General features: G+C 32.4%; 1 protein-coding gene across 1 annotated transcript; it reads right to left on the bottom strand.

Annotated features, from left to right (window-relative positions):
- Positions 1-42,902: 42,902 nt before the first annotated feature.
- LOC127703303 (ankyrin repeat domain-containing protein 27-like) lies at positions 42,903-111,395 on the bottom strand. Its single transcript, XM_052207823.1, has 25 exons — positions 111,243-111,395; positions 110,100-110,219; positions 104,230-104,286; positions 103,849-103,942; positions 100,791-100,874; positions 99,934-100,025; positions 98,953-99,012; positions 95,213-95,269; positions 93,090-93,360; positions 90,941-91,022; positions 88,881-88,946; positions 87,666-87,750; positions 87,142-87,216; positions 86,491-86,680; positions 85,835-85,974; positions 82,419-82,511; positions 81,702-81,810; positions 79,620-79,780; positions 78,271-78,441; positions 77,824-77,943; positions 75,004-75,198; positions 72,497-72,616; positions 70,299-70,457; positions 46,853-46,949; positions 42,903-45,412 (listed from the first exon to the last, which is right to left on the bottom strand). The coding sequence occupies exons 1-25, from the start codon at positions 111,345-111,347 to the stop codon at positions 44,844-44,846; spliced, it is 3,372 nt and encodes a 1,123-aa protein (XP_052063783.1). The 5' UTR covers positions 111,348-111,395; the 3' UTR covers positions 42,903-44,843.
- Between the last annotated feature and the right edge of the window lie 32,292 nt (positions 111,396-143,687).

Consider the following 143,687-nt stretch of genomic DNA (forward strand, 5'->3'; position numbering starts at 1 on the left):
CTGCTCCACATGTGGCACCCGTCGTGTTGCTTATGTTATTACAAATCCGGTAAATAGTCTTAATTCGGTAAGTCACATTTGTGAAAAGGGAAGGGTATTGTAGTTACGACATAAGGAACATATCCGATATCATCTGTGAAACGGTTATTCCATAACGGTCAACCAACTCGTGATGGCGTCCGTAAAATTTACGAAGGGATGATTTCAACTTCACTTTTTGGAACTCTTGGCTTAATAGCTTCCTTGTGAGCAGCAATCCTCTATCAAGGAAATCATGATAGGATACACAAGCCCTGGAATATCGTATCAATTGGGAGATATATACTCCGTATGCAGGCGCTGCTGGAATGTTGCTACATAGAAATGGAAAGTTCACAATTGGGAAGCTGAAATCATCTCTTTTGTCGTAAAGTTTTGTTTTCAACCGACCCTCATTGTCAATTTCTAGATGTAAGTCAAGATATGAGGCAGACTTGACTGTATCTGTATTATCCTTTATCTATAGTTCGATGGGGTAGATTCGTTCAACATAGTCACCAAATTTTGTATTATTTAGTGAGAGAACATCATCTATATAGCGGAACGTAGAGTTAAAGGATATTGCTAACTTCTTATCTTTCTTCCTAAGAAGTTCCTTTATAACGTCTCATAATAATAAAGAAACAGTAAAATATGTGTGAAATTACAATACGTTTATAGGAAGTTTCCATGAGAGATAATCAATTTTGCTTTCGAAAAGTCTTCTATATTCAAAAAAATAATGTTTAAGGTTATCTCCCATGGAAACTTATTAACAACGTATTGTAATTTCACATATATTTTACTGAATATAAGATGTTTTAATTCAAATGATGTCTGATTCTTATGATTATAGAAGACTTTTCGAAAGAAAAATTGTATGAAAGCTTAGTTTGGACATTTTTATAGCAATTCAAAATTACTACCTATAACCTTTAGCATGACAATAACAATAAAATTTCTATACGAACTGTTAGAATGATTTTTCATAATAACATTGAAGTGGAATTAAAGTCTTATAGGATTGTAAGTATGCTTTTTTTTATCACCTTGCACTTTCGCGACTTGACTGTGGTTTTCTACAGTAGTTTGTTCAAATTTCTGACCAGTTGAACAGTTTGGTTTTATAAAACAAATTGCAATTTGGTCAGAATTTTGAATAAGATTCTATAGGTGGAGAGCAACACTAACAGTCAAGTCACAGTAAACGTGTTTATATTATCTATACATGTCTACGTAAAATAAGTTTCACGACGTGTTGTTGGTGACTGCAATATTAATTTATTCTTAAATGGTAACGTGTCATTTGTTTTTTTCAAATAATTTTTTAATTGGTTGGTTGTTTAAAAACTATATTCTAGGCCCAGCTGCAATGTCTAATTTTACGACCAAGGAACAACCAAGTTTTCATACAACATCAACAGTTCTCTCAACTACTCCGACACTAAGTACATTTGACACGACAGAAATGACTACAACTTCTGTTCCTCGAGGATGTAATGCACGTTATTTCACACTTTAAAATACATTTTGTTAAATGATACTATGGTAAGTTTAATTCAGCTTTTCAACCCTAAACGAAATACACATGCACGTGTTATTACATTGAAATTGAGGTTTCTGTCTTCATGCTATGTTACCTTAAGACGGTTCTTAAGAGTCTGTTGGTTTTTATATTTTATAGTAAAATAAGAAGTTGTGATATGATTGTCAATGAGACAACTATCCACCAGAGAACAAAGGGCATGCTACAAATTACATGCTTAAATTAATTTAATATGATACCATGCAGATTTTACTTACGGGATTTTATGATGTGTTCAAGTTGGTCAAATATGACAGCTCGGTTGAGGTTTGTTAAACGTCCAGACAGTAACACACTGTTGTAAATTGGGCTGCAGTATCTTTAGAACTCTTTTTATGTAATTTTGTTTAAATCTATTTATAATAAAATGTTGTCATTACAGCTAAATATTATTCTTAATTATGCATTATTGATACTATCTATCTCCATATAGATTTAATGCTGATTTAGTATTTTTTCAGATCACAAAGGAACTGAATTGATCTTAATGTTTTTAAAAAAACTTCAATATGGGTATAAAGTCAGTAAAGCTTATCATAAAAACGGACCATACGGCAACGGTGAATATTTACTCACCTTACTTACCTAGGCGTCAATAAAACCGTATTTGTAAACCAAAGTGTAGTTCATGTAGATATACTGAATACTATTGATATCATTTCTACTGGACTAACATCAAGAGGAATTCATATTTTATCTGACAAACCAATATCAGTTGTGGGGTTTATTAATGATTATCCTGGTTGTTGTTTAGCTATATCATGTAATGCTTTGTCAGCTGATCAGCAAGGACAGTATTACAAAATTCAAACATTTTTCTATATGTCTGATGACAAACAAAGTTTTGGTATTGTCTCTGCGTATTCGGATACATCTGCTAAGGTTACATCAACGGTACAGCAACCTCTAACAATATAAGGAAATCATCTCAATTACCATGATACTGACACGATTAAGTTAAACCAATTGCAGTGTTACTATTATGAAACATCCGTTGGCTTTCATATATCAGGACTTGCAATTACCGGTAATAAACCTTTTGTTGTATTCTCTGGCAATTTACAAGTATATGCTTCTAACTCCGATGGTGTAGTAGAAAGTATTCCGCCTACAGACACATGGGGTAAACATTTCATTGTACCCTTAATTCAGGCTGCGACAATAAATTTAAAAATAGTTGTTAACGATACAAGAAATGTCTTAAATATCACTGGTAATAACTACTCTAGGTCTTTTACATCCAGCGATAAAATACAAGTAGAACTTCCGGCAGATTCATACTCAGTTACAGCAAAACATCCAATTCTTTTGTCTGTTATTACAAATATGTAAATACATCGGTTAGTCCCTTCGTGTCAATAATTTCTGCTATTACCCAATTCTCTAATGATTACATAGTAGCAGGACCTTCGATATTGAGTTCTAGAAACACACCTTATAGAATTTTTTTCTCAATTGTGATTGACTAAAAATATGCATCCGGATTAAAAATGATCGGAAATGTCTTACAAGCTCTACAAGAAACTAGTATCGCTTTGGAAAATGTGAAATACAAATGCATGATTGTCAAGTTGTCAGGATCAATCGCTCATAAAATTAGTCATGTTCAGCCAAATGTTGTCTTTGGAGCAATAGTCTATGGATATGGTTATGAAGACGCATATGCTTATCCTGCTGGTCTTCGACTCTAAACTCACTACAATAAAATTTTAAATATCATTGTTCTTAGTATATATATATAATTATACACAATGCTCATACTAATTACTTGTATCAACATATACTGTTCTTTTTTTTTCCCCTGATTGCTTGATTGTGAATACCGGTATTGTCCAAATGATGTTACCAAAACTGCTTGCACATGCATTTTGTTCGAATTGTGTTTCAGAAGAGCGAATGCAAATCGTCATACTGTAGACAATGTCGTAAAAATATCAGTATTTCTTTTAGTATATATGAGATTAAAAACTGAATAATTGCATCTGTTTTAATTATAATGGGTTTCGATTTAAGACTTCTTCAAGCAGTATACATAGCATTCTTTTTGAATCCTTTTCTTTTTCTTTTTTTTATTATTACGTTGTCATCTTTCTTACTATTTAGTTGTTGACGTTACGCACGATATTGCGTCTCAATTGGTAACGTCTGAATTTGAGTTTTTTTAAAAGCCGATAATCGAGGATATTTTTTTGCTGGCATTTTTTTTTTACTGCAAATCAATATTGATACTTCTAAATGTTTGGTTGTACTGAATATGCATGAAATAATTCCCACTGGAAGTTACGCAAGTAACAAACAACACAATGTGTGCATTAGGGTAAGATAATAGGGTCTATATATATATATATAAAAAGAAGATGTAGTATGAGTGTCAATGAGATAATTCTCTATCGAAGTCCAAATGACGTAGAACGTATTTCGCATGCAATGTTTATCCATTTAAATCCGAGAAGTGGAGGAAGATATCCATTTTCTTTAATAAAAAAGTGTGTGTGGGTATGGGGGATTACAAGTTAAACGGGTCTTTCTTATAAAGTACTCTATTATAGTTTGTATCAAAATGGTCATCATTTTTCTTTCGGAATTCGAGTTCCTGACATTTTGAATCATTTTTACCTTTTTAAAATTTCCTATAAATTGCGTTTTGTTGCAATCGTATATATCTCCATTAAATCAGATGTATCACAATTATAACACGATAAGTATCGGATAAGAAGATTTTTGATAAATTGTTTGGATATCATTTGATGCATTTTGCGAGTCTGTTTACAATTTATATTTCAACCACGGTTCTCCAACTTTCTCTACCATAGAAAACTGTCCGATATGATACAACCAAGTACGCTTAAAGTGGCGTTAAACACTAAAACACAAAACAAACAAATATTTCGATTTGATTTTAAAAGACATAAATAGCGTCCCGAATCGACAACGTTGAAAACAAAAGAAAATCAGTTCAGTGGACAAACTTACAAGACAATTGATTTCTATAAAAACGAAGTCGTCTTGACTACGCAATTATCAAAAAGTATGTAACTGTTTTTAGGGTTAAAGTACAATTACGGAAAAGCACTATTTTGTATGCAACCAATCGAAATTTTATTTAAATTACATCGCAACTGACAGTTTGTTCGTAAAAAATGGCATAATTCGACATTGGACATTCGTGCTAGACATTTGCAAGAAGCAGTTGCATTTTTATTTGTGGTGTGAGTGCTGTAAAAATTTGGGTTTAAAATGGTCTATCTATGTACTTTTGTGAGCATGATGTATGAAAGCAAAATTTCATACAATCTTATATTTTAAAAAGCTATGATTTTCTATAACTTACCATTTTCCGAAATCTGACCGTGAGGAAGAATATTTATTTTTGCAAAAAAATCAGCTTTTGCCGTTGCATCAATGAAAATTCAGTAAAGACGCAATACTTTATATATGACGCATATCATTCATGCGAATTTTCGTGGATTTTACACTGTTTCGAAGAGCATAAACACCCCTGTAAAAGTTATTATGCGTATAGTCTGTTACTTCTGACATGCATATTTTTGACGTTTTGCCAATATTTTTGTCCTTATTTTAGACTATTGTAAAATATTATAAAACAATTTGTTCATTTTTTGGGAACAGTAATACCTGCCTATTCTATGAATATAAATTGTATATAGCTTAACTGTTCCGATTTCATAGAAATAGTTGTTTATCAGTGTGGACAGGTTGATTTCACGGTATTGACGCAATAACGTGCGTAACGTCTGTTCTTCTATCTTTTTATGGACTTCCCCTTTTTTTGATTACCATTGGAGTTCGGTATTTTTGTTAAGGCTTTTAAAAAAAAAGATTTCCACTAATAAAATTGAGAATGGAAATGGGGAATGTGTCAAAGAGACAACAACCCGACCATAGAGCAGACAAAAGCCGAAGGCCACCAATGAGTCTTCAATGCAGCGAGAAACTCCCGCACCCGGAGGCGTCCTTCAGCAGGACCCAAAACAAATATGTATACTAGTTCAGTGATAATGGACGTCATACTAAACTCCAAATTATACACAAGAAACTAAAATTAAAAATGATGCAAGATTAACAAAGGCCAGAGGCTCCTGACTTGGGACAGGCGCAAAAATGCGACGGGGTTAAACATGTTTTTTGAGATCTCAACCCTCCCCCTATACCTCTAGCCAATGTAGAAAAAACAAACGCACAACAGTACGCACAGTAAAACTCAGTTTAAGAGAAGTCCGAGTCCGATGTCAGAATAGGAAATAAAAGAAAAAAAACCAAAATGACAATAATACATAAATAACAACAGACTACTAGCAGTTACTGACATGCCAGCTCCAGACCTCAATTAAACTGATTGAAAGATTATGTCTTCATCATATGAATATCAGGCACAATCCCTCCTGTTAGGGGTTTTGTATTATACCATCATAAAATATATGAGAAGAACATAACCCGTGTCATGCCAACAACTGGTTTTAGAATAAATATGTTTAATTCCGATGCAAAGACCCTATAAGTGAATCAATATTAAATCCAAAACATGCAATATTTAATGACCTGACAACAGTATCGTAACTATATCCCTTCTTAATAAGTCTGTTTAAAGGTTTTGTTAGCTTTTGAGGTTAATACTGACATTTTTGTGCTTTGTAAAGAATATTACAAGTTGAGATATATAAACACCATAAGATGGTGACAAGGTAAAATGAATAGGCGCTATTTCCAAACTTAAAAATCCATTAACTATCTATTGGATTCAGTTTGAAGACGTTGTGATAAGCAGTTTGAGTCTAAATATTGTTTATTTATACATAACTCTATTTGATGCATATTGTGCATGTCCCAACCCAGCAGTCGTCAAGTGATTAAACCGTAGATATGCCTCTTGTGTATGCCCGTAGCCAAAAGTCAGTAATCCAGTGGTTAAACCTTACTAGATGTTCTTGTGTATGTCCCACGCCAAAAGTCTATATTCCAGTGGTATGTCTTTTTATTAAATTTGGATTCTTTTGTATTTGATCAGGCAGTCTTTGGTCTTTTTAACAGGAATGTTTAATAATATAATCATTTACGTTTAAAATCGAATCTTGACCGACATACGGTGACCTTTAGGTGTTCTCTTTTGATCCTTTAAGCTTTTTGTTCCATATTAGTGTTTATTTGTCGGCCTTCGTCGTTTTTCTTTTTTTTTTTTTACCACGCGAGCTAAAAAGATGGCACTTTTTATAAGTCTATTTATCTATATTCGGTTAGTGTTTTTTTTCAGGGTTTGGTTTTTTTTTTTTTTTTTTTTTGGGGGGGGGGGGGGAGGGCGGTTCTATTTTATTTTGTTTTACTAAACTGATATTTTATCAAAATATTCCATATTTGTATATAATCGATTGTATTTGATAAGACAATCATGGTCAGACAAGGCTAGTAAAATTAATTGCTTTATCGAACTCCAAGACCAAAAGTACAAGTTTATATCTTTAAAGACGTGACAATCAGCCATGTTAATTGTCTACAACAGTGGCAAGTTAAACATGTATCTGTAAGACAAAACTTATCGACAAGTCGAATGATATATCCAATCAAGGAAAAGGTCACAAATATGACTTAATCTTTCATTTTCGGTCAAATGCAGAACTAATTTCTATGTGACCTCCATTGGATTGGTTGTCTTAAAAGTCTTTGATATGAAGAGCTTCGATGGGCAAAAATCATTTCTAAAAGTAAGTTCGGCAATATAAACTCATCAATCAAACTGTTCGTTTCAAACCTTGCTTTAGAAAAAGCAAATAAAACCGTTATATGAAGCCATGACCTCGCTTCTTCAATCGTAAATATCAATTGATTACGCACACTACATGTATATAGTTGATATATGTGTTTATTCAAAAACAAGCTCTTCCTATTTTAAGAATGATAGAGTTGATATAAAGCTCAAAAACGGTTAAAGATCGCATCTTTATAAAAATTCGGGTTTCCCTTCATATATAAACAAAACTGCACGGCCGATCGTGACGAAATTTTGCATGCAGTTTATTTGCTACCATGTGAATAATTTCGATGTTCGACATTTTCAAATTGGTCTATTAAAAATCATAGTTTTTACTAAAAATCTTCATTTTGACAATTTTGCTTTATGTTTTTTTGTTTTTACAATATTTCCAATTTTACAATTTTTTGAAAAAAAAGTGCAAGTTAAGAACAGGTACTCATTGTTCAACAAACCAAAATTCCACTTTGTTTTTGGTTTACAAAATTGAGTAAGGTATGATACTATAATGCAATACTTTAATTGAACCTCAATGTTTACCGTTTATGGTTAGACAGGTTACAGAAGAGAAAGCTTTATAGTAACAAAAGTTCAGATAAACGCAATCATTTCGTATTGGATAAAACATTTTGCCAAAAAAGGAAATTTCAGATATCTGCATTTTCCCAGAAAAAAGTATAACAACAAAAATACCGAACTCCAAGGAAAATTCAAAACGGAGAGTCCCTAATCAAATGTCAAAATCAAAAGCTCGAACACATCAAACGAATGGATAACAACTGTAATATTTCTGACTTGGTACACGTATTTTCTTATGTAGAAAATGAGACCAGGTGGAATACTGACTCCTTACGCTATTTCCACGCGTGCAATGTGATAACCACAATGCAATAAAAGGAAAATTACTTTGCCTCATGTTAACATCGGTGATCCTAAACTTTTTTCATTTAATATAGTATTTGATATTATACTTAATTAGCTCTTTTATTGTTACTATTTTTATCTATTGAATATCAGTCGGTCCATATATGGTATATTGGATCAGGACAGCGGTCCGATGAGTATTGTTGATCAATATGTTGTTCGTCATGACAAAATGAAGGTCAAGTTCGATATTGATGAGGTTAGATTTTGTCGTTCTGTGGGTTATGATCATTGATTGATTGGAAAACGGCACTTATGTTGATTCACTGAGATAACTTTGCAATCCTTTTCAAACTTTAATATGTTGTTCCCCAGGACAAAATGGAGGTCAATAGTGTTCTTGACCATTGAAATTAAGCCTTAGGGAGTTATGGTGCTTCATTGCGTTATCAAAGGCACTAATAGATGTAAGAAAAACCCGGTTTGCTTTAATTTTGACAGCCGTTTGTCCTAGATATGATGCGATCTGACTTGGATGCAACTGAAACTGGAAGGTATCTATAGTTTTCGCACAAATCAATGAAAAATAAAAAAGGAAGGAAGACATAACCAAACGCAATTTGGTTTTGATGCTCTGAAATGCTTTATTTTGTTTTTATCCGAACGCTTTTTGTCTCTAGCATACTTGATAAAGTTTATTTATCAAACACGTGTATCACATACTGATATTATATTGGTGATAGAGGAAGGAAGACATAACCAAACGCAATTTCAAAAGGTCACTACCTCATTATTTTACCATATTTTGTCAAAAGAGAATCAGTAATTTTTGCCAAAAATCGCGTTTGTCCCTAAGATTTTTTTGTCGTCTTTATAGGAAACCCACTATTGAATGAACGGAAGTATAAACCATGACAATTTTAGAACTAAGCACACATTCGATCATTCATGCCTTGGTTGCATTGATTAAAGTCTACTTAAAGGAACTTTTAATACAGTGTTAAATATGTCTATTGTATCACAGATCATGCATGATAAGTATGCCGTATTTTTGCGTATTTGTATGAAATTAGTTATACATTACTTTTAATATGTGAATATTTCGCCTGGTTGATAAAATCATAAGTAGAAAAATGGTGGCAATACCATGACAATAAGAAAAAAGAGGAATCGACCAAAATAGTCAAGCAAACAATACACAGAAAACTAAAGACAAAGCAAAATGAACAAACACCGATATTGTTCAGTAAATTGTTACTCGATTTATTTCTTACATTTTGACATTCCTATACTGACATAATTCCTTCGCTTCTGTTAAATTGGGTTTTGTCAATAAAATGGTCATTTAAGTAACCTTAAACTTCCGTTATCTTCTGATACCGTATTCCAGTTATACGCTCTATATGGTTTCACCTTTTCAAATTTCACTTGTCTCACAAAAACAAAGAATCAATGAAGGCAATGGTATATATTATGATTACTTAATCTAATTTCTATAATGAAGCCACTTCTTACCAGAAATATCGAGACAAAGTAGACGTGGAGAATAAAATAGAAAATTAAGGTTACGATTTACGGCTCATCAGTACAGTGTTTATTTCGAAATAAGAACCTTTAATCTTAACATTATGTCTAGGAAAGCTCTCCAAATAATCATCGCTTGACGTATTTGTCAAAGGTTATTGAACCAGTACAACATTTGAAAATTACTCTTCAAATAGAGTCACAAAATGGTAATACAAGCATCTTTTACTACAAAAGGTTCGTCGTTTATTGCTTTTTTAAGATTTTGTGTGACAAATTATACATAACATCCTCCAAATGACGTCCGAACGAAAAGCTACGGCCAATATTCTTGAACAGTTTACCATCGTCCTTGTGGAATGTGAATTCCTTAGACGTTTTTAAAAAACAACTCAAGACTCACTTTTTTCGAACTGCTTTTAGGGATTTCTGGTAGATTTTATTTTAATATAGTTTAACTGAATGCATACATTTTAGACTGTTTTTGTATAATTAAGGGTACATAGATATAAGAAGATGTGGTATGAGTGCCAATGATACAACTCTCCATCCAAGTCAAAATTTATAAAAGTAAACCATTATAGGTCACAGTACGGTCTTCAACACGGAGCCTTGGCTCACACCGAACAGTAAGCTATAAAGGGCCCCAAAAAATTACTAGTGTAAAACCATTCAAACGGGAAAACCAACGGTCTAATCTATATAAAAAACGAGAAACGAGAAACACTTATGAACCACATCAACAAACGACAACTACTGAACATGCATTTTTTATCTGCTTGTTTGATTCATATTAGAGGTACTTTGTATTTTATGTTTTATGTCTTTTTATTTTTGGTATTTTGCGAAGCACTTAGAGTAATTGTTGTTATTATATAATGTACTCTATAAATATTGAATTTATTATGTATTATAAAAGATAGAAACAATTTATAGGTTTGTGTAATACAGAAAATTGCTGCACCATCTGACTTTAATTAACCTGCGGCTCTTTTCACAAACAATCTTAAGAGTAAAAATACTTGTAAGTCGTACACATTTCAGTATAACTTACGATCAATTTTAATCGTAAGATTTTTTGTGAAAAGAGTCGCAATACTACAAAATTAATAGTATTCAACTTTTTTCCAGGAGAATGACGAATTCCATGCATAATTACTGAAATAGTACCTTTCAGCTTACTTGCATGTTAATTTCCCATAATGACATTGAACTTTATCTGGTTGAAAATTAGCTCTTATAATGAATGTTACAATGCCTTATAACGTATAATTAAAGGCATAAGATAGAAGTTTATTTAGTTTAAAACTATAAAGTGAACGAATAAATAAGAACTCGTTTATAAGGTGATTTTGATATTGCTTTCTGCTAAAGAAAAATTGAAGGACAAATAACCAGTTTGGGTAATTTTATCTTTATATTTGTTAAATTATTGCTTTAATACAGAATGATATCATCTTACTGAGTGTGTATATCACATTGCTTTAGCATGCATATGAAATATCTTTTCTGAAGAAAAAATATCTATTGAAAGGTTAATTCGTGATTAATTGTTGTTTTTTGGCTACATCGTAAGTTTAGTAAGTTTGAGGGACAATAAGAATATTCATGATACAGCCCTTGTGTTAAACAAATTTTGGGAAAATTACCCCAACTTCTTTATAAATTATTATTTTCAATTTGATTAAATCGTAACAGCTGTTTATTTCGGATATCAAATGTAGACTTTTGATTGATTGATTGATTGAATGATTGGTTGTTGGTGTTTAATGTAATTTTCAGAACTACTGGCTATTTCGTGGCGCTCAGTTTTTATTGATGGAGGACGCCAGAGTGCCCGGTGACAACAACCGATCTTCGGTAGGAAACCGACAATCATAGTCTTAATTAAAAATTCAATTAAAATTGGAGGAGAACGCACCTGACGCATGTGGGGTTAGAACTCGTAACCTCAATGTTTTCAGGCATGTGATACAGTAGACAAACTACTTGGACTACTTGTCAAGTGAGGTCTCTGCTAAAAGGTATCCCCATCACTCTTCTAATTTCAAAATCGAGAAATATAAAGCACATATAGAAACGGCATGATTTAAATACACACATTTAATTGGATAAAAGAAATAATTATATAAATTGATAATATACAGGTTTCCGAATCAACTAAATTAAAGAAGAAGGAAATCAAATTATGATGCTATTATTTACAGAACATCTTACTTATAAGAACAATATTAAAACATCTCTCCCCGTTTAAAAGAATGTCACAAAGCTATTAATTTGGTAAATTTAAATAATCTTTTTAAATGTCCCGCCGAAAAGGCAGCTGCCATATTTCTTGAACTTGTGACGTCACATCAATCATTCCGTAACATACACACAAGTTCGTTTACCAAATTATGATGGTCATCAATGTATTAAACAAACTTAAATGAATGAGAATCATATTCTTACTTCGATTTTATCATTCGACATGTCTCAGCAAAAACAAATTAGATTCTGCCGAGGTGTGCTGATTAACGATGTTACGGATACATAAAAATCGGAATGGTAGCTGTGAAATAGAACAGTACACTTTTTGAACTCTTCGAAATAAAAGAGTTCTACAAAATGTAGCAACCAACAAAATGATGGTAAATTCAAAATTGAAAAAATGGATTTCGTGTAAACAAACTGTACTATCAAATGATATTTACATAAAAAAAGAAACGCTTACACTATTTTAGTTTGTGTTTCTTCCTACTTTCATTAATAAATGCCAGGAAACCGACAAACCGATGAAAGTAGACGCAAACAGATATGCTGCCAACATACAAGGAGCGTAACAAAAAATACCCGAAAACAAATTAAAACTAATTAAAAGCTTTGCCAATGTGAATTGATAAAATACGGAGTCAAATTTCTGACATTCCTATTTGTGTGTGTAAAACCAAGCAATAATTTAGAACTGTACCTATATAGATGAACTTTACTCGAGACTGACTATCTTATCACAAAAGATAATATTCATGGTAAATTTTTTAATTTTTACAATACTGGAGATAATATAGAGAGGTAGGCGCCTTACACGAAAGGGCGACCGAATACCCAATCGCTTAAAATATGTTCAATAACCATTCAGAACTCCTTAAATATTTCATGTGGAAGTCAAAATTCAATTCATCTTTGTTAAATATTGTAAAAGCTAACTGCGTAATTAAGTTTTTGAAGGTAGCTAGGAGCCTTGCCATGTTGTACTTTATACACATCTTAAAGAAGTTTATATTGGTAGCGGTAATGAATGGGTAACCAGTGTAACGTGATAAGAATTGGCGTGATTGAGTCAAGTTTCCTTTTTCGGGTAATCAAACGTGCTGCTGTGTTTTGGACACGCTGTAGCTAACTAATAATGTTGATTTTAGTACCGTACCCCAATGTGTTGCCATAGTGTAGCCTTAATGTAACTAAGGAACACACTAGTGTCTCCACTGAGTTTAAGCATATTGGCACTCATAAAATTACTAATATCAGACGAAATTTTTCTAAACGTTTGGACTGATTTGGAGCAGTCTTCTTGTGGTCTTATGATTTAAAAACCTGAGTATCATCTGCGTACGAATGGTGTGACATTCCATGGCGCCTTCAAATTTCATCTTCTGGTTTTGCAAAAACAGTGAGTGTCGGCCCTAAAACCGAGCCCAACGGTACGCCAAAACCGAGTTTGATATCGTCAGGTTGTACTGATCCTATAGCAACACAGTGAGTCCTGTCCATGAGATACGATTATACCCATAGCACAGCAACGCCGAAGTAATATTCCAGACGATTAAAAAGCATTTGAGGGTCAATGGTATCAAAAGCTGTCGATAAATCGAGCATGAGCAAAACGGCACAACAGTTATAATCTAGTGCATATGCGATATCGTGATGAACACGTAAGAGAGCAGTTTCCGTGGAATGACATTCGCGGTAGGCTGACTGACCACTATCATGAAGAGAATTTAAAGTGATGTGATTTTCCATGCGACTGTCAATAACACTTTCCAGTGTCTTTGAAATGGATGGCAAGTTGGAGACTGGTCGGGAGTTTTTGAGCACCTCTTTATCTAGACTAGGTTTCTTAAGTAATGGTCTAACAACAGTTTGTTTGAACGACAGTGGTGCACATTGGTCCGATAACGATATGTTGATTATATCTGTGATTGATGGCAACACATATTTTAAACTAGGCTTAAGAAGTTTTGTTTGTTACGGATCAAGTTCCGAGATTTGTTGGAGCAGCCGAGATAATTTTACAAAGTTCGTCAAGTGAAACTTGTGATAACGATCTTAGTGGTTCACCTTCGAATTTTATATCAGCTTTCATTGTATCCCTGATAGATGGCACTTATTTTTCCGACAAAAAATTCACATAACTTGTCAGCCAGATCTTTTTCATCATGGTATAAAAGAAGTATGACTTATCGTCTATTGCCTATTAAGTCGTTTTTTCAAACGATGCAACTACTTCTGATTATCTTCTATTTCGGATATTTTGGTTGGAAAGTAGTCCTACTTGCATTTAAGGAGAAACTTGCTTGCTTTCTAACAAGTACCTCGAAACATTTGACGATGAACTGTCAAATTCGATTTCCGCATACGTCGTTCTGCTTTCCGATGGTCTGTTTTAGCTAAACGGAGTTCGTCTGTATACCACTCAGTGGTCGGACGCAGTATGATGTTCTTCGATTTTAATTGTGCATGCATATCGATGAGTTTAATATATTTTCAACCGACTCTTCGCGGTTTTGAACTATTTAGTAGTGTTCAAATCTTGTATGAAGTCAGTTGTTTTGATGTCGATGAACTTGCGATAAGACATAGTGTGGCGTTGTTTCGGTTGCTTTGAGATCTTCAATGATGTAAACAAAGCAAAGTGATCACCAGAAGGATTACCATTTTGATGAATAGACATTGGTCTTTGACGGATAGAGATGTTTGCACAATCATACTATTGTCTCTTTTTATTACGACATCAAGTGTGTGACCCTTATTGTGTGTTGGCCCTTGGTCACTAAGCGTTACATTAAAGTTCCTTGCATTCACACAATCAAGGTGAAAGTAAAGATCGTCCGTAATAATACACTCGTTTGTTATGACAACAAGCCGATCTAGAAACTCGGACCATTCCTCGAAGAATGTTTTTTTTAATTCATTTGTCCCCAAGCTTCTCCTTCAATTTATTTTATCCGAACAACAAGAAAAAACTTTTATAGTTAATGACGCTTAATTATTTTACCTAGATAAAATTACACTTCGTTTCATAGAAATTACGTATGTACAAGATTTGAAAAATTTAACATCTGAAAACACCAAATTGAGGATTGCTCAGCCACGAATAATGAAATAATGATTGTAGAGAAACGTACATAAACTGAACAAATAGAATTGAAAACTATGAAATATTGGATTCACATTTATTGTGTTAGAACCAGTTATCTGGAATTATAAAGATCAACAGCTTGGAAAACAATGCACAATGTATGAATGAGACAACTATCCACCAGTGACTAAAGGACGAGGATGTAATGTACGTATGAGACAACTATCCACCAGTGTCCAAAGGACGAGGATGTAATATACGAATCAGACAACTATCCACCAGTGATCAAAGGACGAGGATGTAATGTACGAATGAGACAACTTTCCACCAGTGATCAAAGGACGAGGATGTAATGTACGAATGAGACAACAATCCACCAGTGATCAAAGGACGAGGACGTAATGTACGAATGAGACAACTATCAACCAGTGATCAAAGGACGAGAATGTAATGTACGAATGAGACAACTAGCCACCAGTGATCAAAGGACGAGGATGTAATGTACGAATGAGACAACTAGCCACCAGTGATCAAAGGACGAGGATGTAATGTACGAATGAGACAACTAGCCACCAGTGACCAAAGGACGAGGATGTAATGTACGAATGAGACAACTAGCCACCAGTGATCAAAGGACGAGGATGTAATGTACGAATGAGACAACTAGCCACCAGTGATCAAAGGACGAGGATGTAATGTACGAATGAGACAACTAGCCACCAGTGACCAAAGGACGAGGATGTAATGTACGAATGAGACAACTAGCCACCAGTGACCAAAGGACGAGGATGTAATGTACGAATGAGACAACTAGCCACCAGTGACCAAAGGACGAGGATGTAATGTACGAATGAGACAACTAGCCACCAGTGACCAAAGGACGAGGATGTAATGTACGAATGAGACAACTAGCCACCAGTGATCAAAGGACGAGGATGTAATGTACGAATGAGACAACTAGCCACCAGTGACCAAAGGACGAGGATGTAATGTACGAATGAGACAACTAGCCACCAGTGACCAAAGGACGAGGATGTAATGTACGAATGAGACAACTAGCCACCAGTGACCAAAGGACGATGATGTAATGTACGAATGAGACAACTAGCCACCAGTGACCAAAGGACGAGGATGTAATGTACGAATGAGACAACTAGCCACCAGTGACCAAAACCAGTGACCAAAGGACGAGGATGTAATGTAGGAATGAGACAACTAGCCACCAGTGACCAAAGGACGAGGATGTAATGTACGAATGAGACAACTAGCCACCAGTGATCAAAGGACGAGGATGTAATGTACGAATGAGACAACTAGCCACCAGTGACCAAAGGACGAGGATGTAATGTACAAATGAGACAACTAGCCACCAGTGACCAAAGGACGAGGATGTAATGTACGAATGAGACAACTAGCCACCAGTGACCAAAGGACGAGGATGTAATGTACGAATGAGACAACTAGCCACCAGTGACCAAAGGACGAGGATGTAATGTACGAATGAGACAACTAGCCACCAGTGACCAAAGGACGAGGATGTAATGTAGGAATGAGACAACTAGCCACCAGTGACCAAAGGACGAGGATGTAATGTAGGAATGAGACAACTAGCCACCAGTGATCAAAGGACGAGGATGTAAACCACTGTATGTCATTGTATAATCTTCAAATGAAACTAACACTATTAATTGAACCATGAGAAAAACCCTTACCGTTTAAATTAGCATGTTTTGTCCTTTAGTTTCGAGTAGCAGCAGTAGTTTACCGATGTGTAATTTTCATAAATCCATCAAGACGATACAATATCAGTACCGTCAAATTGTGAAATTAGAAAAACATAAAAGAGGCCGAAAATCAAAATTGAATTAGGTTGACAATACGGAAAAATTAAAAGGAAGGTAGTGGCTGTATTCTAAAAACATCCATTACACATTAACTAAGGGTCGATAGGTCTATGAATATTGTAGCTTTATAGTTTCCTTCCCATTAATATATACGTCCACTTTTACTGTAACAACGTTGTCATCATATTCTTGCTTCTTGAATAAAGCGCCGAGGTGACGGAAACAGCAATCTGAATAAAATACAGATCAACGAAATTTCAACCTTCAAATGTTTGAAGGTGTGTATTATTCCGACAAAAATAACAGCGGATCCCGAAAGGTCCTTTAAACAGAAAGTAGAACAGAGCGTTTTCAGATCAAAGCTTTGATACAGGATCTGCATTTTAATCAAATTGCGGAAACAGCGTTTTTTTGTCGTGTTTTATCATTTATGTTTTAAAAGTTAAACGAAATCGTCGAAAATAAATCGTAAAACGCTCTATCCTGTTTAAAAACAAAATGTTTTATATCAACCACTGCAGTGAATAAATCGAAAGCCGAATCGTTATGAAATATAAAGTTTTTTAAAAGTCAATGATGGTAAACAAATTTAATTTGTTATAGTTTTATTCTAATGATTTACCGTGAAATCTGATTTTGCAACTGACATTTTTTGGCACAATAATTCCAAAACAAAGATTTCGTCTGTATAGCTACTTAGGATATACAATGTCGAAAGGGAAATTTCGATATTAGATATTTAATTTTAAACATTAATACATATTAAAAAACGTATCTCGTTTCGTTTCTTGTGATTTTATTCAACATTTTGTCTTTCTCGTTTCCTAAACCTTGATTAGGGATTCATAATTTTCTTCCTCCAACTTTTGACATACAGAGTTTGATTAAAAAACGTGTGGTCCATATTATAACAAAAAAATCCTTGTCAGAGATACCAGGTTATAATTTTGCACGCGCGTTTCGTATACAAAAGGCTCAACAGGTACGCTCCAATAAAGAAATTTAAAGTGAGCTTTATGTATAGATGTTACGTAACAGATATAGACGGAAAATATTTGTGAAATAATACTGCATCTGTGTGTCAGACCAAAAACAAAGATCTTATTTAAGGATGTAATCCGCAAATTTTTAAAAAGGTTTCACAAAATGCTTCTAAAGGCATTTATTTGGGAAATATTGGCCATAGGAACATGTAATCTCTTTAAATACGACTTAAAAAAGGCCAAACGTCATGTTCTGGCGATCATTTCAAGTTATATACCTTAGTATGTTAATACTTCTGTTCAGAAACTGTCAGAGATTGAGAAATAACTAAACGATGGAACATATAACCATCATAGCTGTAACCCTTGAAATATCCAATCGAATGTCATGAATTTCCATTATCAAGTATTATTCAAATGAAAAGGGTCTAAATTAGAGGCAATAGCAGTTTACCCGATGGTCAAATTTGATAATCAATTAAGAAGGTACAAATTACGGTAAAACAAAACTGAGAATATCGAATAAACTACACCTTCTTGGTTGATATGAACTTAAAAGACTGACAGGGAAATGACAGTAGCACCGCCCCAGTGTTTGAAATAAAACTATACGATTTTAAGCACAAAACGACACCTGTTTTGGGAAAAATCTTAATCAAGAACATATACTCTTAGAGATAAAAACATTGGGATGCAAAATATACCAAACGTGGCGCTTTACATTTAAAACAGTAAAGTTAAAAAAACACAATCCAAAAGCGTCTATGGTCAATTTTGCATGAGGCGGTTGCAACTATAGATTTTACATCATTGCATTATTTATGTCCTGATAATGTATAATTCAATTTATTATCTAAGTGTTTTTGTAAATAAACATAACTCGTATTAAGTTTTTAACTTATTGTGTTTTTGTCGTTTTGTTGCTGTCTCATTGACTTATATAACGAACCTATTTTTATCATACCGGAAACAATTAAATGTAACGTTCTCATTCTCCTCCATAACAAAATATACAATTATAGGTCAACTTTACACAAACCTTCTCACCTAAATCTCTTAGTTCTAAAATGTGCAGTCAGAATGCTTCATTTAAATCATATAAAATTCGAAGAACCACCTACTGGGTCGATGGAATCGGAAGCAACTGAGAACCAAAAGCGTGTAGGGTCAATTGTGCATGAGGAAGTTGCAATCATAGATTTTGTTTCATTGTATTATTTGCCACCTGAAGATTAACGTCAGAATGTTATCACTTAATTTTGTTTCAAATACCAAAACAGTTTTACAAATAAACAGGTATTTTGAAAAATCTCATTACAAATTAATTTGCTGTAACTCGTTTTAAGCCTTTTTCTGTAACAAAAAAGGAAAGTATGCTAGATACACTTACTGAAAATGTGAAGATATGATTGAAGCTTTAAATTTTCTCCTGGACAACATATATGTACGTTTCTGCGACAAAGTGTATCGACAAGTAGTCGGTATTCCTATGGGCACTAACTGCGCCCCTTTAATAGCAGATTTATTCCTGTATCGCTATGAATCTCAGTTTATGACCAAACTCAGTAAAGACACGTCATTGTTACATTTGGTTGATACATTCAACAATACCTTCCGTTATCTAGATGATATTTTTTCGTTAAATAATCCAGAGTTCTCTAAATATACTACCGAAACTTACCCAAAAGAACTTACTTTAACTAAATCTAACATAAACAGCAGTAGTTGTCCTTTTCTAGAGTTCGACATTTCAATCTCTAAAGGAAAACTCCATACTAAAATTTATGACAAAAGAGACAACTTTTCATTCCCTATTGTTAATTTTCCTTTTTTAGACGGCGATGTTCCTTTGGCTCCATAATACGGTGTTTATATATCCCAACACGTTCGTTATGCCCGTGTGTGTAGTGGTGTCATAGATTTTAACGAACGTAATCAATGCATCACTGGTAAATTATTAAGTCAGGGATTTCGTTACCATACATTACGTAAAACTTTTACTAAATTCTTTCATAGATACAAAGATTTGATTAGTAAATTTGGCTGTACCTGTAGAAAACTGATTAAAAACGGTATTTCACATCCTAAATTTTACGGTAATATTGTACTTAAAGCGCGGAAATCACTATGTGATCCGTGTAAACTCATCGAACCTTTAAACAAACTTATTAGTAAAGGTTATCTTACCAATGTTGTAATTAGATCTTTGAATATAGTTTACACTGGCATTAATATCGATTTTGTTATCAGCAAATTAAAACATAACTAAATTTGTATTCTTTTCAAACGGGATGTATAAAGACACACCCACGTTCATTTTGATCTATAAAGAGGTTAACTCCTAACTATCCTACTGCCTGTCGATACATTTATTTTTGGCATTGCACAAGTCATGTCTTCTTTGAATGTCCATGACGTTAAAATATTAGATCCCTGGGATGTGTTTTAGTTGATTTTAGTCTCTGATGCATGATTTTTTATTATTAATTGTTTTTGGCTTTTAACTAGATGTCAGTAACTGCGAGTACTCTCAAATCGTACTTTCTTGTTTATTTGACCTGTTGATACTAACTGTAATGCTTTTTTGTTATTTAATGTTATTCAGGGTTATATATGGTATCTATACCAGCTTTGATAAGTGTTTGGTATTACTATAAATTTTCATTTCTTCGTACTATGAACATCAAAATTATTTATTTTGTAAAAATATTTCCTTTCTCTATTTGAACGGTACACGTATACCTAACAACAAAATCATTTTCATTTACCTGTGTTTAAAGTAATTGCAAATGGCTGACATTTTTGTTCAAGCATATTGTTTTTCTTAAATTCATTAACATTTCACAGCGGTATAACATGTTACTTTTATTATTCTTCCCTTAGTTTATTTATTTTGTATTTACATTGTATCATAGATCAAATTTATTTGTTCAGTGCATGTTCACTGGTGTTAATGTATTTTGATTGAGTTAAGCCATTTCAATTGATATTTTATAGTGTGTCTTTCTATGTTCTGATGTTACACTATTGTTTCAGATAAGGGTGAAGGTTTGGTACCATTCAAACGTTTAAACCCGCTGCAATTGTTTGCACCTGTCCAAAGTCAGGAATCTGATGTTCAGTAGTTGTCGTTTGTTGATGTGGTTCATAAGTGTTTCTCGTTTCTCGTTTTTTATATAGATTAGACCGTTGGTTTTCCCGTTTGAATGGTTTTACACTAGTAATTTTTGGGGCCCTTTATAGCTTGCTGTACGGTGTGAGCCAAGGCTCCGTGTTGAAGAACCTTGAGTTATGCCTCTAGTGTCAGAAACCTTGTTTAAGCTTAAACTAAGGAAACTTGCAGATAAAGGAACACAAATCATAAATAAAAATGTTGTTGGCTCGTGTTGACAATTCGTTACATTTTGACTGAATTAATTCAAAATCTCTGAGATAATTAATTCCGCACGCAATGTGGAAATATTCACTCAATCATTAATAACAGTTCTAAGTTTATTGCAATAATTGCGCATTTTGACAATTATTGTTTCTTCGGTGATGCTCGATTAAAGCCATAGTGATTTATATAATAAAAATAACAGTTTTATAGATACTGAGAAAGTTAACAGTTGAGAAATTAACGAAGACATTAATTTACAAATTAACTGACGAGAAGGATTATTTGTTTACAAATTGTCACAGCCATTATACTTTATAACGGTATTCTTCCCTTAGTTTATTTATTTTGTATTTACATTGTATCATAGATCAAATTTATTTGTTCAGTGTATGTTCACTGGTGTCAATGTATTTTGATTGAGTTAAGCCATTTCAATTGATATTTTATAGTGTGTCTTTCTATGTTCTGATGTAACACTATTGTTTCAGATAAGGGTGAAGGTTTGGTACCATTCAAACGTTTAAACCCGCTGCAATTGTTTGCACCTGTCCAAAGTCAGGAATCTGATGTTCAGTAGTTGTCGTTTGTTGATGTGGTTCATAAGTGTTTCTCGTTTCTCGTTTTTTATATAGATTAGACCGTTGGTTTTCCCGTTTGAATGGTTTTACACTAGTAATTTTTGGGGCCCTTTATAGCTTGCTGTACGGTGTGAGCCAAGGCTCCGTGTTGAAGACCGTACTATGACCTTTAATGGTTTACTTTTATAAATTTTGACCTGGATGGAGAGTTGTCTCACTGGCACTCATACCACATCTTCTTATATCTATATATCGAACGTAACCTCTTGATTTGTTTTTCGTGTCTATTTATTGCTTAATCATTGACCTATATAAAATGAACCTCTTATCTCTTTTTATTTATATCGGAAACAATAAGAACCTTTCGAATGATAGTAACATAAAATTGCTTGTTTTATGTACATACATAACACTTAAGGCTTGGTAAATAAAGTTGCAGAAACCTTTCAAACACTTTAGTAAATGTGATTATAAGGCTCGAAATATAACTATTATTCTTTGGAATCATCCTATAAAGAAAACATGCAATTTACATGTATATGGAAATCATATACTAGTATCGGACAGACATAAACTAATAGGAACCTTGAGTTATGCCTCTAGTGTCAGAAACCTTGTTTAAGCTTAAACTAAAGAAACTTGCAGATAAAGGAAAACAAATCATAAATAAAAATGTTGTTGGCTCGTGTTGACAATTCGTTACATTTTGACTGAATTAATTCAAAATCTCTGAGATAATTAATTCCGCACGCAATGTGGAAATATTCACTCAATCATTAATAACAGTACTAAGTTTATTGCAATAATTGCGCATTTTGACAATTATTGTTTCTTCGGTGATGCTCGATTAAAGCCATAGTGATTTATATAATAAAAATAACAGTTTTATAGATACTGAGAAAGTTAACAGTTGAGAAATTAACGAAGACATTAATTTACAAATTAACTGACGAGAAGGATTATTTGTTTACAAATTGTCACAGCCATTATACTTTATAACGGTATGACAACTTTATCGTGCATCGGTTTTGTATATTTTTGAACTGTATAAATGGAATCAGATTTCATTTGTTAAGCAAGTTGGTGATATCATTTTCTAATTAATTTTTCAGTGTTACAAAAAATGGAGGTTGATAAACTGTGCATTGTCATGGTTCATCCGATAATGAGACACGCGAAAGATACCAAAGGAACATTCAAACTTATAAGTCGAAAATAAACTGACAACGCCATGGCAACAAAATGAAAAAGACCAAATGACCAACAACAGAATACAAAACACATCATAGAAAACTAACCACTTGACAACACAGACCCCATCAAAAACCGGGGGTGATCTCAGATGCTCCTGAATTGTAAGCAGATCCTGCTCCACATGTGGAACCCGTCGTGTTGCTTATGCAAAATACAAACCCGGTGATAAGTCTAATTAGGAAAGTAACATTCGGGGAAAAGGGGACAGGATTGTGGTAACGACAATAAAGGAATATTTTTGTCTGTTTTTATGGACTCCCCCTTTTTGAATTCACCTTGAAGTTCAGTCTTTTTTTATTGCATTTTATAATAGAGCTAAAATTCAACAATTTATATAACAAAATAAGAGATGTAATTAAAAATGTACATTCTTTCCTGCAAATGTGGCTATGAAACTCACGTCAAAGATAAAAGATATCATGAGGTAAAAGATGATTGTTTAATGTTCCACAAAAAACCTTATGCATGACGCAAGACAAAACAAAAATCCGTTTTTACACTTACAATTTCTAATTCAAACTAACACATTAAGTGAAAGACTTTCCATTTAGAGAAAAAATAATGCGCTGTTTGCGTTGTATACACGTCTTTATAGTTTTCTCGCACAACAAATGAATTTGCATGTTCGGTTAATTAAACATGTACACATAATAACAGGAAACTAATAATCATATAATGTTTTTATGATTATGCATCTCACTTGTAAGAAAAGACATTTAAAAAAAACGATGTCAATCATAGTTACATTATAATGATATAATGTATTTTTGTTCGAGTTCGACGAACTAGCAGCGATAGTGCTGAGATGGACAAACAGGAAAAGAGAATTAGCGCCGAATGTATACGAGACAAATATCTCATGAAATAGCAGGAAATTTCCCATATTATTTAAGGAACAGCCGTTTTTGTTGTGCTTGTTCGTGACAGTTTCATGTTATTTGCCGCTTACTTAACATTCTCTAACATCAAAGAAAAACTGTCCCTGTGAATGACTAAAGAAGTATGGATTTATATTTTAAGGCAATCGCTACAAATATCTTGGATGAAACGTTTAGAGAAACCAATGATTTTGCTAAAATATATTATTGATGAAGTTTTGCCAACAAACTTCGATTACTGAATAATGCAATATAATATAGGAAATTGTTTTAGTAATTTTAGTCCAATCCACTGTTCAGTTTCTTCTTCATACGCAATTTGTATAAGGGAACCTTAACCCATTTAATTCTGTCCAGTTGGCCAACTGATGTCGTGAGAATAATATGTTTTAATCAACGATGCCAAATATCTCCTCTAGTGACGCGAAAAAGGAAAGTATATCATTTCCTGCAACACTGCGGATGAAAAGGAAATAAAGTATTGTTGTAATTATTAATACAGAGTTATAAGCGGAAATTTGAAAGTCGAGCCAAAAGGTGAAATTGAAGGTTTATTATTATCATAGTAAAAAGTATTTTGTTATATAACACCATTTAAATCAAATTTGTTTTCTGTTTCAGTTGACAATTATTGCACTGAAGTCATAATAACAAATATTATCCAGAATTGCTATCTTAAAAGTGTGCTTTGCCATTTTGCAATTATATAGATTTTCCAGGCAAATGTTCGTAATTCATCTGCCAAGTAACCTCGAAAATATAAAAAAAAGAAGATGTGGTATGATTGCCAATGAGACAACTATCTACCAAAGACCAAAATGACAAAGAAGTTAACAAATATAGGTCACCATACGGCCTTCAACAATGAGCAAAACACATACCGTATAGTCAGCAATAAATAGCCCCAAAATGACAAATGTAAAACAATTTAAACGAGATAACAGACGGCCTGATTTATGTACAAAAAATGATCGAAAAAACAAATATGATATACAGCATTAGTCGACAACCACTGAATTACAGGCTCTTGACTTGGGACAGGCACATACAGAATGTGGCGGGGTTAAACTAGTTTGTTGACGACAAACTCTCCCCCTAACCAGGGACAGTGGTGTAACAGTACAACATAAGAATAAACTATAAAAATCAGCTGAAATGGGCTTAACTCATCAGATCGATACAAAGCAGAAAAACAACTAACAAAAAACACAGACCGGACGTGGCAGGGTATTTATACATTCCTACAACAAAAAAGACACTAAGTACAGATCTGAGAGTACTCGTAGTTACTGACAAAGCCAATAACAACTAATAAAAAAAATCATGCATCTAAGAAAAAAGGTCATTTTCAGTATCAAACCATGAGAGAGATGTTCTTAGGCCAAAATTTGTAAGCTGCAGCTAAAAGCAGAAACCGCCGTTTAAGTACTATAAGACATACTCCATTGGCAACATTTTATCATTTCCTCTGATGTTTTATAGTGTAATCTGTCTGATCAAGATGCTTAAAATTTGGCAAGTGTTCGTGTTATATATATAAGATTATTTACCATTATTCAATTGATGTTTTTGTGTTCCACTATAACCTTGTTGGGAGAGAGGTTCATACATAATTAATTGACTTTATGTAATATTTGGTATGCGAAACTATTTGACTTTGCGATAAACACTGGGTCATTTAATAAGATGCTTCCTTAAACTAAGGACCAAGTTTCCAGTATTCAAAATTGAAAATAAATATCAAACGGTATCAATTTTACTTGTCCAGAATCGCATTTTGACAAAGAAATATTTCCTCAGTGATGCTCTGGTCAAATGTTTGTAAATCCAAAATCCAAAGCTGATTTAACTGAAATGAGACCAAAATATAGACAAAACAGGAAAAGGTCTTAGCTATGAATGAGGGAAATGCATCCCTTGTTTTTTTTCTAATGAAAAGACATGAAATGTCGAAATGCGCATCCGGTGCAGTTAAACTAGTACCGTTAATTTTATTACTGCAAATTCATTGATAAAAATCTGTATTTTGATGCCGGTACCAAGTAATGAGCAGTACGGCTGGTGATACCCTTGGGGAATAAATTTACAATTTCAACATCGAAGTTTTATATATAAGGCTTCCGAAACGTTTAGTCTCGATTGGGCTAGATGGATTTTTATCAAAGAAACATCTGTCCTCAACACAGCACAAGTGATTAAACAGTTTTGTGGTAATGTTAAACGTGATAAAAGTAGGTGATTAACTGTTTTTGCAGTCAATTTCCTGTCGTCCAAATAACTTCAAATACTGTATAACTATAAATCTAGTCTGCAGGTCTACTGAATTGTCTCCTAGAAGAAAGATGTATAGTTTCAACTAAATGAAATAGATTTAAGAGCTCTAAATTAAATGAGTATCAATACAATGTATGACTCAGCAAAGTCTATGCTGAATCAACTAAATTATTGTCAAGATTAAAAGAAACGTTTTTAACACTTCTGAAGCATCTTCATAATGTAGTTATTTGTTCATAGCTTTCGTTTTCCTTTTAACATTCGAATTGAAGGGCATAAAAAAGAATGTTGCTTTATAATTAAAATTAAAAGTGTTATTGTTTTCAGAGTATATAGTTTATAGCAAAATGATAGTTTGTTATAAATCAAGGCGCTAGTAGTTTACCGATGTTCAAATCGCATGAATCGATTAAAAGGACAAATCAAGATAAAAAATCACATGAATTCCAAAAGGAGGGAGACTTTGAAAACAAGCTGACATAGAACTTATAATATTTCGTAGAAAGACACATAGTTTGTATTATTATACTTCACGTAAAAATGCAATATTTTGATTGGCTTATACGAGGGTGTTAATTTACTCTATTATATGGTAAAAACCCTATTACCCTTCACGGAGACGCTTGATCAAGTGTGCGCTTTATCAAATACGACTCAATTCTATGGCAAATACTCTATTATCCTTCACGGAGACGCTTGATCAAGTGTGCGCTTTATTAAATACGGATGGTTGTTATGTAAAAGACGTAATAGTTTATTACTTTGAATTTGAAATTTAATCGACAGTAATAACAGAACATTCAGTATAACAAATTAAATAACACATATCTGAGAGGGTGATAGAGCAGATTGTTACCCCTCGAAAAGACATTGTCAACCTTGGCTTCGCAGGAAATAAGAATAACTGGTATATACTTTTAGACTCCTCTTCTTCTAAAGATATATAAAGGGTATCGTGTTCTAAATAAAGGCAACAGTAGTATACCGCTGTTCGAAATTCATAAATCGATTGAGAAAAAAAACAAATCCGGGTTACAAACTAAAACTGAGGGAAACACATCAAATATAAGAGGAGAACTACGACACAACAGAAACACAACATTAAAATGTAACACACACAGAAACGAACTATAATATAACAATGGCCATTTTCCTGACTTGGTACAGGACATTTTAAGAAAAAAATGGTGGGCTGAACCTGGTTTTGTGGCTAGCCAAACCTCCCGCTTTTATGGCAATGTTAAATAAAAAAGGTACAATTATTTCCACCAATTTTATTTTTTTTACTCTTTCTTTCTTTTCTTCTTCTTTCGTATCAGATCATCATAGTGACAAAACTCGATTGCACTTTTCAAATTTATACTTTTTACATTTTTTACGATACAATGGTCTTAATCTGATCCTTCATATATATATATATATATATATATAAATAAGGAGATGTGGTATGATTGCCAATGAGACAACTATCCACCAAAGTTCAAATTAAGTGGATGTAAACAATTATAGACAACCGTAGGTTCCTTCAGTTGGACACATTCTTGGTTCTTTGAACTAATCAGCTTCAAGTGGACGCTCATGGTTGTCTTTATGTGGTTGCTCCAGCATATGTTCCTTGAAGTGGACACTCCGGGTCATCTTGATTGACAGCTAAGCGGCATTTAGTTAAATGCTCTGAAAATTGTATTGCAGTAACTTTTAAAACCAAGAACACCAATGAAAACACTGGGGTTTTTTTTTTGTTTGCATTCTTGCATTTCCAAGTATTTTATACGATTTTTGTCTTATGTGCATCCAGCCCATACTTGTTTAAATTTTCAAACCTGTAATAACTGCAATCTAAATAAAATACACGAATTGCATAGTGGTATGTTAACACAGAATGGGCTACTCTGTGTAAAACGTTAATACAAACATTGTTTGTAGAAAATCGGTAGAGATATCAGGCTTATAATTTGGTTCCAAAGACGCGCCAAAAAGGTAAGATATGTGTTCTTCTCTCAATTCATTTGTTGGTCATTTTGATTAGACTTGATCTATGACTTCGATGCACCATATTATATTAATTATTAGCTGCAATGATTTATAATTGGATATATTATTGGTTGGAATTTAAATAAATACTATAGATGTAGAAAAGATAAAATATATGCACTTGTTGAGAAATTATTTCTTTCAATACAAATGAACAATATGTTTTAAAATCTTCGAGGTTTTAAAAACAAATATACCACTTAAACTTATACGTTCTTTCTTTAAATGATTTACTTGCAAGGTTGTGGTATATATAATTTAAAGACGTTAAAATATAGCAAGTTAAACATAAGGGGTTCTTAACAGACATGAATGAATAGTCGATTTATCGTCTCAACTTTTAGTTCTCGAAATCTTTCACTCAATTCTTACTAGCTGATTAAAGCAAGACAAAACTACTATGGTTAATACGATTCAACTTGTCAAACTAGAGTAATATGCTCTAAGATGATCATTAAATGAACAATTTAATCTTATTTTTTTCTATGTGATCTAAATATAAACAGAGCTTCTTCTTCTTCCCGGTTACGAGTCGAACTCTGCAATTGAGTGTAATTGACTCGGGCGCATCTCAAACAGACAGGAGGCCACTCCTCTGGTTAAAAGTAAAAGTCCAGATAAACTGGATGGTATTAACAATAAAATAATAAGCGTAATTACAACTATATACACTAGTTATCCTGCTGTCTAGTTGAGATGTGACTGGGTCCAGGAGATGGTGTTCACTCTTGCCCTGAAGTCCTCTTATGATCCGGACCCCACTACAGATTCGGGAAGTTTATTCCACTCTTTAGATGTTTTTGGGAAGAATGAGTGATAGTAGACATCCCTCTTCACTCTAGATTGTCTTAATTTGTTATTGCCTCTGGTCCTATTGTCACCTGATGTGTAATACTTGGCTGGATCAATGGTAATCATCTGGTGTTGAGTCTTGTAACACAGCACAAGACTCTGTTTCTATCGTCTGTGCTGCAGTGATTCCCATTGAAGTTGGTCCAGTAGCTTTGTTACACATCCAGGAGCGTTGTCCTGGTAGCAACTATAAACAAAGCGAGGAGCTCGTCTCTGTACTTGCTCGATGTCGCGTATGATGGTGATTTGGTATGGATCCCATACAGGAGAAGCATATTCTAGAATTGGTCTTACTAGGGTGGAGTAAGCTGTGGCTTTTGTTGATAGAGTACACCTACCAAGATTTCTCTGTAAAAAGCCAAGTGTCTTGGAGGCTTTCCCTATGTTCTGGTTTATGTGGTTTGTTCAGATGAGGTCTTTCCTGATGGTGAGCCCAAGATATTTTCCCACTGATTCTAGTGTGTGTCCATGAAGTGAGTAGGACGTCTGGTGTTGTTGACGTCGTCCTGAAACACGGATGACTGTACATTTTCCCTGGTGGAAACACATTTGCCACTCCCTTTCCCATTCTTCCAACGAGGTAAGATCTTTCTGCAGCAAGTCTGCACCTTCTGTTTTCCTGATGCGTCGGAAGAGGAGACAGTCATCGGCAAACAGTCGAGCGCTTGGTTTTGTTGCTTCTGGGAGTCGTAAATGTAGGCCAGAAAGAGTAAGGGACCTATTACAGTGCCCTGGGGTATTCCGGATACCACATCAAGAGGGTTAGACTTTTGGTTTTCAAAGATCACAGACTGTGTTCTATTGGACAGGAACTGTCTTATCCATTCGAGTTGGATATCTCTTACCCCGCAGTAGTCCATTTTGTGGAGCAGTCTGGCATCTGGTACCTTATCAAAGGCCCTGGTACCTTATCAAAGGCCTTGGCGAAGTCTAACAGGATGATGTCTGTCTGGTCGCCGTCCTCCATGTTCTTGGCTATTTCATGTATTGTTATTAGCAGCTGGGACTCGCATGGTCGTTTGGTTCTGAACTCATGTTGTTCATCGCATAATATGGTGTTTCGGTCAAAGTGGTCCATGATAGTACTGTGTGCTCCAGTACTTATATGTGATTGATGTCAGGGATACTGGACGGTAGTTTACTGCCGAGTGCTTTTCACCTTTCATAAAGACTGGGACGATGTTGGCTGTCCTCCAATCGTCTGGCACTGATCCCTGACCCATTAACAGTTGGTATAGTCTAGTCGGGTAATGTGAGAGGTGATATGCTGTATTCTCTAGGATGAAGACTGGTACGTCATCTAGGCCAGTTGCCTTAAAAGGCTTGTTTACCTTTAAGTGCTTACAAAAGAAAAAATCAAAATAAATTCTAAATCAGATAGTGCGATCAATATGAAAAAAGACCTAAGAAATAACTAACATCTTAGTAAAACTAATTTATATTTTTTTTTTTATTTTGCAGTTGTAGATATTTTCAAATGGTTTGACAAGGACAAACAACATTCAGGGTGTAGGAAGTTGATTAAATCAAAACAAATACTAGACCACTCTGCAAACTATTAAAACAAAGGCTAGTTCATTTTCAAAAATGTTTGATCCTAAACCCGATGCTAGATTGGTTTTATTGATTCATATTGACATACTCCATCCACCTACTCTTATTTATTTTCAATTCAAAAAAGGAAGAAATATGTTAAAAAAATACTTTTCTTACTTAAGGTCCAAATATTTTTGATATATGTCTCCTCACTGTATTCATAAAAGAGGTAGTGGCCAGATTTATTACATGATAGTGCTGCAGAAATTTCAAAATTGAAAACTCTGCATTATACAATCAATTAAACATGCGTCTAGATTGTAATAAGCTAATAGAATATGTTAAGGAATTCAATGATTTAAGATTAGATAAAACTAAATCAGTGTAACATCAGACTCATCATTGGCTTCCATTTCGCGATATCTTAACAGTTAATTGACTGAAAAAGACCACTTTTATGAAATTTCCTGTCAGCACTAGACTGTTGACTACTGACCTAGTGATACCCTCAGCTCCAGTGGTATCGGCTCAGTGTTTGTAAAACTAAATTCTTTAAAGACATCAGGCTTAATGCAATGTTCGCCAGACTCGTCTCCTTATATTTAATGGCAATAAATAGTATTTGTGAGAGGTCAGTTACATTATAAAAAAAGAACAATTTTTATTAATTGTTAGTATGACATATCTGTTGCTCTTGCTGTTAATCCACGAGGGCATCATCAGCTCAGTAGTCGGTGCTTTGGTACGTACATAAATTATCACATGTTTTTTTTTTCTTAAATCATCCGTTGATGAATTTAAATTTTTCAAAAACTAAGATTCAAAAACCCTCAGGCAAAGTTGACCGTATATGATTTTAATAGGAAAACACAAAATCAGTACATGCACAGCAAAAAAGCACACAACAAGCAAAGGAACATCGCTTTTATTGCTGCTTTTCATCTCAAAGTCACAGTGAGGCCTTCAACACGTAGCAAAACAAATCCCACCTCACTGCAAGTTTAAGACGGCCCCTAGCATCGGCTTGAGCAAAAAATTATTTTGATAGACTCTGTAAGATGTAACACCACCAAATCGGGTCCGGTCAAAAAAGAACATACTGGAAAGTAGTACATATTTAAAACAAAATAGTTCCTACGCATAGGTGTAAATATTAAACTATGTAGAATATATTTTAGTAATTCAGGTATCAGATGAAAGGTAAAGGAATGGTGATCCTAGTAGAACACACATTGACCTGATATTTTGAATAATACAAAAACGTATGAATGAATTTTAAAATTGAGGTCATATATTGCCTGTTTTTGAGATACGAAGTACCTGGTTTGGTGTATCCAAAATTCCGGGAACTAGTACGGTCTGATGTATAAATAACGGGATATTTATCCCGCCCTATGACTTATTTGGAGTTGAAAAAAAAACTTTGATAGGAATGAGGGCAAATAATAAGTGGTGTGCGTCTGATTAAAATTTTAGTACACAAACTACCCTAAAATTGAGAGAATGGTGTGGCACATATAAGAGAAGTTATCTCAAGAATAAATACACCATAACTTTTAAAGTAAAGAAGAGCATACATATCAAGCATTTTGGCTATTTTTGGTATGTCCGTTTTGCATACAAAGCTCCTCTAAAACATTTTTAGCTTTCAAATTTAAGAATTTGTGTGTTCCTTGTGAAGGTAAATCCGGAAAAGCGATTCGGACGCACGCAATTATTTAAAGTGTTATTTTCAGTTGTTGTTGGGAGATTTTTGAACTGCTCATGTACAAATAGATAAATCATTTATAATGTTACAGTTATTTCTATACATTATAATAGAAGGTAGGTTGGGAACAACCGTCTAATATATATTTTACGACAGATATTATGCCCGTTTGTTTTGTTCACACATTGTTGTCAATATAAAGGAATTTTTGCGACTGTCATACAAGTGAGAGGTTTGGCAAGCTATAAAACCAGATTTAATCCACCATTTTCTACATAAGGAAATGCCTGTACTAAGTCAGGATTATTATAGTTGTTTTCCATTCGTTTGATGCGTTTGAGCTTTTGATTTTGCCATTTGATAAGGGACTTTCCATTTTGAATTTTCCTTGGAGTTTTTTGTTATTTTACTTTTTATATTTGTAGGACTCAAATCTATGGTGGGTTCCAGATCTATGGCAGATCCCTAATCTATGGCAAATATGACGTCATGCCATCCCAAATCTATGGCAGATTTGTTACAATCCTAATCTATGGCAAGTTTTGTAATTTCCTAATCTATGGCGGATTTTTGTTGTTTCCAAATCTATTGCAAATTTTGTGCATATGGAAAACAAGGCAGTACATATACGACCGATGCCTTTTCTTAAACAAGTGAAAATGTATGAAAACGGAAGCATGTTTAAAAACATTTTTGAAACAAACATTCCATACCATAATACAGTCTTCAGGATTAAAACGATGCGCCCCGGAAAAATAAGCATTTCTTATCTGTGCATGGTACCTGTATAGTCTATTTATTAAACCAACTAATAAAAATAGTATTCCCATGACAAACAAGAAAGCAGGTTTTTTTTATGAAAAGAATTAAACAGTTTAATTTTTCATATAATATTTATTTGAGCGTTAATCAATTTTTTTTAACTAATGACGATTTAAGTCAAAGTGGTATCCTGTAATTTCATCTCTCACTTTTTATACTTTGCCAGGCGTAGATGCTAAAATATTAATTACAACTCCTTTCCTAAAATATCCTCTACTCAAAAAAGCCGTGCCTTTATTCATCGCGGGATTCGGACAGTACAGCACATCTTCCTTTAAACCATCGGCAAATTGTTTTTAGAGGGAGAGTGTTTCCCTGTGTTTTTGTTTGTAAAAATTTGAAATCTGTGAGCCCCGTGTTAAATGTTTGTTTTTGGTTTACATCATACAATTAAAAGAAAACATTAAAAATGGTGTTCAAATCTATGCCGGTTCTGCCAACGTTAGCGCCGGCGACGACGACGTAATTATGGTGTTATTTAATTGTGACGCTATATGTTACTCTTTTCCCCTGAAAATTATGCAATTTCAAGATCTGCCATAGATTTGGAGAAAACAAAAAGCTGCCATAGATTTGATTTGTAACGTCATATTTGCCATAGATTAGGAATCTGCCATACATTTGGAACCCACCATAGATTTGAGTCCTACATATTTACAGATAATATAATGATAACAGAGGAAACAATTGAAAGTATACCATAGCCTGTAGTATTTGTTAACTTTTTTTGATAATGCAAGGTTGCTCTCAATTAAATCAATTTCATAAGAATATTTTAGCAATCCGTACAAGTTGCGAAATTAACACGCTATCACCATCTAAAAAAAGGAGGTTTGTGATAGCAAATTTGATATCATCTCTTTTGTCTTACATTTTGGTTTCAATTTTGTCATTTATATAAACATGTTGTCTATTAATGTTATCATAAGATGATTTTAACATTCAGTACTCGAGATAATCACCATAAATTCACCATCAAGGTAATTAATAGTGTTGTTCAAAACTGCTGTTTTGCTATTAGACCATCGCACCCAATTAACGACGGTCGAAATGTACAGCGAATGTAACGGATCCGTAGCAAATCAAGAAAAGTTCTATTTGGGGCCAACATTATTATATGGAATAAGAAATCGAATTAGTTTTAGTGCAGTTATGTTCTTAAGGCATTCATGATTTCTGCAAATATCAGAACTTTTTAGTAATGTTTGCTTGTATTGATTGGTGAAATCGAAAGCCACAAAAAGAATCAAAGCATCCTACTTTTGCTTGAAACAACTATAAATTGAGGATTGTTTATAGCTCTTTTTTAATACGTTCCATATTGTTCATTATATGGATGTTAAGTTGCTTCCTTTGTACATGGTTATTATGTTCACAAAATTAAATCATAAAATGCAAAATTGTAATTCGAGTATTCAAATAAAAGGTCAATTTGTTCAAACGGAGAGATAAAAAAAAAGTATTAATGAACGTGAAACACGTACGATATGATTTTCTCACACCCAACACGTGGTGTCACATTGCCGAAAGGAATTGCAACCTCAGTTTTATAACAATTACATAATTGTATGACAGGTTTTTACAATGTTACATAATAACATAGCAGGGAATTTTTAATACTTGTATATAACAGTAAATAAACAAATGCAATATTTTTATCAAATAGCGAAATTATATTTCAGATACTGTAATAAGGTCTTTCCACTTTTCCGTGGAAAGACCTTTTGCTTTTGTTCTGATTATTTAGGTCTTTCCACTTGTTCGTGGATAGACCTTTTGATTTTGTTCTGATTATTAGGTCTTTTCACTTTTCGTGGAAAGACCTTTTGCTTTTGTTCTGATTATATTTTTTTTCTTCTTCTGCCGTCTGAGATGCTTTTTTGTTTTAGGACATATCGAAAGGATATATGGCCAATGATGTTGTACAGTGATGGGGATTTCCCCATTCACCCTGTGTAACCGAACAGTTATTCTAATAGGAGTTATCTCCCTGCCTCCCCTTTTTTCTTGTTGTCTTAATTTCTCTGAAACCGTAAAAGATATCAACAAACTTTTTCACCAAGTTGTTCGTCTACTCTTAAGAATGTTTTGGTTAAAGTTTAACCGAAGTGATCGGATCACATCTTATGGGAGTTATTTCCCTTTGACAATTTAACATAAGTGATGTGTTGAATAAATTCATACATCATAAATTATAGAGGCCTAAAGTCTTTTGATATGAAGTCCTTGGTCCATTTGGAAGAAATTGAGGTCAAGGTCAAAGGTCAAGGTCATGTTCTTAATTTTGAATATTGCTTGTTATCTTTATTCAAAAGAAACCGTAACAGTTAAAAATATAATGTGTTTGCCATTGTTTACGATATGGCACAACTTCAACTCATTTAAGTGTTTTGGTCACCCTTTATAGGAGTTCTCTCCCCTTATGTATTTGAAATCAGTATTACTCCTAAACCATACAAGTGAATGACCTGGGATCTTTCAATTTGAGATCCCTGACCTATAACCTTGAAATTGAGGTCAAAGTCAAAAGTCAAAGGTCAATTTGACGTTCTAGATTTTGACCTTTGCTAAAAATTCATACTGGTTCATTTTAAAACCATAAGGTCTTTTGCATTTGGTTGGAAGACATTTGACCTTTTAAAAGGTTAATCGGAAGTGACATAATATTAACCGGAAGTAGCCTATTTCATACTAATTCAATGAAAAAGTAACCAGAAATCTTATATTCTTAAAATCAGTTTGAAGTAACAAGTTATATGAACCAGAAAAGATATTTTCTTTTTTTAAGTTTAATTCTTTATTATCAAAGTCTTATTTATTTTCTTTCGCTGTTTGGTTGTTTCGCAAGATGTCGCTTAGATATTTGGTATATGATACAGTTTATACGCTTTTGAAACTGATCCTGTTTAACCAAATACTTTTCCTTGTAAGAGTTATCTCCCCAAACACTGTTTTTCTTGTTATTTCTAATACTTCGCAACCGTAAAAGAAATCGACAAATTTATGTTTCCAAATTGCTCGTTACATCCTCAGGATGTTCCATCTAATATTGACCGAAGTGGTATAGAGATTCTATATGAGAGTTATTTCCCCTTTTGTATTTGATATAAGTGAAATGTAATTGTAACTTTCAAAACGTAAGTGATAGAGACCTAGGGTCTTTTGACCTAAGGTCATCAGTCCCGTTAAAAGAAAATGAGGTCAAGGTCAAAGGTCAAGGTAATGTTGTAAATTTTGATTTTGGCTTATTATTGCTTCTCTTCACTAACCGTATAAGATATCGACAAAATATTTTTACTAAATTGTTAGTTACGATATGTCGTATTAGGAAATTTTTATTTGAAGCGTCGCGATAGTATTTACTAGGAGTTTCCTCCCCTGAAATGTTAAAAATAAGATATATGGTTATATAACTTATTAACAATACATAGTACAGACCTTAGTCCTTTTGATATGAGGTCCTTGCTTGATGACCTAGAAATTGAGGTCAAGGTCATAGGTAAATTTGACATACCAGATTTTGACCTTTGCTTTGACTTCATTTTTATACATGAAAAAGCTATGGACCTTTTTGTATTAGGTTGCAAGCCATATGACCTTGAAAAAGCCAACCTGAAGTGACCTTGTGAAAACCGGAAGTAGCTATTTTTTGTACTAATTTAATGTAAAAGTTAAAAAGAACCATATATTTTTGGAATCAGTGTCATGTTAACTATTAAATCATACCTGAAGTGACATTTTCTAAACCGGAAGTAACATATTATCTCCCTTATATCAAACAAAGTGTATAAAACCATATATTTTTGGAATCAGCGTCCAGTAAGCTATCATCTGACACTGGAATTAACATCTTAAACCGGATCTTAATATTTTCATATCAAAATATACCGTTTCGTGTGGAAAGACCTTCAATTGTTCTCTGAACATTGGTTTTCAATTTTTTTTTTTTTTTTCTTGCGCCTTATTTTTTTCTTGCGCTGTATTTTTGTTTCAAAAGATGTCGCTTATATTTTTTGTAGTCTATACGCTTTTGAAACTTACCCTGTTTAACTGGAAACTTTTCTTTGTAAGAGTTATCTCCCCGAACACTGTTTTCCTTGTTATGACATCTCCTTTGCAACCATAAAAGAAAACAACAAATTTATTTTTCAAAATTGCTCATTATATCTTCAGAAAGTTACGTTTAATTTTGACCAAAGCGTTACGAACGCTCCATATGCGAGTTATTCCCCCTTATGGTTTTAAAATAAGTGATATGTATTTGTAACATGTAAACCATTAGTGATAGAGACATAGGGAGTTTTGATTTGAGGTCCTTGGTCCAATAAAAGAAAAATGAGGTCAAGGTCAAAGGTCAAGGTCATGTTCTGAATTTCGATTTGGCTTGTTATTACTTATTATCAAAAGCCGTATAAGATATCGACAAAATGTTTTTAATAAATTGTTATATGCGACATGTCGTAACACATAAATTTTGGTTGAACGTTTTCTCACCTCGCATATTTAAAACTAGCTGTATGGTGATATAACTCATTAACCATATATGATAGAGACATAGGGTCTTTTGTTTTGAGGTCCTTACTTTATGACCTTGAAATTTAGATCAAGGTCATAGGTAAATTTATCGTTCTAGATTTTGACCTTTGCTTTAACTTTAGATTTATAAATGATGGAGCCATGGGACTTCTTGCATTAGGTTTCAAGCCATATGACCATAAAAAGGTCAACCAGAAGTGACCTTGTGTGATCCGGAAGTAGCTATGTTTTGTACTTATTTAATATAAAAGTATATAGAACCATATATTTTTTGAAATCAGTGTCAGGTAGACTATCATTTTAAACCAGAAGTGACATTTTTCAAATCGGAAGTAACAAATTATCATCCTTATTTCAAACAGAAAAGTATCGAAACCATATATTTTTGGAATCAGCGCACAGTTAGCTATCATCTGACACTAGAAATGACATTTTAAACTCGATTATCATATTTTCATATCAAAATACATGGTTTTTTTTTTGTGGAAAGACCTTCAATTTTTCTCTGAACAACTAGTTTTTAATTTTAATTGAATGTCTTCTAAATTATGGGACCACCAGACATGACAAAATAGTTTTTTTTACTTTCTTTGTTTTATGTAATGATACACACCTTAAGCCTTATGTCCTGAACATGAGGAAAGATCACTTTTTTCTGTACTTTTATTATTGTTAACGATATGATTATTGTCATCTTAAACTATCAGTTAACTACTAATGATGTTGAATTAGTATCATCTATTCAGTATTTTGTTTATTTATAAAATACTATACAACATATATTTATAATCCTTTCTCCTCAGTTAAATCTTTTAAGGTGCTATTTCTCTCTCAAATCAGAAATGTTGGTTTGTAATGATGCAAGTGTCTCTGACTTTTAAACCTATGAATTATTTCTTTTCTATTTTTCATAAAAAAACTAAGAAATAAATCCTTTTTCCTAACTGAATGATGAGATTAAAGGATATATCGATGGAAGATATTGTATAGAATACAAGAAATATATATTACGGCAACAGGCTTTAGTATACATTAAACAGTGCTATGAGTTTTCGGTCTGTATCTCGTATTAAGATATATCTGCGATTATAGTCGCACAAAAAATCTTCAGAGAAAAGTTTGTATTAGTCAGGATTATTTCAGTATAACTTTCATTAAACTTTGATTGTAATATTTATTGTTAAAGAGCCACATAGCGTTTATTATAATCTAATTTTGATATTTAGTGATTAATTAGGCAACATGGCATTCAGGTTTATCTTAGTTCATCTCCAGTTGTGAACATGGTTCAGTTTTGTTAAAAGATATTGTGAATTGTTGTTTGTCTTCTTTTGACCATGATGATATTTGTTTTCTGCGACTTTAGATGGTTTTTGTTGTTCTGTTTATTCCATTTTTATGTTTTCATGCTTTCAAACGTTTATTATATTTTGGTTTTCAAAACTTTTGTTCTCGAGAGTACATTATTATCAACATACTGCTACTAAAACAAATGTCCCAATGACGATGTTATCAAAATTCTGGACTTTTAAGCTGTTTAATCCATGCCCGGTCAGGTTAAATTACTGAGTGTTATATTTGTTCCTTGTTTAAACGTTGATAAACAGATTTTTCATAGATTTATAAAGCTGAAATAGGAATTGAAGTGGATGTGGGATCAGCAGACTCTTTTAGATTTTATTGTTTTATTGACCAGAAAAAATCAACTTTTACATAAGCTTTTGGACAAAAAAAATATGATTTAGAATTTGTTTTGATAACGCATATCATACGTCTAAATCGTGAAATAATATTCAACAAAATACAAGAATTTCTGGTTGGAATAGAGAATTTTCCCGTGTTTGGACAGAATTCTACGCCCTTGGCATGTATACGAACCTGCAATATATCTCGGAAGAGTCTTTTTTTACCTTTCAAAGGGAAAATCCTAACCAAACATTTTGTACCAGTGCCAGTCCCGATTTTCCACCAGTTTTCCCTGTGAACACACTTGGCATCATTGTTTTATTGTATCACATGTATTAACTTTATAAATCTGCATAAAATATTTCCCGTATGATTTCAGTAATAATCGTTCAGTCTATCGCACAACCATAATTTAGATTAATAATGTATTTATGTATAGTTGAAATTCAAAATGTCTTATATGAAAAATTTGTAAAAATAACTCTGATATCGCTCATTTCAAGTGCAATCTTTCTTAACATTTATAATTAGTTCAGACATTTTGAGATATGAGATATTTTGGTGTTAATTACATTTTCTAAGGTCATCTTCTTCGAATCATATGGTCAAATGTAAGATATTGGCTAGGTTTAATGATAGAAATAGAATAACGTTTAAGATTAGAATGACACAACTGTCCCATGTGTCTATAATTCTATCATTAAGAGGATCATTATTTAACGGTGATGAACTTTTATCCATGAAAGGTGTTAAAATGTCTGATCCCTTCTATATTTCCACTAATTTATATAACATTTTTTTTCAAGAGATATGTGCTATAATTTCAAGACAATAAAACTCGTTTCTTGTATGAATAGCCTCACGTATAAATACTGTATTTATATCAATAGTGTTGAGTAAGTCAGAACTAACTATGCTTCACTTCGCATAACAAGTTAAATTACAACTTAGTCATATGTATTGCACGTATTGCTTCCAAACAAAACAGAAAGGACATTTTTGAAAATATGGGACAAATTACAAGCCTTTATACCCCGGGTCTTTTCCATGCATGATGTTGAATAATCCATAGATTATTCAAGTTTATAATTCATTGATCACAGAGAGTATTTAACTGCCAAAAAAAATTTCATTTATCATTAAATAAACAGCTGCGCCATGAGCGCATGATACGCCCGTCGCTTTTTTAAAGAATAAAGTTCAATAGCTTCTCAATGTCATATCAGAAATTCATGAAAAACTAAAGGGAGGTTATCTTAATAGATATAAACCAGTCATCAAAGTCTCATGATAACTGCTCAAAGCATTGTCCGAAAACTTGACCCCCCTTTTTTATGAATAAAATCACAGAAATCTGAAACGTAAAATCTAAAATTTATAATAATCGAAAGTAAGCTTACGTCAATAGATATAAACAATTCACCAAAGTTTCATGAAAACTGCTCAAAGCATTTTTGAGTTATTGTCCAAAAACTGGAAAATCCCCTTTTTTTTTAATGAATAAAACCCCAGAACTCATAAACGTCAAATTTAAAATTTATAAAAAAAACGAAAGGGAGCTCAGGTCAATAGATACAAACAATTCACCAAAGTTTCATGCAAATTGGTTAAAGCGTTTTTGAGTTAATGTCCGACATGTTGACGACGGACGGACGAACAACGGTATACCATAATACGTCCCGTAAACGGGCGTATAAAAAACGGGAAAATGAAAAACAAATATTTTCTTAATTTTGCTTTAGACATAATCTCATAATCATAAATAAAGCCTCTGCTAAAGTTTCATAAAATCCTATTGAAGTTCGACAAATCTATCGATGTCTCAAGCACTTGAACTTTGGATTGTATCGTAATGTCACCTACAAAAAGTCTTTTTATTGGTAAAATATAGACAAAAAAAACATATTTATGAAACTTTGTTTTGCATACTATCTTTTGATCATAAAAAAGTTTTCATCAAATTCATATTATAATCAAACATTTAAATGTATTACAATGTTACCCTGCTACGTAATGGACCAACAGTCCTTTTTTTGCATGTATATTGCAGAACATATATCATCCTCTTTGGGCACATTCTTTCCCGAGCTGAACAGTCTTTGCTCTTACTTCTAACTTATTTTATGTTTTACAGAAAAGCAGAAAATAACAATTTATAAGTCCTTGGATTGACTTTGGAGCAGATCAAAGCCATGTTATCCTGTACGGTGACCTGTACCCATGCCATCACACTACCAAGAGATCATCAAGGTAATTAATACATAATGTTGTTCCTAAAGAGTAGACTAAACTCATGATATCTATATCACTCCGAACCATAATTGGGTGACATATTACTTTTCCTCCGTTCTTTTTCATTATTATTATTATTATTCTTCCACCTTTTTTTGTCTGAAGCATTCCTGGAAGACTAATGGACCAATATTGATCAAACTTGGGCATAATGGTAATCACCATATGTAGATTCGTAATTCCACTTTGAAACTGACGTTATAATGGAATCAGCACAAATGCGAAAAAAAGAAAGAGTTCCAAACTTAAAGAAACTTCACAGAAATGTCACTGGTCATGAGGAAATGTGGCTTCTGAGTTTAAAATGTTTAAAATGGTCGCCGTTACCATGGAAACAGCCCGGAAAAGTTTTAATGCTACAAACTTAATGAAACTTTACAAAAATATTAACTAGCTGAGGAAGATGAGCTATTCGCCTTTGAAAATTTTCAAAATGGCTGCCGTTTCCATGGAAACAGAAAAAATATGAAAAATATTTAAAAGCTCCATATATTCTGAAAATTTACTGAAAGATGTATAGCCATGCATTTATGTGCAGTCGCTGTTTAAAACTCTAGAAAAAAATAAAATCACAAAAATACTGAACTCCGAGGAAAATTCAAAACGGAAAGTCCCTAATCAAATGGCAAAATCAAAATGATAAAACACATCAAACGAATGGACAACAACTGTCATATTCCTGACTTGGTACAGGCATTTTCATATGTAGAAAATGGTGGATTGAACCTGATTTAATAGTGCTAAACCTCTCATTTGTACGACAGTCGCATCAATTTCCATTATATTGACAATGAAATGGCTGCTGCTTAGTGGCAATTGGAGATGATGATATGCACTATTGATTGCAATAGCAATTTTAGTATTTTTGTTCTCTCCCAACCATTTGGTTTAATTGTCATCAAATAAATATTTTTTGTGTTTCTTTCTTGGTCATTCTTGATGATGGTTCTTGTAGAAAAATGCTTGATTGTAGATGTTTGCCATTGATATCTTGCATTATTTCATTCTTAAATTACTATGTATAAACTATTGTTTGTTTTAGCTATTCTGAGACAAGTCTACTTTATATATGTAAAATTCTGGAATTTTTAAAGGCCTTTAAAAATTGTTGATTTTCTGAAAAGTACTCATAAAATGAAATAAACAAATCATATTCCATTTCATTAATTTATTTATAAACTGCCAACAATAATTATGTAATAAATAACAATTATTTTCATAAAACAGCAACATAAATCATTGAATATAACACAAATCTGAATTTTTAAGTTGTCATGATAACTATGTTTATTGAGCAGTTAAAACAAAGCCAAATTTAATATCGCTATAAACAATTCTGTGTCATTTCACAAAATAGTAATTTAACACCCATTGCTTCCATTCTGATCATTAATAAAATCATATATCACTCATAATAATACATATAATACTATATATGTTAAATTGCCCAAGTATTACCAACACTTATCATATTCTCATGCATGCATTTGTAAAATATGGAACGTCTATTTCTCAATGGAAATTAGACATGATCATAATTTCCAAACATGTTCTAGCAATAAAACACTTCTCTAAAACAGTTTTACTCAATGTATTAAGTTTGATAAACATGGATACATATTCATCCAACATAAACTCTTTTACTACAAACTTAAGTAAAATTTAAAAAAAATGTTAAACTGTAAATAATATCATTCTGTATTTGACATATGTAACTGCTATATGCAAATGAATAGATATAAACATTTATGGAAATTTGATATTTTGCTGTTTTATCATAATTATAAATTAGCTGTTTATAAAATTTTCGAAATACCAAGGCTTTTCTACCTCAGGAATAGATTACCTTAGTTGTATTTGGCAAAACTTTTAAGAATTTTGGGTTCCCATTGCTCTTCAACTTCAATCTTTATTTGGCTTTTTTAACTTTTTTTTATTCGAGAATCACTGATGAGTCTTTTGAAGATGAAACGTGTGTCTGGTGTTCAAAATTTCAATCCTGGTATCTATGATGAGTTTATTTATATGTCTAAAGACAAATTACCTGATCATAAAGAAAATCACAAAGAAGATAGTAAATGACTTATAATATGAAACAACCATTTTCATATTTATATCATTTTAATTGTCTGGACATAAAATGACATAAAATGTCAAGACTTGTTAAGAGCCTACGTTTTTTTATAGCTATATATTCGTCTTGTAGAGAACTCGGTATTGTTTAAATATTGGCTTACTAGTGGTCAGTCTTATACTGTTGTGTTACTAGTCATACAATTCAGGATTTGTTATCTAACACATGTAAATAACAGCTTCTGAATATTCTGAAAATTTAGTGAGCATATCTTAATTGACTGCAAGAAAAGGGACTCAATGAACTACAAAAGACAAAACATTTACTATCAATTGCTTCAAAATGGTACAGCAAAACCAATCAAGGTGTTTAAAAATTATTTTTATTTCTTAACCTATTTACTCTGTTCCTTACTAATTGCTATTTTTTCATAATCAATGTGTAATTCCCCTGTTCGCAGTTGTTTATTGAAAGAAAAGCAATGATCACAAAGAAACTTAGGTATTTTTTTAAAATTTGCTCTTGATCATAAAAAAAAATTCCGGTCCAACTTTCATAAAATACCATGAGTTTGACAAAGTTATTGATGTTTGACTGTATCTTAATGGTAACTGCAAAATAAAATTCCATCCATTTATCAGAAAACAGGGAAAATGAAAAACAGTACTTTCATAACCTTGACCTGAAATTCGGAAAACAAAATACTGAAAAAATTTATACCTTTTATGATACTCTTTTTGAAAAAAAATAAATATAAACTTATGAATACAATGAGGCACATTTAAATGGACATTGATTTTATTGACAGATAATGAAACAAATAATTAGGAATAATGTTCATGATTGAATATCTATTATTTGTGAGTATATCTGCCATCACAAGAAAGCTTGGAGAAATACCCTTTTATCCTGCCATTGGTCCTCTTAAGTTTACTGGTTGTTTGGTCATCATCTGAATACATTCCTTACGAATAACTGTATCAGTTTCAAGACTGAGTTTTCAATCATGTTTCATAAAGCTCAGTCTTCAATACTTTCTGACATGATTGTTACCTTTTCAAATGAAGAACAGTTTTTATCACTTTCACTGACTTCTTTATTTTCAGAACAATATTTTAAAAAACTCTCAGCAGTTTCAATATTATCACAGTTTTCTTCCATGTTCTTTGCATGTTTGCTAACTGCATTATCAGTTTTACTGTCAGCATTTTCAATAACATTAATTTGTTCAATGAACTGGCCTTCTTCAAATTCAGAATTTTTTTCATCACTGATATTTTCATTAACAGAACTGTTAAGTGTTCCATCACATTTACTTTTCTCCTTTAGCACCAATTTATAAATATGTAAAGGTTCACTTTTGTCTATGGATTGAACATGCCTTAATGTTGATAAATCAAAAGCTCTTATAGACAGCTGACGTTGTAAATTTATAAGCTGAGCTGAACTTTTATCTACGGTAGAGGTACGACGGAGACTAGAATTTGGATCAAATGTTTCTATGGATTGACAAAGCTCATGTAAAGCATTCAAGTCCCTTTCTTCTGTAGCTTTCAAAATGTGATGTACTTTTGGTTGCTTCCAATGTTCTGTAAAAATAACATTATTCCAAGAATAATTTATGGTAAATATTTCCTTATCATGAAAAAACGTTTTCATCAAAATAAAAGTAAAATCTGTTTGTTTGATTTTTGTCACAGACAAAACCTTAATCTTTAACAAAATTTAATCAAGTTTAATTAATTATTGAATCCTCTTGAATCTTGAAACTTTAAATAAAAATCATAATTTCCCAGTCCCTTTGTGTTTTCTTATAAACTCCTATGACTCCTATAATCACCCTGGATAGACATTTCATGGCAGTATAGTTAAGTACTTCATAAAAGGAACAAACGTTTAAAATCAATAATAACTAGCTTTCACTAGCCTTGTGAAACATCTATTTTTAGCCTGTTTGTTGCAGCACAGGATCACAGTACCAATTTTTATTTTTTACAAGAGGTCACTTTAAGACTGGGAGATGTATGTTCACTATAACAATATCTAAATTCCTATTACAGTTATAAGAATTGTTCTTCATAGTTAACCATGTTTATATATCATATATTGTATGAATCTAAAATATATATTCATAAATCTCAGTAAAGTAAATTTACAAAGTTCCATCATAATACTCTGTTTTGGCCAATCCATGAACAAATATAATTATACAACATTAACTGCAACTGTAGTGTCCGGTTATTTTGGTTAAATTTGGTTTATAGCTGGTTTTATGATTAGCTCTTTGTAAAACTGTAATAAATCTCTGTTACGGTCAATTATTTGGTTTAATTTAAACATTTCTTATGTGCTATGTGAGTAAATATGGATTTTCAATATGTATATTTATACAACAAGTCTACAGATCTGACCACATAAAGAATCATATGTTACATTTAATTGAACTACAAATCCAGAAAGTAGAAACAATATGTCCAATTATTATCAATATCTTATAAGTATGTGTCTAGAAATGCTACTACAATACTCTTCACAGTAATTAACCGTATTGTCTTTTGTTTTTGGTTTGTTTTTTGCAATTGTATTTGAGATGCCTTATAAAAATCAATTCTGCTAATCCATAAAAAGAATTAACTTCTAAAATTGCTTTTAAGCATTTACACAGCATAATTTTCATTAATGTAGCATTTCTTTTCTTTCTTGTTTTTGTGAGTTTTTTTCCTTACATTTTCAAAGACATTTTAAGATTCAAACTCTGTGCTTTGATTTATAAAACCTTTACTACTATTGCAGATCATTCTCACTCTTATTGAATGACAGATATACGCCAGATTAGTCAGAATTAAGACAAATAGAAGTCCCATCATATCTGACCTCTATATTCTGACATTAATTAAAGCAGTGATGTATGACTATAGCTGTTTATTTCACTAATAGATATTTGATGGATTAAAAATGGGCCATTACTCTGCCATAGACCAATATAAGTATATCAAATTGATATTACAATGTTGTTTAAAATGTATTACCATTTGTTTCCTGTGCTAGTGCTGGAGTAATCTGTTCATTATCATGACGAATCACATTCTTTGTGTAGTTCTTCAGAAGTTCTACTATGTCTGAATTCTGAAAATTAGTATAAAATATAAAGAGCTCAGTTTACCAGAAGTCTTTATTATAGGCAGTAATTATTTGTTAAAGAAGTGGCTTTACAGGAAATAATATTCATAAAGGATTGATTAATGTTTGCCTAACATCCAGGGCAAATTTTTTAACCTTCTTTTACTTTAGGGACATTGAACTTTAGATAAAGGGTTCCACTTTAGTTAAAGGTTAGGTAAGAGTTGGTTTAAAATAAGGATAAGTATTAGGGCTCTGGCTAGTGTTAGAGTATGGCAAGGATTAGTTTTAGGATTAGGGTCAATCAATTATAGTCCTATATAAGTTAGGTCCTTTCAAGTAAAAGAAGGTTATCATCTCATGCACATTGAACACAACATATGCAGGATTTTCAATCAATAACATATCATATTCAAACACTTTTAAATGGGAAAGAATGAGAGAGGTTTAACGGCAATGTTTGATAATCACTTCAAATAAAGGACTGATAAAAGAAGCATAGTTTTTGGCCTACCCCAATGTCCTAGATATAAGTGTTATCTGAAGCAGTAGTGAGCAGTGGTTAGCTATTGTTAACAGTAGTTAGCAGTAGTTTTAGAGAAGTTATTTGAAATAAATGGGGAATGTGTCTATGGGACACAGATGATGACCCCACTTGCATATCATATAAAGTTATAAAGGGACATAACTGAAGAACGGTAAAAGTCACTCTCCCAAATTTGTACTTGATTTGAGTTTTGTGGTGATACGTATTGTATATAAGTTTCATAACATTTGGTTGAGGCAAACTTAAGTAAGAGAACGGAAACAGAAATTCAGCAATTTTTCCCTTTGTAAAGGGGCACAACTCTAGAAAGGTTAAATTGACGCCACCAAAATTCAAATTTGATCTGCGTTTTGTGGTAATAAGCATTGTGTATAAGTTTCATAACATTTGGTTGAGGCAAACTAAAGTTAGAGAATGGAAACGAAAAATTCATCAATTTTTCCATTTGTAAAGGGACATAACTCTAGAACAGTTAAAGTGAGGCCACCAAAATTCAATCTTGATCTGTGTTTTGTGGTAATAAGCATTGAGTATAAGTTTCATAACATTTGGTTGAGGCAAACTAAAGGAAGAGAATGGAAACTAAAAATTCAGCAATTTTTCCATTTGTAAAGGGGCATAAATCTAGAACAGTTAAAGTGATGCCACCAAAATTCAAACTTAATCTGTGTTTTTTTGGTAATAAACATTTTGTATAAGTTTCATAACATTTGGTTGAGGCAAACTAAAGTTAGAGAACAGAAACGAAAAAAATTCAGCAATTTTTCCATTTATAAAGGAGCATAACTCTAGAATGATTTAAGTGACGCCACCAAAATTCAAACTTAATCTGTGTTTTGTGGTAATAAGCATTGAGTAATAATTTCATAACATTTGGTTGAGGCAAACTAAAGTTAGAGAATGGAAGCGAAAAATTCATCAATTTTTCCATTTGAAAAGGGGTATAACTCTAGAACGGTTAAAGTGACGCCACCAAGATTCAAACTTGATCTGTGTTTTGTGGTTATAAGCATTGAGTATAAGTTTCATAACATTTGGTTGAGGCAAACTAAAGTTAGAGAATGGAAACGAAAAATTCATCAATTTTTCCATTTGAAAAGGGGCATAACTCTAGAATGGTTAAAGTGACGCCACCAAAATTCAAACTTGATCTGTGTTTTGTGGTTATAAGCATTGAGTATAAGTTTCATAACATTTGGTTGAGGCAAACTAAAGTTAGAGAATGGAAACGAAAAATTCAGCAATTTTTCCATTTGTAAAGGGGCATAAATCTAGAACGGTTAAAGTGACGCCACCAAAATTCAAACTTGATCTGTGTTTTGTGGTAATAAGCATTGAGTATAAGTTTCATAACATTTAGTTGAGGCAAACTAAAGTTAGAGAATGGAAACGAAAAATCCATCAATTTTTCCATTTGTAAAGGGGCATAACTCTAGAACAGTTAAAGTGAGGCCACCAAAATTCAATCTTGATCTGTGTTTTGTGGTAATAAGCATTGAGTATAAGTTTCATAACATTTGGTTGAGGCAAACTAAAGTTAGAGAATGGAAACTAAAAATTCAGCAATTTTTCCATTTGTAAAGGGGCATAAATCTAGAACGGTTAAAGTGATGCCACCAAAATTCAAATTTAATCTGTGTTTTTTTGGTAATAAGCATTTTGTATAAGTTTCATAACATTTGGTTGAGGCAAACTAAAGTTAGAGAACAGAAATGAAAAAAATTCAGCAATTTTTCCATTTATAAAGGAGCATAACTCTAGAGTGATTTAAGTGACGCCACCAAAATTCAAACTTGATCTGTGTTTTGTGGTTATAAGCATTGAGTATTAATTTCATAACATTTGGTTGAGGCAAACTAAAGTTAGAGAATGGAAACTAAAAATTCATCAATTTTTCCATTTGAAAAGGGGTATAACTCTAGAACGGTTAAAGTGACGCCACCAAAATTCAAACTTGATCTGTGTTTTGTAGTTATAAGCATTGAGTATAAGTTTCATAACATTTAATTGAGGCAAACTAAAGTTAGAGAATGGAAACGAAAAATTCAGCAATTTTTCCATTTGTAAAGGAGCATAAATCTAGAACGGTTAAAGTGAAGCCACCAAAATTCAAACTTAATCTGTGTTTTGTGGTAATAAGCATTGAGTATAAGTTTCATAACATTTGGTTGAGGCAAACTAAAGGAAGAGAATGGAAACGAAAAATTCAGCAATTTTTCCATTTGTAAAGGGGCATAACTCTAGAATGGTTAAAGTGACGCCACCAAAATTCAAACTTGATCTGTGTTTTGTGGTTATAAGCATTGAGTATAAGTTTCATAACATTTGGTTGAGGCAAACTAAAGTTAGAGAATGGAAGCGAAAAATTCATCAATTTTTCCATTTGAAAAGGGGCATAAAACTAGAACGGTTAAAGTGACGCCACCAAAATTCAAACTTGATCTGTGTTTTGTGGTTATAAGCATTGAGTATAAGTTTCATAACATTTGGTTGAGGCAAACTAAAGTTAGAGAATGGAAACGAAAAAATTCAGAAATTTTCCATTTGTAAAGGGGCATAACTCTAGAACTGTTAAAGTGATGCCACCAAAATTCAAACTTAATCTGTTTTTTTTTGTTTTTTTTTTACTTTTGATTTTTTTATTTCCAACAATTACAACATATACATGACATACATACAACATAATACATATAAGATATATACAGTGTCATTATTATAAATACATCTAAATTGGAAATATTTTACATTTTCTATTGAAAAGATGAAAAAAAAAAAAAAAAAAAAATAAGTTAATAAATAAATAAATAAATAAATAAATAATGATAATTAACAGATTGGAGTTAAGAGTAAAGAAGAAGGGGAAAAAAACAATTAAAAAAAACAAAACAAAAGGATTATCGAGTTACATCCCTATCTATATTTTAAATATCAAATATCAATATGTTGAAAAATATTTGCAAAATTAACTAGACATATTTCTTTCGTAACAGCCATCAACACAGATCAACTACATAACATGACAATAATATTTTCTTTAAAATAGATTATAATTAAATAGTCATAAGTTATTCATAATCTGTGTTTTTTTGGTAGTAAGCATTTTCTATAAGTTTCATAACATTTGGTTGAGGCAAACTAAAGTTAGAGAACGGAAACCAACTTTGGGACGTACGTACGTAAGGACGTACAGACGGACAAGGGTAAAACTTAATGCCCCCTCTGCTATGGCGGGGGCATAAAAATGCATAATGGAACACAACAAATTCCAATTGATGACAGCAGGTTAATATACTTTAGCCTTAAGGCTATTTGAGTTGAGTGAACTAAGCTGAAGAAAACCATTTAAGAAGAATTGCTACACTTTTTGTCATTAAACTGTTAAATCAAAAGCATGATGAAATTGAATTGATTACGTTTGTGCATAATATTTGTAGTAAGAAACATAATTGTATTTCTGGATCAGCAAAGACAATTTCATATTTGAAAACCTCACAAAATTATGTAATTGTCCCTTAAGCTAAGGTTACAAATTCACAAAGCAAAGGTGACCTTAGACAGTTTAGGTTAATGTCTTTTTATACCCTTTCTGTATTTGTGCTCTTCACATATATTTTTTTGCTTTCCAAACTTTTGGTCTGGAGCAAAATGCTAAAGAATATTTTTCATGTCAGGCCTTTTTATAGATAGATATAACAAGATGTGGTATGAGTGCCGATGAGACAACTCTCCATCCAAGTCACAATTTGTAAAAGTAAACCATTATAGGTCAAAGTACGGTCTTCAACACGGAGCCTTGGCTCACACCGAACAGCAAGCTATAAAGGGCCCTAAAAATGACTAGTATAAAACCATTCAAACAGGAAAACCAAAGGTCTAATCTATATAAAAAATGAGAAACGAGAAACACTTAATTAAGAACCACATCAACAAAAGACAACCACTGAACATCAGGTTCCTGACTTAGGACAGGTGAAAACAAATGCAGCGGGTTTAAATATTTTAATAGGCGCCAACCTTCACCCTACCTGAAACAACAGTGTAACATCGCAACATAGAAAGACACACTATAAAATATCAATTGAAATGGCTTAACTCAATCAAAAGACATGTTAACAAAAACAAGTGAACATACACTGAACGAATAAATTTGATCTATGACACAATGTATATACAAAATTAATAAAACAAGGGGGTTAGATGTAAAACAATATCAAAAAGACAACCATAACCTTGGACAAAATGCCACCAAATAAAATAACTTACACAGGTAAATAAAAATAATTTTGTTATAAAGTATACATGGAGTACGGAAATAATTTTTACAAAATAAATAATTTAGTTGTTCCTAGTACGAGAACAAAAGTGAAAATATATTGTCATACTAACACTAAAGGTGGTATATATAAAAAATAGTGAGACTAGATATAACACTGAATAAGTAAACATTAAATAACAAAAATACATTACAAATTGTATCAACAGGTCAAATTAACATGAAAGTACAATTTGAGAGTACTCGCAGTTACTGAAAGATGACTCTATGGTTAAGGTTTTGCTCAATGCCATTCGGCGGGGCCCTAATTAATTCCTAGCCTAGAACCACATTATCTCTCATTTATAACTTGATGATGTCGTATGAACAGGGTTGTTTATTTTTTTTTCTTTAAAAAAAAAAAATTTATGTTCATTATTATATATTTTAGATACCCTGTAATAGCAATGAGATGATAAATATAAAACATTCATCATTTTCTACATAAGGAAATACCTGTACCAAGTCAGGAATATGACAGTTGTTTTCCATTTGTTTGATGTGTTTGAGCTTTTAATTTTGCCATTTGAGAAGGGACTTTCCGTTTTGAATTTTCCTTGGAGTTTGGTATTTTTGTTATTTTACTTTTTATATTAAGGGAAAAAACAAAACTAATAGGAAATAATATGATTAACATCATTCCAAAATGCCTTTAGAAATTCATAGTCTACATTTAGTATGTCCCTTCAATAATGTCGTTATTAACCACAAAAAAAATCATCAGCCACGATAACTTACACAAAAGATATAATTAAGTGATCTGTATGATTATCCCATACAAACTGTTCTTTAGTCAATCCATTGTCATAGGTCTACTAACTAGAAAATATGCCACTGGGTAAGATACATCAATTTAATGTCTTTTTTCAAACCAGACATCTCCAACTAATGGCCAACAATGCCTTGAGATACAAATGTTAAAGGTAATAGAACCAGTGAAAGAAAGAAAATGGCAATAGTGTAATTAATAATTAAAATGAACAGGAATAGACCGCTGTTTTTATCAGTATAACATCCAATAGTTCTCATTATTTTCAGTAAAATATAATAGTTCAAGGCCTGGCCTCTTGACTTTTAACAATATATCATTCTAACATAAAGTGATTTTGTCTGAAACACCACTAGGATGGACCATTATCCTGTTTAGCCCTTGAGTGACACTATAAATGAACTGATTCACACAAATAAGAAATATCAGTCAGTGTCTGTTAAAGGGAATGTCCTGGTGACGTACATATCACCAACAGATTCTCTTTATGGTTTTTTCAGAGCTACGAGTTTTTGGCAACCATAAATTAATAGATGACTACTTATGATTTAGACATTAGTAGGATAATAAAATAATATGCAGACAAGGCTTAAACGAAATACAACATTATCAAATTATTTTTCTTCTATCATCTTTAACTATTTAAGTATTTTCAAATAAGCAGAAAAACGTCATAATTTCTAGTAATTCACAATTCACTTTAAATATATCTCAAGCTTTCCTGTATGAAATAATTTTCTGGTTCAGTAATAGTCGAGTTTTTGATAGAAACAACCTAAAAACCAGTACACAAAGTTTCTCATCACTAACGGATATAGTGATAACCTAAAAACCAGTACACAAAGTTTCTCATGACTAAAGGATATAGTGATAACCTAAAAACCAGTACACAAAGTTTCTCATGACTAAAGGATATAGTGATAACCTAAAAACCAGTACACAAAGTTTCTCATGACTAAAGGATATAGTGATAATTTCCCATGAAAATTAACCACTCTTTCAGTTTCCTTCATTTTTATTGTTTTTGTCAAAGCTAACATGACTAATGCAATGTGAAATTTCATTTAAATACAAATACTGGGACACAATATAATTACAGTTTTTATGGACTTCTCTTTTTTTAATTTACCTTGGAGTTATTTTTGTTATTCATTTTACTTCCTTATTTGTTGCTTTTTTTCCATTTGTTTTCCATATTAACAAATAAGAAAAATAATATCACTTCATTACATCTAGCTTTAGATATCTGTACAATAAATTTACTTAGTACCATGTCACACACACCCCTTCCCCCCTTTTGGGTTATATGTGTAACCCCTCCCCAAATGATCAAAAGCTGTGCATTTTTTTTTACAATTTTTAACCAAAACATTGATGTTTGACAATGTTACAACATGAGTGGTACATTTCTATGATCTGTCAACATCTATGATTATTTGATGACTGCTTCAAGTCCAAAGAGAGGGGTGACATGCTTTTGGGATGTGGGATAAAGTGGGATCTGGGAAAAAATGTGGGAAGTGCAAATAATTACCAAAAAGAGTTATTTAAATATTAACATTTATAAGTATTTACATAACTAATTGCAAATTTGTAGACCTTTGGTCCCAGATCACTCTAAAAGCTGAAGCACTTCTTGAAATCGACTCTAAAATAATCATCAGGGAATTCATGACAAATTAATGGAAAAAAAATTGCTCCCTTATAGCTTACTGGTAAATCCATAAAAGTTATGGTCTATAGAGTTTGGAAACAATAAGAACTATGAAGTATCTATTTAGCAGTGCTGGGTGTATAAAGAGTCATGTTTAGGCTGATTGATTCTGCTACATGTATAATATTATATATGTAATGGAGTATGCCATCTTGAAGGTATAACAGTCTTTACAACTAATTCTAGTATGTTCATTTGACTGTGCAGTAAGTTTTTTTAAACACCTGCCATTTTAGAAATTTATATTTTGGTAATAAGAGTCAATCTGTAGCAACAAATTTTCAGAACTTTATTTCTTTTTAGTCTGATTTTGTTGTGGGTATATATAGAAAAGTAATAAATTTATCAAACAGATCAACATACATTTAAAATAATATATCCATATGGCTTAACTTTAAATAATATGTCCATATGGCTTAATTCTAAAATAATATGTCCATATGGCTTAATTCTAAAATAATATGTCCATAAGACTTAATTCTAAAATAAATATGTCCATATGGCTTAATTCTAAAATAATATGTCCAAATGACCAAATTCTAAAAAAAAGTTTTAAATCAAACAATTGTCAGTAGCAGAAACAGACTTTCATTTGACTGACTTGATACACACTTTGTAAATAAGCTTGGGACTGAATGCCACGTTTTATGAGTATTAACTTTGCAAATAAGCTTGGGACTGAATGCCACGTTTTATGAGTATAAACTTTGTAAGTAAGCTTCAGGGACTGAATGTCAGGTTTTATGAGTATAAACCACTTGCTTTATGATGATTACTTCCAGTTTCGAGTAAGGATGCATCTTGGACCTTACTTTCCCAAATTATTTAGTTTGAAAGGAATTGCATTGTCCATTCACTGTGTGGTAAAATGACAATTTTAAGTCAAATATGTTTTTTTTAGAAGTTGATGACAATACAAATAATATTTCAATACTTAATCAATTGACCAGGCTTTAAAATCCTATTCATTTATCAATAAAACTTTATGTTTTTATAATAGAAGAATCTTGCTGTATTAGCAGTTTTAGTACTGTCAAATTACAGTTCTATTTAATCCTCCTACTTTAAATTTCTAATTTCAGGACTTAATACAATCAATGCTACTCATCAATTAACTTTCAAACAAATATCTAAGTAATTATGTTACAATTACACCTAATTACATAAAATCCTTGTTGAAATTATAATTCCACAGATCTTATAAATTTCAATGAAAGTTTCCATCACAGGCTAATCCCTGTCAGATTATTCTGATATTTTCTTTAAGTTTTCATGGAAATTAACTATTTTTCTGTGCAAACAAAGAGATCACTTGGGATCATCAGAGATAAACTATGATTAATTGGAATCGGTATAAACACTTGTCGTGGATCAAGCTATACAAATAGATATATATTTACAGCTTATTTTGATAATATACTCATAACTTAAAAATACTGCGAACTCCCAATTGTTATCAATCAATTTGTCAATTGTATTCCTTTTGTAAGATAATGATAAACATTTTAAAATTTGAAATAGTTTGATTGAGGATGGTTTGTTTTTCTAATGTTCTCCTAACACCTTCCTTTGATTTTCCTGAAAGAGCCTCCCCATAAAACTTGTGAAATAAAGATGTTCACCTTTTCAAGAAAAGTTCAACAGCAATAATCATAAATCATGGTTTGATGAAATATGAGAACGTGTCAGAATTGTTAACAAATCATTTTCTACAGACAACAAATATAAACTCTATCTCAACTATAACTTTAAGAAACTCAAAATATTCAAAAAAAAAATGAGTAACCAAATAGGATCAGACTGTCCAGATATCGATACACAAAAAATGAAATATCCGAGCAGAGTTCACGTCAGATTTGCTACAATTTTTTTTTACATTCTTATAATTAAAATGATCAGGGGAAAACAGAGGGATTTTAATTTTGCTGTTTCACACTTGAAATATTATGGATGAACAAAAGCCAAAATGATGAAGGCCATTTGTTGTGCCAAAATATTTGGTCTTTTTATTAGGTATAATTTCATCTTTTTGGTATATACAATATCTTTTATCAGTTATCATTGCACTTATCTTTAGACTTACATATCTATATGTACACCTTCACATCATTATTACACACTTATTGTCAAAAAAAGACAATGAAAATATCAATTGATGAACATTAGTAACCAATTTTCTTGTTAATAATAATTCAATTATTTTTTTTTTAAATTCACATTTTAAGCTGTGTGATTTTACAATTGTGAATATGTTGAAGGTATTTTTACAAGTTATTCAATGTAAAACATTGAAATGTCCAAGATTTCATCTGATGCCATACACTTTGCTACAAAGATAAAAATCTTGCAAAATAAAAGGTTAGGAAACTGTATTATTGAAAATATAGCTTGTTCCTATATGTAGCCTTTCATAAACAAGCTATGCATCTAAAATCTATATCACAGTAATAAATTTACAAATTGCCAAAAAATCCATTAATTCAAATTATTCGGTTATTTCCATTAATGAAAAGAGACATTCCTTCTTCATAACATATAAGCTTTAAAGTCAAACTGAAGAAAAAAAATGACAATAAATTTAGCGATTTTCCTATCAATTAACATGAAGTAATTCTTCCTACGTAACAGACCAACTATACAAGACATTTGATGCAGATTGAACATTGCAACATTTCACAATTATTGACATAACGGATATGCAGCAGAGTTTTAATTCCTTCTATTCTATTTGAGTAGAAATAATGTCATATGAACAAATAAAACAAAGAAAATCCATTCTTTAATCACACAAAATGTTAAATGTTTCTAAATACATTTTTGTTAAGCAGATGATATGTACTATAACAAGTGTTTGCAGATACCTATACATTAAAAGAAAATTAAAAATTCCGAGGAGTAAAAACAAATTTTAATGCAACATTGTTTGTAATGATCATTTTGATTGGATAACATCACCAATTTTCACGGCCTCAAATCACAATTGATGCTGTGAAAACATAAGTGCAAACGCAGATGACGTATCACAGATTTTAAATGTATGATTTGACCTTGTTTTTTCTCAGTTTCATTCGATTATGGAGATAACAATATTGTATTTTAAGCTCCGACGGCATTATTTGGTGATTTGATGGTCGCAAATACCCGTTTACTGGCTCTGCTAATGCGTCTCCAGTAAACTTAACTTGTGACCATCAAATCACCAATTGATGCCGTTGGAGCTTAAAATACAATATAGTTATCTACTAATTAAAAAGTCAAGAGATTGCTCACAGTTCTGATGGCCTTTTCCAAACTTGCTGGGGCTGTGGAATCCTTAAAGCCCATCAGACGTCAGAGTAATCCCAATCTCCAAGTTATCATAATCAGATAGCAATGCTTGAACCAACATGACAAAATCCAACTTTAAACTGAGCTTTCTGTATACAAATTTTTCACGAAGTTTTCAAAGAAGAAAATTGACTGAAATCAAATTTTTAAATGTATAAATTGAGTTCTAACTGCCATCATAAAAAGGGGATGTTTCCTAAGGGCTCAATTAGGACTAAAAATTGAGGTACTCTAAAATAATTCTAATCTTGCAAAAATAATTGATAAGATGTACATATTTTAAATTTTGTATCAAATCTACTTTTATACAAACATAGACAAGAAACTTTGTAACATAAATATATTTTTTAATTAAGTGCAAGGGAGAATTTCAGTAAAACTAGTTCCAGTGAGTTAAATCCAATTGTAAGGAACAATTTATCTCAAGATGGATATTATACCTTGAGGTTTCCCACAAATATCCTTTATATAACCCAGCATTTTAAAGTTAATCATACTCAATAACTTATGAATATATCTCTTATTACATTTCCTTAAAGATTATAATATAAATTGATAAACAGTTTGTTTAGTACATATTCCAAAACTTACAACAGAGTTTTGACAATTATGACAAGTTTGTGAATTGAGCTGAATCGTGATTACACCCTATGACAGACATATCTATTGAAGTAAACCTATTGACACCCGATTACAGTGACAGTCCATGCTACTTCTATCTATCGAACGTTGAAGCATTTTACAGATCATAGCTTGATTCAATATTGGTTATATGAAAAAAACATTATTCAAATGAATTACTTTCCTTGAAATAGCAGCTTGATGCCTGAAAATTTCCTTGGAAAAATACATAAACAAATGTGAACTGTGTAAAGATAGACAGATCCTGTATAACATCACTTTAAATCTAATTTCTCCACTGAGACTGCACTCTCTAACATTGTCAATGTAAACATGTTTGTTCTTGCTTGAGATATTTAGTGTCCTAAAGTACTACTTAAAGTTGACCAATCTTATCCCAAACTATAGCCACAATACAACATGGACATCTCTTGATCCCACTAGCCTCATGAGCTGCATATAAAACAACTAACACATTTCTGTAAGCTTTTGCAGAAAGTAGAGATACCTTCAGTTCTCACATATGGTTTCTAAGGGACAACATCTAATAGAAATTTGGTGAAATTAAGTCAGCATTCATCATACCATGAATCAGTGAATATTTTGATTTTTGGTCTTTCAGTAGTTTGGAATATTTCAGCTTCACCTGGTCTGATTTAAAACTGTACAGACAGTCTTAATTTCCATTTAAACTTCAGAAAGTGAACCTCAATCAGATTAAATATGAGGTCAAGACTCGAAAGAGTATTGATAGTGTTCAATTTAGCCCCATTTTATTTCATAAACTGTCCATGCTACTACAAGTCTGATATAGATTGGTACTTTCATAAGAAATTACTGCTAAACATCAATGTTCTCCGTTAAAATTAATATAAATAACTTTTCACTCTTTTTTTTTGTCTTTTAAACAAAACAAAAAACAATTTGATATTAACAAATTATTGTTTTATGCAAATAAATTTTTTAAAATTTTTAAAGAAATCAATATCTTTTAAGAATATTGATAATTTTTATATGTGGTTGGGGGAATCTATAGAAGACATTAAAATATTCATTTAAGGTTATCTAATCATGATGCAAACAGAACTAAATGATGCTAAGATAATATAAAAGATAACATGCACCAAAGGGATAAGAATACCTTCAGTGGGTTTATTAGCAATTATTTTACTTAGTCCTTAAGAATTAAAAAAAATAATTTTTTAAAGAAAACTAACGATTTTTGTTATGAAGTGAAGGTTTCCATTACAAATGATGAATTCAAATCATCCTGCAAGCCGTTAGTAAGAAAATACAAGGTTAAGGAATGATAATAAAACTGTTTCCAAGATAAGAAAAAAATTGCCCTAAAAACAAATTTATACTCCAAATTTTCTTCAGTTTACAGAATGAGATGAGTCTATGAATTTATATAAAATGTTGCCGTTTTTATTTGAAATATTTCCTTTTCACATCACTACCAGTTGATCAATCTATAGAGGCTATTCAAACTGCAACTGGGTGAAACTATTTAGCAATTAGTATTGTGAAAGGACAAAACTTTCTGATTATATAAATAAGATGATGTGGTATGAGTGCCAATGAGAAAACTCTCCATCCAAGTCACAATGTGTAAAAAGTAAACAATTATAGGTCAAAGTACAGCCTTCAACATGGAGCCTTGGCTCACACCAAACAGCAAGCTATAAAGGGCCCCGAAAAGACTAATGTAAATCAATTCAAACAGGAAAACCAACAGTCTAATCTATATAAAAAACAAGAAACGAGAAACACTTATGAACCACACCAACAAACGACAACCACTGAACAACAGGCTCCTGACTTAGAACAGGTGCATAAAACTGCAGCAGGTTTAATCGTTTTAACAGGCGCCAACCTTCACCCTAACCTGAAACAGTGGTATAACATAACAATATAAAAAGACTTATGTAAGACAGAAGTGCAAATGAATACACTATGTATAAATACTGTTATTTGTATGAAAGCAAGGAAAATATTGTTACAAAATCCTTAATGACGACACTGTAGAAAGTACTCTTATGAACACAGTAACACATGTTGATTATTTTCTTTTCAGCATATATATTCAATAATTATAACTCTGGCTAGCAAAGATGTGACTGATGTAGACATATAAAGATGTTTGGACAAACAAGTAATTCAAATGTCTGCTAGATAAACCTTAATAATAATAAACAACTTCTCTAGACATGACCAATGACCAGTTTCCCTTGTGCTTTGTTGTTTGTACTGGAACTACTTCAGTAATAATGACTGGTCTCATCTGACATGCTGAAAATGTATGACCATGTATTTGTAGCCTTATCTGTTTGTAATCTCATACGTGGCAATTTAAGGATGTTTACAAGCATCTTGCATTATTCAGCTAATAGACTGACACCCTGCAGTGAAATTCCATATAATCCTCATTTGTTAGAATTATATTATGATTAGCATGAAAAAAGGAGATTTGTGGTATACATAAGTGAGAAAAACTACCTATATACAAAACATGACAAAATAAAAGTAAAATATCAAAAATACAGAACCCCAAGGAAAATTCAAAACGGAAAGTCCCTTCTCAAATGGCAGAATCAAAAGCTCAAACACATCAAAAGAATGGAAAACAACTGTCGTATTCCTGACTTGGTACAGGCATTTTCTTATGTAGAAAATGGTGGATTAAACCTGGTTTTATAGCTAGCTAAACCTCTCACTTGTATGACAGTCATATAGCATTACATTATAATGACAATGATGTGTGAGCAAAACAAACAGACAAAATAGGTAAAAATGTCAAAAATAGGGGTTCAGCAGTCAACATTGTGTTATAATCATAATCACTATAAAAACAAATAACTATTTCAACAAAGAAAAACAAAAAAGGCATATAGACACTCTATAGACATAGAACATAAGCAAAAATGAAAGACAAGAATACAAAAATGACCATAGCACAATAACACAATGGTGGGATGTATAAATACCTAGCCACACCAAAAGTATATGCCAAAAATGGACTAAACAGTAAATGTTAAAATATACAAAGACAAATAAAAATAACAATATAACACATGATTTAGATGATAAACAAAGTCAGTACCTAGAGTCTATACTTCAAGACCATCATGTATTATTTGTGAAGTTTATACGGCATATTTATTAACAAGGTCTTGGTATCTTCCAATGAACTTTTTTAGAAAAAGGACGAGAAGTTCTTTGACATAACCCTGGTTCATCAACTTTCTGTTCAGACACTGGTGACTTTTCGTGACAAACAGACGTCTAGAGGTTAATATATAGTCTTCAAATAAAGACAAATACCTACTCCCTAAAACAAGCTCTAAATTGCTCAGATTTTTCAAGTTATAATATATATAGAAAGAAAGAACCATCTTGACTCTAAGCAAAAGTTCGAAGACGAGACCCTGGAACTAATAATATGAATATAAGGAATTGTAGGTATACATCAATAAGACAGCAACCCAACAACAGGGGTCAACACAATGTCTTCAACAACAAACAGGTGTCTAGATAATGACAAGCTCTAAATTACTTGTAGTTATAAAAAGTTGTAAAGAAATTTGAACAGAAACTATCAAAGATCTGTAATCAGCAAGAACTGCAAATTGTCCAAATACCAAAAAACAATTAGATACAACATAAGACAACCACTGATGAGGTATCTGTTCATTACAAAAATATTGTGATAAAAAAAAATTATTTCTGAAGTTCACTTTATCTATCTATATTCTCAGTCAAGATCACTTTAGTAGGAGATGATATGAATACTTCAACAAAGAACTGTGGAGATCAAATGAAACATTTATATATCTTCAGGAAATAATTTTCTTAACATAATTACTTTCTAATAGTCATGATGGTTATTTCATTTATTGGCAGTCATGCTTTGGTCATTTTGTTACTTTTATATGTATTCAGCATTAACTTTTGCATGAACTTTTGGGTTAATATCCGAAGTAAATATCTTTCCTTATTAATTACCAATAATCATGATAAACATTTGGTTGCAATTTGTTTTGTGGATTTTCCATGTGCAAAATTGGTTTGTGAAACATTAAACTGTGAAAGAGGAAATCAAATTTCATAGTAAACTAATATCTCTGTAAATAAAATATTAAAAAATGTACCATGTGTAACCCCAAAAATAGTAATTATAGTAGTAACCAGAAAATGACTATCCATGAAGTTATAGTAAGCAGCATTTTTATAAAAATTGAATATCACAAAAATCAATCCCTTAACAATCCAAATAACATATCTTTTGATCAGTTTTCCTACAAGCTGTCAATTTTTTTTGATTTTTTTATTAAGAGCTGTTTCAAAAAATACCAAAATCAATAATCTAATGAAATAATATTAGATAATGTTATGTGACCTAAGATGTTTCATCTGTACAATGTTGATTTTAATATACCTTACAATATTTCTAAAAACTATCATGTTTTATTCAAAATGCTAAATTTGTTTTGTACTTTTAATATCTTATTATTTCAAACTTAAATAAATGGAGAATGTATCTATGGGCCACAGATGCCCACACTTGTAAATATGCATGAGTCAGCTTCTACATACAGATGCAGAACTCACGTAGTTAAGACCGTTTTGTGATTATAAGCATTGTGTATAAGTTTCATAACATTTGGTTGAGGCAAACTTAAGTTAGAGAACGGAAACGAAAAATTCAGCAATTTTTATGTTTATAAAGGGGCATAACTCATGAATGGTAAAAGTGACACCACCCAATTTCGAACTTGATCTGTGTTTTTTTGGTAATAAGCATTTTGTATAAGTTTTATAACATTTGGTTGAGGCAAACTAAAGTCAGAGAGCGGAAACCAATTTTGGGGATATACACGACGGACGAACAAGGGTAACACTTAATGCCCCCTCCGCTTGGGCGGAGGCATAACTATAGTGTTTTATTCTTATAATTACATGTTTATTCTACAACAATAAAATTACTAGTTAAATCGAGCTTTTCTTCTGATTTCCTATCGGTGTTGTGATATTTTCATGGGAAGCACATGCATGTTGAATTTAATAGGAAATCAAATATAATTTTGGAATGCCTCAACATTGTTGCCTGCAATTCAAAATTGGGGATTCAGATGAACCATAAATGTAACACAATTATAAAATAATAAAATTTCATAAATTGACTCAAACTTTGAAATTTTCCTACATGTGTACTATGTCAAAACTTTTGACATATATATATATATCACACAAGAAAAATGTCAACTTGTGAGGAGGTAAAGGTGAAGCAATAATTTTATCCAATCGAATTGAGTTAGATTCAATAACAAGAGGCTCTCAAGAGCCTGAATCGCTCACCTGTATTTCAGAGGAGAAGATTTTTAAATGTTAGCAAACTTGATGAACAAATTGTGTAAAATTGTCTTTAAAGGGCAATAACTCCTTAAGGGGTCAATTGACAATTTTGGTCATATTAACTTTTTTGTAGATCTTACTTTGCTGATCATTATTGCTGCTTACAGTTTATATATCTATAATAATATTCAAAATAATAACAAAAAACTGCAAAATTTTGATAAAACTACCAATTCGGTGGCAGCAACCCAACAATGGGTTGTTCGATTCGTCTGATAATTTCAGGGCCAATAGATCTTGACCAATTGAACAATTTTACCCCATGTCACATTTGCTCTAAAAGATTTAGTTTTTGAGATATAAGCCAAAAACTGCATTTGACCCTTATGTTCTATTTTTAGCCATGGCGGCCATGTTTGTCGATGGATACAAAGTTCGGATACAATTTATAAACTAGATACCCTAAGGAACATTTAGCTAATTTTTGAAGGTATTTGGCCCAGTAGTTTCAGAGGAGAAGATTTTTAATGTTAGCAAACTTGATGAACAAATTGTGTAAAATTGTCTTTAAAGGGCAATAACTCCTTAAGGGGTCAATTGACAATTATGGTCATAATAACTTTTTTGTAGATCTTACTTTGCTGAACATTATTGCTGCTTACAGTTTATATATATCTATAATAATATTCAAAATAATAACAAAAAAACTGCAAAATTTTGTTAAAACTACCAATTCGGTGGCAGCAACCCAACAATGGGTTGTTCGATTTGTCTGAAAATTTCAGAGCTGTTAGATCTTGACCAATTGAACAATTTTACCCCATGTCAGATTTGCTCTAAAAGCTTTAGTTTTTGAGATATAAGCCAAAAACTGCATTTGACCCCTATGTTTTATTTTTAGCCATGGCAGCCATGTTTGTCGATGGATCAAAACTTCGGATACAATTTATAAACTAGATACCCTAAGGAACATTTAGTTTAAGTTTGAAGGTATTTGGCCCAGTAGTTTCAGAGGAGAAGATTTTTGAAATAGTTTACGACGACAGACGTCGACGACAAACGCCTTTGGGCCCCGGTGAGCTAAAAATGACCAGTCTATATCAAATTAGTGTTGGGGGTAAATTGGGTAGGGAGAAAATGACATATTTTTTAAGATGATTTCTTGTAATAACTACCTAATAATAATCAACCAAACTTTTTACTAGAATCACAAAAACCTATATGTCTGTATTCACAGAGTTTTCCTATCTCTCATTAGCATATTTACAGCAATAGAAAGTTTGGGTTTCAAAGTCAATAAAATTATTGACTTTATACAGCAAATTTGCCTCAATAAAGCAATAACTTATTTACAAATAGTACACTGCTACATTAGCAAAATCATTTCTTAAAATACTGCAAAATATTTCTTTCTGATTCATTCAGTGATATTGTCATTAAATGCCTTTAAGTGAACTGTGGTGTAGCAGACATTGAACTCCCTCATGAAATCTTATCACACACAATAGTCTTACTTTTTGGTTAATATTTAGTTTCTTGACCGAGTTATTCCTCAAGAACCAAACCCTCACTTTGCTTAGTGTTTTGTAAAATCTAATTACGTAGGAAAGTGAATTAAAATGAGATTTACATTTCAAATGAAGCCATAAACAAACCCTAACTTAATTACATTGTGACATTTCAGCATGGTAATAACACTATAAATTAAGTTGTAATTGGCCTACAGAAATATTTTGTCACCTATCACTCAACAGATTAACTTTATGTTTATGAGATTAGAATATGTTTTCTAACCAATTTTTTTAAAAGTGTGAGACAGCTGTCGATCCTAGTGGTTCTCACTCTGCAGAATCAAACAATCATCAGGAAGATTAACATTACTAGGTTACATAGTTTTGAAAATAATTTCATTGTGGTATTAGCATAGAATCAAATTGTAGTATATCCTAAGCCACCATTAAAAAAAAAATCTTAGCTTAATGTTGCCTACCTTGCCTTGTAGGGTTGGGTAGGAAGGTAGGGATTTTTTTTTTTTTTTGCCAACAATGTAAGATACATGTTTTAGACACGAAAACGACAAAAGAGCAAAAAAAATCATTAAAAAAAATTTGTGTCATAAAATTTTTCGGGTAGGCTGCCTTTTAGCATTTTAGGCGGGTAGGTAGTCAACATTAAACAATTTAACTTCTATTTTTGGCCCTAAATAAGTACTTACACTTTTGGCTGAATTGTCTCCGATTGACCCTAGATCTTGCTACGATTAAACTTCTGATATAAAAATAAGGAGATGTGGTATGATTGCCAATGAGACAACTATCAACCCAAGTTCAAATGCAGTGGATGTAAGCAATTAGAGACAACTGCATGGCCTTCAATGAGAAAAACCAATACTGTATAGTCAGCCATGAAAGGCCCCGACATGAAAAATATGAAACAATTCAATTGAGAAAACTAACGGCCTAATTCATAACAAAACAATTAACGAAAAATAAATAAGACAGACATGAACCAATGTCGTGCAACAATTACTTTTTAATTATGATGTCAACTTTATTTAACTGTGATACAAAAGTTTAGGGGAACTTATGTGATTTTAAGTAATGGCAGACTAAGTTGCATATATGTTAGAAATGCAGGAGGATAGATTACTTTGAAATTTAATTTTTTAATTCCATGCAAGAAACTTGAATTAAAAAACAAGCTGTGATTTTGTTCAATTTGAAAACGATTACTTTTCTAACTACAAGGATGTCATGATGCAATGACATCATGTCCCCAAGGTGAATCTTCCAACTATGTCTTTTAAAAAAATACAGAACAACTCAGCTTTCCCTGTCTTAATCCTATAAAACATTTTTTCTACAAATGAAATAAAAACATTTGTCAATAGAGCAGTATGATGATATCTATGCAAAGCATTGGTTATTCGTATAATGTCAGGAGACAATAACTGTTAACCATTGGGAACTTGTCCTCCACCGGAACAGAAATTTCATAAACAAAGGTAGATAATCTAATATAAATATTTCTTTTTTATTTCTTTAAATCAGTTATTTCAAAAAAACTTTTGGTTTTATCTTCATTTGGTTGTTAATTACATTAATAACATTATGTCAATTTTCAATTGAACATTTTTTTAACAATGATTAAAAGTAAGATAGAAAATTTGGTAAATGACTCAAAACATTTATAAATATGTTATGCATTCGAAACCACATTTGTAGGGATTTAGCTTGATTTATTGATTGTTTGGTGTTTAAGGCCACTTCAGCATTATTGCCTATATCATGGCAGCAGTTTTTATTGTTTGTGGAAGCCAGAGTGCCCAGAGAAAACCACCAGCCTTTGGCAGGAAAACTGACAATCCTAGTCAATAAAGATTCCAATACACAACCTCAGTGTTGACAGGCTAGTGATACAATAGTTGAAAAATTCTGACCACTCAGCTACCAAAGCTTACCATAAAGATTTAGACACACATTTACCTAACACATGATCAGGTCACATGTAAATTTTCTACAATGAATCCATTAATGTTCAAAGATTCTATCTGAGTGAGCAGTGGTATTAGACTGATTTTACAATTTACCTACATTTTATACCAATAAGGATATCCATGTATGCAGGATCACAAATTTCTATAAAGTTAAAGTGTGGTTGTAAATTCTTAACGTCTATTAGGAGAATCTAATTCTGTCACAAATAATTGTACTTTTGAGACAGTGGCGATTTCAATTAATAGATATAAGAAGATTAAGTCTACTTTGAAATGCTGCATTCAAAACTTGAAGATATCAACTGTCAAAACCTCATTAAAGAATGATAAAGATCCTCATTTCAAATCAAAGTTAATTTAATGGAATTAAAAGTTCATGAAGGAACCCATTACCTTAATCAAAACGTAAGCATTGATAATGTCAAATGTATCATCAGGGACTGATAATGTCAAATTCATCATCAGGGACTAGTAAGGAAGCATTATTTTAGAAATGACAATTACAAAGCAAGATAACTCAGTAGTTGTTATCATTCTGTGACATGTACTCTGTTGTATACTTGAAGTTTATACACAAAACCATTCACAAGTAAGCTAATTCTCATGCAAGAGATCAATTTAATTTTATCTTGAACTATTTGTCGCTTCAGTATGTAATAAAATTTGACAGAAACAAGATTTTCAAGTGAAAACTTTGAGTGTTTTGTATAGAATGGGAAGAAATCACATATCTCTATTGCCATATAGGAAATGTACATCATTTTAACATAAAGAAAGTCATCAATGACCTAACGAAATAGCCAATGGAAAAGTTGTAATATTGTTTTATGATATTGAATAATCCAATCAAATTAATGCAATTTTTTATCACTTTTTTTTTACCACATTCCCTACAGTGTGATATGAGAAATATCTATTCATGCAAGAAAAAGATAACAGACCGCAACCATAGGAGAATGTTTATTATTGTTTTGTTAATAGTTTGTTTTTTCTACGACCGCAAAAAATTTTGCGGTCGTATATTGGTATGACGTCGGCGTCTGCGTCCGAAGACACATTGGTTTTCGCACTCTAACTTTAGTTTAAGTGAATGGATCTCTATGAAATTTTACCATAAGGTTCAATACCACAAAAGGAAGGTTGGGATTGATTTTGGGGGTTATGGTACAAACAGTTAAGGAACTAGGGGCCAAAAATAAGCATTTTTGTAACTTCCAGACATAACTTGTGTGTTAGTGTATGGATCTCTCTGACATTGTACCACAAGTTTTCATATCACAAAGCATGCAAAGGGAATGCTTGGATTGATTTTGGGGGTAACTGCCTCCAAATTGTAGGAATTAGGGGCCAAAAAAGGGGCAAAAAACAAGCATTTTTCTAGTTTCATGACAATAACTTGTGTGTAAGTGTATGGATCTTTCTGAAATTGTACTACAAGATTCCATATCACAATAGAAAAGCTGGAATTGAGTTTGGGGGTAATTGCCCAAAACGTTTAGGAAAAAGGGGCCAAAAAGGGGCAAAAAATAAGCATTTTTCTAGTTTCCAGATAATAACTTGTGTTCAAGTGTATGGATCTCTCTGAAATTGTACTACAAGGTACCATACCATAAAGGGAAGGCTGGGATTGATTTTGGGGGTAATTGCCTCAAAATTTTAGGAATTAGGGGCCAAAAAGGGGCAAAAAACAAGCATTTTTCTAGTTTCAGGACAATAACTTGTGTGTAAGTGTATGGATCTTTCTGAAATTGTACTACAAGGTTCCATATCACAAAGGGAAAGCTGGGTTTGAGTTTGGGGGTAATTGCCCTAAACGTTTAGGAATTTGGGGCCAAAAAGGGGCCAAAAAAACAAGCATTTTTCTAGTTTCCAGACAATAACTTGTGTTCAATTGTATGGATCTCTCTGAAATTGTACTGCAAGGTACAATACCAGAAAGGGAAAGCTGGGATTGAGTTTGGGTGTGATGAATCATAAGGGGGTTCAAAAAATTTGGGGGGGGGGATTTTTTTTTCCTTTTTTTCCTTTTTTTTCCTTTAAAATTTTATATTTTGAATTGGTTATTTCTGATTTATATATAAAAGCAAATAATAATGATATGGTTTGAATAGGTAAATTAAAATTTTTTAAGTTCTTAGACCACATTCATTCTGTGTCAGAAACCTATGCTATGTCAAATATTTAATCACAATCCAAATTCAGTGCTGTATCAAGCTTGAATGTTGTGTCCATACTTGCCCCAACTGTTCAGGGTATCAAGCTGCGCCCAGTGGAGCATTTTATTGTTATATCATACCATCATTTAAGAGTGAAGTGGTTTTCTTGTACTGAATTTTTTGTCTATTCCACTGAGTAAGAACAAAAGGGAAAAGATCTCAGAAACTAATTAAATTTTATTGGCATTGATAATCAAACTCATCAGAGACATTGCTGATATAAACCTTTTATATAAATGTCACATAGATCGCTCATGCAAAGTAAGTGCCAGAGTGCTTAAAATGTAACTTCTTATTAAAAGTACATTTCCAAGGACAATAACTCCCATAAATTTGATTGGCACTGATAATCAAAGTCGTATGAGACATGCTGATATAAACCTTTGATATAAATTTCATAAAGATCCATCAAGAAATTGAAATAGAGGCATGGCTTACCAAACCAGACAAACAGACAGATGGAGGGATGCTTGGACACCTGGAATTTCTATGTACCTCCTTCTCCATTGTGGTGGGGGACAAAAATTGCATTGTGTTATTTAAAGAAGAATATAAAGGCAATATATGTGTATTTTCATTTCAGTTATTTCCCTTTGATCAAAGTTTTGAAGTAGAGCAGCCGAATAAATTTCGAATAAATATACCATGCATGCACTACTGAAACTTTTTAATAAAATGATTTTATTGACAAGTACGGTAATCAGTGTTTTCCTCAGGGCCTTTTTAGAACATAGTAATGTGATGCTTTATTGGTTGAATTTGTTTGAATATCTGAGTAACCATCATCAATAATTGCTTAACAGATGTTCCCCTCGTTTCACTATGTTGGTCGTATGATCCAGCTCTTATTGTGACCTACTTGTCTAACCCAATGACATCCCTAAATCCATAAATCACTGGATTATGTAAATTTTCTAACCCTACAACTTGACCCAATGTGACATTTTCAAATAAAAGGGTTATCCAGGATTTTGACAATTTGCTGTAACTGTTCTTACCTTGGTATAAAATAATGGAATTCCACCATCTTTATTTTTGATGTTTACAAGAGCTCCAGCCTTTAAGAGTTTCCTGACAGTGTCTAGGTTTTGTGTTTTAACAGCTATATGCAGTGGTAGATCACCTTGTTTATTGACTGGATTTATCATTACATGATTCTAAATTGAAGACAAACAAAACATTTTAATTCTTTCAATCTCGAAAAAATCTGAATTTAGTTGAAAAACCATTCTCAGGCAGAAGTCAGGCAAATTTTATGTTAGCCAATCTGACTTTAGCTGTTTCGTGTGAGCAGTGTTGATTTCAACAAATAACAATTTTTTTTAAATAGTTTTGATAAAATTTCAATTGAACTGACCTGTTCCACAAATTTATGAAAATTCAGGCATTTTTGCTATAAACCTTTCATTACATAAAAACTTACACCACAACTCATACAATTTTTGCAAGTGTCAGATAAATACTTATTCTATCTATAGCTATTTTAACATATTTTAAAGTATTGAAATCATGCTTTGGTGAAACAGCTTGCTAAAGGTGTATCAATATATATATTTCCTCAAATAGAATTTTATTATACTTTGCCAAAATGTAGCTTTGCCATGCTTTTTTCAAAAATATAATAAAAAGTATGGGTGACAGTGCTATTTTTCAAGCTACAAGTCATGCAAAAATCAATTTTGCATAGCTTTAAATGAAAAAACACTTTTTGGTGAATAAAAAGAAATCTATGAAAAAGAATTTTGAAATGAAATATGAGAAGATAGGTTTTACAATATGCTTTAAGAAAATAAAACAAAAATAGTGTCACCGAACTTGTTATTTTGCTAAAAGTAAAAAATGAAAATTTCATTAACATTCCAGTATAAAATTTTTACTATAAGAGTTATCTCCCCTTATATGGCTAAATTGAAAAATTTAATCAAACAAACACAAATAATTGGTATTTATTACAAGAGTTGAAAATAATACAAGAAATCACTAATGTTTCTTTATCTAAATAAACAGTCTTACACATTAATTGCCAATCTGTCCCAAAATTTGCAGATTTTAGCAAAGAACTAGACCGATTGCGTACTGCTATTTTACAATCCAAGATGGCCGTTTACAAATAATTTTGCCTTAAGGCGACTTGAACTTAAATTTACTCAAGGTATTTCTGATCAATTTGATATCCACACCTGACATCTTGATGAACATTTTTCAAATAAACATAGAACTGGTCACTTGCAAAAAATTGGTAAACATGGTTAAAATTGTACCGTAATCGGGCTTGTATAGTTCGCACTGGTACATAGTCTGCACCCCCTTCTCCCCACGAAATTTCAGGTAAAAAAAACTTTTTGTAACTGTTAGAAAAAGTCTAATGAAACTCTGGTAATTTCATATCGTGTGTGGTCGTTTGCAGACAAAAAATATTTAGAAACTTGTGTATTAAACCGGAAGTTTGAAAAGCACATGTAAAAGAAGAAAGAAGAACGACGAGAGTCGAAATCCGTACATAATAGATCATACTATAATAATCTTTGAAAATAAAACAGTTTCATCCTTATGTTAAACAGTGTTTAATATATCTATTACATTAATGTTTGAAGGGTCATTAGCTAATACAAAACATTTTTGTCAGTATGAAACACCAAAACAGAACCAATAATACCCGATTATGTTTTGTAATTTACATATCGTAAGCTGGTTTACTGTTGTATTTTTACTTTTTTTTGTACCGTTTCATTCAAGCAGATACCAGTTTATTTTTAGCAATGCATTAAAAGAAACGAGAAATTTGTACTTAATTTTTAAATTTATCAGTATTAATATGATATTGAATAAAAATAACTTATTAATATGGATTAGATAAAGTTATTAGTTTGAAAAATGATAAGAGCACCCTCTACAATATCAATAACAAACATGGTGGAACGTAAACAAACCACCTCTCGAAATTGAATTTGTTCGCTTATTTCTTGCTTATTGTACTCTATAGTCCGCACCCCTGTCTGGCAGGTTCAATTTTGGAGAATAAAACCGCGGACTATACAAGCCTTTTAAACGGTAACTCATAAAAACTGTAAAATTGTGACTCTTAATAACTTTATTAAATATTTAGCTTTTATATCTAAATAACATTCTTGACAATAAAGATAGAAGGTTGTGCTAATAAATGCTGTAGATTATTATTGCTGATAAGATTTTTTACCTGAATTAACATATCAACTATTTCATTAAAGCCCTTGTAACAACAAAGATGGAGTGGCGTGTCCAGCATGCTGTCTTTAACATTAACAAAAGCTCCATTTCCAACTAGATAGTTTGCTATCTGAAAGTTAAACAAAATATACTACAAAATTTTTGATAAAACACAATTATCTATACTACTCATTTTGTATGAAAGACTATCTTTAAAAAAAAAAATACAAAATTCAAAATAAGAAAAACAATTACTTATAATATAAAAATAAATAGATGTGGTATGATTTCAAATGAGACAACTCTTCACCAGAGATCAAATGATGAAGAAGGTTTGCAACTATAGGTCACTGTATGGCCTTCAACAATGAGTAAAACCCATATTGTATAGCAAGCTATAAAAGGCCATCACATGACAAATGTAAAACAATTCCATTTTATCATTAAAATGGTTTGTGAGAATGCAAAATCTGACCTAACTATATCACAAACAATTACGAATGACATCATAATGGTTAATTCAATCAATATTTTGGACCCAAAAAAATCATAAGTTTAAGACATTATAATTTTTTCAATATACAAATAAAGTGAAACTTCTCTTAACCTGTCCCTCTGAACATGGTCCTTGACTGAATCAAGAAATCCATGCCAGAATTGTATTTAAACAAATGTAAATTTTAGCCTATAGAACTAGCTATCCCTTTCATCAGTTTTTATGGACTTACCCTTATGGAATTTATCTTGGTTAATATTTTTTTTACATACTAGCAAGAATTTTTAAATTTGTATATCAGTGTTCTACCGAGGGCCATTTAGCATCATGGTAATGTGATGCTATATTGCTAGAATGTGAGAATATCTGAATTTATCTTTTTAAAGACTGAGTTATGGATATGTGGACATGAGATGGTATTTCAAATTCCCTGTTTAGTAGGTTGCTACATTAAATTTATGAGGAGAGCACTAAGTATATTTCAACTAAAAAAAAAATTTACCTCTAAGAACTGGCCCTGTCATCTGAAATCCCTTAAGGTAAATATATAATGGTTATACTAACATCAATTTAGGCCAGGTAGCAAGCTAATTGTAGTGATGTAATAGAGAATACCCATTTCAACCAGGGACACTATAATCATGAGAGCTCTACTCGACAGATTACATTGGTTGGTGTTTGACATGGTGTGTGTATTGAAAAACACATATCATAGATGCTTTATTAAACACTAATAAATTGCTTCGCCGAGCGCAGCTGGATATGACCGCCGAGGTCCAACCCTGAACAGTTGGGGCAAAAATGGACACAATATTCAAGCTTGATACAGGTCTGAATTTGGATTGTAATTAAATATTTGACACATAATAGGTTTCTGACACAGAATAACTGTAGTCAAAGAACTTAGAATTGGTTATATGATTTGAATTTATATTCAATTTTTTGCTTTTGCACAATACACTATGCTGTTGCGAATTGCCCCCCCCCCCCCCCCCCAAAAAATTTTTTTTTACCCCCCTTTTTCTCTTTTTTTTTTGCTTTTGTGCAATACACTATGATGTTGCGAATTGACCCCTCTCAAAATAAAATTCCCCCCCTCCCCTTTTTTTGCAAAAAAAAAAATATTTGAAGAAATTTTCTTTTTAATTATTTCTGAAATCTGAAATAAGAAAAAATTGTCTCCCCACAATTATTTTCACCTCCCCCCCCCCCCCCCCCCCCCCACCCCCTTTTTCAAAAAAAAAAAATGTTTCCCTCAAGATATGGTCATAATCTCAATTCAAATTTCCAATGGAGTTTGCAACCATAATTACCCATTTAAATACATCATAAAAGTCTAAAAATAGAAAATGACATACATAATCATGGCTAAAATTAATATTCCTTAATCAGCATTTTTAATAGTAACTTCTAAAAATAAATTGACAGCTAATCACCTCAAGACAATACAACATTTCTTTATACATAATTTAAAAGCAGTGTAAGGGAGGTAATCCAAACATAACATTGTACTTTTAAGTAATTGTCCATTAACCAGGAAACCCCTGTTTTCCCCCTTTTTGCCCCTTATTCCTAAACGGTTTGAGCCATAACCCCCCAAAGCCAATCCTAACCATCCCTTTGTGGTATGGAAACTTGTGGTCTAATTTCAGAGAGATCCATACACCTTTCCACAAGTTATTGTCTGGAAACTAGAAAAATGCTTATTTGGGCCCCTTTTTGGCCCCTAATTCCTAAACTGTTAGGACCATAACCCCCAAAATCAATCCCAACCTTCCTATTGTGGTTATAAACCTTGTGTTTAAATGTCATAGATTTCTATTTACATATACTAAAGTTATTTTCCGGAAACCAAATGTCTTCAGACGACAACGATGTGATACCAATATACGACCACAAAATTTTTTGGGATCGTATAAAAACATTAGTTTTTCTTTTGGGGTTTGATAAAAACCATGAAACCATGGCTGACATTGATATCATCACAGATGGCTGATACAAAAAGCTATAAATATACTTACATCAGTAAAGCCTAGGTAACAAGCTAAGTGTAGGGGTGTAATAGACTTGGCTGTAACATCGTTAATCTTGGCACCTTTGGTTACAAATAAATGGACTAGAGATAAACTGTTGGCAAGAACAGCTCTGTGAAGAGGTGTATATCCTTTTTTATCTTTGATCCTGACATGCAAACCATTCTTACCAATACCTGAGATCTACAAAGAAAATTAAAAAACATGGAGAACTTTTTAAGGAACTTTGTATCAATGAGTTACTGTAGATTCATTTATTTTCATGGATACCAATTTCGTGGATTGAAGAAAACTTGTGTGGATATTTGATTTCATGGTTTTTGCCAAAATCAGCACACAAACCTACAGTAAATTTGTACTTCGTAGAACTATATCCACAAAATCCACAAAAATTGGTATCCCTTGAAATAATAATGAACCAACAGTAAACGGGTGAAAACAAAACAGACATTTTCTAAATTTAGGCATTTTGTAAAATGCCTGAAAACTCTAGGCATTTTCTAAAATGCCTGTAAGATTCAGGCATTTTATATAACAACAATTTTTTCAGGACTGTTACAAAATGCCTAAAAAAATTAAAGGCATTTTACAAAATGGCTGAAATTGTTTGATAATTACTGAGTTTTAAGGCTTTAAGAGACTAAATAGCGGTAGTTAAAAATAAATTCAACTGAAATATTTAAATTCCCATAAGCACTGAACTCGACAATTATTTGTTGTTTCATAAAATGTTTGGATGACAGGTTCTCTTACACATTTGTCATGACCTTTTTGCAATTACATTATTAGCTTTAAATCTGGTGTTAGCACTACAACCCTGTTTGGTGAAACCCTGACCATGACACATTCAGCTCTGTCAATATTTTTTCTGTTATAACACTTAATGAACAAAAAACATGGGGTTTCGAAACAGCACATACATGAATATCTTCTTTTCCTTATGTTCCCAAAAGATTCAAAGTAACATAAGCATGATCAGGTTGACTTACATCGTTAGGTTTATATGAACATTTGACAGTCTGAATCGGATCTTCTCATGGCATGTGATTAATACAAAGCAGGAGACACTTATCCTGTTGACACACCTTGATTTGTCTCTTCTTGATCAATTTTTGAGACTTTAAAATCTGTAAACTTCTGTCCCCCTAATTCATCAAATTGTAAAGACCCAAGAATAGATTTTCTAAAAATTGTTTTGTAAATTTTGTTCTATTGTAAGAATATTTTAAATTTGTCTTTCTGTCATAACAAGAAGTTCACAAAATTACTATCTGAAATACAGAGTGAGTACAAACTTAAATTTGTTTTTTCTAAAAACAACCTTTTATAGACGAATGCTAGTCAATTCGTTCCAAGTCCGATTCGTTCCAAGCCAGTTCGTTCCAGATTTGGACAATTCGTACCAAGTCAATTGTCAATTCGTACCAAGTCAATGGTCAATTCGTTCCAACTAATTTAGTTCATTATTAATCAGACTTAACAATTTGTTCCAACTTTTTTTTTAATGTATATGTCCGTATATCACTGGGTTTGTGTAAATCAACCTACAGTGTACGGCAAAAATCGGCAATTACGATGCACGTAAGAAAAACATAGTAAGTGTGGTATGGCTTCAATTATTATTTACAAGCATTTATGACCCAAGCTTTGACCCAAGCTAAGTACGGCATTATTCTTTTGATGAATGCATAAACAACTATTATGTGCACATCATTGAAATACAATAATCAATTATAATGATAACAATTTCCTTGAAAATAACACTAGTTAGTACTTTATTCATATTTAAAATATTAAATTGTCATGAAATACTAACCTGATATCATTCCCAATATATCTTTCTTCCCAATTAATATACCATAGAAATTTTGTTAGATAACTATTTATATACATTTTATATAAATACAGCATTAAAAATTAAAATAATAAGGCTATTTAAATGGTTAATATTGTTTTATACTGTTCTTAAAAAAGTTGGAATGAACTGACCAAGCAACTTGGGACGAATTGGTTGGTACGAATCGGAGTTGGAACGAATCATCCAGATACCTTATAGACATATAAACTTTCCTAGCTGGTATGTGAAGATAAATATAATTTTACAGAAGCATTAGTTATCTTCTTTGCCAGATATTGTGTTTAGTCATATGAATCTCAATGACAAATTATCTAAAACTGAACAGGCAACTGGTATTTGAATTTTGTTTAAAAATTTCAGTCATTTTACAAAATGGCTAGGTATTTTTAGTCATTTTATATATTGTCTCTCAAGGTTAGGCATTGTATAATTTGCCTGAAAATTCAGTCATTTTACAAAATGCCTAAATTTAGAAAATGTCAGTAACATACATAGTTTATACATATTTCAATCATGTAACAACTAAGCAAAAGTCAATAGACCATGACTGAGGGAGCGGGGCCAAATAATCTCCATGGAAATGAAATGTGCCAATGCTAAAACAAATTCATACCAAATATGATGGACCTACCACAGGTGGTTCCCCATAAACTGACCTAATCACAAACTAAAACATTGTTGATGCTGCAGCTGGAAACAGCAAGCCTAAGTCTTGCTTTTTCAACTTTGTGGTAGCTAGACAAAAATGTTTATGACGATTGGTAATTTCCTCTTTTTACTATAGCTTTAAAAAACAGATAAAAACTGTGTATTTTCTTGCTTTAGTTCTACAGTTTTGACATTTCTCTCAACAATTATTGTGCTAATTGCATTACTTTTTCATAAGTACTTGTAATTTTTGTTTGTCTCATGTGATTGTTGTGATAATTTTTCAATATCCATTAACTGACCTTTTGAACTTGAGTACATTTTTTACATTGACACAAAGGATGGCACATTTCCAGGGAGTTTGGTGAGATAGGTTCCGTTTCTTCACTGTCCAAACTGGTCCATCCCAAGTGGTACTGTACCTAAAAAATAAGTCAGATCATTCTATCCTTAAAAAATATCTCATTTAGAAATTATTTTTACATTTATATTTATTGAATCAAATCAGTTAATCCTGTGACAGTTTTATCAAATCATCATTTCATATTGACAGCGTACACCAAAAAAATTAATGGTCAACAATGTCCAAAACAGTTAATATCCAATAATGACAGATTTTATTTTTATTTTAGTGTACAAACAATCCAACTACCCATAATTCATTATGATTTGAAACGGCTTAAACATTAGCTAGCACTTGATTACTTAAGTCTGAGGTAATCATTGTATGAATAACATTTTGTACTCACCAGGGTAATATCATTATCTTCAATGGCCTTGTATAACAAAGCTATCTGTCTCTCCTCCATCAGGTCTAGAGATTCCACCATAGGTGTATTCGGTAAAGATACTGATTCTGCACGGGGCTTGATTTCATGGTCATGTTTCACTACTTTTACATAACTGTAGTCTAAATCTGACTGTAGTAAAAGTGTAAAAAGTCAATTTAGGAATATTAGACAATTTCTCCAGTGCTCACAATTTTGTAAGAACTATTTTTTCTACCACATAAAATCAGTTTATTCTTGTGTGGTTATAAATTTACTTTTGTTGATATCATGTTAGTTGTGTTTTTATTATAACTCTTCAAGTAATTTTTGTCTGATGGAAGTCTTTCTGTGTGTATCATAGATGGCGTCTCACATTCTGTGACAAATACTACATGACGAAAGGCAAGACAAAAATGACAGACACTGCATGCTATTTATTGCTAAAGTGCTTATCGATACTTATCTTCATCGGATACACTTAAAGTATGTTTGGAAGGCAAAAGAAATATGAAATAATTGGTGAGGGGAGGAATCAAGATTTAAACCATTTAAGATCATCAGCTTTGCTTGTCAGGCAGGTTTGGGAGGTTGTTTACTTTTAAGTTAAACATTTTTTAAAACTATAACAAGAATGTGTCCATAGTACACAGATGCCCCACTCACGCTATCATTTTCAATGTTCAGTGGACGGTGAAATTGGGGTCAAAACTCTAATTTGGCATTAAAATTAGAAAGATCATATCATAGGGAACATGTGTACTAAGTTTCAAGTTGATTGGACTTCAACTTCATCAAAAACTACCTTGACCAAAGACTTTAACCTGAACGGACGGACGAATGAACGGACACACAGACCAGAAAACATAATGCCCTTACTACTATCGTAGGTGGGACATAAAAAAGCAATAACATGACTCTATAATAATAAAAAGTTAGGAGATGCAAAACACATACAATTTTAGATTATTTTGAATTAAACATAATTAATCAATATTATTATGTATTATGTATATGTACTTTATTGTACCCTTTATTTTATTTTTTTCTCAGATTACTAGAATAGGCCCCTTACATCATCACATGTTGTTGGATTCAATGTAAGGTTAACTCATTACATCATCACATGTTGTTGGATTCAATGTAAGGTTAACTCACAACTTAAAATCAAGATGTTAAACCTCATGTCTTTCATATTCATAAACAATACATTCTATGCTTATCAGTGTATTCATCTTTTTCAAATGCATCAAAGCATTTAATATACATTTCCAAGATGAGGAAAAAAATAGATGCCACAATAAAAAAGAATAAATTTAATGTAGACTTACTTGTGAATATGATCTAGACATGTCTATCTTTGGACGCATTTTAAAGTCAGTAAATATCTGTACAACGTTTTTGTTCTGTGCCAGACTTAATGCCGTCTGTTTCTTTCTGTTCTTGATAGTAACATCAGCACCATTCTCTAGTAATGTGTTCACAATCGTACCTGTATAGAAAATAGGAAATAAACTGGGAATCATATTTTGCTTGAAACCAAGAACATAAGGAAATATTTGTAAATATTTTTTCATTATATTAATTTGAACAAGCTTGCAAATGCAAGTAACTTATTAAATAAATATTTCCACTATTCTTGCTACATCCATTTACTGACAAACAATAACATAAGGACTCACTGAGCAGTTCTGTTGCATGGGTCGAGCTCATAGGAACTTATATGAAAGTTAATATAGAAAGTTAATATATCATTTGAAAGACAAGGAACAACTGCTTGAAAGTACATGGGACATAATCATATGAAGCACTAAGAAAGCATCATATATGAAAAAAGAGCCTTGGTGGCCGAGTGGTTTAAGCAGTCCAACTACTGTATCACTAGCCTTTCAACATTGATGTCCCACACATGGCAGGTGCATTTGATTCCAATCTTAATTGACTAGGACTGTCAGTTTTGTTCTATCCGGGGGCTCCGTCTTCCTCCATCAATAAAAATTGGCTGCCACGAAATAGCCAACAGTGCTGAAAGTGGCTCTAAACACCAATTAATTCATTAATCAATGATTTATAAAAAAAGGACACTTAAATTGCTGTTCATATTCAGAAAATTGTAGTAGGCCTCTACCACAGACATATAGACATGGTTTTCTTTGATTTTCAAATCTCTTTTTATTCATAAATGTGTTATTGAACAAAAATATGTGTGGTAAAAAAAATAAACTGCTGACACAGAGATATGTCTCTTCTGTTGGCATAAAATTTAAAAAAAGACAATCTGATGGACAGCAACATTGCTTATTAATCAGTCGCTGGACCATGATCTAGTGGACAGGGCCTCAAAATAGTCATCATACTGATAGTAATGTAACTTTATACAAAATATCATTGATCTATCACAAGTAGATCCTATCAAACTAACTTAAGCAGAAAACTTAATATTAAAAAATGCTTATTAATTGAAAGTGGCTGGACCATGTCCAAGGGGGTGGTGCCTCAAAATAGTCGTATGATATGTACTGATGGTAATGCAACTTCATACAAAATATCATTAAGTTATCACAAGTAGATCCTATCGAACAAACTTAAGCAGAAAACTTAACATTGAAAATTGCTAATTAATTTCATGTCACTGGACAATGACCTAGGGGGCAGGGCCTCAAAATAGTCGTCAAACTGATATGAACTGATAGTAATGCAACTTTATATTAACTATCCATGATCTATCACAAGTAGTTCCTATCAAACTAACTTAAGCAGAAAACTTAACAATTGTTGATGCCTTCGCAGCAGTGACAGCTGTGGCCGCAGCCATCGCCGGAAAAGCAATCCCTACGTCTGGCTTTCCATGACTTTTGTCTAGTATATTTTTCTGTTTGTAACATTGATTATATTAAGAAAATATCTCTTCTTTTTTAATTTTCCTGTCAAACCAAGTGTTAACTTAAATCACTTTCTGTAAAATTGAAAAATGTTCATGAAGGCTTTTTTTTTGGCTAATTTTGCAATAAAGAAAAAATAGCAAAAATATCCCTTCACATGATCTTAAAGGAAGATAAGAATCAACATGAAAATAAACTTTCCACACTGGTTTGGACTTTGCATTCAAGAAATTTGAACTCTGGGAAAATAAACTACTGCAGTAAATCAAAATGGAATTCTGCACTAAAAACCTAAGACAAGTACTTTGATATTTATGACTGAGATACAATTATACCTCATCTGCATTTAAAGTTCTAGTTCCAATCAATGGCAAATAACATTCAAATGAACTCTAATGAATATTAATACTGAATCATCTGTGAAATCTAGGTAAATTGGAACAATTGGTTAACTTATCATCGTCCTATTTAGCTGCAAGTGAAGAGGCATTTACTCTCTCGTTTTGTGAACTAAATCATTTTATGACTTACCATAGCCCCATTTTGCTGCTAAGTGAAGAGGTGTATCTCCTCTCTCGTTCTGTGCACTGATATCTAACTTTATTCTTGATATATCAGAAAAAACTAAACCTTTTACACACTGAAAGAAGAGACATAAAAAGCATTAAAATATTTTCACACTTAAAAGTAGTCATGTCAAAGTTGAACAATTTTTCTAACAAATGGTCAATTCTATATCATATGAAGAGTTGTTTCAAACTAAACCATAATACATGGAGAATGTGTCCATGGGACAAAGATGATGCCCCTGCTTACATATAAAGTTATAAAGGGGCATAACTCAAGAACAGTAAAAAGTGATGCCACCCAAATTCCAACTTGATCTGTGTTTTGTGGTAATAAGCACTGTGTATAAGTTTCATAACATTTGGTTGAGGCAAACTAAAGTTAGAGAACGGAAACCAATTTCTGGACGGATGTACGGACGGACAATGGTAACACTCTGGTGACAGCAGGGGCATAAAAAAATAAGGAAAAACAGTCCAACTTATGAATATAACTTAACCCCTAATCATGATGGGCATACCTCCAGTAAATCTATTCAGAAAATGGTCCTGTAATTTAATATGCCTATAGTAAATGGTTGAAGTAACCCAAATAAAAAGCAAATTGAAACAATTATTGACCTCCATTTCAGTCAAAATCAATTATACTGTAGTAGAAAACAAATTGAATTATAATACGTACATCTTCATGGCCATTATCAACACACAGATGAAGTGGTGTGTTCCCAACTCCGTCTGTCAACATTACATCAGCTTTAAAGTGGAGCAGTAACAACTGAAAAAGTAAAACAATACAAGTGTATGAATAAATGTATGAATATATGGAATTGTTTGTACTATTTTCTTTTGACAACATAAGATTCAGATATGGGATTCATAAAACTTTACTCAGTACTCAAATTTGTGCTCAAAACACCAAATGGTTGAATTATGAATCTGAGTATGATAACCATACTATAAATTTATATGACCCCAATCCTTATCATACAATTCTTATTCCTATTTACACAACTTTCATATGAACTCAAGAAAAAAGACAACAACTGACAGCAGTATTCCCTGATTAGAACTAGATTTCTATAAGAGTATTATATGCATAATCATCTTAAATACTAGTAAGCTTTCTCATATCTGGAACTGCATCTAACATTTGTTAATACAGTTTTTTATTCCCTCAAAATATTTTTGGTGCAAAAATTTCTAGTATGAATCAGATTTGTTACTGTTCTTCCCCGTATATGTATTGCTGATTTTGTTTTGGTGATTTTTTGCACCTGCAGTGAAGTATATGGAATTCAACTCCATGGAAAATAATTTTTCCAAATATCTCTTCCATTGAATGCCAATATTCACTCTACTTCAATATCAGACAGGAAGTTGCTGTAAATTCAGAAATTTTTGTGTGCAATTGTTGAATAATAGAGAATAAACAGCTGTGCCATGAGCCCATTATACGCCTGTTGCTTTTTCAAAGAATAGAGTTCAATAACTTCTCAATGTCATATCAGAAATTCATGAAAAACTAAAGGGAGGTTATCTTAATAGATATAAACCAGTCACCAAAGTCTCATGATAACTGCTCAAAGCATTGTCCGAAAACTGGAAAATCACCCCTTTTTTATGAATAAAATCACATAAATCTGAAACGTCAAATCTAAAATTTATAATAATCGAAAGTGAGCTTACGTCAATAGATATAAACAATTCACCAAAGTTTCATGAAAACTGCTCAAAGCATTTTTGAGTCATGTTCAAAACTGGAAAATCCCCCTTTTTTTAATGAATAAAACCCAATAACTCAGAAACGTAAAATCTAGAATTTATAAAAAATCAAAAGGGAGCTCATGTCCATATATATAGGCAATTCACAAAGTTTCTTGCAAATTGGTGAAAGCATTTTTGAGTTATTGTCCGAAAACTGGAAAATCCCCCTTTTTGTAATGAATAAAACCCAGAACTCAGAAACGTCAAATTCAAAATTTATAACAAGAGTGGACACACTGAAATGTCTCGCCTGTTTTAGTGTTCATAATTGAATTTATGTTGAAAATAAAAAAAATAAGTTTATATAAGCATTTTTTTTTTATTTCCTCTTGAGTACAGACAAACCTGTGCACAAGGAAAAGTTTTAAGGCATTGCAGAAACTGGATAAATATTTGTCAATTCCTTGAGATGAACCTGAAAGACCCCCCCACCCCAAAAAAAAAAAAAAAAAAACTAAAATTATCTTCAATCTTTGATCAAAATATTGTAAAAAGTCATATTTTCATATTATCTATTTATCTATTTATGTTGCTATGCTAAAATATTTTTTACTTATCTCAATACTTATCTTATTTCATATGTATCAAAAATCAGTAAATGTGATTCTGTTGTGCAAACAAAATTTCAAAAGTTCTTCAATCTGTACATATTCAGCCAATTAATCTTTATGAAGGGACTGGAGTGAACTGTATTCTATGTTAAACATTCATGCATGAGTGACCTTATTTTAACATTTTCACATCTTCCAATGTTTTTGTTAATCACGGTTTAGTAATGATCCCTTAAAAGTTTTTATTATTTATTATCATTATTAATGTTATTTAAAGATTTTTATAAAATAATCTATTTCAATGTAAGTAATCAGCAGTTAAATAATAAAATACATTCCATACACCAAATATAGTTGACCTATTACTTATAGCATCCGAGAAGAAGACCAAACAACAGAAACTTAACATTGACCAATGAACCATGAAAATAAGCTCAAGGTCAGATGAAACCTGCCAGACAGATGTGCACACCTTACAATCATTCCATACACCACATATAGTTGACCTATAACTTATAGTATCTGAGAAGAGGACCAAACAAGAGCAACTTAACATTGACCAATGAACCATGAAAATGAGGTCAAGGACAAATGACACCTGCCAGACAGATATGTACACCTTACAATCATTCCATACACCAAATATAGTTGACCTATTGCTTATAGTATTAGAAAAACAGACCAAAACACAAAAACTTAACATTGACCAATGAACCATGAAAATGAGGTCAAGGACAAATGACACCTGCCAGTCAGACATGTACACCTTACAATCATTCCATACACCAAATATAGTTGACCTATTGCTTATAGTATTAGAAAAACAGACCAAAACACAAAAACTTAACATTGACCAATGAACCGTGAAAATGAGGTCAAGGTCAGATGAAACCTGCCAGACTGACATGTATCCCTTATAATCATTCCATACACCACATATAGCTGACCTACTGCTTGTAGTATCTGAGAAACGGACCTAATCACGTAACTTTAACCTTGATCACTGATCCATGAAATGAGGCTGAGGTCAGGTGAACCCTGTCTGATGGACATGTAGACGTTGCAAGGAACCCATATACCAAATATAGTTGTCCTATTACTCATAATAAGTGAGAAATTTACATAACAAAAAAACTAAACTTTTTTTTCAAGCAGTCGCTGAACCATGAAAATAAGGTCAAGGACATTGGACATATGACAGACGGAAAGTTCGTAACATAAGGTATCTGCATACAAAGTATGAAGCATCCAGGTCTTCTACCTTCTGAAATATAAAGCTTTATACAAATAGTTTACGCCGCCATCGCCGCCGCCGGATAGTAATACCTATGTCTCACTTTCTGCGACTTTCGTCGCAGGCGAGACAAAAAACGAAAGGGAGCTCAGGTCAATAGAAAAAAACAATTCACCAAAGTTTCATGCAAATTGGTTAAAGCGTTTTTGAGTTAATGTCCGACATGTTGACGATGGACGGACGGACAGGCGCGCAGATGGACAACTGTATACCATAATACGTCCCTTAAACGGGCGTATAAAAAGCACAATTTATCATCCTGATTTCAGAAATGCTGCATACAAATAATGCCAGCAAAATTTAGAATGCAATTTCCTGCAATTCCCCTTCCATCATTATAACGCAGAAAAAAAAAGTTTGTAGCGGGTAAACAAATATTTTAACTACCTTCTAGACATTCTAAATTTTTAGTATGAATCTGATAAGCAACAGTTATATGAGATTAAACATTTTAAATACAGTGTTAAAGAGCAAGCTCATTATACTAACAATTATACTCTGAAAGCCTTTTTGACAAGCAAGGTGAAGGGGTGTTAGTCCAAGGTAATCACTAGCATTCACTATAGCACCATGTTGAATAAGAACATCTATTAAATGTGCCTGGCCATGTAAAGCTGCAATGTGTAGAGCTGGAAATAAATTACACAGTATTACTACATTGTATTTACATACAGACTACATTACATATAAACAATTTAAATCTGTGATTTATTATTATGCAAGAGAAACTAATTTCAGTAGATTGTGTTGGTAAAGGTGAACTAAGAGTGTCAGTGTACAACAATACATGTTTCCCATACAGAATTTGTCAAAATCAGGTTTTCATCAAAAAAAAAAAAATTTCTCAAACCATACAAAAATGTAGTATCAGCAAAAAATAAATATATAAAAAACGTTTATTCCAAGAGTTATGACTTGATTTATTTATTTATTTAAGTTTTTGTATTTAAATATATCAATTGGTAAAGTAAAATTAAATACTGATACATAAAATAATTTTCTTTTTCGATGAAAAGAGATGGCGGTGTATAGCAATATTTTCATCAAGGCATTGTAAGGTTTTTTTGCCTGATGTACAACATGATGACAATCAACTTTTGTGAACATACCTGTGTAACCTCTAACCTTAGAATCTGTGAACATACCTGTGTAACCTCTGTCATCTCTTGTGTATGCTGTTACAAGATTTTCATCTGTTTTAACTTGTGACGTGAGACGTGAACATTTATCACAGCCACAAAGAGGATGGCACATTAACGGACTTATATCATCCTGACCAGATTTAAATTTCCTCAGTAATGTAATCACAGCTGATTCATCACCACATTGGACATACTGAAAACATATTCAAATTCTTTGAAACTTTTTACTGACATTCAATATATGATTTTAAACAAATATATGTGTCAATAGGACTGCTAGTCCAACACACACAACCACATTTCTGTGTTAAATGAACAATAAATCAGGGTTCAAGTCCTAACATGGCTTATATTTTTTAAACTTAATACAATAATTATGTGTATTAAGTTTCCAGTTCATGAGACTTAACTACCTTAAATCAAAACATTACTCTAATCAGTGAACATTCTGTAGACCTATTCCTGTGTTATAATACACTGAAATTTATTGAAACCAAACTTTAATCATGTTGTTTTTTCACAGATATAATACATTGTTGTCTGTTTTTTAAAACCTTTAGTTTTTGGTTTAAGGTAATTTACTCTTGTTTATCATGTTGAACATGTCTGAATAATTCCTCCATGTAAGATATAAATTTCTTTTTAGACCTTTACCTGGAAAAATCTGTCTACAATATTACTGGACGTCTGTCTATTGATTTCTGTCTTGTTGTCATGTTTAGGAAAAACCTGTAATAAATAAACTTATTCATATCATGGTATTAAAAATATATCTTATTAAAACTGGTATGTAATTTACTAAGGCACTAAATCTTAGAGAGAAGGCTTAATATGACATGAGAAATATAATCGTAAAATATTGTGATATACTATGTTGGTGTCTCCAGCACATTACTGATGTGTATAACATAAATGGCTTTAAAATATTGTATAGCGACCTGTCAATCATTCATGGTGACTTCTAGTCTTAAGGTTAACTGTCATTGAGTTGATGTATCATTGATATATGCACACATCTCCTTCCATTTGTTTATATTGTAAAGATAGGCAGTATGTTCATATTTTGAGTGATCCTTTTACATCCATCGGGTCACTATACATGATGTATACCCCACATCTATATTCATTTTTATTATCATGGCATTACCACAAATTGTATACAAATTAATTATACCTACAACAATATTAGCTTTGCTTGATTCTTCTGTAAGTTTACCACTCTTTATATGTTCTAGTCCAGCTTCTACTGTAGTTAAATAATACCTAGTAATAACAAATAAAAAATCTTTAATTAAACTATCAAATGTGTAATATTCAGTCATTATTATTCATAAGATCATAATTCCTAACGAATATTTCTAACCTTCATCAATGTCACTAAAAGGCCATTCTTAATTAAATTTACAATGTAAAATATTACATTTCTGATTTATCTCGAAACAGTCAACTGAGAAAGTTTTTACTATAAATACAGTTAGAAAACATCAGCATTGTATATATTTACAACAGAGGTTGGTAAAAATGGCCAAATCATTTCAATTGATTTCATTTGTTAATAATAATTTTGTATATTCAATCAACTAGTAAACACCCAGCATCAAGAAGATAAAGTAAAGACTAGTCATCCCTGAGTAAGATTAATGTGTCACGGTAGGGTGACATGTTCTCCTGCAGACTTGTTATCTTGTGAAATAACACATACAAAAATACGGCTCTGCATGACAATCTAGTACAATTCATGATTCATATCCATATCACATTTACATGTTCTCATCCTGAATATTCATTTAACTTGCCACTGGAGCATTCATTATCATTAATCAATATTATTATATGACTATAAAAATTCTCTTTTCTCATTGGCTAAAAATGTAGGGAATCTTCTTTGATAAACCGTTATATTCACTGCGGGAAAAATCATGAGGGGCTAATATAAGATTTGGAACAGTTTTATTACCTATAAATATTTTTTTCCTAGGCAATGTCAATAACGTAGACTTATTATGTATGTCATGCACATTCTCATTTTTCTTCTTTTTTTTCGATGTTACTTTTTCTCTCATAAATCTTATTGAATATTTCAACTCATAAAAGTTTAACAACTGCCAAGCACATAATGTATTTAGTATAAAAGGAGCAGTTAAATATCTTGAGCAAATACTAAAAATTAGAAATGGATAAAAAAAGTAATATAATAAAACAATTGTTGACTTTTGATATCAGTTGATACAATGATTTATCAACCCCATAGATAAGACATTCCCCCTCCAAATTTACCTCTGTGAATATCATATCTCTTGGGTTGATAAATCATTGTATCAACCTCATCAAAAGTTAATAATTGTATAATGTCTATGTATAGACTACAATATACATCTGATCACATGACTTACAAGTACTCATCATCATCTGTTGTTCTAGCAAAATGGAAATGCTTCATATACATAAGATTTGCCGTCCTGCAAAATAAAGTAGTCTTCTTCAATAAACAAATTTTCTACAATTCTTTTTCTTCGAAACTATGCCTTGGAAAAAGTTCTTTAGCATGTGGAAATTTTGGCAAGTCATCAAAAGATATAAGAATTTATTTCCATGCAGAAGTGTTCTAATCTTGTTTTCTGTTTTTTCAAAAGCTATAATGCATATAAAACACCCAATACTTCACACATTGGTTTAATCATTCAATAATTGAAGTGTCAAATATCTGTTCTGATTGCAAATCCCTGGTATAACAGTAATACATATATGAAATCTGCGGACAAAAAATATTAGCAGTATTAGCTCAATTTTCAATGACTTTCCAGAAGATTAAAGATAATTAAAGGCCTCACTTATGTTGATTTAAAGGACTCATATAAACCCTACAGTGCAGTGCAGTGTATCTGTGCACCTAAAACTTTTGGTTTCACTTAGGTAAACTTGTAAAACCAATATGGGGATAATAAAATTAAGAAATAATTCATGGCAGCCGTAGATTTGTTTTCATTTAACCATGGGTTGGGCATTTATATTCAATTATTTTACCCTGAGCGTTAGCTGCCATGAATTATTTCGATTCTAATAGGACAAATTCGATAATTTTGTTAACCGTGAAAGCCCTATACATGTACATACGATATTGTTTTGGCTATTCCGTTTTACCCAATTTTGATAATATTAGTAATATCATATAATTCAATGATTATTTTTTTTAATCTCATTTTTCACTTATATATTTTCTTCCAATGTAATTTTATTCGTTCTGAGGCGTACAAGAAGCTTTAAAACGCCCGGTATTTACATTTGATTTTTTGTTTGTGAAAACATACTTGTGAAGTCACCTTGTTTCGTTGCCATGCCAAGACAATAACATCATTTCGCGGAATTTTCGGTTTATGAAATTTTACAATGAAAAATAAATTGAAATGGACTGATTTGTTTGTTTTACTGTAGAATAGAGATAAATATATTGTATCTGAATCTTGGCCTACGTAAACTTGGGGTTTTGATGTAGAAAATTGAGAATATCTGGTAGTATAAATAATTTGGTCATAACGCGGAACAGCTGTTTTTGTGTATTACTGCGCTAAAGGTAGATATATTGTGATTATACTGGTTGACGATAATAGGACGTTATATTAGAATTGTGAACAAATTCATGAAATCTTCTTAATGTATGATAACCCCAGTTTTGACAGGTCTTCAAATGTCCTGTGATTTCACGCATGCCTTCTCAAAATAGTTAATTTTGAATAAAGGAAGGATTTTAAACTATGAAATACAGTTCAGTGTGAACCAAACAGACTGCCATAGATGCACAGCAAAAGTTTTTTTTTCAATTTTATAAAATTTGCCATAAAATGAAACCAACTTTTTCTAATATAATGTCGTACTTTTTATGGAAAATAGTTTAAAAATATGGTTAATCATGGGATTGCAATCATAAATTTATGCTTGAACTTATCAATTTTAATCTTTATTGTCTCTTCGAAAGACTAAAACAATAACAATAACAATTCTATCTATGTAACATTGTAGATATGATGAAATCAGGTAATGCATGATATCATTTTCGGCCCTGAGGACACAGGGGATTCTACTGTAAATGTTATAAGGTCCTTTCCAAAATGCAAACTTGATCATTTGGTCATTTGGTGTCTGGTGGAGAGTTGTCTTGTAATCAATCATACCACATCTTCTTATTCTTCTATTGAGTTTTTATTCAGAAACCATAAATACCATCTGTAGCTGGTACAACATTATGATATTAAAGAATTGCATTTCCTGGAAAATGGTAATACTGCAAAGTTACATGTTTTTTTTCAAAATCCAACTGAAGTCATTATAGGGAAAACATTTGTTTCAGACAGACAGCCTGATGGACAAAGAAGCTTTGTATTCTCTCATGAAACGTTTTCAGTTTTTCTCACACTGTAAAGCAAGCTCTTAAACAGTTGATAGAGTCATTGCTTACCAATTAGGAATATCAGATTTTACAATCAGGAAGATTAACATAGGAAGGAAATCATCTGTGGTGATCACTATGGATTCCTCTACTGAAAAAATACAAAATACAACAAAGAAAGTAAAAGTTATTCCTTAAAGACATGTTTATTCTTTCTTTATTTATTATGGTAATTATAATTTTTATGAACTCATGAATAATGAAATAAAAACTTCAAATCAATTTCAACCACTGACATCAATTTACACATATGGCAGCAAGGTAATATACATGTAAGAGAAGAATTATTTTTCTGAAAATCAGTATGCGGCTGTATTTAAATTTGTTTACAACTTTATATCAAGTATACAATATCTTGTAAGGTTATGTTTTGACTTAATACAAGATGACATACACCCTTGAATGTTTAGATATATGTCATTGACAACCCTATATCACAACCATTCACGAAAATAAGTGAAAACGGGATATTTCAGCAGCAAATCTTTTACCATATGAAGTAAGTTGAGACAGCAACCCAATGACACAAAAAGACATCTAGAGATTAACATACAGTCTCAAACAATACACAAGTTTCTATACAACATGTCAAGCCAAGGCCGTAAATAGGCATATTATTTTAGTGAGGCAAAACTGACCGCCACGAAAAAAAATTTAGGTGGGGGGGTCTTGGATAAATGGTGTAAAATCCTGCATTCTGGGCATTTCCAGAGAGCTTGACATTGTTGCATAGATTGAAGATGTCATGGTTTGATTTCAAACCGTTTCAATGCAGACGGAGCTAAATATCACTTTTCAGTTTTAAGCCTCGAACCGGATATATTGGAATCTACTTTGCCATTTCACCTTCAGGAATATCGGATAATCATAACTTTGTCATCTGGATTCACTGAGGTATGGGGGTAACCCCTATGTCACTTTATATTATTTAAGGAATATTATTTTGGTTCTTCTTTTTGCCACATGCTACCTTTTAATGTTATGGATAAGGGAAATCGAATATAACAATACCATTTTACTCTAAGAAATTCAATATATATATATATTTTTTTATGGATACGGGGAAATTGGACTGAATTCGCCGTTTTTAGATTATTTCTGGAAATAGTCAGTGGTAAGATATTTTAGAACGACAATCGCATAACGATGGGGGGTCCGATCCCGAAATCCCGAATTGAAAGACACGAAATCCCGTAGTCCCAAATTATAAAACACGAAATCCCGTTTTAAAAGTCCTACCGTCCCTCAATAATTTCAAATTGGATTACGGGATGTTCTTTCAAATTTTAAGAACGAATAAAGTTTTGGAAAACGGGGAAATGAATACTCAGACAGGACTGCTCCCATGCGGTGCCCCAGTACTTGATTTGTCAGTCTATTTATAGTTTTTGGATTAGTGCCAATGAAAATATATTCAATACTGGAACCCTTAACACCTGTTGTGATCACTAATAACATCCATTAGTTTACTAGAATTATTCCATCCTCACCTTCGGTATTGCTTTTCCTTTTTCTGCAAGAGCCTGTTTTTAACAGAGATCCATGATGATTAGCGGTTACTAGGTTAATGTAATCGAGAAACATCAAGCGGTGACTGAGAGTTATATCCGGGAAGAATAATTTAAAAGGAAGGATGTCAAGTTGTAGAAATCAAGGTTGAGACAGAAAAAACAAATTATGAAAAACAAAACTAATGTTCAGTGGTTGTCGTTTCTTTATGTGGTTCATAAGTGTTTCTAGTTTCTCGTTTTTTATATAGATTAGACTGTTGGTTTTCCTGTTCGAATGGTTTTACACTAGTCATTTTTGGGGCCTTTTATAGCTTGCTGTTTGGTGTGAGCCAAGGCTCTGTGTTGAAGGCCGTACATTGACCTATAATGGTTTACTTTTACAAATTGTGACTTGGATTGAGAGTTGTCTCATTGGCACTCATACCACATCTTCTTATATTTACCAAATGACTATATTTGGTATTTAATTACCATAAACAAATACAAAAAAAAAAAATTTCACTGTCGAAATTTTAGTGAGGCAATTGCCTCACTTCCCTCAATGGTAGTTACGGCCTTGCAAGCCCTTAATTATCCTAATATAGAAAAATTGTGAATAAATTTAACAGAGACTTTCAAGATATGCAATCATCAGTTCACCAATCTACCTGAATTCTTTCTCTTTGGAGGTCTACATAAAATTGAGACTACTCTTTTCAAACATTTCATCCTCCCAAAAGGTGTGGAGTAGGAATTCAGCCTGACCAATTCCTTTCTGGCAGGAACTATATTAGAAATGAAATCTGACTTTACACCTAGATTATTGAGGTTAATGTCCTTTAAATTTCTCCTCATCTTATTGATATCTGTATCCTGACTAGAAAAGTTGGTTAGTATGACTTGGAATAATTCTTTATGAATGGCTTGCATCATGTAGGCCTGAAAATAAAATCCAAAAAAAAACAATACAGGACAAGTTTGTAAAACATGAATACCATGCTCTAAAAAAATATGTAAAAAGGTTACAACTTGGACTTAAATTACACCTTTAAAGCAAGTTTATCAAGTGTGAAATGTAGGTTGTATTGACTCAAATGTTCTAGCACTATGGTAATGATAAGATAATATGATAATAAAGAAATGAAATGTATTGATAAAATTTATTTAAAAAGTACTATGGACCTTTAATGATATCACACAAAACTATAACTTATAAGGGCCTAAGCATGAAATCTAGGACATTTTAACCATTATAATAATTGTAGCATTGAATAGAACAGATATTTCTACCAAAGTGATTTCCTGAAATATGTACTTTTTAGAATTTTAACAAAAGTCCTTCGTGCATAAAACATGTCCATTGTATCATCAAAGAGATTTGTAGAGGTGAAGTTCCCTTGTATCATTGCAACTAAGAATAATATCTCAAATCTGTTGACATTCTTCAAATAAGAAGTTTTATAAAGAAAAGAAAAACATGCATGAAAAAAACTATTGAAAACGATATTACTGGCCCCTTTTTTCATGAACAGGTGAGGAAGGAATTTCCAAAAAAAACCCAACCTATGATGTGTCAAGGAACACTATCAAATAATACGAAAGATGTGTCAACCAGGAAAAGGTCATTACTCAGAAATAATTGTGTCTACATATATTGACAGATATGCAATAACATTCAAAACTTTTCAGTCATTCAAAAACCCAATGGAAGATATTACAAAAAATGTACATGCTTCACCATTAGCCACAAGCCCAATGGCCCAGGTCAGTAAAAATGTTGTCGGGCCAGTAAAATTTTCCTGAAAAAGGCCATATACTGTGGATTCATTTTTATTCGTGGTATACCAATTTTCATGGGTTTCGTGGGTCACAGCGAACCACAAATTTAAGAATTCAACAAAGAATAATCCAGAGAAATGTGTATGGAGTCGGATGTTTATTTCCGGTTATGTTATGCAGTTCTAGTATAGTGTTGACTAGCGATAAACATTGTAACATAACACGTGTTTTTATTGAAAGAAGATACAAGTATTTTGATTAAATCAATAATAAATATATCGAATATCAGTGATAATTTACTTTTTAAAATTGAATAAAACTGTTCGTGGAAAATAACTGCAAGTTGTTAATTACTGTGTCATTGTGTGGTTTACTGGTGATTAAAAATCAATAGGATTAAGTACGGGGATATTGCCCGTAGGTAATATTGTTTATGACAAGAACATTTATTTTCACACCTTTTACTTATATGACTGTTTATTTTATCGTGATTTCAGTCATAGAGTTTTGAATGGCTTATAAAATTCCGACAAGAATTTATGAATTGTAAAACAAACAAGTAATTAGTTGTCTCTGTCCATTATTGTAATAGAAGTTTTCAATGAACACTTTAACCTAGAATGACCAAGCGAGGATTTTGACAAATCAAAACTTTTTCAATGAATTCCTTTTTTTTTTTTTTTTTTCATTATTGATCAAACCAAGGAGGTTATATGATCTCCTAAATTAAAAAGAAATCCACGAATTACGTATCTGAATTTTTTTTTTTCTTTTTGTAATCAGCGATCCACGAATTTACGTATACCACGAAACGTCTTTTTTTCTCTATCCACGAAAATTGATACCCACGAAAATAAATGAATCCACAGTAAATCTAATAGAAATTTTATGGCAGACTGATTGTCTGGCTTCCATGTACATGTATACATTTTTTGGTGAAGACTGGGCATATGCAAGTGCGTAGTTTTTCTTATTCATTACTCTACTTCATATTCAAGCTAAACTATTTTACCTCCACTGCAAACTTTAAATTATCCATGTTTCCTTGGCTTTCTTGTGCTTGTCGTCTCTGAAATATAAAACTTATTAATTGTATTCATGCCTCTTTTCAATTAGATATATACAATCTGCACCTTAGGCAGCATAAAAGATTTAAAGAAAGGTACATGACTAATTCATGGACTGTCACCATGGTTACCAGTACACAAGACCCTTTCAAGTGAATAAACAGAAAAGTGATAATTGAAAGCAAGTTCAGAATATTAATCTTTATAAAATTTATTTTATGAAATTACCAAAATCTATTCTTCATTATGCTTCGATGTTTTACCACCTCATTTTTTTAAATTTTTTTTTGGCAATAACTTTGTAAGTGTTTATAAGGCAATGCTATCTACGCAAATAGGTGGTTTTGTTATGGGAATGATCTTTATTAAAATCAATGTATTCTGTACCTGTTATAGAAGCTGAAAATTATATAAATTTCCAAGCAATCACTCTTTCCTCTAAATTCTTAAAAAAAATTGTCCAAAATTTTGTCTTTTCCCTAATCATAAACTAGTTCAGAATAAAATGCTCCACTGGGACACAGCTTGATACGACCGCAGAGGTCGAATCCTGAACAGTTGGGGCAAGTATGGACACTACGTTCAAGCTTGATACAGCTCTGAATTTGGCTTGTCATTAGATATTTGACACAGCATAGGTTTCTGACACATAATGAATGTGGTCGAAGAACTAAAAAATTTGAAATTGGACTTTTACCTATTATGGTCTAATATCCAAAATCTAAATACATGGTTAGATTCAGCATATAAAAGAACCCCAAGAATTCAATTTTTGATGGAATTGAACAAAGACTAATTTTGGTCCCTTTGGACCTAAATGTGGACAAATTTAATAACAGGGCCCAAAATCAAAACTCTAAATAGATTCAGCATATATAAGAACCCCATATATTCAATTTTTGTTCATACCAAACAAAGTTTATTTTGGACCCCAATTTGAACCAACTTGAAAACTGGACCCAAAATCAAAAATCGAAATACATTTTTAGATTCAAGCATATCAAAGAACCCCTTGAATTCAAATTTTGTTAAAATCAAACTAACTTAAATTTTGGAACCTTTGGACCAACTTGAAAACTGGACCCAAAATCAAAAATCTAAATACATGTTTAGATTCAAGAACATCAAAGAACCCCTTGAATTTATTTTTTTGTTAAAATCAAACTGGGTTAAAATTTAGACCCTTTGAAAACTGGACCCAAAAATCAAAAATCTAAATACATGTTTAGATTCAAGCAGGGATGGGGTAATTCTAATCTGTAATCGATTGTAATTGATTTCATTTTTCCAAGTAATCGACAGTAATCTGTAATCATCAACATTTTCGATTACATGTAATCGTAATTTAATCGATTACAGCAAAAATGATCATGTAATCATCGATTACTTTTCGATTACATTTCGATTACTTATTAATAATAGTTTGATAAAATAGAACCTAGTTTAGATGAAAATAGACAACGGCATGTTTTTTTCATTTTAAAGTACAGATTAAATAGAATGTATAAATATTACTTGAGATTTCTAAAAATATTAAAGATCTTCAATATATATATATATATGTGTATATATAAAATGAAAATAGAAAAATAGCTAAAATCAAGTTACGTTCTACATATACATTGAAGGAAACAGCTTGATTGTGTAAATTTATTTAAAAGCATAAATATTATTTAGTCATTTAGTTTTATCTTGGAATAATCAACCTTCGTTCCATGATACAATGTTATGATATAAGAAATAAGAAAGGTTTAAAAACATCTTGACAATGAACCGATGCATTTATATTCTAGTTCAGTAATAGAGACACATGTACTTGTATCCCATTTTGACAATAAAAATATATAGTTTTATGAATTTAAATAGTGAGCATAAACAATTCTCAATTGTCTTTTAGCTTTTCTGATCAGATGATCAAAGACATTTAATGAGTGACATGCAGACTTTGTTTTGATTTCAATTATATCTAATTAAGTATCAGATATACATTATATGGCCCTAGGATATAAATATTACTCCATTGGCAGCTTTGTAATCTGTAATTAAGAAGATTATCCAAACAAAAATATAAATCCATGCATTTAATTAAATTTAAGAATTCACCTATCAAATTATCTAGACAAATTATAACACTTTTATTTTAAAGTTTAGAAAAAATCAAACATTTTTATAGTAATAAACATTATAAATTATCATCTAAAAATTCAAATTTATAATCTATCATTAAATGTTAAACGGACAACAAAATTTAAGTCAGTGAGACAGTATGTGATAAAATATGTGCAAAATATGAAGCAAATGGCCCATAATAAAAAGATGTGACAGGTGCATTGGTGGAAGTCAATGCAGGAACTTTATCACCACTCTGTCATGTTGACCCATATTTCAAGAACTTGTAATTCATTTGGTTTATCGGTCTAGACAACAACTGTTTAAAACAAGACATTTAGAAGCAGTGCTTGTGTAAAGTTCTTAATTTCCACTATCAAACTTATCAACCAGTGTAATTGTGGTAAGCTTTCTTTAGTTATTTCTAAAATAAATTTTGGCATGTAATCGACAGTAATCGAAAAGTAATGTAATTACTTTTGATAAAGTAATCGATTGTATTCGATTACACACAAAAATCAGTGTTATCGATTATTAATCGACTATACAAAAATCCTGTATGTAATCGATTATTAATCGATTACAATTGACAGTAATCGTGCCCATCCCTGGATTCAAGCATATCAAAGAACCCCTTGAATTCAATTTATGTTAGAATCAAACTAAGTTTAATTTTGGATCCTTTAGACCAATTTGGAAACCGGGCCCAAAATCAAAAATCTAAATGCACAGTTAGATTCAGCATATCAAAGAACCTCAAGCATTCAATGTTTGTTAGAATCAAACAAAATTTAATTTTGGACTCTTTAGACCTCAATGTGGATCAATTCTAAAAACGTGGCCCATAATCCAAAATTTTAATACATGGTTAGATTCAGCATACTAAAAAAAACCAAGAGTTCAAGACTTTGAATTAAATCCTATTGAAATTGGTCAAGAAATCAGCAATTTATACAAAGTATTATTTTGGCCACTTTTTACCTAAACAGTTCAGGCCATAACTCCAAATATCAATCCCAACTTTCCTTTTATAGTATGAAACCTTGTGGTACAATTTCAAAGAGATCCAAAGAAATATACTCAAGTTATTGTCCCGTAACCAGAAAATCATAGTTTTATTACTGAACAGCTACGACAATAACCCCAAAACTCCATCCTGACCTTCCAATTGTGGTATGGAATCATGTGCTAAAAGTTCATAGAGATCTATATACTTATACTCAAGTTATTGTTTGCGAACCAGAAAAATGTTTGTTTTTGGCCCCTAATTACCAAACAGCTATGACAATAACCCCAATATCAATCCCAACCTTCTTATTGTGGTATGGAACCTTGTGCTAAAATTTCATAGAAATCCATACACTCATACTCAAGTTATTGTCTGCGAACCAAAATGTTTTTGGACAACAAATGTCTTTAGACGATGACACAGACATCGCCATAGTATATGAATGCAAAAATTTTGCGGTTGTATAAAAACATTTGGCATCCTTTTCTTTAAGAAATCAAAATTGTGTTTCACCTTGGAACTTTATTTTATAGGTACACAATGCCTTGCTAATAGGCATAATCTTACCACAATAGAATCTTTCATGGCTGTCTGCATAACTTTGGTGTACTGTGTAGAAGCAATGTCCTAAAATATAAACCCAATTTTATACATAACAATGTTTTAACTTGGTAATTGATAAATTAAATATTTTTTTCTTACATATTCCTCATCAACTGAAAATTAATTTTCAAAATGGTTGGCAGTTTTAAAAGTGCTCAATCGGGAGGGGAGAAATAATTTTATTAAAACAATATTTTCTCAAGTTACATTATTACTTTATTAACAACACCAATGTTGTCCTATCCAATAAATGTAAAACGCTTTTGGTATTTAGCTGGATTTTGTCTTCAAATGACTTAAGATCTGTCTCTGATTAACTCTCTTCACTTTTTAATTACCGGTATGATGTCTAATGTTTTAAATTACGTCAAATTTTACAGGACCTTGTGTGATTTCTAGTAATGGCGGATAAATTAACATACAAGTGTAAATACGTCTATCAGAAGTTTTTACTAAATAGAGTGACAACCTGATGGTAGTAAACTTTGATAAAAGAAAACAATCACATGTTGTATAATTAAAATGCCCACAGAGTATATGTATACAATGTTGGCTGAAACTAACAGTACTTTTAACTCTGAAACCTGTTGTAAAATTAAAAATAAATACATGACACAAAATTATCAGCAATATAAGAAACTTTTCTTCATCATAAGTCAGAAACAATCAAGATAAAGTTTCCTCATGGGTACCAATTTTCATGTTATTTCTGACTTCATAATATCCAATTATGAATTTTAAAACAGTGTGAAATTTGGAAATACTATTTCCATTGATATGTCAAGTGTGAAGTTGAAACTCTAAATTTAATTCTTCTGAACCAATTACTTTTCCACAAACCATTAACACCAGATAGATTTTCCAGCTTTTTCTGGCTTCTAATGGCAGCTGTAAATTGTAATGATATTTTAGAGTTAAGTAATCTCATATAACAGACCCACTTACAACTATATCAACAAACTTTTCTCCTGATATCTGGTAGGACTTTGCAAAGGAATCCAGTAGTTTGTCAACAGCATCCTGACTTCTTCTGGATCCTATAAAAATACACAGTTATATAATTTATTTTATAGGTACAGTTATAAGAACCCTTTCCATACATAATTTTCTAACTCCAATACATGTAATGGCCATATTTTAAATATATGTGATGAACGAAATCATTATAGCATTCAAAATCCTTGAAAATAATCTTAAGAAATGTTTTCAAAATTTATCTAATATATTAATCCCAATTTTCTTAAAGATTTATGCTAAGTAAATCAAGTGTGGGTCTGGAAATCCATGGTGGTGCTAAAATACTAAGGGTGGAGGAACAGAACAAGTCATTGTTTTTAAAAGTTCAATTTGACCTGTATATTGTGGGCAATATAACTTATCTAAAGATAGGATTTTGATCTAGTAAAATTTATACTATCATGATGCTATATGGAAACCATTTTTACAATGGATGGACGAATCATTTTCTAGTTTGTCTGTAATCTCATTGCTTTGTATTTGCCTCATTGTATTCTGGACTTTGATTATTTTATTCCCTACTTTTAAATATGCAATGAGCAAAATGACAACAGCCACTAGTGGAGTAAAATCTACCGACCCCTCTAGATAACACTGATTTCTGGTGGGCTTCATGTTACTTAATCTTTAGTTTTCTTTGTAGTGTGGACTGTTGTTTGTCTGTTCAATTTTTTTTAAATATTTTTTGCCATGGTGTTGTTCGATTTTCCTCAACTTCTGGTTTTTGATTGTCTGTTGGTAACTTCTTCCCATTTTTTATATAATTTGGTTTAGTGTCTAAATACCAGAGTGTCCAAACAGCAATCTACAACACTCTTCATATGTGGCTGGCCTTGCTGCAGTCTTGAGGTGATCATTTTTAACATTATCTGAAAATAAAACAGTTCTGTGAATAGAAAATTTTGTGTGGCCTTAGAAGCATGCATAGTAAGGAATTCCACTTGGAAAGTACAAAATTCCCTCTTCCAAAAAAAAAAAAACACCTTAATTCAAACATGTTTTAACATTTCCTTGTTAGAAGGCATTAAATTACACATATTAATTATGACAAAGATCTCTTTTTCTACAAAAATAAAAGCATAGCAAAAAAAAAAGTATAAACAGTTAAGTATCAATTTATAAAAGCTTGAATTTTTTATACTAAAATTGCATATTCTACATAAATTCAGTAAGTTTCAAAGAACAAAACAAACAAACAATTTAACAATGATGATTAAAATATCAAGACAAGGCTCGACAATAGCGCTTAACCGATTGTCCGGTACCAGAGGAAAAAAAGGTCGGACAAGTAAAAGCTATATCAGGCTTGTCTGATGGGACAAGTAAAATTATTCTGCATAAAATAAATTTAATCCAACTTTGATGAACAAAGTAGTTATAAACAAAAAACAAGAAAAGAAGATAAAAACAAGTATTAATTTGACATGTTTACTTGCAATCGATAATTTAAAACTGGTTCTTTGTCAGGTACTTTTTAACAGGTAAAAGGCATACTCTTATGGAAACCAGTCTTACTGATCAGAATCGGCAATGAGCTTTGTAGATAGATAACTTTACAAGACAGTTCGTCACCAGCTTGCAAATTATTCGGCTTTAAGTTTAATAGACAGTTTGGCACAGTAGGAGACATATTTAATAGACATGATAAATAGACAGTCTGGCAACCAGGAGAAATTTCGGGACCAAGACAAATCAGTACCTCGTTTTCCTACCTTGATTCTGTTGCTTTATAATAAATACCAAACCAGTAATTTTTTAACAAAAATATTTTTTAAATAAAAATGAAGAAATTATTTACCATAAAATTCACAAAATCATATTTGATCATATGTAGAAAAAAAACAATACTTGCAATACGGTGACCTATAGTTGTTAATTTCTATGTCATTTGGTCTCTAGCAGAGAGTTGTCTCATTGGCAATCATACCTCATCTTCTTTTTTTTATTGATTGCATTTGAATAAACTTTTTTTCAACTTAAAAAAACAGGATACAAATCCAATGAGTGTACATTGACAGGCCTATCAGACGGGGCCTCATGTGCAGAGTCTGATGAGACTTTGGCATCGGTGAAAACTAGAACCTTAAAGTCCTGTTACATGACTAGATTCAGTTGTTCTCGACTCATATTTTTGAAAAGTATATCAAAAGATATAAAACTAACTTCTGTTATATTGTTTTAATTCATTTTGTTCCTTGAATCAACTTAAAACTTGGACAAGTTACAATTTCATTCGGACAAGTTAATTTTGGTATGTACTTGTCCTACTGGACAAGTTGAAAAAAAAGTTATTGTAGAGGCCTGCAAGATAACTATAATACACAGATAAAATGTTGTAAATTACTTTCTCAGTCCGGTAAGGTGGAGAACTGAATACCTTACCGGACTGAGAGAGTACCACCTTATGACAGGAAAAATCAGTACACATGTGAAAATCGGTTCTGTTGTACTGATCATGGACAATTCACCAAGAACAATGTGGAAGTTAGGTGTTATAGAAGATGTGATTACAGGACTCAATGGACTTGTTCATGCTGCAAAGATTCCTACATCAAATGGGCTTATTACTACACGGCCAATTGTTAAACTAGTCCCACTTGAAATATGAACAGTAAACTCATTTTGAGACCCCCAGAATGTTGTAATTACTTTCTTTTATTATAGACATTTTCTTATAATTGGTAAATGTTTTAACGTAGTTTAGCGCGGTAATTATGTAACAGTATATTCGACATCGCTACTTAGCGACGATATTTTGATCATATGTAGTTTAGATAAAAGATTTCGTTATGTGAAGACGCTCTTCATTCTTTCTTTAGAATATATGTCATATACATTTGTACTTTCTCAGTTAATACAAAAATCATCTTTGACAACAGTTCAAGATCAAATGTAAACTGTGTATCTGATGATTCTGGGAAAGTTATTTTAGGGAAAATGTTAACACTATTACTGTTTCCTATTATGCTTACATAAAACTGTACTAACTAATTTTTAAACCTGATTTTCATTCTAACTCAACAAAAAATGTTTGTGTGACAGTGTCATATAATAACTCCAAAAGAATAGAATTTAAATATAAAATGGCTGACAAAGAATGTGTACCAAAGGGGAACCAAACAAAAAAGAAAAGTAATCTTTCATTAGGCATAATAAAATGAAATTAAAAAAAATATATCAAAATATTAAATGAGGCCCTTTTAGCTTGAAAGGATATATTATTCAATAAACCATTTTCAGGAAATAGGTGTTATACAGACCTTTAGGAATAGTATTCAGTGGCCAGCCAATACACAATAGGTGTTATACAGACCTTTAGGAATAGTATTCAGTGGCCAGCCAATACACAATATGTGTTATACAGACCTTTAGGAATAGTATTCAGTGGTCAGTCAATACACAATAGGTGTTATACAGACCTTTAGGAATAGTATTCAGTGGCCAGCCAATACACAATATGTGTTATACAGACCTTTAGGAATAGTATTCAGTGGTCAGTCAATACACAATAGGTGTTATACAGACCTTTAGGAATAGTATTTAATGGCCAGCCAATACACAATAGGTGTTATACAGACCTTTAGGAATAGTATTTAATGGCCAGCCAATACACAATAGGTGTTATACAGACCTTTAGGAATAGTATTCAGTGGCCAGCCAATACACAATAGGTGTTATACAGACCTTTAGGAATAGTATTTAATGGCCAGCCAATACACAATAGGTGTTATACAAACCTTTAGGAATAGTATTCAGTGGCCAGCCAATACACAATAGGTGTTATACAGACCTTTAGGAATAGTATTCAGTGGCCAGCCAATACACAATAGGTGTTATACAGACCTTTAGGAATAGTATTCAGTGGCCAGCCAATACACAATACTTTGTAAGATTCATCACTGTTGTTGTAAAATGTCTCTTCAAATAAAATTGGCACCTAAAAATGGATAGACACTGTGCAAAACTAAGAAGCATTGAATTAAATAATTGCTGTTTTCTTCAGTATAGCAATATGTTTTTATCAAAAATTCTCAAAAAGGTGCAAACTTGCTGTAAAATGTGAGTTCTTTAAATCCTCACTGAAGACTTTCATAACTGTCCAGATGAAAAACAACAATGAGAGGTTTTTTTTTAATACCATATGACATGGTACAGAGTAAGATGAAATCATGTAATAGACATTTTCTTCCTAACTGGAATACCCGTAAGAAAATGAAACTGTACCGTATTTTCTTCATTCCCTATCTTTAATGCAAGCTTTCCATCTGTGATGCAGACTTTCTAAAATGAGAAATAAGTGTTATACAAATGCCATTAGGACCAATACAAGCTTTTTCAAATTTTAATGATAATGTCAAAACAAAATAATGTAATATCAATATTATATGTTTCTGCAGCTCTGGTGGATTTTGCTTGTATTACCAGTCCACCATTACCATGGATACTGAGTGAGCATCTGATTTTTTTTAACTTATTGTTTGCAAACCTTGAAATCTAATATTAATCAAATTTGTAAATCAAAGCATCATCGGTGCTGTGATCCAGACATTTTTTAACTACAGGTAGTCAGACATGTTTTTTATCCCATTTTCAATATTCATTTCTTTTTACAAGCTTCTGTAAGACATTTAGAGACAACCATCACAACTTTGGATAAGTGATTTTAGCCCAAAATGTTTAACTTGTGTTTAAACACTTTTAACAGAGAAGAAACCAAGGGACAATCTAAAATCATAAGTTTAAAAAGAACAGACACCACAAGGATCGAAATGTCATTATCATTTCAGTAAAAAATTACCATTCAGCTCAAGAAGTAAGTGTACTATCTAAGGTACTTCTGACAATCAAAGCAATCGAAATCACTGATGGAAAGACTGGAAGAGTTGTGTGCATAATTTTAAATAAATTCTCGGGTATCATGGTGAACAACAAAAAACTTGATATACCAATCTTACATTAAATTCAGAAAGATAATTGGGTATCTTTCAGTTGATAAAACAAGTGTGTCTTCCTAAATTTACTTGTAAATGGTTGCTTTTGGGAGTATTATCATGATTATTATGTTTAACAAGAGTGCACACGCTGAAATGTCTTGCCTGCTTTACTGACCATTGATTTTATGTTGAAAGTCTTAAAGATAAAGGTTTTACTAAAAGCATTACAGAAACTTAACATTTTTAAAATTCTATGACAATGAGGTCAAGGTCAGATAAATTGTGTCAGACAGATATATATACCTTACAATTTTTTCATACACCAAATATGGCTGACCTACTGCATATGCTAATTGAAAAACATACCAAAACACAAAAATTTAACATTGACCAATGAACCATTAATATGAGGTCAAGGTCAGATGATACCTGCCAGACAGATATGTACACCTTACAATCATTCCATACACCATATATAGCTGACCTACTGCTATTAGTATTTGAAAAACAGACCAAAACACAAAAACTTAACATTGACCATTGAACCATAAAAATGAGGTCAAGGTCAGATGATACCTTCCAGACAGACATGTACACCTTATAATCATTCCATACACCAAATATAATTGACCTATTGCTTATAGTACTTGAAAAACAGACCAAACCACAAAAACTTAACATTGACCAATGAACCATGAAAATGAGGTCAAGATCGGATGAAACCTGCCAGACTGACATGTACCCATTACAATCATTCCATACACCAAATATAGTTGACCTACTGCTTATAGTATTTGAAAAATGGACCTAATCACGTAACTTTAACCTTGATCACTGATCCATTAAATGAGGTCAAGGTCAGGTGAACTCTGTCTGACGGACATGACATGTAGACGTTGCAAGGAACCCATATACCAAATACAGTTATCCTATTACTCATAATGAGTGAGAAATTCACATGACAAAAAAACTGATCTTTTTTTTCAAGCAGTTGCTGAACCATGAAAATGACATCAAGGACAATGGACATATGATTAATGGAAACTTCGTAACATAAGGTATCTGCATACAAGTTATGAAGTATCCAGGTCTTCTACCTTCTGAAATATAAAGCTTTATACAAATAGTTTACATCGCCAATGGATAGTACAACCTAAATCTCGCATACTGCGACTTTCTGCGAGACAAAAAATTGTATTCAATAGTCAAAAGATGGAGAATTTCTCAATATTGATACAAATTCTTTTGATATTTCATTTTTTAGAAGGACAGTGTTCTCCCCAGGATTATTTGATAGCGCTGTGGTAAGCGTGCGATATTAGTTTGACTCACATTTTTACATGATGTTACATTTATTTATAACTACCATGTTGGTTATGTAACACTCAGAAACGTGTCCTTCCCCCCAAACGTGTCCGATTCCCCCAAACGTGTCCACATGACGTCACTGAACTGCAAAACATGTCCTAATGTAAAAGGGCGCCAAAGCGTGTCATTTGTATAAACACCCAAACGTGCCCAATACCCCAAACGTGTCCATATCAAGCTTATTTTTTTTCCTTTACTGGAACTATCATTCGTGTCCATATTATAAATTCGTAGGTTATTTGGTTTTTTCATTAACGTATACTCATTTTACTATTTCATTAAAAAATAGAAATAAATTACTTTAGGTCTTTTTTTAACCGGCAGTATAACCTGGGTAAAAGTGGGGCGTCCGTTCAACTATGTTCGATGTAAATGTAAGCAGCCATGCTCAGTTAATTTGTAGATATTAAATCAGATACCTCGTGTAGGGAAAATGTCACTATCTCTGCGCATTAAAACCTCTATAGCATTTCACTCTTTCATGGTGCCATTAGTTGTATTTTGGAAGGCAATATTTTTTTTTTTAAATTTCCGTAACGTTTATTTAAAACGGCTTCTATTACATAACGGAGACACACAAACAAGAGACATAACGTTACTATGTAAATTATGTCTTACTAATAAACTCTGATGATGCCTTTTATATTAATCCGACGGCGGGCTTTCATTAGAATTGACTTCCCTTTTTTTCAACAGTTCTGATATTCTAAAAGCTCTTCAAATCAAAAACTGGTTTTCCGGGTTTCTAATAAATTTTAGGTTTCGAGCATCACTAAAGACACACGAACAAGTTTACGTTAGTCCTTACCTGGCTCAGTTAATTTGTAGATATTAAATCAAATACCTCGTGTAGGGAGAATGTCACTCTCTCTGCGCATTAAAACCTGTGTAGCAATTCACTCTTTCATGGTGCCACCAGTTGTATTTTGGAAGGCAACATTCTTTTTTTTTTTAATTTCCGCAACTTATATTTAAAACGGCCTCTTACATAACGGAGATTGAAGTAGTTTCTTACTGAAGTCATAAAAAATTGGTTGTTACTGGCTCTTAATTTTTTTAGATTAAAACCCCAACTAGTGTTAATCCCGAATAACCGTAAAAATTTAGGCCTAATCCTAAATTCCCGGTATGATAATAAAACCTATGTACAGTATTTATTGTTAACATGATGTCGTTCAAATAACGCATGAAATATTTGGCACTGGACGTTATGTCTCTTGTTTGTGTGTCTTTAGTGATGCTCGAAACCTAAAATTTATTAAAAAACCTGATAAACAGTAAACTTTTGATTTGAAGAGTTTTTAAAATACCAGAACTGTTGAAAAAAGGAGAGTCAATTCTGCGGAAAGCCCGCCGTGCAATATTCGGTTTAATATAAAAGGCATCATCAGAATTTATTAGTACAAAATAATTCACTTGGTAAACGATTAATTCAACTGTACTAAAATTATTTGTATGTTCGCTCTAAATCAGAATGCAATACTTGCAACTTGCATTTCAGTCAAAAGTTAATTCATATGTTACAGATTAAATTTGCAATTATGATAATCAACCGGCATTGAACAAACTAATGATAATAAATGACCACTTCATCAACTGTGTCCCCCATCATAGAATTGCCGTAAACGTTATTGATGTCATTTGTACATGTATTAGCGCTAAAAGACGTGAGACGTTCTGGCGTTTAACAGTGGACACGTTTTGGCGAAAAACAATTATCGGACACGTTTGGGCAATATTGAATATAACGGACACGTTTGGGGAGAATGGACACGTTTGGGGGAATCGGACACGTTTGGGGGGATGGACACGTTTGGGAGTGTTACATATTTAATAGACAAAAACCTGCATTTATACATATGCTTTCACAGAAAAGGAAATAAGTTACATTTCAATTATTAAGTTTTAAAAATTAAAATGCCTAGATAATTTATATAATTTGATTTCAATACCACCCCACCCCACCTTTTTTGTAAGAGTAAGTATGACATTTCAGTTGTTTGACTTATAAACTAGTTATATATATCCTTTACAACTTCATAATTTACTGACACATATTTACAGAAAGTTTTCAATGACAAGATTGGAATTTTTTCATTAACTTTTATTTACATCTATCAAGTTACAATTTTGCAATCAAAATCAGTATATTATTTAATATCAAAGGAAGAAATGGAATAACCCTTTCGATAATATCTAAATGTTATTAAAGACATGCTTATAAAAGGCTAACATATTCCAAGATGAATATGATAGAAATTCTATATATTTTTTATAAGATCTTATTTTATTAAAGGTGGATTATCAATAAAAATAATTTTTATTTGCCAATTGAAACATTACTACCACCTTTAAAGGTTGTGCTTGATAATTTTATAAACCTTTGAATTCTTGCCACCAGAAATATTTGACAAGATTTGACGATACTATTTTTAGAACATTCCCTCCTAAATTATCTCCCTTACCGACTTCCTGTTTACTTATGGCTTCATGCATCATTAACTGCCATTCCTTACCCAAGCCATCCCCTGTTTACATTAATTTTAAAACAATATTTAATTAATATTTATTGACAATTGGATGACAAATATCGATATTTTGAATATATTTACGCGATTTTTTCGTTTTGTTTTATTCTCTATTCAATTTTGAAAAGAGCGGTGCTAGGACAAGTTATCGTAAAATACGGGCTTGTAAAGAATCCCTGGACAACAGGAATGCTTTCCTAAAAGCATAACAGGTTACACAGTTCAGTTATAAACTCGAAAAAATAATGAAATAATCGTAGATGGTTCAAAAAATGGTTGAGACCACGTTGTCAGAGAAGGGGTAAAACTTTCCTTCAATAATTTAGGAATGAACTATCGAGCACTATCCACCTTTTCATGAGGTTTCTGCATCTTTTTAAAGAGAAAAACGGCAGAAAGAAAAGGTTTTTTGACAGTAAAAGTTTTGAAAATGGCGCCATTTTGTTCTTTTATTGGCCCCTCCGATATTTGACTTCGTTAAGTGAATAAACGATCTCTCAGACAAATCAACCAGTAGACCATGTGATCAGAAATGTACAGAATAATACCGGAAGTTTGAAAATTCAAAAACAATAGCGCTGATATTTGATTGGATACCGCTGCGGTCTGCCCAATAGCACAGCACTGAAATACGATAGCGCTGAATACAGCAGCGCTACAATGGCCTGGGGAGAACACTGAAGGGGCACTGATTTTTTTAATATCATTTTTTTTCATTTAAATAGTTTTGACATGATTAGAAATAGAAATCTTCAAATGAAGGTGTAGTATATTTTTTTATTGAATTTTGACTTAGGTAATAATTTCAAGAAAGAGGCATTGCAAATGCACTTTTCAACAACAAAAATAAAAAAACTAATTTTTATTTAAACTAGTGTTCATTCTTCATTGAGAAAAAAAAATCCTATATTCAAATAAATGTACAAATACCTTATACTGTTAAATAACAATATATTGGGGAATAGACGAATAAATCTGATTGCAGAAAATGCCCAGGTTAGAGTTATGCATATCTTAACTTATCAAGACATACAGCTATTTACACACTGTAATACACTGTGGAGTGGTTAAACAGTATGATGACCTAGTATTTGCCTGTTTTGATTAACTTGCGTTTCTGGGTTGCTGTTTCTTTTAGGTTATGTAGCATCTCCTTTGTTTTATATACTGAATATAAATAAATATTCACAATAATGTGACTTAAATGTTAATGGTAAGTAAATCTAGATTATGACCTCTGACCTGAAATAAAAGGGAAGTTTACCTTTCCAGACCAAGTTGAATAAAAGTCTGTCTCGGCCTGTGTTGTAATAATAATGTGATCCTTTACATCATGTTCTGTAAAACTTCCATGTTCCACGGAGGAATATCGTGGTATGCAGACCTGAAATACATATGTACATGTACATTGTACTATTTTTATTCATTATATGCCTAAAGGTGTCTATAAACAATCCACGAGAGCTGATTTTCACAAACTTGTACTTGCATGAAATGTGTTCTGGACAGAGGTGTAAAAGGTACATAATAAGCAAAACAAACTTTTGAATGAAATCTTGGATGAACTTTAAAGATGCTTGAAAAACATTTGAAGTTAGCATATATATATATATTGAGTTTCAATTTGGCAGTGCATTGTAACTCTATTTGGCTGGCTGTAATTTAATATTGTACTTTATATGTATTTGTTGTATATATACAGGTTGCACTATAATAACATGAATAAACCACTCATTCATTCATATAATGTAAACAAATAATTTCAATAGAGTTATAACATTTTATTTTTTTATTGCTATAATGAAGTCAGGCTAAATAAAATTAATAATGTATATACAATTATAGTGTAAGCCAACGTATTTTCATGGAAACCATTTTCTCACTTTGTCCTTGCTATCCAACTTTGAGTATTTAAGTGATTTTTAACATTTAGCTTATATATTCATATACATTTTTTGTAAAAGAAATTCAAACTGTGACATATTTTCATAGATTTATATGTAAGTTACTTTTTCTACTCACAAAAGACACATCGCCTTTGCAATTTAGTTGGTTTAGAAGTATGTATATATTGGATTATCACATGTACAAAACAGTAAATATTCTGCTGCAGGTTTTTTGAAAAAATAGGAAAAAATATCTTTCCAAAATATTATACACCTGCTGGTTTTAATTAGAACACCTCAATCAAGCATTAATTCTAATATCCTTACACACAAGTCTTAATTTTTCTGTCCACACAAATAACACTTGATCAGACAAAATCTGACAATATGTTTGAACAGATGTCAGCCATACTCCCAACAAGATGTCTTTGTTCCCGGTGAGCCGGGTGAGGACATATGTTAATGATTATTTTAAATCAGCAAATTTTATACAAGTGCACATGTACATGTGTTAAACTTACTGTCCAACAACTAGATGTTGCTTTTTCATTCAATTGAGGAAAGTTTGTCTGTAAAGCAATGAAGAATGGGTTTTCATACAAATCTTCATCATACTTATCTACCATGGTAGATATCTTCTATACCATTTTTCCTGTTTGTCACACTGGACCCTAGACAATCTAAAAATATAAGCATATAACATATAAATTATAAAAGATTGAGATTAAAAATATGTTAAGATTGTCATGAACTAAAATCAGTATGTAACAATTGGTTATAATGTCTTGTCTGTACATATTTGGCTTGTGTCATATTATCAAGTTACGGATGATGACAATTTCTTTGAAATTAAGGGCCTTATACATCTTTCAAGCCTGAAAGGCAATATAGGGGTCAATTGAAAATTATTGCAATGTTGACTTATTTCTAGATCTTATTGTGTTGTACATTTTTCCAATTCTACAGTTTCTCTCTATCTATTATAGTTTCTGCAAAAAATGCAAAATAAGTTGTCAATTGACTATTTCTTCCGTGTTGACTTTTTTGTAGATCTTATTTTGCTTTTCATTTTTATCTTTCAAATATTTTAAACATATATATATATATAAAAGTCTAAAGATTTGCACAACAGTACTAATATAAGATTGTAATATACGAAGATGATGTATAAAATCGTGTTGACAAATATTTCGTTTGGACAATTAGCCTTCGTCAGTGGCAATAATTTTAACAATACTAGTTGTTGTTGTCTGCTCAATGGTCGGGTTGTTGTCTCTTTGACCCATTCCCCATTTCCATTGTCAATCTTACTTGTTTATGTAAAATAGCTCAGTAATACAGGTAAATTTTGGACTATTGATTTAATCCAAAATCTTTAACTTAATCAAACAAAACAAAACTCAATACTCTATAAATATATATGTAGGACTCAAATCTATGGTGGGTTCCAGATCTATGGCAGATTCCTAATCTATGGTAAATATGACGTCATGCCATCCCAAATCTATGGCAGATTTGTTAAAATCCTAATCTATGGCAAGTTTTGTAATTTCCTAATCTATGGCGGATTTTTGTTGTTTCCAAATCTATGGCAGATTTTGTGCAAATGTAGAGTAAGGCAGTACATATACAATCACTGACTTGTCTTAAATAAGTTGAAATGTACGACAACGGGAGCTAGCATGTCTATAAACATTTGTGAAATAAAAATTCCATAATGGTCAACCAAATCGTGATGTCAACCATAAAAAAGTGTAGGAGTGATATACCATAATACAGAAATCGGGATTAAAATTATCTTCCCCGGAAAAATAAGCATTTCCTAATCTGTGCATGGTACCTGTTTAATCCATTAATTTAAACAACTAGAAAAAGGGAAGTCCCTTAACAAACAAGAAAGCAGTTTTTTATAAAAAAAAACAATTTAAACAGTTTGACTTTTCGCATAATATTTATTTCATCGTTAATCAATCTTTTATAACTGGTGACGATCTAAGTCAAGGTGGTATCCTGTAATTTCATTTTCTCACTCTAACTACTTTGCCAGCCGTAGAGGCTAAAATATTTACTATAACTCCATTCCCAAAATATCCACTACTAAAAACAGCTGTGCCTTTCTTGATCGCGGGATTCGGACGGTACAATAATGAGTGTCCCTCCTATGGATAAAAGATCACATCTTCATTTAAACCATCGGCAAATTATTCTAGAGGGAAAGCGGAAAGTGTTTTCCTGAGTATTTTAAACACAGGACTTCAGGAAAGTTTGGAGAGCCAACAACTTTACTGTCGGCGACGACTTATATGGCGTTACTTTATTGTGACGTTATATGTTACTCTTTTTCCCGGAAAATTACGTAATTCCTAAATCTGCCATAGATTTGGAGAAAACAAAAATCTGCCATAGATTTGATTTGTTTGGCGTTTGTAACGTCATATTTGCCATAGATTAGGGATCTGCCATAGATTTGGAACCCGCCATAGATTTGAGTCCTACATATATATACAAATACTCCAAAATATATATATATATGTATATTCGAAAATGAAAATGTCCTTGGTACAGTCATGACAGTAATGTATATTTGAAAGAAAAAAAAACGAAAAAACACAAAAAAATTACATGTTTAAAAGTGTTAGCACTTTCAGCCGTTGTTTATCGGCTCTTCGGACAGTATATGAGCGTTACTATGTGGTACTGTCTGAAGAGCTGATATGACAACTGCTGAAAGCACTAACAGATTTAATCATGTAGTTCTTTGTGTTTTTAATTTTTCAAATATAAATATACTTCAAATATAAATATACTTCAAATGAGTAAAACAAATTAAAACTAGAGGCTCTCAAGAGCCTGTGTCGCTCACCTGATTCTACTTTGGTTTTGGAAATCATGTTAAAATAGATTAAAATCATAACAGATACCCTAATAATGAGTGAGGCCAAATTTGGTTTAATATTGGCCCTGTAATTTAATAAAAATTCCTGGTGGCCATCTTGAACAGTAAATCAGCAACAAAGTAGCAACACTTCATCAGCACCTCATAAGAAACATTTATGTCATGTTTGGTTTCATTCCATTCAGTGCACCTCTAGAAGAAGCATTTGTATGTATTTCCAATAGGGTCTTATGTTAAAGGAAGTCCCCCCGCTGGCGGCCATCGTGGATGAAAGATCAGCTTCAAAGTAACAACACTTAGTCAGCACCTCATAAGGAACATTTCATGCCATGTTTGGTTTCAATCCATTCAGTGGTTCTCTAAAAGAAGACATTTGTATGTATTGTCCATAGGGTCCTTTGTTAAACACTGTCACCAGCTGGTGGCCATCTTGGATGATGGATCGTCTTCAAAGTAACAACACTTGGTCAGCACCTCATAAGGAACATTCATGCCATGTTTGGTTTCATTCCATTCAGCGGTTCTCTAGAAGAAGTTCAAAATGTAAAAAGTTAACGACGACGACGACGGACGCCAAGTGATGCAAATAATTTTCATCTGAGGATGTTGCGTAATCACTCAGCTGATTTGTTTTATTTTTACAACTTACACGAGTCGATTAATTTTACTATTAGGTAGGTAAAAGGTTGGAATTAACGGTAGATTTATTATATTGATTGAATAAAAATTGAAATATAAAAGGTAGAAAGACTGCTGATGGATAATGTGATGGCAAACGTACGACACTCGACCAGGTTGTGATCAGCAGTGGATTGTTTCTCACGACCATTTCGTTGATATGGATGATATTTTTAAAAAAATAGCTCTTTGTCGGATAATTAATATGCGATTGAAAAATATTTTCATTTATAGACTTACAATCTTTAACGACAATCTCAATTTACAACTAACATAATGTCCTGGACATTCAATAATGTTTTACAAAATAATTACAAGTGGTGATATAAATCAAATTCCCAGTCATGTGAAATTCAACAGGAAAACTGGGAGTTATATTTTTTCTGGACTTTTAAAAATAAATTGAGGCAGATGCACATGAATTTAATGCATCATAATCATGATAATATTACTAGGCTACTCCCTCATGTCCCAATCAACAAATTTTATTTAGAACACAATGGTATCAATAAATAAATAACAACTATATATTGTCTAAACCTTTTTATTAAGAACTTTCTATATATAAATTGTGTACAATAACATATGAAAAAACTGCAAGTATATCTTTTATTGAATATAAAACAATTTCCTTAGTGATAAGCATGAAAACACGATGCAACCGAAACGGTAATGGAATCTCACTTCTCCAAGAAATTGACCACTTCTCCCTTCTCTCTCTTGGAAGGAGAAGTCACTTCTCCCTCTTCAAAATCCTAGATTAGGCCCTGTATTTTATTATCTTGTTTAAAAAAATAATTAATGATTATGTGATTATATTGGCAAAACATTTGTGATTATGTGATGATGTGATTACTTGGACACCCCCATGAGGGGCCTCCTACATGTATCCCCATTTATGGGTATTAATTATACCCAAAATCATTTATCAATTTGCAGAGGAAAAAAAAATAGTATTTCATTATAATGGCTGTCATGGCGCAAATATTCATATAAATGGCAACATTTTTCACTTTAATCATGTTAATAAAAGACCATAGTTCAAATGAAAACTGAATACAAAGATTAATGGCCTCCAAAAATACAACTTATTCAAGGCCATTAACTTTTATTCAGATTTTAGTCATGGTGTCTGTAGGCAATATGTTGTCATTCACCCGAATGTAGGCTAGGGCCAAGTCAGAAAATATCTTGAAATCCAAATATTATATCATATTACTGAAAATTGTTTACTGTTTTGGGGTATAATACCCATGGATTATAGACGACTATTGTGAAAATCCATGATGGTACCAGCAGGATTCAAACCCTCAATCTCAGGATGTAAAGGCAGCGCTCTAACTAATTTAGCCAAAGAAGATCTTCCCTAACTCAACCAGTTAGACTACCTTTATATCTCCAGGTATACAACACTCTTCCCTCTTTTCATTTTTCGCACCGCATATCATCTATCCGCGCAGCTTAGAGGTCAACTACCAGACATCCCCAGAGTCTTTCACTTGGAAACCCTCTGGCCAGTTCCATGATGTCTATCATCCTCAAATAACCTGCTGGTCATACCTGATGAGTCAATGAAATTAACTGCCAGGTACTCACAAACACCAGTATGTGCCAGTAGTAGATGCTCGCAGCACCAATAAGTCCAATATTGTGAAAATCCATGGATGGTACCTGTGGGATTCGAACCCTCAATCTTGGGATCAAAAGGCAGCGCTCTAACCAATTGAACCAAAGAAGATCTTCCTTAACTCAACAAGTTAGACTACCTTTATATCTCCAGGTAATAAATGTATATAACACGACTTTCGAATTCCTGCACTCTCCCATTAATTTCCTGTCACAATGGCAATGCTCAAGCATGTAAAGTAAGAACAGGTGGTCTGATGACATCGTTCATGCCGATTGATCTCCCGTCAAACAGGGTTACTCATTAATATAAAACAACTCGAGATTGGTGTATATATATACCCGTCCCATAAACGTATTTACACTTTTGGTATTTAGCTATATTTTGCCTCCGAATGACCTTAGATCTACTCCAATCACCTTTTGACGTCAGGCAACAATCACTCTTTAATTGTGACGTCAAATGTTTTGAATTATGATGTCAAAGTTTACAGGAACCTGTGTGATTTTACGTAATGGCGGACAAATTTGCATACAAGTGTAAATACATCTATTTATGAGGATCTTTCCTAACCTGTAGGAGGCATGTTTACCAAAAATTATACAGTAAATAATTGCCCGACCTTGTATTTCGGTTCCTGTGTAGGACGTTAAAAACTCCCACTATTACAAGCGCGTTATATTACAATGCAACTTACCGAGGGGAATGTACATTGCATTTTTAAAATTATTCTCCACCCATCGTCATACTTACTGTACCTTCGTTCAGCTGATTTAAAAAAAAAAACGTGTCGGTGCTTCTGCCAGGTAGTGAAGTTTTGATTTTTAAGCGAATGTGTTCTCTGTTCGAGAATTTGTCATGTCTTCTTCAATAATTATTCTTATGTGGGCATAAATCAAATGAACTTTTGTGTACCAGTGGCAGTGAAAAATAATAACACTACAGGGGAAATAACTCTAACGGATTCGGATGAAGTGTTGATTTGTGAAGTGTTGATTTAATTTACCTACTGTTGTGCGCACAAATCGAGTTCACCTTAATTTTAGAAGGTTCATTATCACCATTTTCAAAAAAAAAAGACAATGTCTTAATAAGAACAATTTTTTTTAGTGTCTATTTCATAGGGAGTCTCTTCCTATATAAACAAATTCATCATAGACAAAGATATAAGATACACAGACGTGTCACTTTTTTGGACTTTTTTGTGCTTTTTTGTTAAATATTTGTTTGTTTCGAGATTGTGACACAGTGATGACTGCTGTACCCATATTGTGACTATTTTTACTATTATGTCTGTTTTGTTCACGCATCGTTGTAAATATAACGGAATTTGATGCGACTCTCATACAAGTGAGAGGTTTAGCGCTATAAAACCAGGTTCAATCCACCATTTTCTACATTTGAAAATGCCTGTGCAAAGTCAGGAATATGACAGTTGTTGTCCATTCGTTTGATGTGTTTTATCAAGGATTTGTATAGTGTCACTATACAAATCCTTGGTTTTATCATTTGAATTTGCCATTTGATTAGGGACTTCCGTTTTGAATTTTTCTCGGAGTTCAGTATTTTTGTGATTTACTTTTTTCTGATACCGAGGTACCAGAAGATGACGTAAGCATTTGTTTGAAGTGGTGATTTACGCCTGAATGTTCTATAATAATAATATGAGGCAGGTGTTACCTGTGAAAGGGGACGAAGTCAGAAAACCTGTAGAATACTTTACGATATCCCGTTAACAGCAGATTTATATATAGAAACATTTTTTGCAATTCCCCATAGCCATAGGCGGATCCGGGGGGCTGGGGGTTCCGGCCCCCCCCCCCCTTTCGTGGGAAAAATTTGGTTGATTATATAGGGAATCACTGAAGCATCACTGGAGCGGGTCCCCCTTAGGTCAGTCAGCGGGCCCCCCTTATGAAAAGTTCTGGATCCGCCACTGTGAATCCCAGCATAATTTCTGGTGAGAAAGTAACTCAATTTAATAAGAAAACAACATGATTTAAACATTAAAAACAGAAGCATATATTACATATTATTAGAAGTATTATACGTCTCAGCAAGGATTAAGCACCCGGGCATCACTGTAGGTGAGGCTTTTCATTACTAGATACGCTGATCACTCTTTAACCGAGGTTAACTTTTAATTATCGAATCTGGCAATACACATTGCATGGTGTGAAAAAAGACATAAAAAATAATAATTATATAAAACGTCTATTAAACTATTTTCACTTTATTAATAATTTTTATAATGCATACGTAAATTGATATCAATCGATAATTTAGATAATCTGATGATTTTGGTTGAATTGAAATTCTATTAAAATGTTAAAATCAAAATATATGCCCTTTTTTTTATGCAGAAGTATATGTCATCATACATTTGTTAATACCTTTCAAATTCTATGGAAGTCTCGGTAAAAGCTAGCCATTTACAAAATTACAAAGTATATGATGAATTTACAGTGAACCTATAAAAAGATATAATACATTTTCAATTATAGAGGTATTATATGTTGATCGATAGATTGACTTTTAATACAGATATTGTAAACAAACAAAAAACAAAACTGAAAGGGTTACATGGATAGGTCTTGTTACGTCAGAATTACTGACTAAACCACGTACCTGCAAACTACTGGAAAAGAACTGCATGTAACACATGACAAAAGAATGATACCTGGTTTATGTATCTAGCTCATCTGCAGATTACCGTGCATCAGTGAGTTCCCTTATGTACAACAATTATGAGTTATGCTATGTGCACAAATACTTGCAAAGTCAACCTGTAGGGTAAATTCTCAAACTGAATGGTTACATATCTGAGATTCCTATAACCACTGATATAGTAGTCTTAGGTTACATGGAACATGTGGAAGGTGATATGGGGTACTATTGAATCTGGGTGCCGGACATGTCAGACACTCTACCACCAATACAATAGACAATAACATTATTGAAGCTTGAGGGCTGCAACTAATTAAAACTTGAACAGTTCTGTGCTTTTTATATAGTCCGGCAGCCAATCCCTTTTGCATAGTCTTTAACGAATAGAATATACAAATAAGAAGATGTGTATGCCAATGAGACAAATCTCTAGCAGAAACCAAACGACGTTATGACATAAAAGTTAACAGCTATAGGTCACCATACGCCGTCAACAATGAGCAAATCCAATACCGCATAGTAAGCTTTAAAGTGCCCAGAAATGACAAATGTAAAACAATTCAAACTAGAAAAACTAACAGCCTGATTTATGTACAAAACAATAAACGAAAAACAAACATTATGTACAACAACAAACAACCACTGAATAACGGGCTCCTGATTTGGGACATGCACATATGGAACGTGGCGGGGTTAAACATGTTAGCTGGAAAAGAAAAACTATTAAAGTCAGTTAAAAAGAGCTTAACTTATCGATACATAGCATAAAGTAAAATTAAAGTATATTTTTTTTTACCTAGAAAACACTTGACAAGCAGGTACATTTAGTAGGTTAGATACCAGGCAACCGGATGAGAAAGTCAAGTTATCATGTACTAATTCAGATTGTTTAACACCAGAAAATGTCATGAAGAATTCAAGTAGTAATTCCACTTTGTTGATTTCTGCCAAGTACTCGAAAGTCAACAAAAAGTCTATACAATGTCACGAATAGCTGATAGCAGTTGATATCTTTTAAAAACGTACAGAAAAAAGTTAAATTACCTGACGACGTACTGCAAAAAAACCAATCCCAAACAAACATGTCAGGGCTTTTTATAGCCGACTATACTGTATGGTTGTTTCTCATTGTTTAAGGCCTATTTTTGTTTACATCCACTTCATTTGAACTTTGATCGATAATTGTCTCATTGGCAACCATACCACATTCTCCTTATTTTTATAAACATCTGAGAAACGTCCCACTCTAAAACAGTATAGAAATTGGCATAAGTGTTTCTACTTCTATTTAAGGAATGACTGTAATAATTTTTCTGTCTATGAAGAAATAACATCAAAAATGCGGTGCACACTGAATAACCCGCGTAGTGGGTTATTTAAAAGTGCACCACATTTTTTAGGTTATTTCGAATAGACAGAAAAAATATTACAGTCAGTCCTTATAATTTAATTCTAAAAAGGCGTAACTCATGATAAAAACGTTGTTGACGTCACGGTCACATGACAAAATTATGTCTATGAGCTGATAGACAAAACACTTTCAGCCAATCAGAAGACGTGTTACATCCAAAATTAGATTATATATACATAGAGCAGAAAAACCCTAACAGTGGTCATGAAAGTATCTTATTTTCTTGCTTCAGACGTTAAGCTCTGATCGAAGGTTGTATAATTCATTATACATCATATATCCTTCTGATGCATGCCCATTGAGAAATGGGTTTGCAAGTGGCTGCAGTGAATGTAGCAGGTGATAACATAAAACCATTCGTTTAAATTTATGTGACAAGGGAAACGTTGCTAGACATGATATATTTTTTCTGTGTTTCTTCACCATGTTCACCACATCGCGGTACAACACTTTTTACTAATAGATCTGGTGATGTGAAGTTGATTTCTCTTTTGACTTCTCATTGTTTCATTTTTTTATTTTTTTTACTGTTGTGATGCTAAGCCATGCATGGAGAAAACAAAAGTTGTGTCGATTCTGCTCGAGACCTGTAAGTACATTATGCAGATATGTAGATGTAAATGACACATTCCATGTAGAATGATTTTATAATTTAAGATAAAATAAATCTATGTCAATAGTTATTTTCAATTTTTCGTTTAAATGTCACTTCTTTTGGCAGTAAGTTTGTAACTACGATAATAAAATTATTAAAATATATGAAAAAGAAAAGTTGTTCTGTGATTGAGTTCAATTTTTAAAATCTTTTATTAAAAGGTACGATTTAAAACTATAAAACGTTTTTTTTTTTCGTTTTTTGTTAATTAGCTGCGTTTAAAAAATTACCCCCCATTAATTTGCACATGTACATAGACTCGATTAAGGAAAATCAAACACGATCACCTTAATTTTTTTGCCATTTATTCTGCGCATCTTGTCCATTATTCTTGATTCCTTTTCGAAAACACATTAAATGAAATAATAAGAACGATTTTAAGTTAATTTTCCGGAAGATTATACACAAAAATGTGAGATCACTGGTTTTAAAAAAAACCTGTATGTTCGGATAACAGAACATACAAAGTCGACTTCTTCTTATGGTATCCAGTTATCCATCAGATTTTTGATGATTATTAACTGCTTATTACGGATCTTTGTACAAATGCAAACACCTGCCTGATTGATCAGCGGTGAGTTTCCCCAGAGAACTCAAGGAATATTTTAACTTCAGAATCTGTTGGAAAAGAAACAGAAATACGGAAATGTTTCCGATGTTGGTCCTATTGTTAGGGAATTTAAAAGTTGTGACGTCATTTGCAATGTAAACAAAGAAACGCTATCCTGATCAGGTAACGTTTTTTATCACATCAAAATCTGAATTAAAAAAATGTACATTTAAATGGTAAAAAGGACAGAAAACGCTGATATTTTAATGTAAACAAGAAGACGTGTTGCTATGAAGCATCGACCAGTTTCGAGTTTCGAGTTGTTAAGGAGCGGATCTGTATCATGACCGACAAGTGTTAAAATGATCATCAATCAGGGCGATGACCTATTGACACCTGTTATAATGACTTCATACATATTTGAATCTTTAAGTCTTTTCTTTAAATATCAAACGAAAAACAAAATAAAATTATAGAAAAGTCTACCATAAATTTAAAAAGGACATTAAAAGGATACAAATTTAATTGATTTTGTGTGGTTGTCCATATTCTTTTTGGTATTCATATATATAAATTTTCGGGAAATCGTGTGACTTACATGGCATCTTCCGTCAGCAGAACCGGAACAGGGAAAATGCAACTGTTGGAAGTTAGAAAAACGTTTAGGATTATGATTTTATTAGTGGATTGATTTTTTATGTTGATTTATGGTAGTTTTATTGATTTGCTTACTGTTATAAGGTACGTCCCCATAACATTTTACTAAAATCACGAGCCTAAACGATACCGGAAAAGATTTTTGCGCAGATGCGGGAAAATAAAAAAAGTCTGAAAAAAAAGTTAAAAAAAAGTTAACGATTTTGAGTTCTGTTATAAAGTTCACCGCACTTTATTACCGTATCATCTGTTACAGTAATTATAATTGACAGATCAGCAACTCTCACATGTCTGCACGTTCTTAAATAAACATAATTAAATAGATCAATTGAAGTTCTTATACACATGTTGTCATTCTGTAGTCTGACCATCAAACGATGTACTTGTTAATAAATAAGTTATAGAAACTGGATTGTATTATTATATAGCAAATATATTACACATTTTGGCGACGAGGAAAGAAACTGAATATTAAAATAAATGTGAATTTCTACAAGTGACAATGCCGACTTACGGGAAATTAGACTCTTTTGATGAATCCGAAGATTGGACACAATATGTAGAACGTATGGAACATTATTTTAATGCTAATGAGATAGACGAAGAAGACCAGAAACGGGATATTTTCTTAAGTGTATGTGGGAAGAATACCTACAAATTAATCAGGGATTTATTAGCACCAGCCAAACCAGGAACGAAATCACTGGCCGATTTAACAAAACTAGTGAAAGACCACCGAGATCCAGTACCATCAGAAATTATCCAAAGATTTAAATTTAACAGTAGAACAAGAAACAGCGATGAGTCAGTGAGGACATTTATTGTAGCACTAAGAAGTCTGACAGAACACTGTAATTATGGTGACACGTTAAACGCGATGTTACGAGACAGGTTAGTCGTCGGAATAAAGAGTGACCGCATACAGAGGAGGCTGTTAGCAGAGCCGAATTTAATTTTGACAAGGCATTGGAAATTGCTACCGCTATGGAGACTGCTGAGAAGAACGCACAAGACATCCAAGCGAGTGGGACAAATGCAACATTTCAGAAACAAGTCAACAAAGTTTCAAAATCATATACAAGAAACAACTCTGGAAATTCGAAACAAGGAGATTGTTACCGGTGTGGAGGAAATCACTTATATAGCCGCTGATTGCAGGTTTAAGGATGCAAAATGCCACAGTTGTAAAAAGAAAGGACATATCGCAAAAAAATGCCGTAACAAATCTGCCAATGGGAATTTAAGTGAAAATCACAGAGAGTTCAAATCACGTTTTAAACCACGTGCTCATTTCATGGAGCAGGATGAAAGTAGCGAAAGTGAAAGTGAAAATGAAGTTTACTCAGTTTTTCATTTTGGAAATAAATCTAATGAGGCATATAAAGTGCAAATCAATGTGAATGAATGTGAAATAGCCATGGAAATAGATACCGGAGCGTCAGTTTCTATCATGAGCGAGGATACTTACAAGGATTACAAGTCGAAATTCAGAATCGAACCGACAAGTGCTAAACTCCGAACATACATGGGAGAGCAGATTCCTGTAATAGGACGTGCAATCGTCAATGTCAACTACAAGAAGGAAAGCGCAAAATTACCATTACTGATAGTGAAGCGTAAAGGTCCGAATTTACTTGGCCGAGACTGGTTGAACAAACTCCAACTGGATTGGAAGGATATTTTCTCCGTCGTTGGAAGTGATAATCAATCGAGTGATTTAAATGTGATCTTGGAAGCAAATAAGGAAGTTTTCAAAGATGAACTTGGAACTGTAAAAGGCATGAAAGCCAAGATTTATGTTGATGAGAGTGCCGTACCGAAATATTTCAAGGCTCGCCCTTTGCCGTATGCGTTGAAGGATAAAGTGGAGATGGAACTTGAACGTCTTGAGAAGGAGGGTCAGATTCAGCAAGTGGAATTTTCCGACTGGGCCGCTCCGATAGTACCTGTAGTTAAGGAGAACGGATCTATTAGAATTTGTGGTGACTACAAGGTAACCGTTAATGCCGTTTCAAAGTTGGATAATTATCCGATTCCTAAAACTGAGGATTTATACGCAACGCTTGGAGGAGGACAAGAATATACAAAATTGGATTTAAATCAAGCATACCAACAAATTGAACTTGATGAGGACAGTAAAAGGTATGTGACTATAAACACGCACAAGGGTTTATTCAGATACAATAGACTTTCTTATGGTGTAGCGTCCAGCCCAGGTATTTTCCAGAGAACACTTGAAAATGTTGTTCAAGGTATATCCAATGTTTTGGTTCGAGTAGATGATATACTGATAACGGGTAAAACAAGGGAGGAACATCTAAATACTCTTTCTGAGGTTTTGTCTAGATTTAAGAGAATCGGAATTCGGTTAAAGAAACAGAAGTGTGTGTTCATGGCCGAAGAAGTTGTTTATTTGGGATTTAAAATAAACAAAACACGGAACCAACGCCAGGTGATACTATATTATTAATGGAACATTTAGCCACTACACCAGTTGATGCTAAACAAATTCAAAAGTGGACACGCAAGGACACAATACTGTCTATGGTGCTTAGATACATTTTGAATGGATGGCCGTCAAAATGTCCCAGTGAAGACATAAGGCCGTATTATAGTAGAAAAAATGAACTGTGTAGTCAGGACGGATGCATATTGTGGGGAGGAAGAGTAATTATACCACAACCAGGACGTGAGGCCATGTTAGATGAATTACACCAAGGACATCCAGGGATTACTAGAATGAAAAGTCTAGGAAGAAGCTATATATGGTGGCCGGGAATGGACAATGACTTGGAATTAACTGTAGTTAACTGTTACAGTTGTCAGGAAAACCGAAAATTACCAGCAGAAGCACCGTTACATCCGTGGGAATATCCGAGCCATCCGTGGTCAAGAATACATATAGACTTTGCAGGACCATTCATGAACAAATCATTTCTAATTATGGTTGATGCGTATTCAAAATGGATAGACATACACGTCATGAATTCTACAACATCCGAGGCTACGATTGCAAAACTTCAACAAACGTTTGCAACACATGGATTATGTGATCTCATTATTAGTGATAATGGAGCCGCATTTACTAGTAAGGAATTCGCCGATTATGTGAAATCAAATGGAATTGAACATCGCACTTCCGCGCCGTGGCATCCAGCTAGTAATGGTTGTGCTGAACGAGCAGTTCAAAGTTTCAAAGAAGGTATGAAGAAAATCAAAGAAGGAACTGTCCAGGAAAAGTTGAACCGTTTTCTTTTCAACTACCGTATAACGCCACAAACAACGACAGGATTGGCACCATCAGAATTGCTGATGAAGAGGAAACTCAAGTCACGTCTAGATTTAGTTTTTCCAAATATCGAGAAGCGAGTTCAGGAGAGACAACAAAAACAAAAACATTATCACGACAAAAAATCTGTGAACAGACAAATTAATGTAGGACAGGGAGTATTTGCCCGAAATTTCGCAATTGGGTCAAAGTTTAAATGGATTCAGGGAGAAGTTATAAAACAATCAGGACCACTTTCATTTCATATCAAATTGCCAGATGGACGTGTCATTCGTAGACATATTGATCACATCAGAGTACGAAACTTTGATGCACAAACAACGAAAAGGAAGAAAAATGTGACAATGACAGTGAATTGTTTGAGCCAGAAATAACTATACCGATAAGTACTCCTGAGACCGAACAACCGCAAATCGAGAAACCGTCAAACATGACTGAACAAATGGAACCACGCCATCGGAAGAGAATAAGAAAAGAACCATCGCATTTTAAGGATTTTGTGTTGAATTAAATTGTAGATTTATAAAGAGGCATAATAATCCTCACAACCGTTTGAAGTGCATTAAGTACTTCGCAGTGCATGTGTGTACATATCATTTAGTGTAAGAAACAACAACAAGACCAGTGCGAACATTTTTATTTTATTTTCTTAGTAGGACATTATAGTTTCAGTGCAGACAAACTTTAACGAATGAATCTTTGTGATCTGACATTTTTATTTGTTTTCAAACTGATATGGACTTATCAATCAGTAGCCGTGAAAAAGACATTAATTTTCTGTAATTGAGTTAATTTGTTTTTAATTTGTTTTTATCTTAGGCCGGAGAAGTGTTGTAAAGTTCACCGCACTTTATTACCGTATCATCTGTTACAGTAATTATAATTGACAGATCAGCAACTCTCACATGTCTGCACGTTCTTAAATAAACATAATTAAATAGATCAATTGAAGTCCTTATACACATGTTGTCATTCTGTAGTCTGACCATCAAACGATGTACTTGTTAATAAATTAGTTATAGAAACTGGATTGTATTATTATATAGCAAATATATTACAAGTTCATTAGTACATAACCCGAATAATTCAGTCCCTCCCCGTAATCGATCTCTCCTACTTGCGAGGGCCTGAAGGTGGCACGGTAGTATTTCCTGGCCCATAAGGGATAATGATAGCCTTTTTAAACTTTTCACCACTTTCTAGCACTGCCCAAAATTCTATGTACACAGTTTACTGAAGTACTTTCATTATAATTTTCAGAAATGAATTTAAATATGTATCATGACCGTTTACTTTTTTTGCTATCTTTAAAAACCTAAGGCCACTAGTGCTTTTAGGTCTTTTATCATGCAGTGAATACAAAATTAAAAAAAATTCTCAAAAATTCATTTTCACCTGTATGTAAAATTATTTCATATTTTTCTACACCTGATTCATCCCTCAGTTTGGGAAAATATGTTCAGTTGATACTGTATTTTTTGTCCAATCACACTGTTCAAATACATTGACTTAGGTAGGGTACACAAAAGAGGAACCTAAATTCCAGAATGCAAATACTACCGTGCTACCTGAATTCCTTACACGATAAAAACTCTTCACGAATCCTGGATTTTGATTGGTGCCCTGTAGAAGCGGTGACCAATCAGCAATCAGATCAATTTTATCGAGATAGGCAAATCCCGAGCTAATTCCGAATGATTGATTGAAGATTTTTCATTGTCAATGCATTCAGGCGTTAATGAAGTAATCATAGATCAGCGGAATATAATTACTGAATTATTCGGGTTAATTAGTACAATGAAAATTTCGGGAAATTTTCCCGATTTTTTTTGTTTTTTTATTGATTTTTCTACTGTAATAGGGGACGAAGTCCCCTTAATATGAGGCAGGCGTTACCTGTGAAAGGGGACGAAGTCTGTTTTTTTTTTTTTTTTTTAATTCAAACATATTTTTACTTCAAAATCTGTTCAAAAAGAAACGGAAATACCCTAACGTTTCCGATTTCGGTTCTGTTGTTCGGAATTTTAGTTGTGACGTTATTTATGTTATGACGTCATATTCAATGTAAACAAAGAAACGCTATCAGGTAACGTTCCATTCAAGGCTATATTTCCTTCCTATATTTTACTAGACCGATAAATATATATTTTACTCAAAGACTAATGCAAACGAGACCGGAAAAAGGAAGTAGATTTCTGCGCAAATGCGGGAAAATAAAAAAGTCTGAAAATAAAAAAGTTAAAAAAAAAGTTAACGATTTTGAGTTCATTAGTAGAATGAAAATTTCGGTAAATTGATTTTTCTTCCGTAATAGGGGACTTCGTCCCCTTAATAATAATAATAATAATAATAATAATAATAATAACCGAGGCTCTAAAGAACTTGTGTCCCTCACCTAGGTATATGTGCATCTTCAACTATGGACACTCGGTTTGCAGTATCTCACTGTCTTCTATATATATATATATATATATATATATATATATCAGAGACATATAATACAATTGTATTATATGTCTCTGTATGTATATATATATAATATGAGGAAGGCGCTACCTTGAATGCCAGCTTTCCAAAACTATGTCCTACATATTGATTGATTGTTGGTTTGCTTAACGCCCAGTGGCAAATATTTCATGCATGTTCAGGACGAATGTCCTTTATATAGTTTTTGTCTAAAATATAATGATAAGTTTAGATGGAAAATGTTTAGGGAAAGATCATTGAACTTCAAAAGGCAGAAAGGGGGTATGGTATTTTCTTTTTGCTTTGATGCGTCGCAGGAAGGCATCAAAGCAAAAATTTAAAATAGCCTTCCTGGATGTCATAATTATTTGGACTAGTATTTTTCTTTAAAAATTGATGACAAAAAATACTCTGTTCAAGCAGAGGACAAAAAAAATATTCTGAATCCAGATTTTCCCCATACCTTATAGTGTTATATTTTGACTAAATAATTTTGATTAATAGCATTGAAGTGCTTCACGTGTAAAAAATCTGACTCAAACAAAAAACCATACTCCCCCCTTTGAAGCTAAATTTTTGCTCCCTTATTGTTTTCTGCTGAAAATGAATTTATTGGTGATTTATATAAATGACAATGCTAACCATGCTTACAATCATTAACTTGTGCATTTTCATATCCATTTTTCTTTCTTTGCAAATTTTACAAAATTTAAAACAATAAGACATTTGTTTAATTTCAAAAACTATGAATACTGTTATACAATCCATAACTTCATTAAATAAATTTTTTGTTGATTTTCATGAAAAGGTGGCGGTTTTGGAATATCTTTTTCATCAATATCTAAAAGTTGTAGCTGTTTTTTTTATTTAGTGTTGCAAACAACGCTTTCTGTTTGTTGAATTATTTTTACTTTCTAAATTAGCTGATTGTTCATATTGTATTCCCAGTTTCCTGCTCTCATATATATGTGATCAGCAAGAGGATCATTCTGGTTGTTAAAAGAAGAGTTTGAATTTACAGTGAGCCTGTTTAGAATAATGTTTTGATCAGGTTTTTCATTTTCATCTATATAAGGAACCATAAATAGGATTGTTAAGTTGATAATCTAAAGATTTTGCTATTTTCTAGGATGTTATTTAAAATTTGAGGGGAGAACACTGCTCAGCAGTATAAATATATTCCTGATCATCTTCTTTTTGTGGGTTAATTTCTACATCAATTTCACGTACTAATTCAGAGTCGGTTTTATGTCATTTCTTGCATAATTTGTTTTATTAGCTTACTTTTCAAGTTTTTATAAATAAAATTGAGAATCGAAATGGGGAATATGTCAAAAATTTGCTTTCGAGTAATGCTATCATGTCGCTGTTGCTGTCCGAAGACACATTTGGTTTCCGGACAATAACTTTAGTTTAAGTAAATGGATCTCTATGACAATGAATGAAATTGTACCAGAAGGTTCAATACACAAAAGGAATGTTAGAATTGATTTGGGGGTTTATGGTACCAACAGTTTAGGAGTCAGTGGTCAAAAACAACATTTTTGGTTTTTTTTCCATAATTTTGGGTTTTTTTCTCCAAAAATTTACCATTTTTACATTGATTATTTCTCATTTATATATAAATGCAACAAATACTGATATGGCAGGTGATACACACGAAACAGTGTGTGTAAATGATTTTATCGGTAATTTGTGCATTTTCCTTTGATGTGTACTCCTTGTCCTTGATAATGTCGACGTCATTATCAGTGGACTGGTCATGATAAAGAAAATATATTGGGTTAGTTCGCAATTGACATGCACAAGTGCACCGCAAAAGGATCTTCTTTCCCTTTAATTTTTTTCGCAGAAATGCACACATTATTTCATGAATGAAACACTTGTCATTGTTTGAAACTTTCAGTAATCAGCTGGTAATAAAATGTTAGTTTAGCCTTTTTGAACGATTCACTGATTGTGTGAAAATTTGAACAGAAAATGTACGATAAACCTGATAAAATTGCGGAATTATTGATAGCTTTCCTTACTATTCACAAGGACATATCACTAACATACCTTCCATGCTATTCCGATTTGAGTTTTTATTCCTACATAGTCTGGCATGGCTGGTGCTGTTCCAAGTTGTCTTCTTTTTCTGCATGTTTCTTGAGAAGTATTTGTTTGACCTGGTCAGTCACTATAAAGTGTTACAATTCATGTTTAGACGCAACACATAAATAGTAACCAAAAAGGTACTGCTTTCACATGCATGACATGAGAGAATCTAGAAAAAAAATTAAATGTACACATTTTCAACATTTTTGTGGGACTATCATATGAAATTAAGGAGATATGTAGTTGGAGACTGCTGCTGAATAGAAATGTTTGGGCTCACCTGATACCTGTTTTCAAATTAGTCCATATTAAAGTTTGAAGGGTCCAAAATTAAAATATGTTTGATTTCAACTGACATAAAATTTTTGGTGTTTTTTATATGCTAAATCTACATCTGTGGTTGTATCAGGCTGTGCTTGGCGAAGCATTTTATTGCTGTTTTGTTTGTACTTTATTTTATTTTGGTCATGAAAAATTTACTTGTAGTTGTGAAGTTGCTAACATTTTTAAAAGATGATAATTAGATAACTTCGCATGGAGACAACACTGATGTTTTCGTAGATTTACTTTTTCCAAGGAATGCTTCATCTGTTGATACATGTATATTCTCACTGTGAACGATTTGTGTATATTTAAATATATTAACATATGTTGAAAGACGTGTATAATGTCAAATCATAACAATACAAATTGTTTTGTCTCAAAAAAAACTTGTAAGATTTCTGCAGTTACTTTTGTTGAATACATACATACACATAGGGTGAAAATTGGGTACTTGGTGCAATTTGGGTACTGTGACGTTATAGCCATAATTGTTTATTGCTTTAATAGGTTGAAATGTGCACCTGATAAAAGTATTAGGTAGAGTGAAAATGTTTTGATCAGGTTTAAACTGACGCATAAAATATACAGGTGACTGCGGGAGGCAAATATTTATATTGCCTCCAAATAATGTGTCTGCAGCTTAAATTTCAAAGGATGTATGAAGCCCACATACTTCCAAGTAACATGCTCTATACCTATCAAAAGTCATGGTATTATCATGGGTTATCATGACTCCATCTTCCCATAAAATCCTATTTTGGACAATATGGGAGCATACAAATTATACCTAAATGTATCACGCAGACTCCTTTTACTATGATTAAACTTAGAGAGTGAAAAAAACAGTCTCCATCTCCTGGGACTGTTTAAGGTAGATATGTGTCATAATTAATGACAAGATTTGTTGAGAGTTTGTCAAAGGAAGTACAGTGACAGTCTACAAAATTAGAAGATGGTGAATTTGAATATATATTTTTTTTTAAAACTTTTGTTAAGTTTTGAATTTCACCTGCATTTGTCTGTTAGCTAGGAATAACAGTGACCACATACCACAGTATAACCAACTTCATTATCACTGTAACTTGATATGGATTATGGGAAATTCTGTAGCAGATTTTACTACCTTCACCTCCGGCTACGTTTCTCCCAAAATGTATTGCTTGCAGAGGGTTTTTCTGTGTTCCCATGGCTGGACGGAACTTTTAAACTACAAATGTTATCATTAATTATGATATTGTGACTTTTAAATGAAGTACCTGTGGTAATTTAGGAGATTTGTCACTGATAGTGGAAAAATGAAGCAGACGATGAAACATGTTACATGGCGTAAGATGTTGTTGTCCAAACTTCGGTTATTTCCGTGGTACAATAAAATTTAAATAAACTGCACAAGCTCCTAAAATTTCTAAATTCTTGTTTTTTGTAAACAAATAAAAATTCATGTCGTATTTAACATCGAATTTATTCCGTTTTGTCCCGTTTTTTCAAGATCGCGATTAAACGAGAATCTGGCAGCCATTAAAAATATAAGGGTTAAACTAATGTCCTGAAATTGTCCTTACGGATATTCCAATGATAATTTCGTTTTCATTATTTGAAGAATTGACCTTATATTTGGAGCCAAGCAAGAATACAATGTTTATTTAATAAATATAATGAAAAAAAAGAAAACAAATATTTTTAAGAGTTGGATAACTTGACTTGATCTACTTCGAAAATTAAAAAAAAAAAATCGTACGAGATTTAACGAGAGTGACGAAACTTTTTAGATTGCTCATGTAGAGAGAGTTATCGTTCTTTATTCCAATTCGATGCTTCTACCATAAGTGCCAGCTAAAGCTGGCATATAAATTGAGAAACTAACCCTTTACATCGGGGGGAAACACCAGCGGGGTATTAGTGTTTGCGTCGTACAAACAATACAATATATACATTTCCATTCTCAATTTTAATATATACAGTGTAACTAAAGATCACTGACATCACTATAAAATTTTAAAAGTCAATATAATCGTAAAAGTATTTCTTTTAAAATTCAACCTTTGACAAGAAACATTTATAAAAATGAATAAAAGAAACCGTAAAAGTGCATTGCGATATCTTGAATACTATTGAAAGATTACACATATTAGTGGCGGATCCAGAAATTTTCATAAGAGGGGGTCCACTGACTGCCTAAGAGGGAGCCCGCTCCAGTCATGCTTCAGTGATTCCCTATATGATCAACCAAATTTTCCCATAAAAGGCCCCCCCCCCCCCTAAATCCGCCTCTGCATATATTCAGACTTTTTCTTAAAATACATATTCACAGAAAGGAGTAGGCCTATGTCCACGAAGTGCCGATATTGGCCCTGTGAGGTGACAAAAAATAAAAGAGAAATAAGGTGGATCTTTTACAGCTAAAACATATCTACGTATATCGTTATTTGTTATTATAGTATAAAATTATATTTTGTTGACGTCATTAATGTGACGTATTACCCGGAATAAAACCGGAACGCTCAAAATGTCCAAATTCTTAAAGAATTTCACACTTCCTGGTTAAATTTCGCATTGGCCACAGGCTTCGACCAAAGTAATTTTACTCTTATTTTGATAATCAGATTGTTTGACACTTTGACTCAGTTTGCAACAATATTTAGCGTGGTCGAGGCCTGTGGCCACATCGAAAATTTACCCGTTTTGCTAACAAGCAAATCCTGATTCAACGCCGCCATTTCCGAGGTACGATAGATTCTGTGACGAAATAACTGTAATAAGAACTTGTACAATTGCTATAAATAGAATAATGAAAACTGAAATAAAGATGAAACAAACTATCCGACACAATCATACAGCTTGTGTAACTTCAAATAAATATCTGATATTCACGCGGGATAGCGTGCATAATTGGTCAGAATGCATACAAGGAGCAATTGTTTATTTGGTCACTTTTTAGTGGTCTCTTTTAAATTTGAATGAGACTATGTTCCTACAAGCGACCAAAAAAATGGCTGCTTACTATGAATAAATTATCTATGAGATATCTTTATATTTCTGATTTTTTCGTTTCTTGTGGTGGCCCGAGGTTCGTGTTCAATCTGTAGTTACCTGTTTTTATATTTTGTTGTTCCTGTTTTTTGGGGTTTTTTTGTCGCCTCTATGTTCATGGTGTTATATGATTTTATTGGTCTTATGATTCTTTATTTATGCGTCTATTATTTCACTTTTTGGTAAAAAAGACAAAAAAAAGAATATTGAATATCAAAGAAACACACCATTTTACTACATGAGTTGTTTGTCTCTTGTACCAGGTGAAGAATCTAACCTTGCAAAATTTGTGATCCTTTGATGGTCCATATAATTTGTTAAAGATTCCCTTCCTTACTCCGATAAAACAGAGCATTTCTGAAAAGTTCATTTTAGAGTTAATTATAACTTTTGCGACTGTGTACTGCAAGCTGTCTAGCATTTCGTTTCCAGATTTTGACGTGGGGTACCATACGCCACAAGCATGAGCAATTGAAGGACGTATAACCGAAATCCGCAAAGCACAGCCAAAATTAAATTGGAAGTTAAAGTTATGCCCCTGTAACTAGCCAAATCATGAACCGAGCCTCCTTTGTGAATTAACATTATTATACCTCTATGCCATTCAACTGGGATGCATTCAAGGTCGGTTATCTTAGTGAAAAGTTCAACAAGAGAATCAATCAGTATATCACCACCGTATTTAAGAAATTCATTGGGGATGTTGTCGAAACCACTAGCTTTACTGTTTTTGATTCTCTTAGATGATTTGCAAAATTTCTTGCTTGTCTATTGAAAGCAATAAAAGTGTAACCGCCTGAATCAAATTGTTATCTATTTTGTACATCAAAGATTCAACATTGTTTACTAATTCGGTTTTGCTATTTTGCATTGATCCTGTTGAATGAAAATGGTCAGATAAGGCTTTATTAATTTGATCAGGTTCCATTAATCTTTAAGTTACACCTGATTTGACAGGATCTATTATTTCGCATGGCACACTACCATTTTGCTTTAATTTAATTTTGGAATTTATGCATTTGCTTGTGAATTGTTTCATTTAAACTAAATGTTTTTTTTTCTTTTAATAGCTTGAAGAACTTTTTCTTTTCGGTTTTTATAGATATTTGCTAGTCACTGGCCTAATTCATCGTCATGTGGGTGATTTTTATCATGCAAACGCTTAAGTCGATTTGCCATGCGCCTTTGTTTTAATAGTTCATCTAACTCTTTGTCCCAAAAACTTTTATAATTCCGAACAGTTTTTGCCTTACCGATTGAATTTATAGCTGCATTTTCTTCTTTTTCTTTCCAGCAGTTCCATATTTGATCAACATGCATTGTTTCTTTACAAAATACATTAAAATTAGAAAAGTTTTTACGCAGCTTACTTTCAAAAACAGACCAATTAGTCTTTTCATTGATATTCCACAATATTGCATTTGAATTATTTTGGTTTTAGGGATTTATATACGATTTAATGTTTACTCTAAGAATGACATGGTCGCTGTGTAGGTCAAAATTCCCAGATTCATCAATATAGACCCGTGATACGGCTTCCGTTATATTTGAGGACAGAAGAATATAATCAATTGCTGATCTTTGATTATTAAGTATCCTTGTGTAGTGTCCACTACAAGAAGTAAGAGTATTTGCAATAATTAACTGAAAGGCTTCAACAAACTGACTTAAACGACGACCATTGTATGAAGTGGACGGTTTCATTATATGTTGCCCGGTATATTCACATATATCAATGCATCGCCCATTGAAATCGCCCGTGTGGACAATTTCATAGCCTAATGAATATAGGTTTGAAATATCTTCTAGAAGTTGAAACATTATTTCGTCCGTTTTTGGTTTATTTATACCATCATTTGGCAAATAAACTACACCTACAGCCGTTTTCAATCCATTGATTCGTGTAACTACCCATAATCTTTCATTACTATCGTGTTTACTATTTAATAAATTATCATCGAGAATCGGGTAATTTTCATGTAAGCATATTCCGATACCCACTTTGTCTTTTGCATTTTTCCTACACTTTCCAACCCATATATAAGACTTATCTAAATTTGAGGGGCGTTCATCATTTTTTAGAAAGGTTTCAACCAAACTAAAAATTGAAACATTATCATTTAGTGAATGTTTGTTAAACAGATGCATCTTTGATGTCATACCGCGAATATTAAGATAATCTATAACGATTTCGGGTTTTTTTCCTATCGACTTTTTCTTACTGCGTATTTTTTACCACGTTTATGTTTTTTTCCGATTACACACTGCCGCATTAGGAAAACCTGTTGTCTCAGAGTTGCCTATCTTTTCGGCACTCTCTTCCTGGCCTACATCCTAATGTTGACAATGTTTGGCCTTGTGGCCATATTCATAACAATTATTACATTGTACATATTTGCCATGTCTACATACAGAGGCGGTATGATTAAATTCACCGCAGTACCAACATGAATTTTGATAGTCATTTTCTGTTTGCATTGTTTCATAGCGGGACGAAGTGTCATTACTCCTGTGAAAGTTGTTTCTCTTATACGCTTTAATTGTATGTACGATTCCTGTCCTCTCTTCTGTTTGAAAAATTGTCTTGTCTGTCGTTCGTTTTGTATTGTTCTCTAGGTTTTCGATAATCTCTTTGGTTCCTGTTAGGTACGTGTCATCTAATACTAGACGAATTATGCACATGTCTTCCATTAGAGGACTTCGGTTTTCGAGACTTGATTTGGTCTACCCCTTGACTAATCAACACCTGTCGTTCTTCTATCGTTATCTTTGTCTACTGGGGTTCGATGCTAAAATTTTTAGCCAGTGTATAGGTACCATTTATAGATTCATAAAGACATGTATTTACTGAACCGTTCTGCAAACGGAGGGCGCTATCATTATCAATGTAATACAAATTTTCATCATTTGTTATTTTTCTGATTTTGTCATTTGCCTTGTGATTGTTACCTAATCTGTCATCGAGACGAGGACATAAACCAGAGACAACAACATTTTCCGATAAGGATTAAGCTTTCATAACCAGAGACATATATTCTTCATTAAATGATTCTATATGAAAACCTTTGGCAATACAATCATTACTTCCTACTTGCAGAATGATGTTTTCGAGATAGGAGTCCCTTGGCAGATTAAGAAGTTTTGCCGTTATATCGAAAATTTTGCCTCCTCTGACACAAATCGGAGCGGTATCAAACTTGATTCTAGTCTGATTAAAATCTCGGATAATCGAACTGCCTATTAATAATGCTCCTTTTGGTTTGCGGCTTTGTGTATTATGTTCGACTGACGAGTCATTTAGAGATTCTGTGGTATTGCTTTCTGTATCAGATTCATTGTCGCTTTCATCATCGGACTGTTAATCATCATTAGTTTCGACACGTTGTTGAATAAGAGATCGTAATCGATCATTTTCACTTTGTAGTATCTGTATTTGATCGGTTTTTTTTTAATTCCTGGACCAAGTTAGTATTGTTTTGTAAGACGAAACCGAGTTTTTTATCCATGGCTTTTATCAATGTTGGTATCTTACAACAATCAGGACATGTCTAAAAGCCGATAGGGTCGTCTTTCTCGACTCCTACGCACATTTCGTAGAACCACTCACGACAGAAATTACAACGAATCTGATTTTGATGTTTTAATGTTCCATTGCATACGCAAGGGTGGATCGATGTTACTAAAGCGGTATTCTGGGAAGTTAGATGATCCATCCTGTTTTTTGTTTTGTTCGCTGAAACAGTATAATCATACGAGGCTGAAACTGAGTTCTTGTGTATTTCTTTTATCATAGTTATGCTATCATCGGCATCGTATGTTTCTTTCTCCTGGTCATTTGCTTTTATATTGGCTGTATCAGTGATAGAATCGTGAAAATTGTCGTAATCGGTTATAAACATTTGACGGAACGAATCTGATAACTCTATCTGGTCAATTTGGATCTCTTTGTCTTCCAAATTACTAGTGTTGTGTCCATGTTGAGAAATTGTTTCGATCGGTTTGGTTTGTAACGCTTGTTCATTCTCGTTGACTACCTCGTTTACCGTTTTTCCCAAAACAACAGAAAGAGTAAAAAATAGTCATAAAATGGCAATAACTCTTATAAGAAGACAACTGACAATTTCAAATATACTGACATTTTTGCAGATCTTGTCTTGCTGATCATTTTGGCTTTTTTTAAGTTTCTATCTATCTTCTATAGTTTTATATAAGATAATAGTCAAAAACGCAAAAAACTGTTAAAAATTGTCATTTACGGTCAAGAAACTGTTTGACTATTGTTGATACATAAAATTCCGTTATGATATAAAATAATCATATGGTCACCGACTTCGTTTTTGGTTTATTTATTAATCTGTTACCTAGTTGGTAGTGCAAAACGTTAACAAAAAATCGACGTTTTACGGCCTACAACACGACGACGTTACGCTTATTTCGACCTTTTGGGGTATTTTTTCACATAGAACACCACTTTGAATGATGTATATCGTAAAACGAAATCGGTAACTCTATTATTATATTATACATCATTAAAACGGAAATTTATGTACCAACAGCATATGGTTCTTTAAAGAAAAATGTATGGATTAAAAATTGGAGAATTTTGATGATTTATAGATAAATTTAAGAACGTTTTTCGCCGATTTTATGTGCTTTCTGTACAAATGTTCATCTGTTTTGAAAGAATTCAATCAGTAATATTCCAGAAAATAAAAGAGATTAATACATTATTTTTCGATTTTCAGTTATAGTTCAACAAGCCAGAGTTGTAAGCAACGTTTTTACCAAAATCTGTGATATAGCCCATTTACTACAACTTGACATTACTGGTACTAACTCCTATAAAGAGTGGACCAACGATTTCAGCAGTATCGAATTATTTGTAGATCTTGCCTTGAGGAACATTTTTGCCATTTAAAGTTCTTTCTAGCCATAATATAGTTTTAAAATAATTGGAAATGACACACGAAAAATCGTTAAAATTGTCATTTAAGCTCGGGGTAATTACTCCTATAACGAGTCGATTGCGATTTCGGCCATGTTGACTTATAAGTAAATCTTATCTCGCTGATCTTTTTTTGACATTTCAACCTCTATCTATCTATTATTTCAACCTCTATCTATCTATTGTATTTTTTTCAAGATACTAGCAAAAAAAAGCAAAAAATGGTAAAAATGGATTTTGAGGCCACTTGCTCAGTCCTATAAAGATTAGCAATGTCGACTTATTTGTAGATCTTGCCTTGTGGATCATTTTGGCATTTGAAGTTTCTCCCTATTCATTCAAGTTTCAAAATAATTATCAATAACGTAAAAATTGTCATTTCAGGGCAATAACTCCAATAAGGAGTCGACTGACGATTTCGGCCACATTGACTTACTTGTAGATCTTGTCTTGCTTATCTTTTTTGCCATTCAAACTTCTGTTTATTATAATTTTCAAAATAAAAGGCAAAAACGCAAAACAAGGGTAAACATTGTCATATACCGGCATAGACTCCAATAAAAAGTTGACCAACGATTTAAGCAATATTGACTTATTTGTAGATCTTGTCTTGTGGATAATTTTTGCTGTTTAAAGTCTCCCTCTATCTATCATGGTTACAAAATGATAGACAAAAACATGAAGAATTGGTAAAAATCATCATTTAAGGACAATAACTCATATAAGGAGTCAACTGACGATTTCGGCAATATTGGCTTATTTCAAGATTTTGTCTTGCTGATAAGTTATTGCTTTTTAATATTCTATCTATGATTGTTTTCAAGATTATAGGCAAAAACGCCAAAAAAAAGTAAAAATCGTCATTAAAGGAGAATAATACCAAGGAAACAGACTGACGATTTTGGTAATTTGACTTACTTGTAGATCTTCTCTTTCTGGTAATTTTTACTGTTTGAGGTTTCTATCTATTTTAATTTTCAAGATGATATGCAAAAAGGCAAACAATGGTAAAATCGTCATTAATGGGCAATAACTTCATAAGGAGTCGACTGACGATTTCGGTCATGTTGACTTATACCTTATTACTGGTAAAGTTGTATTGACACAAGTCCTGTGTTAACTATTTCATAACATTTTTTAATACTGGAAGTTTTCCGCAGATGTGGGTTAAAAGCATTATGGTACCTGTGTTAAAGAAGGGGGGTGTGGGTGATCCTAAAATCTATCGTGATATTTCGTTGGTTTCACACATTGGGAAGCTGTTTACTTTCATCATAAATACTCGACTGTTGAAATGGTGTGAGAGAAACAACGTACTTACAGATGCGCAATACGGATTCCGCCCTGGCCTTGACACTACAGATGCTACCTTTGCCTTTCATTCATTCAAAACTAATAGTTTAAGAAAAGGGAAACGTTTATATTGTTTTATATATTATAGTAGAGCTTTCGACAGTGTAACACATTTTAAATTGTGGCAAAAATTAATAAGATATGGTATTACAGGGAAGTTATTTAATGTAATTAAATCAATGTATATAAATGTGAAATCATATTTTAAGATGAATGATAAATTATCGGAATTTTTTTTATTGCACTGTTGGCCTTATGCAAGGGGAATCTTTATCTCCTCTTTTGTATTCTTTATATGTAAATGACATGAAGATGGAGTTTATAAATCAAAATTGTAAATCTTATGAGCTTAAAATGCTAAATTTATATCTTCTGATGTATGCAGATGATATGGTTTTATTCAGTGAAAATGTACAAGATTTACAACAAAGGATTGATAGTGTCAACACATACTCAAATGAAAACAATTTGTAAATTAATTTTACAAAAACAAAGATAGTAATTTTCAGAAATAGGGGTAAGCCTAAACTGGAAGAAAAATGGTTTTAAAATGGTAATACTATTGATATTTGTAATGAGTCTATGTATTTAGGCTTACTTTTTTATTACACTGGTAATTTTGTTAATACACAAAAGAGATTGTCAGAACAAGGAAAAACAGCAGTATATAGTACGTTTAATAAAATACAGGATGACTATTATAACCATGAAACATAATGGACTTTATTTGAAACTTATGTTGCAATTATTTTTGAACTATGGCTGTGAAATTTGGTGGTATCATAAGGCACCAGATATTGAAAGGGTTCATATGTATTTTTTGAAACGTATACTAAAAGTAATAAAAGAGTACTGTTAATAACATGGTATATTGTGAACTGGGTAGAATACCTATGTGTGTAGGAAGAGAATATAGAATGGTAAAATATTGGATAAAATTATTATGTACTGATAATTGCATATTAAATAAACTGTTATCACAGAGATATGTCTCGCCTTTTTGTAATTTTGATAATGTAAATGTTGAAATTAAAATAGCAATACTTTAACATGTAAGTTATGCAAATATTCAAAGTCGATGAACCATGACTGACTGTACATGGCTAAACAATCTCCATGGAATGAGATGTGCCAATGCTAATACAACTGCATACCAATTACCATTGACTTATTATAAATCGTTCCCTTTAAACAAACCTAAACCGAATATAGAGACAGGAAGATCCATTGAAGACGAATTTCATTTTTTATTGGAATGTAATAAATATGCTGACATTAGAGAAACATATATCAAACAATATTATTGGAGACACCCCTCTACTTTTAAATTGATACAATTGTTATCTGTACAAAATATTAAAGAACTAAACAATCTTGGTAAATACTAAGAATTATCTGAGAAACTATACGCTGCTAATTTTGAACAATTCTATGTATGTCATACTCGGCGTTATACTTAATATTGTACTATGTATAAGAGTGATTTAATGTATTTAAATGTAGTTTAACATTTGATTAAATGTCTGTTTATGTGATTTGGTGCATGTATAATTAATTTGTCAAACATTGTATGTATCCTATAAGCTGTACTTGCTTTTGGAATAAAGTATTATCATAAGGTAATCTTGTCTTGCTGATCTTTTTTACCATTTAGACCTCTATCTATCTTATATAGATTACGAGAAATTAGGCAAAGACGAAAAAAATGGAAAAAAAGTACTTTTGAGGCCACTAACTCCTATAAAGATCAGCAATGTCGACTGATTTGTAGATCTTGTCTTGTGGGTCATTTTTCTCATTCAATCCATACAAAGAACTCAAAATATTCTTGCAGGTACAGTAATAACATGTAAACCCAACTGTTCATAACAGTCTTAACAAAACCTTTAAACAGACTTATTAAGAAGGGATATAGTTACGATACTGTTGTCAGGTCATTAAAGATTGCATATTTTGGCTTTAATATTGATTCACTTATAGGGTCTTTGCATCGGAATTAAACATATTTATTCTAAAACCAGTTGTTGGCATGACACGGGTTATGTTTTTCTCATATATTTTATGATGGTATAATACTAAACCCCTAACACGAGGGATTGTGCCTGTTATTCATATGATGAAGACATAATCTTTCAATCAGTTTAATTGAGGTCTGGAGCTGGCATGTCAGTAACTGCTAGTAGTCTGTTGTTATTTATGTATTATTGTCATTTTGTTTATTTTCTTTTGTTTCCTATTCTGACATCGGACTCGGACTTCTCTAAAACTGAGTTTTACTGTGCGCACTGTTGTGCGTTTGTTTTTTCTACATTGCCTAGAGGTATAGGGGGAGGGTTGTGATCTCAAAAAACATGTTTAACCCCGCCGCATTTTTGCGCCTGTCCCAAGTCAGGAGCCCCTGGCCTTTGTTAGTCTTGTATCATTTTTAATTTTAGTTTCTTGTGTATAATTTGGAGTTAAGTATTACGTCCATTATCACTGAACTAGTATACATATTTGTTTAGGGCCGAAGGAAGCCTCCGGGTGCGGGAGTTTCTCGCTGCATTGCAGACCCATTGATGGCCTTCGGCTGTTGTCTGCTCTATGGTCGGGTTGTTGTCTCTTTGACACATTCCCCATTTCCATTCTCAATTTTATTCCTGTCCAAATGAGAACTGAAAATCTTTATTGTTTTTCTCTGTTAAAGAACTTTAAGGACTTCTGGTCCCAAAAAGTCACTGCTCTGCGTGTAGATAAATACATAATCTTTAAAACGATCCTTTTAAAATCATAAAAAAAAGAAATGTGTATATAATATGCGTAAACATTAAAAATATACATTGTCAATTTTCATTCTTTTAATTTCTGATGGCCTGAAATGAAGCTATGATGGTGCTTTATTTCTGTGTGACCAAGTAGAGCATACGCTTGATCAGACTCCTCTTCACAGTAGGAGCATTTGAACATTGTTCTTGATTTCCATTTCGATAAAACATGTTACAATCAAGACAAATAGTAAATGGAACATTTAGGATGTATTTTCAGTTAAAAATACACACATTTACCCGCTTTACACACTATGTATACATACGTCTCAATCCAACATGTCTGACCTCACATACAGATTGTTTACATCACGAAATATTTACTGTATGAAATCCATATCGGTACACTAAAATTCAGATTCTGAAAACAAATGAACGATGTCTTTTTATGAAAAAAGTGAAAAAACAAAAATACCGAACTTAAAGTAAAATTCAAAACGGAAAGTTCTTTATCAAATGGCAAAATCAAACGATCAAACACTTCAAACGAATGGAAAACAACTGTCATATTCCTGACTTGGTACATGCATTTCCTTATGAAGAAATGGTGGATTAAACCTGATTTTATAGCTAGCTAAACCTCTCACTTGTATGACAGTTGCAGAGGATTCCATTATATTGACAACAATGTGTGAGTAAAACAAACAGACACTATGAATAGGTAAAAGTGTCAAAAATTGATTATCAAACTGGTTTAATGCATTCTTTCGTGCTTTAAACAGTACTTTATTTGAACCTTTTCATTGATTTTTAAACGTAAATGCACTGACATCAGGCGCGGATCTAGAGCTTAAAGCGGGGGGGGGGGGGGGGGGGGGGGGTTGGGGGTTGGGGGGGGGGGGGTTGAGAAGCGTATTTGAACATTATAGAAGTGTTCTTATTATACCAAACCTTATGTTTTTCAATAATTGGCACACTTTTTGTTCATCCGGCATATGGTTACTCAAAATAAACTTTTTAGATAAGTTTAATTATTTAATTACAGATAAAAATACTTCAATAAAAGAAAATGGCAAACATTGAATGTACAAAGTTATCATAAAAAGTCTATTGTTGATAATTTCATCCTGCTGTTATAGGCTCTAGCATACTGATCGATCACTGCACTTTTGTCAATTTCCGTGCTCCAATAAATATGCATTAAAGCCAGGCCATTGAGTCTCTCGCTTGTCATGGTTGATTGCAAATAGGTCCTTAAGAGTTTGAGAGAGCTGAAAGACCTTTCACATTCTGTTTTTGTAACTGGTAGTGTACATGAAATTTTAAGAAGCGCAAAAATGTTCTGATAAAATCCCTCGTTACAAGCCTGGAGTGTCTCTATCCCAGTGCTAGGGAGCTTATGATCAGTCGGATTGTCTTCTGATGTCCATTTCTTATACCATCTATGGTACTAGCTTGTTAAAGAACCAATGCATGGCAGGTCATCCTTGTACATTTGGTATAACTCTTGTAGACCAGAGGGCATTTCATGTGTCTTTGAGAGAACCAGCACATGTGGTGTAAGCAAAAGATCTTGT

Source organism: Mytilus californianus, unplaced genomic scaffold (genome assembly GCF_021869535.1).
Source record: "Mytilus californianus isolate M0D057914Y unplaced genomic scaffold, xbMytCali1.0.p SCAF_5, whole genome shotgun sequence".
NCBI lineage: Eukaryota > Metazoa > Mollusca > Bivalvia > Mytilida > Mytilidae > Mytilus > Mytilus californianus.

What these genes read in the sequence shown, in the direction of transcription:
- LOC127703303 (XM_052207823.1), bottom strand. Translation starts at nt 111,347, where the DNA reads ATGGTAGATAAGTATGATGAAGATTTGTATGAAAACCCATTCTTCATT. An exon ending in AAGGCTTTCAGAGTATAATT is followed by an intron (nt 82,512 to 85,834) that starts GTTAGTATAATG and finishes TTACTTTTTCAG; the next exon opens with TTGTTACTGCTCCACTTTAA. An exon ending in TAGTTGATATGTTAATTCAG is followed by an intron (nt 70,458 to 72,496) that starts GTAAAAAATCTT and finishes TCTTCAATTTAG; the next exon opens with AATCATGTAATGATAAATCC.